This window comes from Artemia franciscana, chromosome 15 (genome assembly GCF_032884065.1).
Source record: "Artemia franciscana chromosome 15, ASM3288406v1, whole genome shotgun sequence".
Taxonomy (NCBI): Eukaryota; Metazoa; Arthropoda; class Branchiopoda; order Anostraca; family Artemiidae; genus Artemia; species Artemia franciscana.
Genome location: NC_088877.1, coordinates 38,927,221 through 39,071,399, shown reverse-complemented (window position 1 = coordinate 39,071,399; position 144,179 = coordinate 38,927,221). Strand labels below are relative to the sequence as shown.

The window sequence follows — 144,179 nt, the reverse complement described above, 5'->3', positions numbered from 1 at the left end:
TACAACATTAAACCTCTCGATTCCCCATTCAGTAGCCTACTCTTTCGAAACTTAATAATCCTTACCGGAAGCATTTACCCCCCTCTAATCCCCCGGAAGCATTTGCCCCCCCCTCTAATCCCTGAATTAATGCCTAGGCTATACACAAATATTTGCTGATTTTTTTGGTTTGAATTATTTTTGTACTTTTTCCCCTTTAACAGTTCATTTCGTAATGCCAATTATGGAATAATTAAAAAATGCTAGTATTATTAGAACACCGGGGTATAGGGTTTAATTAATCACAATGTTTGGTGTGAAAATACAATTTTTGATGTTCTATATTTTTCAACGTTCTGACTAAGGTGTTTCCATATGTATTCATAAATTTGTTTTCCATATGAAAGGAAGTAATTGGTTAATCTATCTAGGCCTAATTAACTGGACTAAAATGGGTATAATTAATAAATCTAGGCTACAATATCTTTCAAGCTTCAATGGCTCTCAGGTAGACAAAATGTGAAAATGATTTGTTTTATGAGTAGCCAACATGTATCCGAGTGATGTCTACTAAGGGGGGGGGGGGGGACTGGGCAGTTTTCTTAGTTAGAAATTGAAATGCTTTAAGAAATTGAATGCTTTAATTTCAATGCATTTGAATGCTTGAAATTAAAAGAACAAGAAATACGAATAAAAAAGTTTCAGAATCATAAGGCTGTCCCCCCTCCACTCTCCTTGTGGTTGTAATAGATATCTAGGAATATAAAGTATTTCCACTTCCATCAAAATCTTGACTAGCATCCTCCTCCCCCAGAATGGACTAGCATTCAGCCAAAACGCACCTGTTCTAATACTGATATTCTCAAGTAACAGCAGCTCGCCATAAAAGCTCGAAATCATTTTTTTGGTGTTTGAAACCATGTTCAACCGTGTAATTGTCGTAATTAAAAATTTCGTTAGTTTGCAGCGACGTTGCGGGAGGGCGGAAAACAGAAAAATGACTTTTAGGTTCTTTGACTGGTTGTAGGAAGACTGTAAATAGTCTTGTAATTCAGGGTTTGGGAGTCAACTATGTGAAGTTTGTCTGTGGGTTCTTTCTGGCCATTTACTAGTTGACTTTTTTCCACTTTGGTGGGTGGGTTTAAGGCTGGAAATCCACACCTCTAGACAATACTCAATTACAAAAATTTAAAAAACGAATATAAAATTATTTTTGATACGTTTATCAGTTATGATATGTTCTTACGATTTGGACGAAATTTCCGGGGGGGGGGGGGGGATCAAACCCTTTATCTCCTGGATACAGCATTGCCTTTATAATTGAAATTTCTTATTGAGATCCTCTAACATTTATGTCAGGCCCCTTTGCTCCGTGGAGCTGATATTTCACGATCTGAGATTACGTTATCAGTGTTCAGTCACACAGTTGCGAGGATGCTCTAGTGACATGAATTCACGGAAATATAGGAGAGGGAAACGCGTCTTAGAATCAAGGGGATGGGGGTACTTTTGTTTCATTGCTGTAATTTTTTTCAATGGAGACACAAAAAGGGTACTTATCGGTTATATAGTAGACACTATACAATTTCGATTGCGAATGATGCGAGCATGACACAAGAAACTGGTCAAGCAACTTTTGTTTACCACACAATTAGATTTGGTTTGGTTGCAAAATAAATTGTAGCTATATTTTATTTAAGTATTTAGTTTGTATTTTGGTTTGGTTTGGTTTACGCAAACAAATTTGGGGCTATATATTTTCACATTGGGGGGAGGTAAACCATAGCACATATTAAATACAGCAATGGTTAGTCTACGTATTTAATATATACCATGCTTTATCCCCATCCCCACCCCCTAATGTGCAAATATATAGCCCAAACTGTTTCTAAATTATTATATATTCATCATATTTTGTTTCATTCCATTAGCATTGATCTAACTTAACTTCCTGAGTGTCTATTATATAACCGATAAGTACCCAAAAAAGTTTTTTTTTTGGTGCTAGAGGGGGAAGGGTGCTTACTATCTACTTAATTTTGAAATTGCAGTGTTGACATATGTCTTTGAATAAAGTTGAAAAAAAACAGACAAACTTTTTGTCAAAGATTTGGGGCTTAATAACTTTTCTTTCTTTTTATTGGCTTAAAAAATTGCATACAGGAATCAGTCAGGTGTTGAAAATGAGGGGTTATTGGCTTCCCTTTCTCACACAGGCTTGAATAATGTGATTAGCTTCCAAAAATACGACAGAGGCACAAATTAGTGTAATTAATGCACAATTTTACAAAAAAAAAAAAAAAAATGAAAGAAAATTCGCTTTTTCTTTTCAATTGGGCTTACAATCCCGCCCCTTTGTAACGGATTTCTGACTAAACACATTTTAAAACCGTTACAACAGGTAAAAGAATTAAAACACTGAAAATAAATTGTTTACTTTATAACATTTAAAGTATTTAATTTTATTTTTTTCACTCATCTTTCATTTTAGTTTTTTTTTTCACGCACGGTATTTGTCGGCCATAATTTTCGATAAATATTTCAGAAAAAACTGGTTTTAATATAAGAATCAGTACCGCCAATAATTGAAATTTAAAGGACAGGGATTTATTTTGACTTTTTGAAAGGCACCAACAAGGTATTTTGAAGTATTTTTTAAAGGTGTTTTAAGGATTTCTCAAAATCAAGTGGGCAATTGCTCCACCTGCCCCCTAATTAGTGCTCTGATTGGGAAGAATATGTCTGAAGAAAAATAAACAATTTTTGCTTCCACAGAATTAGCATAATTTCAGATGATTTTTTTTTGTTCTTTAAAATCGGAAATATAAAAGAACATCACAACACAAATAGTCCCAACGCTCAGATGTATGATGCCCAATATATTAATTTAGAATTAATTTTAAACAAAAAATCATATTTGTGAGGCCAGAATAATCTTGATGGTCAAATTATGAGCTTTTTCAAACTCAAGAATATCAAGGGCTTCTGCCCCAAGTTTTAATATCTTTCTATATTAAAAACTTAGTAATTACACAAAATTCTGACAGATGATGACCGCTGTACACTCGGGTTGTCTAATGTTCAAACATGGCGGATAATTACAAGTAATTATTTTATAGAGTTTTCTCAGCCGAAAAACAAGGATCCAAAATTCATTTTAAAGGATTAAGAATAATCGTTTCTTAAATTTGCCAAAGTCTAATGATACACTCTTCTCCTGGGATAATTAGATGTGATTACGAGAGGACTTCAAATGGAATAGTTTTCAAATAACCCCAATCAAATGTGTTTTTCCCACACTCCACATGCCTTTGCGGTATGCCGTTCTTAAAGGGGTTTGTATTGTGACTGCTACTAGGTGAGAAATGGAAAAAGGACACCTGTTTAAGCCTATAATCAAAAAGTATGTAAATAATCTTGGCATTCTTCCAGGATTTGCGGGGTAAGAACAAGGATGCTTAATCAAAGAAAGAAGGATTACTTCCATGATAACAAATGTATTTTTTCTTCCATTGACTTGTTTTTGTGACGTATTCTTTGTAATCATATTGAATTATTTTGGAGAAAAAAAAATAGCCTTCATAAAACCGAGTTAACTAATGCTAACTTACAAATCTAGACTGACAAAGAAGCACGATTTCTGGAGAGACAAACAACTCCGCCCTTTTAATAACCTGATTGGCTCTTCTCTGAGAATTACGGCAACATTTTTTAGAAGCAAACTCTGTTTTTTCCGTGGCTTCATATATTCCACGGCTATTTTGTTGAGTCCTCCAAGGACAGGTTGAACAAGACGGAATATTGGTGACCGGCGTTTATCCTCCCCCCGGAAAATACCCCCGTCGTGGAAAATACCCCCGTCGTGGAAAATGCCCACCGTGGAAAACATCCCCCCGGAAAATACCTTCCTGTGGAAAATAAGGTTTTTTCAAATTGAAGAATTGTATTTGAGTTTTTTTTTTTTTTTATCTTCTGTACGGGGAAGGAATTTTGGTACTTCGCCACTCGCTCAAGTTCACGCTCCGTTAAAATCGAGAACAAACCGGTTTCTTCGTTAGTTTCTTTGTTATTTTAGAAACAAATTTGAGCTATGTATTGGAGCATTAGGGGGGGGGGGGGGGGGTAAAGTGTACTGGGTCTGCATGCAAAATATATTAGGTACAATTATTCTGCATATTATGAAGTAAGAATCGTTTTCTGACTTTAAACTGTCCAAATACTTTACCCTCCCCTGTATGTGCAAATATATAGCACAAATCATATATTTCACATCTATTTTCTTTGTCTTGTCTCACGCTAAGCTGAAAGAAATTAACAAGGAAACCGGTTTTCTCGAGTTTTACACAGCGTAGCCTAAACTTGAGTGAGTAGCGTATAAAACACAAGTACCCGAAATTCCTCCCACCCCTACGTAAAAATGAAAACAAAGGTACTTGTGTATTATTCAGAACACACTCAATAAGTGAAGTTAGGTTCTTTTGTGAAACAAGTTAGGTATTTGTTTGATGTAATGCACACCCCCCCACCCCCCCCCCCTAATGTACAAATATATAACTCAAACTTTTGATAAAGCTAATGAAATAAAACAAAATATGATGAAAACATAATACTTTATTAGGAAAATTGTTTGAATTACAACTTAGAAGTATGTACCCAGAACGTTGCGGGCAACAACCCCTTATCCTGGAAAAATATAATTGCCTCTTTTCAGTATTTGACAAATCCCAAATCTTCATTTCAAAATACATGTTCAGACACTATATTCTATGACTATACGTAGCAAACTAAATTGAGTTTTGTCTTTGTGGCTATGAAACTGGTTTTTCTCAGCAAAATTCTTGAGTGTGTTCTGAATTGAATTGAATCAATTGAATAATGAACAAGTACCAAATATTTCATTGAAATGTACCTGCATCGTAGGTTGTTTCACGAAAGAACCTAACTTCACTTATTGAGTGTGTTCTGAATATACACAAGTACCAAAGCAACTATCAAATTTGGAAAGCCACATTTTTCCGTGGGGGGATTTTCTGGGGGTAGTTTTCATGAGCGGATATTTTCTGCGGATGTTTTTTTTTTGGGGGGGGTGGGGGTGGGGTGGGTAAATGCCTAGAACTGCTGGTATTATTGTTTTAATGGTTGGTTCATTGCAGTTCAGTCCCATTAATACTTGGGATAGATAGAGAACGTATAGCCTATGTATCGGGTATCCAGATTTAAAGGTTCATGGGACTTAAAGGATTCTTGGACGAATCATGTCAGAAATTTCCACATTTTGTTCTTGAGTTTGTTTTTGGCAATTTTATGAAATGTAAGTGAACCATCTCTAGGCACGTAAACTGGAGTTTTTCCAGGGGCGGCAGCAATACAATATTTTGGGAGGGGGTAATAATAAGAAATTGATTTGTTGCTGCGAATAAGAAAGGGCCCCAAGACCCCCTACCCACGTCCCTGATGTCGTCTCACAGTTTTACCTTCAATTAGCATTCTTATTCGTATTCTTTAGTCGTCTGTTTAAGCTCGAGGGCCTAATCAAAGATTCTAATGAATCCTTAAGTTTGTGTTTGTTCATCGGCTTAATTGTTGATAAGTGAGGCTTTTTGCACCCCTCTTCCTGTCTCTTTTTCTTGTTCTCATTATCGCTGTTCTTTTTGCATTGCTGTACCGATCGATCGAGCTCCTGCCAAAATATTCAAAGTTTTTCCTAGTTTTATGAAGAAAAATATTCTTGTACTTAATGAGAGGCCAAATACTCTCCATCACCCGGTGTATGTCATAGAGTGCCACTCCTTTCTAACCCCAGAGTGCCATATCTGGTGGATTTTCCACATGCGTAGTGCCCACTTCTGTTGTATACGATTGCGCAAAACTAGGTGATTCCTTCGGTTCTCGGATGGTCTTTTTTTTTTTTTTTTTTTTACTAATTCCCACATTTAATCTTAAATTTGAAATTCAACTGATAAGTAACGAGCTATATGCGTTTCACGAAGAAAACTAAAAATAAAAGATTCTATTAAAATTCTCTACAATTTAGCGACTACCGTTCATTACATGAAGGCCATCCATATTTTAAAGTTTAAGTTTTATTTTTTGTGATTGCCCAGCAGGTCTAGTTTTCTTTTGTTTAATCTATTGCAGTAATTTGGCTTATTTGAATGTTGACACTTTCCAAATATTCATATACAAATTACAGTAGTGTGAATAAAACAGTGATGCCGTTGGGGGCGGGGTAAGGGGGTACCCGAGCTGCCCCTCAAAAAGTTTGAGAAAAAAATAATTATATAGCCCATACCCCTTGAATCTCTGGATGTGGGCTCCTCTTGCCCCCCCCCCCCCCCCCCCCCCCCCCCCCGAATAAATATGCTAGAGCCACGCCTCTGAATATAAATAACTTTTTATACCAATGCATATCATCCTTATCCTGTCTTAAAAAAAAAAACGCTTTTACTATCAAGCATCGTTTTTAAGTATTTTTTGAAGAAATCACAAGTTCGTAACCAGCTGGTCAAGTAGGCCTACGCAGGAATTTTTCTTTTTGAGGGGTCGGTAGAAAAAAAACTTGGACTTAGAATTAGAAATGACCACAGCTTCAGGAGAATGTAGGCTAAGGGGGGGGGGGGGTCCCCAAAACTCCCTCCTGATTATATTCTTTGACCAGCAGCCAAATGTAAGAAAGGTGCAGGTTGTAACATTTTTTAATGTTGAATTCTTTTTTCAGGCTACAAGATAACATCTCTCTATGGAAAAGATTATGTTTTTACTTATCTGACACTTGGTCATAGTCACATACTGAAGAAAGGACGGATTTTATTTGCCCACTTATCTGTAAAACTGCCTGGTGTTAGTTAATTGATAACAGAAGATTTTTATTCAGCGAGCTTGTCAGCCAATATGGAGCCTATTAATCTGATTTGACTTTACTTCTGCACTCTTGTCAGCCAACATGGAGCCTGTTATACTGAATGAAGGCTTCAGTAAGATCAGCGCCAACGCAAAGTAATGTGTAGCTAGTAACTTGACTTCAGTTCCCCACACATGTCAGCCAACATTGAGTCTGTTAATCTGATTTGACTTTACTTCTCCACGCTTGTCAGCCAACATGGAGCCTATTATGCTGAATGAAGACTTCAGCAAGATCAGTGCTAATGCATAGTAATGTGTAGCTAGTTGAACTTGACTTCAGTTCCCCACACATGTCAGCCAACATTGAGTCTGTTGATCTGTTTGGACTTTACTTCTCCACGCTTGTCAGCCAACATGGAGCCTATTATGCTGAATGAAGACTTCAGCAAGATCAGTGCCAACGCATAGTAATGTGTAGCTAGTTGAACTTGACTTCAGTTCCCCACACATGTCAGCCAACATTGAGTCTGTTAATCTGATTTGACTTTACTTCTCCACGCTTGTCAGCCAACATGGAGCCTATTATGCTGAATGAAGACTTCAGCAAGATCAGTGCCAACGCAGAGTAATGTGTAGCTAGTTGAACTTGACTTCAGTTCCCCACACATGTCAGCCAACATGGAGTCTGTTAATCTGAATAAAGATTTCAGGAAGATTAGTGCTAATGCAAAGACGTTGTTACTTAGCTCAATTTTACTGCATAGTATGCAATGAAATTTATATTTTTCAGGGGTTCTTTGTGGGTTTTACGGCGGACACTCAACACTCTTGAGAGTGTTTTGAGCAAAAGTAATCTTGCAGCTGAAGTTGAGCAGGCATATAGAGTGGGCCATTGTAACTGGCTTCCTTCTAACCCCAGATTTCAAAAGCATTACGACCAAACTTGTATAGTATAGGAAACTTGTAAGAGTGGAAATTGACGCTAGTGTTGCGCGAAAAATCATCAATGCCATCTACCGTTTGATAACGTTTGACTCGGAACTGGTGCTTGCTTGTCTTTTTATGGACTTCGAAATACTTGGAAGGGTAAAAAGTAGAATTTCGTTCCCATTAGACTTAAAGTCAACTAACCTTCCTAATTTTCCAGGATTTTCCCAAGCTAGCCTAGTCCTACTTTTTGTGGAGTTTCTTTTTTTCACTTTAAATAATTCTTGGGGGAAAATGCTGATTAATTTCCCACACATATTTTCAATTTCAGTCCTCTCAAGTGGATGATTAATCTTATCAAATGTCCAATTTTCTTTGAAAATTGCTACTTTTTAATAGAGTAGCCAGAGACTGCACTATAATATGTCCCATTGCTGTATCCAGGGTGAAGGGGGGGGGGGGTTACAAAGCTTGAAACTCCTCCTGAAATTATTATCTAAATTTAAAAAAAAGAAAAAACAAATACATAAAGACAAACCTTTTTTCAAATTAAAAAAATTGACGTCTAATTTGTATAATTACTGTATATTCTTACATACTTAAATAATTGTGAGTAAAAGGTTGAGTAGGTGATGTTTGAATGTATACTATTTTCTCAGAACGCGAAATTAATTATTTCAAAATCAAAATCATTCACTTTATTTTATAATATAAAAACTAATTTATCATTATCAGAAATTTTAATATCTAAATCCAAAAAGTGATCTTCTAGACCTGTACCACAGATAGATTCCAGAATCAACTAGTAAAAAAAAGAAACAAGACTGTTTTTTGCATTAAAAATACAATTAAAAATGAATCAAAATGCATATAGCAAATTTTTATGTGTTTTGCAAAGTTTTTTTTTTGTAATCCCTCCCCTAGAAAAACAACCCCTCGAACAGAAATCCCTCCCCTAAGAAAACAACCCCTCGAACAGAAATCCCTCCCCTAAAAAAACCCTCGAACAAAAATCCTTGATACGACCTTGATTGACGCTAGCAGTTTTTAATCTCTATCTTTCCATTTTAAATTGGCGAAGATCCAACTCCTACAACTTCCCTACTCTCTTTGATGTGCCTCCTTAATGTTCTGTTTTTCATGTATTTTGAATACGAAAATTGAAACCGAGATTGCCACGGATTGGAAGAAACGCAGTTAAAAATAAATTAAAATAAGAGAAATATAAAAGCATTCAAGCAATATAAAAAGCTGTTTAATTTTGAGTGGAAGAGGTTAATTGTCAGTCATGCCAGAGCTGTATCCAGGATTTTTTCAGGGGGGGGGGACAAAAGGATTTTTTTCGGGGAGGAAGCTTCATATTATATCGATTTTGTTACGCTCTTACGAGTCAGGCAAACATTTTGGGAGGGGTTCAGACCCCCTACTCCCCTGGATATGGTCTTGACTTTTACCCTTTTTTTAATTATCTCATTAGTGGATTTTCCCGAATGTTGGGCCGAACCACTCTTCTTCAGATTTTCTTAGCTTCGGTGGTGTTTATTTTCCCCAACAAAATGAAATAATTTCTGGTTTTATTTTAGTCGTGTCAGAACTGTGAAATAGACTATGGCTTTTGGATAAAATATAACGTGACTACTATTTGCAAGGAACAGAGTAGCCTAATGCCCTCTTCTTTGTGAAAAAAAAAATGCGGTAAATCATCCAACCTAAAAATATGCTGAAGTTCGTTAATGCAACAAGGGGATTGTGTCCCGTGTTTTTACACCAAATAATCAGTACAATCATTTCATTAAATTGTATATTGTAGAGTCCACATTTTTTCACAAAATGACTTTTTCAAATTTAATGAATTGATTTGAATCATGTCTCAAAGGTATATTAATTAGTCATATTTTCTTAAACAATGCATAGTAAACATTCCACATTTTTTAGCCTATCGGCAGCATCGCCCATATCATTTAAACCCGCAAAATCCAACAGACCTGTCTCGCGAAGTGCTGACTCTGGTAACCCACTACCCGAAACGATCTGGGTATCGTCTTCCAATGATAAACCATGCGAAGTGACTTTCTCAGACGAAGCTTGGTCGCGGTGTTGGGTTACCCCCTTTAGAGTTGAAATGACCTACAGCTCTGAATCTCAAGTATCATTATCAATGCTTCTCTGGTTTCTAAGTCGTAAAAAGAAACCTATAAGTTGTTTGAATTTTGTCGTCCTTTGCCAAACCCTAGTATCTGCATTTTTCTAGCATTCGAGAAAATCGCAAAATGGGGATTTGCTTCATTTTTGGAACGGAAAAGATTGGTGGGGATACAAATTGCGGCAAATAGATATAATAAGATAAGATTTGTTTCCAAAATATGACAATTACAAACCCAGATGGGCCGAATCTACATTTCAGTCAAATTTCAAAAATACAAAGTAAAAAAAAAATGATAGGATTAATAAAAAGGGATTTGTACATGAGTCAATATGTCATAAAGATTCAGTCAATAACAATAAGTGGAATTAATAAGGAAATGAAACCATCAGATAAAATACAGAGAGGGGGTAAACGAGGGAAATAGTAGCAATGGTAGCAATGATGAAGGGAACTATCGGGTTGGTTTATTATTTGCTTATTAATTTTTGGTAACGAGGGAAAAAACTCTAAAATAGTTTATAAAAAATTACACTAAACAACAAGTCGGTATTTCGAGGGGGGAATGGGGGTTTGATCCCACCCAATGTTCGTCTGACCTGTAAAAACGTAACATAAATGGAAATAAACAATTTTTATGAGATTTTGAGGGTTTTTGTGTAACCTCTAGAAAAAAAATTCCTGTTTAAAGCAACCCCCAGAGAAAAATCCTGGATACGGCACTGCTATACAAATATTATGCCCAATATTAATAAAACAAGCAGTACACAGCGAGTCGCATATAACAGGGGAAGAGAGAGAGGAGATTCACTTATTCAACATGTAAATTATGTAATAATATACGAGGTTTTGTCATTCTAGTACGTCCCTACTATGTTTCGGCTATGAAAAACCAACGAAATCGTTTTCCCTTATAAATACTAGATCATACCTCAGAAAGTGTAGGGGAAAATGGAAATCTGGTTTGATTTGTAAAAACAGAATATAGTCACTTAATAACCTAGCATTGATAATAAGTAGCATATTCAAGATTGCAAGGTAACCATACCTTGAGACTCACTAGTACGGTCGTATACAGGGGGATGTCCGTCTCATATAAAACGTAATAAAATGCATATAAACAGATTTTCTAAGCGTTTTTAAAGTTTTGCTCCCCCCCCCGCCTCAAAAAATGCCAAACTCCTCTGAACAAATATCTTGGGCACGGCCATGCTCACTAGACGCTTGTACAGACACATCAAAATGTGCCCCGGCCCGTACAATCCTTTTTGTTTGCTTAATTTTCTTTCGTTTTTCTTATCTTCAGCTTAGTATGTTCTATTATATTTGGCTTAAATATATATTCTTTTGCATAATTATGTTGGCAGTTACTATGCTAGCAAATAATAACAAATGGAAGATGTTTAGGATTAGCAAGTATAGGGGAAATTATTTTACGGGTGTTTAAAGTGAACGGCTTCTGTTTAGCTTTTTAACTTAAACATTTGACTTTAGAGTTCATTATGTCTTATGAAACCCAAGCAACAATTAGAATTAAATAGATTTCTCGGTCTTTTAACTAAAGTGTAATCTCAGCAGACATTCGAAATTAATCTGTTTATATTTGGGCACTGGAGTTTTTTTTCTTTCTTTTTTTTAGAAAGGTTATGTTAGATTTTTCCTTATGACACGTGACTTTATGTTCCTTGACCGTGCAGTTCCAATGCATTTAGTGTGGTTTGTGTTTTGTTATTCACCTCAAAACTGTGATATTTGTGTTATCACCCAAGTCAAAAGGGTGTTTAGTCCATGTTTTTCCTTTATTTTAATAAATTCCGTTGAATGTAACAGATTATGTGTTAAATTTTCCTCAAGGGATTAGCATTTACACTGTCATGGTCATTTTGTTTGAAGTTAGCCTATACAAAGCTGTCAGGATACAGGGTTACCAACTTCCACACTTTTCCTGTGAAATGCGCTCTTTCTACCTCAAAGAGGGTGCGGAAGAGTGGAAATCACTCTTTTTGGGTGTCAGTTTTCACTTGCTTTATACGTCAGTAGTTGGCAACTTTGCCAGAATTGCATTTAACCCAAGGAACAGGGTTGCCAACTTTCGCACTTTTCGAGTGAAATGCACTCTTTTTTTTCCTCAAAGAGGATGCGGGCAATTTTTTTTACTTGCGCTCTTTTTGAGCGAAAATCTCCCTTTTTTTACTTGATTTGCGCTCTAAAAAAAGAACTTTGTGTTTTGAGTTGATGGGACATACTCATTAGTAAGCTCATTACCTAACACGAGGTCACTATCATTGGCTATAACATTTGTATTTTACTCGACAGTGGGATGGATCACGCCCCATAGTAGTAAAGTAGTAGTAAGTAAGACGGCACTAGACCCTTAAGGTCCAAACCGGCGTTGCTGATCTCCGTTTCATGGCCCTTCAGCCAGGAAGTGCAATGGGGGGTTGGGAGCCAACCATTCTGTGCTTTCACACACCCTTCCTGCTTACCTTCCCCAGATTTCTCCAGGTACCCATTTAGAGCTGGGTCGACTCTGGCTGAGCTTACAGAGTCACGCCCCTGACCCCCGTCCCAAACTAAATAACTGGTCACAACTGCGATTAAACCCGTGCCCCTTGGACACAAAATTCCCAAGCCAGCGCGCCAACCACTCAGCCAGGACGGCCTTACTAAGCCAGGACGGCCTTACTAAGCAATTAAATAAAAAAAAAAAACAAGTTTTTTGAAATGAAAGTAAGGAGCGACATTAAAACTTAAAACGAACAGAAATTACTCCGTATATGAAAGGGGCTTTTCCTCCTCGACACCCGGCTCTTTACGCTAAAGTTTTTTATTGTTTTAAAAAGTAGAGCTGCGAGAAAGAATCAAACTTTAGCGCAAGGAGCGGGGTGTCGAGGAGGAAAAGCCCCTTTCATATACGGAGTAATTTCTGTTCATTTTAAGTTTTAATGTCGCTCCTTACTTTCATTTCAAAAAACTTGTTTTTTTATCTAATTTCTGAAAGTTTTTGAATTAATGTATGTGTGATTTTGACTCTCCATACATAAATTATTATATGAAATTTGCATATTAATTCTTTTTTTGGCTAAATGGCTTTCTCTTAGTTTTGATCAGACGATTTTGAGAAATAAGGGTTGGGGAAGTAGGCCTAGTTGCCCTCCAATTTTTCGGTTACTTAAAAAGGCAACTAGAACTTTTAATTTTTAACGAACGTTTTTATTAGTAAAAAATATACGTAACTTAAGAATTAACTTATGTAACAAACTTTTATATTCTTATATTTTTGATTATATATATGAGGGGGCTTGTCCCCTCGTTAATGACCCCTGAATCAGAAAGGCCGTAGAATAAATAGTTGAAATTACTAAAAACAATTTAGCATAAAGAGCGAAGTATTTATCTCCTCCTAAATACCTCGCTCTTTATGCTAAAGTATTTTTAGAACCCCTCATATGCGTAATAATCTCTGTTCGTTTTATGCTTTAATGCTTCTCCTTACTTTCAATTGAAAAAACTTTTTCATGTTTATATTTTCATTGTTTTTTTTAATAGTAATGCTAGAAAATCCTGCGCCCTTTTCATTGAATTTCTCTTCCCCCATGAAATATTCCTCCAATGAAAGATCCTCCCAAATATCCCCCTCCCCTGAACCCCACACCCAAACCAAACTAAATCCCTCTGAAAACGTCGGTACACTTCCCAATAACCATTACTGTATGTAAACATTGGTCAAAGTTTGTAACTTGCAGCCCCTCCCCCAGGGACTGTGGGGGGATAAGTCATCCCCAAAGACATAGTTATTATGGTTTTCGACTATGCGGAACAAAATGGCTATCTCAAAATTTTTATTCGTTGACTTTGGGAAAAAATGAGCGTGCGAGGGGGCCTAGGTGCCCTCCAATTTTTTGGTCACTTGAAAAGGGCACTAGAACTTTTCATTTCCGTTAGAATGAGCCATCTTGCAACACTCTAGGACCACTTGATCGATACGATGACCCCTGGGAAAAAAAAACAACAAAAAACAAACAAACAAATAAACACGCACCCGTGATTTGTCTTCTGGCAAAAAATACGAAATCCCATATTTTTGTAGATTGGACCTTGAAATTTTTCTATCGGGTTCTCTGATACGCTGAATGCGATGGTGTTATTTTCGTTAAGATCCTATGACTTTTTGGGGGTGTTTCCTCCTATTTTCCAAAATAAGGCAAATTTTCTCAGGCTCGTAACTTTTGATGACAAAGACTAAATTTGATAAAACTTATATATTTAAAATCAGCATAAAAACCGATTCTTTTGATATATCTTTTAGAATCGAAATTCCGTTTTTTAGAGTTTCGTTTACTATGAAGCCGGGTCGCTCCTTACTACAGTTCGTTACCACGAACTGTTTGATATAATAACCTACAGCTCTCAAAAATAGGTCAGATCGAAACAAGAAGTATACTATTTAACCACCTTGTCCAAAACTCTCATATAGGAGACTTACAGTCCCTTGGCTTGAACAACAAAGAAAATATGTTGGCTTGAAAAACAAGAAAAGTGGCTTGAACTAGGATATTCTGAATCGACGCCATCTTTGTTTTTCGTTTTTTTCCCCTCGGCTAGCTGGGCACTGAAAAATCATTGGGAACTATTTAATGGCTCACTTGAAAGGAAATTGCTACATCTAGTGCCTTTTGTAATAAGAATAAAATAGTTTTTAAAATAGAATCAATTTCGCAGAAAACTGCATTTTCATGTACAAGCTTGATGAATGACGTCATAATCGTGTTCGACTCATGAAAAAGTAACAAAAATGAATATAAACAAAGTTTATATGTAACACCTCTCCCAAAAAAAAATCCTGAATACGACCCTGCTTGACCTGATTCACAAAAATTGTGTACAAGAATCCGGGGTGACAACTTTTGCTCTTTACTTCCCACTTGTTACCAAGAACGCAATTTCTGAATCATTTGGTCCAGTGTTGTCATATTGGCTCATTTTACGCCAATCAGGCTTATCTTAATGGCAACTGACTTGTAGCTTAAAACGTTCTAAGTTTGTGAAAATAAGAATAGTGAACGTACTATAAGTGGGGCTAAATTTTTTGTTGTTAGAGCATTTCAAGATAGCTAAGAAATAAACATACAATTTGATACATCGTTCTATTCTCTAATAGACTATTCCATCCAACCAAACAATACATAAGGGTAATCACGTAAAGTAAAGGTTGTGTTCGATTTTGGGCTAAACATTATTTGGGTTATTTTTGGCCTGTTTTCAAAGGCCCCTGCTTATTGTTTGGTTTACAATCTGGTAACACTGATTTTGACTTAGCTTTGTGCCTGAGCCACACTATAGCCACACCTGAGCCACACCTGTTGACAAAATAGCCAAGATTAATAAATAGTACACACTTTTCATCTAATTTTTGTGCAACGCTAATACTACAGAACTGGAAAATTAAAATGACAAGATATTTGTTGGAAAGTTCTCTATCATCACTTTATTTCAATCAAATTGCTCCCAATTATTCCCTGCTAATGCAATATATTTGAACCTTTTGTTAGAATTATTTGCACAGAAAATAACTACTCGTCCAACCCTCTATTTTTTTTAAATACGCCCCATTTTTTAATCCAACAAGCAAAACAATATCCAGGGAGAAGGGGGAGGGGTTCAGGTTTGTCACAATTATGTGCACAGAAAATAACTGCTCGTCCAACCTTCTATTTTTTTAAATATGCTTCAATTTTTTTAGTTCAACAAGTAAACCATATCCGGGGGGGGGGGGTTAGAGTTTGAATTCCCAAAAATTTTGTCCGAACCGTAAACACTGAACGAAACTGCATATAAACAAAATTTTTGAAGCTTTTTAAAAATTTGTTTTTGTAACCTCCCCACCTTCAAATAAAAATGTCCCCTTCCCCAAACAAAAATCTCGGATACGCCCTTGCTAACAAGTCAATCCTAAACTTGACACTTGAAAGTAAAACATTGATTAACTCAACAATTCCTGACCGGGATTCGTAATTATAACGTACATCCTCCGTTACCTTGTTTTTTTTTTATACAAGTGTGACTATAATGTTGCATTAAAGAAACATTCTTTTCTCTTAGTATTCAATCGCCTTATCATCATTTTATCGGTGTAACGCTTCATATAGACATTTCCTGTTTCTTTTAGATGGATTACAATATGTATCATTCGTTTTATAGACAGGTGGAATGCCGTGAAAACATTTCATGGTATTTTAGTGGGCAATATGGTATAAGCTACAGAAATTAAGAACCGTATAAAGTAATCGACATTCGTAGAACCATATGTCTCCTTTGTCTAATAGTTTTTGTATAAATTGACTTCGGACTCTGCAGGGATTAAATTAAAAGAACAGGCCAATTCCAGTATAAAGTAAATAATTGATTTGATCCATAAAAGTTGCTTCGGCACTTTTGCATTATTCAGAACACACTCAATAAGTAAAATTAGGTTCATTCGTGAAACAAACTACGATGCAGGTACATTTTATGAGAAAAACCGGTTTCATAGCCACAAAGACAAAACTCAATTTAGTTTGCTATGCATAGTGATAGAAGATAGTGTCTGAACATGGATTTTGAAATGAAGGTTTGGGATTCGCCAAAGACTGAAAAAGAGGCAATTATGTTTTTTCCAGGATAAGGGGTTGTTGCCCACAACAAAACAGTGCGTCAATGGAATTGTGGAAATATGAGGGTACTTGTGTATTATTCAGAACACCCAATAAGTGAAAATAGGTTCTTTCTTGAAACAAACTACGATGCAGGTACATTTTATGAGAAAATGGGGTTTCATAGCCACAAAGAAAAAAAATACAAAGACAAAAGGTTAGGTTAGGTTAGAATTCTAAGTTGAGATTTTACAATTTCCCTAATAAAGTATTATATTTTCATCATATTTTGTTTTATTTCATTAGCTTTATCAAAACTTAGCTTTATACAAGGCTATATATTTGCATATTAGGGGGGGGGGTGCAATGCATCAAATACCTAACTTAACCTAACCACCTCTATATATAAAATATTTAAATAAAATGTACCTACATCGTAGTTTGTTTCACGAAAGAACCTAACTTAACTTGTTGAGTGTGTTTTGAATAATACACAAGTACCGTTGCTTCGATTCCAGTTTCTAGGGATATAATAAAAGGGGCATACGCAAGGGGGATCGGGCCCAATTGTTCTAAATCCTAATTTTTTTCAAATTTTCAGGTACTTTTTACTCAAATTATCAGTTAAAACCTGTTTTGCTTTTTATTTTGCACCCCCTCGCACAAATATATTACGTACTGTGTTTGTTAAGATGAATAAGGTAGATCATGTTTTACGAATGACAGATTGCCAAACATCGTACTTGCAGTACTCCATCTGGGACTACAAACGGTTTAGGGGAGGGACAGAGGGGACACTTTCCTTGGGTGCAGAAATTTGAGGGGCCTAAAATTTCAAATAAATGATCTTACGGTTATAATAATTTTCTATTTTTTTAAATTTTAATTTTATTAAAAAAAAAATTAGACGGCGCAGTCAATAAATGAAAATAATTAATAAATTACCAATTAATTAATAAAATTAAAAATAATTTAAATAATATATTAAAATAGCTAATTAAAAAATTGAAAAATTTTGTTCAAATTCGGTCTGAAAATTTTGTGAGAGGCAGGGGGGGGGGTGGTAATCAAGATTTTGCCCCGATGCGTAGCTTTGGGGGTCTCAGATTGCATGGTTCTGCAATGAGTTGTCAGTAATTTAAAGTAAAGTCACAGTAAAGTCTCTAACTTAACGTAAGAACAACATTGGTAAAGTAAAGAACAACTATAAAGCGTGATATTAATACAAGCTACCCTAAGAATTAAGACAGCTGTTACCGTCTCAGCCTTCTCCTCTTTTTGCCAAAGCTTAACTTATATCTGAATAAAAATAATGCACATTCTCTCTGTTTACTTTTTTCACGTTATTTTGAGGAATGAATAAGGTTAGAATCTGTTGTCGCACTAGCGATAAGGATGATGATGGTAATTATTTTTAAGGCAATTGTTAACTAATATTAATTTGCTTGTTCATCCATGATACCAGATGGAAGCCTTATGACACCTTATGCGCAACCAATGGCTCTGGAAGAAGTAAGGTGAGAGGCTTAAAAAAGTTCAGGTCTTAATATGGAGCTAAACATGCCTTCTGTTTCTCCAGTTAGTCTCCTCAAAAATTCTATGGTCTTTCCCTTTAATACAGGCATTTGGCCTCCCCTTTAGTGTAACAGGCCTTCCCTTTTGTGTAACAGGCCTTCCCTTTAGTGTAATAGGCCTTCCCTTTAGTGTAACAGGCCTTCCCTTTAGTGTAAGCCAATAAGCTTACTAACACAAAATTCAGAATGTATTCATAATAGCGCGTTACGACCAGATAATTGAGGTTATTTGGTTTTGAGAAGAGGGGAATGGGCTACAAATATAACAATTGGCACATTAAAGAAAAAAACCGGAAGTCATACAAAAAATCGCCAAAATATCGAATTTTCTCGGGGACACCGGCCTGAAGGTATCCTCAGTGTATCTGTGTGATTGCACTGCATAATAAGAACTACTTGGCATGGGACGTAGGCTGGGGGCTTTTGAAGAGGACCAGACTCTCTAATTAGGATGAAGAAGTCAGACATGTAAAGCTCGTGCAACAGATAATGGAAAAACGACATAAATTAGAAATACACCTGTTCCTAGGATACCCATGATAACTCACCAAGGTTCAGCTGAGGCTTTGGTAATCCCAGCTCTTCAAACTAGAAAAGTAATATCGATTGGTCTAATCTTGTTTTCTCTTTTTCGATTTTCGTAAGACATTTATATATTTATGTTTAAAAAAGTTTTCGGAATAAAGTTTTATTCCGTTTTATTTTATTCCTTAATAAAGTTTTCGGAATTGAAATGGTTTTTACCGAATCTTAGACGCATAAGGGACTATACAATTAACGACATAAATGATCTTTAGAAAAAATCTGGTTTAGAAAATGGTCTGGCAAAGAAAAAAAAAGAAGACTTAGTATTGGGTAAGACTTAGTATTGCTGATTAGCTCATGACCAAACATGTTTGGTTAAACCTGTTCTGATTTTGCAAGGCTTCAGACTTACCGTTAACTTTGGGAAACTTAAGGCTAAAAATAGCGATTACTATATCTTACTAGTCGTAATCTCAAGTATTGTTGCCAATTTCCTTCCTCTTCTTTTATTTTGGATTAATATGGAATCAGGATCGCATAGTCTCATCACCGAACTCAATTTTCGAGTCCAGCAGTGAATTCCGGGCCCCGTAGTACTAATTAGAGACCAACCCCACTGCGCCACTACAGGAGAAAATAAAATCATAAAGATGGGTACTAATCTTTACCACAAAATGGTTTTGAGCGTCTATTCTCTGTCGGTAGAGGAGAGTACTTTATTACCACTTTACTGTGGCAACTTAATTTATTACCACTTTACTGTGGCAACTTACTAGAAAATCCTATCTGTTTTAATATATATCTCGCTTAATAGCCGCGGTTTGCTCAGATAGAAGAATTTAACTGTAAAGTTTTGAAGCTAAATAAAATCATTCTGATTTATTAGTCCCGACTTGCTCAGATAAAAAAGATTTTAATTCTTAGTTAATGTGCTTATTATACTAGTACTAGTAACGACTTACTGCAGCGCCCAACTGCCTGAGACCAATCCAGATGCGCACGCTCCTTCTTCATCCTAATATATTCAAATCCCCCTCTTTATCTTCCAAGAAGTTCCAGTGTTGATCAAATCCTTCCTTGTGACCTCTTCTCACCCCTGTTTGGGACCATCCTGCTTTTCGGTTGGTCCCAGGTGGTTGACCGAAAGGGACAATCTTTGGCATGTCATCCTTCATCCGCAGAACGTGGCCTAGCCATATCAATTTTTCTCTGGCTATTGCCCTAGAAAATGGGATAGAACCATGTTTTTTGCTCACCTTAATGTTTGAAATATCATACATATACTTTATTCTTCGATCAAGTTCGCACCTAGGGGGTTTGTGGGGTTTGATTCCCAGCCCCCGAGAAAAAATTATCTAACATGTAAAAATGTAACAAAAATGCATGTAGACAAATTTTCACTGTATTTTTTGAGGTTTTATGTAACCCAAAACCCCCACCCCGAATAAAAATTCAGGACAAACTATTTGCTTCCATCTAAATCCTTCCGCTTCTGTAACTCCATTAATCGCTTTGAACTTGAAACCAGTGCGTCTCCAATAGACATGGTGTTTTTAATTTTTTTTTTCAAAAAGTGATCATTCTATTGACACATTCCGTTCTGTTATTGACTATTCCTCCTGAAATAAATTCATGCTTCCGTGTCTGTCATCAACATTAACAGATTTCTTTCTTTCTGGGTTTGAAGTAACATTGGTTGCTAAATTATTGCGAATGGACATACATTTGACAATGCGTGATTAATTACTATTAACAAAATATTAAAAATATTTAAGTGAAATATTTCTCACTGTGAAATATTACTACTTTTTGTATTTGGAATCAGCACATATTTCTTAGTCGGTAGTGAAAGAATCATTTGTATAGTAATTTGTTTGAGGTCAAACCATATTTTTACTAGACTATTTATCCAATCCTTACATATCCGTAGACTAATTCTCTTCACCGGAGATAGAAGAAACAGGCCGTTATTGTCACTAAAATTTTAAAGAAGTCTCTAGTTCTAAAGAATCCATGCATACTTTTAAGTGAAGCGAACTAAAATTAAGCTACATTGATAATATGCACGCCATATTTACATGGATTTTGCATAAATATATTTATCGAAAAATCTCGTCTAGATTAACAAGCATTGCTTAATTTATGTCATTAGAGGATGCGTGAAAGATCACATTTTCATCCTCCTGTAAAATAATGAAAATATGTTATGTACTTTCGGTTTTGACAACGACGAAAGTTTCATGTTGACTTTCTGTTATTACTTTTTACTTATCTATTATAGTTTTTCTTTAGACATATCTCTTGAGTGAGTGCTAGTATTAAATTTTTTGGATGTTCCCATAAACAGCAAAATTGGTCAGGGATATAATTTATTTTACAGGGTGATAAAAATTGATTCTATTCAATTTTATCAGGTGTTTACTCGAGAAATACCTATTTTTATGCGTGAGCACTTTAATAGGATGTACAGAACAGATATATACTTTCTTAGTAAAATGTTTTCTGAAGCTTCTGAAAATAAAATGAATCTGAAAATATCGGTCAGTGAAAATGACCGATCACCGCAGTGCCAATGCTTCATGTTGAGAACCACTGGTGTCAGAAAAACTGACGGATTGGTCTTCGCAAAAGTTACGTACTAATTTAAGGGCGTATTATGGGAATCTTTAATTAGAATTTGAGGTAGCTTCCTCGCCTCGAAATATCAACTTTTTAACGAGGCTCACTCTGTTCTTTGTATAGGCCTGTTCTCCTTATAATTTGTTCGTTGTTTGCGTATTTTTCAAGTCTCATTTTTTTTTTTTTTACCGACATGCTTAGATAATTGAATATTAGAATTTCTACTTTTTTTTATATCTCTCTTTTAATATCTCTCTTTTAATCTTCTATCGCAGTTAACCTGCTTCTATCTTCTATTTTATTAAACTGCTGTTAAATTGATTTCCCTTTGCCACAGCTTTTTTGGAACAAAAAAAAACAAAAAACAAAAAAAAAACGATTACTAACATTGAAAATGGCTGTTCATTACAATGCCGATGCCTCAAGTTGGAACCCAAAGGTCAAGTCAAGAAACTGAATAATTGAATTTTTGTCTTAATTTATGAACTTATTACGAGAACTTCATCAGGATTTTAGGTTTTAACAACGCTTTAACAAGGCTTGTTGTATTCTTCATGTAATTCGTCTGTTGAATTTTTACTGAGGAAGCCCCCCCCTCCGAGGCCGTATCCAGGGATTTAGGGGGTTTGAACCTCCGCCAAAATGTTTGTCCGACTCGTAAAACGTATCAAAATCAATATATTTTTCTTAATACATTTTCTTTGTACCCCCCTCCCACATGATAAGAAAATCCAGGATACGAACCTGCCTCCCTAAAAAAATGTCGCACACTTGCTTTGACTCGCTACAGTGTTTGCAATAAATAGATAAAGCTTCAATTTTACTTATCGGCTATTAAATTCACTTATTTCATAGTAGCTTTTGGGAAAGAACAAAAAAAATGGTATTATTTAGTCATTAATGTTAAAAATGACCTGTCCCCTACGGTGCCAAAACCTCGTGATGGGAATCACTGGTCTCAAACTGTCAGACAAACTGACGGATTGACCCTTAGACAAATTTAGCACTAATTTATGATTGTTTGATGAGAACTATCTCATCAGAATTTGAGATAGTTCCCGTCACGGCTCAACTGTAAATGCGGAAACACATTCAGTTTGGGAAATTCATTTTCGGAAGTGATCACTTTACATACCATTGCTATCCAAATGAATACACTTTGAAAATCACGAATCGGAACAAACGAATGATTTCACATGAAAAATGAACTGAAAAACATCACTATTTTTCGTGTGAAATTATACCGCCATGGGAATATTATATTCAGTTGGTATTTATAATAGTATTTTAAAGACAAATGACATATTCTTACTATAAAAGACAATATTCTTACAGTAAATAGTTATAATCATAAATATATAGTGAAGAACAGGCAAGCATGAACCTTTGATGACGGGGTCCGACATATTGAGATGGAGGAGGGAACGGTATAAAAAACGGTACCAATGATAGGCGAGTTTTATGAAAACTAAAACAAACTTGAACTTGTTGGGAGGGGCAAAGGCAGTAGCGTAATTTCGTCAAAATCCTGGGGGGGGGGGAAGTTGGAGCCAATTTTCCCAAATCAAGTGAAAATAACAGTGAAAACTGAAAAATGAGTCATATGGTAAAAAAAATAAAGATGTACTAAGGAAAACCGACTCATTTCTGTGGATTTCTTATGCAGGCTTATCTTAGTTATGATAAGATTTTTGGAGCAACTTCAGTAAGGGGTCTGGGAGGCAAACCCTGGTTTGGGAGGGGCAGTTACGCCCTGGGGTAAAGATGGAAGCTTTAAATAGATTATGACGGAGGAGGAGGGTGCGCTGCTGTGTTGTCCTCAGGCAACTTGGTGTTGGAGTGAGCTGTTAGTAGTTGTAGCAAAACAAATTATAGTTTTCGCCATTGAATACCATCTGGAAACGACTTGAGACTTTTTGGGAAGGGGAGTTACAGCCCAAAAAAAGAGGCGCAATTTCGTCAAAAGCTTGGAGATGGGTAAACAGAGTTGTGTCCATTTTCCCAAGTCAAGTGAAAATTTGCATGAGGAAAATGAGCTATATAGGACCATAAAGGCAAAGGTACACTAAAGAGAACTGACCAGTTTCTGTTGATGCTTGAATAATGTAGGCAGAATTTGCGATGAGAGGTAAATTAGGAATTTCCATAAGCAGTTTTTGGTAGAGGTGGGTACCAAATCCAAAAAAAGAAAAAAGAAATGTGAGGGGAAATTAGCATAATATAACCTGAAAATAGATGGCACCAAACACCTGAAATGCAGCTTTTCTTTGAAGGAGTGGCTGTCAGTGGAAACCAAAACATGGCTAAAATTTGAATTTCTACTAACGAAAAGCTTTGTCAAATTTAACTAATTAGTTTTACTTGCTTGTTCTAATGGTTCAATGTTTCAAGGCTGGCAAAAATGTGATACCGCCCGAAAACTTCATAATTTTCTTATAACCAAACGAAACATCTGAGAAAACTTCGGTGTTCAGGTATTGGGGAGAGGAATGGTCTCATTTTGATGTTCGTGGTGCTTTAAGGTAAAATCTTAAAACATCGAGGTTTCCAGGGCAAAAACTGTCTCTTGCTTGTTTGAGGAAAGATACAATATGCACGGCCTTATCCAGATTTTTTTTTTTTGGGGGGGGGGGCGGGGGTTGCAAAAGGAAGTTTCAAAAACACATAAAATATATGTTTATATGCATTTACTTTACGTTTTTACGAGTCGGATTTTTTCGGGGGGGGGGGAGGGCACAGTGTAAATAGGAAAAGCTTAAAACCAATTGATTCTGAATGTGAGAAAAAAATGCATAACAAACTTTGAACAAAAATAAGCTCTATGGCCTGTGAGAGTGGAAGACATAGCATAACATAACATAACAGTGGGATCGATAAAATAACATAAAATAATAGCACTAAAATCAAACAGAAGGAAAATAAAATGCCAATAAAAATAAATGAGCTGAACAAATTGAAGAGAAAGATAGAGGGGAAAAGAAGAGAGGAGAGAACTAACTGTCTAGGCATAAGAGGTGATCGGTTAACTCTTCTTTAAATTGTCCATAAGAATGACATAGCCGAATTTTAACTGGTAGGGAGTTCTTAATAGAGGCACAACATAAAACAGGATTGAAATCTTATCATATGACACTTATACTCAGTTGTGTCAATTCACAAAAGAGTTGGGGAGAGGCTTTAAATATATTTTGATATCTAGGGGTCTTTTTTTGTCGTCTAATGTTCAATTTTTCCTGGAAAGACCGAAAAAGGCTTTTTTTCAATTAAAATACCCGAAAGAAACATTTTTTGTTCTAAAAAATAGGTTGACAAAAATCTAGGTGGCAACTGCTACCTCCTCCCGATTGAAGCCAAAGCTTATAAGAATACTTATCAGATACATCTTCGTCCAAGGTACATAAAAAGCATGGGCCACAAGTATCGTTTTTCCCCCACGAATTATAGAAGCTTAGCAGCTCCACTCTAATATCTAGAATGAGCAGAACATTGAAATTTTGAGAATCGAAAAGGTTCACCTAGAGAATCTTGACCAATCCAATTTAATTTTAAATTAGACATGTCGTCAGAGATGACCTGAATCTCAGTTCCTCAACTGCTGGTAATCTAAGTTATAAAAAGGAATATTTTTTTGGAGGAAAGGGGCTTTGTCTCCCAAAAAAGAGCGTGTTCTGACGGGTTTACTTGCAGAAATCCTTTCGATAACACTTTAAGAAATTATTTCTATTCAATTCCCTTTTTGGTCCCACAATCTTTTTAGTCACTTAAAAAACACTAGACACTAGAACTTTTGATTTCCTTTTGTTGAGCCCTCTTCTGATCTTCTTAGGCCATTGGTTCAACACAATCTCCCCTAAAAGAAAAAATAATAAACACGCACCCATGATCTTTCCTCTGGCAAAGAAAACAAATTCCACATTTTTGTAGATAGGAGTTTGAAACCTCTACAGTAGGGTTCTCTGTTATGTTGAATCTGATGGTGAAATTTTCATTAATATCTTCCAACTTTTGGGGGCTATTTTCCCCTTTTTTTGAAAATCAGGAAAACCTTCTGAGGCGTGTAATTGTTGATGAATAACATTAAAGTTAATAAACTATAAATACTTGGAATCTTCTTAAAAATTCAATTCTTTAGATTGATTCTTGGAAGTATATTAAATAAGAAAAAACAAGTTTTTTCAACTGAACTTGTTTACTGTTACTTCTTTACTGTTTACTTGTTTACTTCTTTACTGTATTAAAAAGAAGAGTTGAGAGAAAGAGTCAAACTTTAGCGTAAAGAGCTAGCAGCCTCTTTCATACACGAAGCAATTTCTGTTCTTTTAAGTTTTATTGTTCCTCCTTACTTTCAGTTGAAAAAATAGTTTTTTTCATATTTAATTTCTGAACGTTTTTGAATCAATGCATGTTTTGATTTTGGCTCTCCGCAGAGGAATAATTAAAACGAAATTTGCATATTTATTTTTTTTGGCTAAAGGGCTTTCTCATAATTTTGATCGAATGATTTTGAGAAAAAGAGAGCGGGCGAGGAAGCCTAGTTGTCCTCCAATTTTTTGGTTAATTAAAAAGGCAACTAGAACTTTTAATTTTTTACGACTCTTTTTATTAGTAAAATATCTACGTAACTTATAAATTAGCTTACGTAAAGAACTTTTTACTCTCATGTTTTTATTACATATATGAGAGGGTTCGTCCCCTTGTCAGTACCTCTCTCTTTACACTAAATCTTAAATTTTGTCCCAATTCATTAAGAATGACCCCTGAATCACAAAAGCCGTAGAATAAATAGTTGACATTACTAAAAATACTTTAGCATAAAGAGCGAGGTACTAGGAGGAGGTGAGCCCCTCATATGGGTAATAATTTCTGTTCGTTTTAAGTTTTAATGCTGCTTCTTACTTCCAGCTGAAAAAAACTTGTTCATATTTTTTTTTTTTTTTTTAAATCATGCTAGTAAATCCTGCGCTCCCTTCATGGAAATTTTCTTACCCCACGACAAAATCCTCGATGGAAAGTTCCCCCAGCATATCCCCCTCTTCTCAGCCCCTCCCGCCAACCAAACAATCCTCCTAAAAACGCCTGTACACTTCCCAATAAACATTACTATATGTAAGCACTGGTCAAAGTTTGTAACTTGTAGCCCCTCCCACGGCGACTGTGGGGGAGAAAGTCGTCCCCAAAGACATAGTTGTAAGGTTTTTCGACTACGTTGAATAAAGAGAATTTTGTTCCGTTGACTTTGGGAAAATAATTAGCGTGGGAGGGGGCCTAGGTGCCCTCCAATTTTTTGGTCACTTAAAAAAGGGCACTAGAACTTTTCATTTCCGTTAGAATGAGCCCTATCGTATTATTCTAGGACAACTGGGTTGATACAATCACCCCTGAAAAAAAAACAAAAAAAAAACAAACACAAATAAACACGCATCCGTGATCTGCCTTCTGGCAAAAAATACAAAATTCCACATTTTTGTAGATAGGAGCTTGAAACTTCTACAGTAAGGTTCTCTGATACGCTGAATCTGATGGTGTAATTTAAATGGTTAAGATTCTATGACTTTTAGGGGGTGTTTCCCCCTATTTTCTAAAATAAGGCAAATTTTCTCAGGCTCGTAACTTTTGATGGGTAAGACTAAACTTGATGAAACTTACATATTTAAAATCAGCATTAAAATGCAATTCTTTCGATGTAGCTATTGGTATCAAAATTCCATTTTTTAGAGTTTTGGTTACTATTGAGCCGGGTCGCTCCTTACTACAGTTCGTTACCACGAACTGTTTGATATTCAATTCTTGTTATCGACATTTCTTGTTATCAAATCCATTGTTATCAACATTTTGTTTTTTAGAGTTATGGTTACTATTGGCTCGGTTATCCCTCCATAGAAAGATCTTCCCACGTAAACCCCTCCCCCCGACACCCCACCAGAAAAAATCCTCCTGAAAACGTCTACTTACTAATAACCAATGCTGTATGTAAACAATGGACAAAGCTCGTAAAATTTTGTCCTTCCCCCGGGGACTTTGGGGTATTCAATCATCCTCGAAGACATAGTTATCAGATTTTTCGACTATTTTGAACAAAATGGCTATCTCAACATTTTCATCGGGTGTCTCTGGGAAAAAAATAAGCAAAAAGTTTTTTAGTCACTTAAGAAGGACACTAAAACTTTTAATTTTGAAGGGCACTAGAACTTTTAGTTTCCGTTCGAATGAGCCCTCACGCAATATTCTAGGACAGCTGGGTCGATACGGTCACCCCTGGGGAAAAAATAATAACAAGAAAAACACATATAAATACGCATCCGTGATCTTTCTTCTGGCAAAAAACAAATACAAAATTCCACATTTTTGCAGATATGAGCTTAAAACCTCTCTTGTAGGTTCTCTGGTACACTGAATCTAATTATGTGGTTTTCATTAAGATTATGTGACTTTTGAGGGATGTTTCTCCCTTTTTTCAAAAATAAGGCAAATTTTTTCAGGCTCGCAACTTTTGATGGGTAAAACTAAACTTGATGAAACTTATATGTTTGAAATCAGCATAAAAATTTAATTCTTTTGACGTATCTATTGGTGTAAAAATTCAATTTTTTTGTGTTTTGGTTACTATTGAGCCGGATCGCTCCTTACAGTTCGTTACAACATGTTACAAATTATTTACATTACAATAAGTCATAATTGAAGGAAAATGTAATATAAATATTATAAATGCATTGCTTATTGCGTCCCTGAATCTGATTCGACTTACAATTTAAATACCCAACTTGTTTAATATGCACTAGCTAAGCCATTTATGATCTGACTCGAATCCATTATCACGGTATAAATATTAATATTTACGCTGTGTCCAATACAGACAGTGCTGGATATAGCAAGAGGCTCGGAAGGCTGTTGACTAGTGCTTCCACTTGTTTTCAAACTATTGGTTAAACCTTGGTGATTTTCAGCAGAAAAGGGTAGATAGCTCTCGATTCTGGAGCTATCTAACCATTTTCTAGCGGAAATATCTCGGTATCTAGGGTTGCCATACGATGGAAAAAAAAATTATTAGATATTAGTGATCTTCTGGTGCATTTAGTGATTTTCTTCAATAATCTAGTGGTACATGTGGCAATACGAAAAATCACTAGAAAAAGTAATGAATCACTAGGGGTGGTAACCCTTTCGGTATCTTGTTTTGTCGGGGTACAAACTGAGAATTCAGTAAATATCCCAAAAAATTGGCAGAAACTTCAAGCTAGCGGCTTGCAGGTGCCAATTCAGAAAAATATAGGGATAGTCTAGGATTTTTGTCGTCTATTTGTATTTTTTCTCTCTCTCTCTCTCTCTCTCTCTCTCTCTCTCTATCGCTTGTCTATTTGTTTATTAGTTTGTAAAAAAGTGCTTTTCAAAGCCTGATGTGGCGATTTTTAAAGATTTTTTTTTTTTTTTTATAAAGGTACCTAAAAACGTATTTTTCTTTAAAATCTCTGTAGGCAATTGTCCCCCTGACTGTCCACCAATGGGCACCCAGAGGCTTGAGCCCCATGCCACTAGAGTCGTTCAAAGGTAGCAATGGTAGATGGTAATAACCTTGCCTAAGCTAAGCTATGGATGTCAGGTCTTGATTTTATTTAAACGATAACTTTGACGTTGACGGGACAATTTTTTGCTAAATTTTCAAAATTCCCAGCACATATATGGATAAATTTTTATAGTGTTTTCAAATCATCTTTTGAATATGTAATCTGTAATTAAATGGCTAAATTTCTTGGCATAATTGAACAGTTTGTTGCAACGAATGGTAAATAAGGAGTGACTCGGCCTAATAGTAACTAAAACTCTAAAAAACAGAATTTTACAATGGATATATATAGAAAGAATTGTCTTCATGAAAAATCCATTAAGTTTACTGTTGCTCATCAAAAGTTACGGGCCAGAGAAAACTTGCCTGCTTTCAAAAAAAAGGGAGAAAAACCCCAAAAAACTCAAGTGATGTTGGTTAAAGTCACATCATCAGATTCAGCATATTAAAGAACACTACAGGAGAGTTTTCAAGCTCCTATATACGAAAATATGAGATTATGTATTTTTGCCAGAAGAAAGATCACGAACACGGTTTTATTTGTTTTTCTTTTTTTTCTTTTTTCAGCGGGCATTATACCTAACTAATATTTCTAGAGGATTAGGAGAGGGTTCTATTTACCGGAAATTAAATGTTCTAGGGCCCTTTTAAGTGACTTAAAAAGATTGGAGGGCAAGAGTCCCCCTCCCTCGCCTCTTTTCTCCAAGGACATCTGACAAAATTTTTAAATAGCCATTTCATTCAACATAGCTGAAAGGCAGGACCCCCCCCCCCCAATCACCCTGGGAAAAGATCTGTAAGCTAAGCAATTTGCCAGTGTTTAAATATAGCATTTGTTTTTAGGAAATCTATGGAAAATTTTCTTTTTTTTCGGGTAGGGGGGGGTCAGCAGGAGGAGGAAATTATCCATGGGGAAATTTTCCTGATTGTTATAAGTTTTGGTTGACCAAAGGAACCTTTAGTTACCCATTATTAATCAAAACACCAAAAATTTGAATTTTGATATCAATAGATATGTAACCGTGAATGTTCGAAATTAGGTTAATATCAACATTCACCGATGAATGTCCGAAATTGTTTTTTCATGCATTAAACTGAAAAAGTTGACTGGTACCGCTGACTAAATTCAAAGAGAAAAAAGGTATTTTGGACATTCGCCGGTGAAGGTCAACATTCACCAATTTTGGATATTCACGGTAACAGATACATCAAAAGAATAGGTCTCTTATGATGGTTCCAAATATATAAAATACATCAAATTCAATATTATTAATCAAAAGCTACGAGCCTGCAAAATTATGCCTGATTCTCGAAAAAGAGGGGAAAGACCACCAATAAATCAAGAGATTTTAATGAAAGCCATACCTTCAGATTCAGTACATCAATGAACCTTACTAGTAAGGTTTCAGGCTCCTATGTATAAAAACGAGGAATCTTTTAGACAGGAGAAAGATGCGAGTTTATATCTCTTTTCTCTCTCTTTTTTTCCAAGCGTGATTTTATTGCATCAATGATCCTAGAAGATCGAGAGAGGGCACACTCGAACGGGAATAAAAAAGTTCTAGTGCTCTTTTTAAGTGACCAAAAGGATTAGAGAGCAACTAATCTCCTCCTACGGCCCTTTTTTCTCCGAAGACATCCAACAAAAGTTTGGAGATAGTTATTTATTCAGCATAGTTGAAAGGTCAAATCACTATTCTTTTACAGATGATGTGACCCCCCCCCCATGGTCCCCGGAGAAAAGACTGTAGGTTACTCAATTGTTTATTGTTCCCAGAAGGTATTTGTTACTAGGACATATACGAAAAAATTCATGGTGAATTTCCAACGGGGAGAACCTTCAACGAAGAGGACGGAGTCCGAAGTAAGTTTTGCAGGGGAAAATTTGCACTGGGCAGGGAGAAGAGAAGGTGAATTATTGGAATTATTTCAACCACAGTCAGAAATAAGAAGAAAACAAGTTGTTTTCAACTTGAAGCAAGGAACAGCATGAAAACTTCAAACAGACAGAAATAACACCGTATGTGAAGGGGTCTGCCCTTTCCACGACCCTTGCACTTTACGCTAAAGTTTGAATTTTTGTATAATTCTATAAGACCGATTCCTGAAGTATAAGGATTGCATAAATTGAATGAGAACTATTGTCGAAAACTTTAGAAACGGTACTTACAACCCTTGAAACAATTAAATAAATAAGGGATATTTTCAAATGAAAGTAAGGAGCAACATTAAAACTCAAAACGAACAGAAATTATTCCGTATATTAAAGGGCTTCCCCCCTCCTCAATACCTTGCTCCTCACGCTAATGTTTTTCGGCACTTTTAAAAAAAGCTTCCTATTCTAATTAAACGGCTCTTGTGTTTCAGGAGGCGTTTTTAGAATAATGGGACAAATAGTCAAACTTTAGCGTAAAGAGTAAGGTATTGAGGAAGGGGTAATCCCTTCATACATGGAACAATTTCTGTTCGGTTTGTGTTTTAACGTTGCTCCTTCTTTTCAGTTGAAAAACTTATTTTTTTTATTTAATTTCTGACCGTTTTTCAAATAATACCAGTAAATCTGGCTCAACCTCCAAGAATAATTTCCTCCCCTCACGGAAAACTACTCCGTAGTAAGTTCTTAATAAATAAACACCCCCTGTAAAATTCCCGCCGGACAATGCCATCCTCACTAAAATTATCCCTTCCCTCCGTGTAAAATCTCTTGTGGGTAATTCTGCCTGAAATTTTCTCCTTAGCATACTTTTATTTGAAAAATATTTTAATTTCTAATCGTTTTTCTGATCAATTCGGAAATCCCCCTTCCGCGGAAATTTTTCCCAAAAATTTGAACCCGCTAAAAATTTTCCCCGTAGAACTTCCCAGGAACATCTCCATATGCAAAATGAGTTGGCAAAGAGAAATTAAACAAATAAAAGGAAATTTCTATATGAATTTCGTCAAATCCCCCTAGTGTATAATTTTTCCAAGAAATGTTCACTATCGGAAATTTCTCCACCCCACGGAAAATTATCACCATGGAACCAAACCTAAGCGCAAAATTCCCCCTCCAAAAAATGTCTGCAGACTTCCCAATAATAAATAATTCCCATTGCAAAATTCCAAAAAAAAAATCCCAATTGCAAATTTTGCAACTTACAGGCCTTTCACCAGGGGCTCTCGGGGGTCATGTTACCCCTAAAGGCTTAGTCATTGGATCTTTCAAATATGCTGAACAAAATGGCTATTTGATTTGACGACTTAGAAGAAAGAAGGGGCGTTGGAGGGGGGCAAGGTTGCCCTCCAAACTTTGTGATCACTTAAAAAGGGTCCTAGATCTTTTATTTTTTGTTCAAAGCAACCCTTTCTGATCTTCTTGGACCATTAGTTCGATACAATAGCCCCTGGGAAAAATAAATAAAAAACAGGGAGTAAATAAACACATATCCGTGATCTTTCTCTGGCAAAAAATTCAAAATTCTGTATTTTTGTATACAGGACCCTATTTCTACAGTAGGATCGTCTGATTTGCTAAATCTGATGATGTGACTTCCATTAATATTCCTTGAATTTTAGGGAGTGCTCCTCCTAATTTTCAGAAATCGGGCAAATTTTCTCAGGCTCGTAGCTTGTGATGGGTCATGGTAAACTTGATGAATCTTACATATTTGGGATCAGTATAATAAGTTAGTTCTTCTCCAAATATCATTTTTTAGAGTTTCGGCTACTATTGAGCTGAATCGCTCTTTACTTATAGTTCGTTACTACCAACTGTTGGTCAAGAACGAACAGTTCTTTTATCTCTTGTCGATTGGATGAGCTGTAAGGGGAGACAACGACGGAATGAGTGGTATGACGAAAACACTATTAAGTCGTGCAAGTAAAAAACTTCACGAAATATTATTGAATGGATCCGTATTGATTCAGATAGTTTAGTTTTATTAACTCTGATGTTGTTCTATGAAAAAATTAGCAGAGAGCTATCAAAATCTTGAAAACCACCTGCCTGAACCTGAACAAGTGTTGTAATCCTGCCAAAACCCTGGGGAGGGGGAAAATTTGGATCCAATTTCCCCAAATCAAGTGAAAATGACGGTGAAAACTGAAAAATGAGCCATACAGTACCATAAAAGACAAAATGTAATAAAAAAAACGATCCGTTTCCTCGGATGCTTGAGCTATGCAAACTCATTTTAGTTTTTTCAAGTTTTTTAGTTTTTTTTTTTCATTTTCAATTGACTTGGGAAATTGGCTCCAACTTTTCCCCCTCCCCATGATTTTGGCAAAATTGCAACACTGGTTCAGGTTCAGACAGGTGGGTTTTTAAGGTTTTGATAGCTCTCTGCTAATTTTTTCAAAGTGAAATATACTAAGTGAAATACTAAACTGAATCTATACAGCTCTATACATGTCAAGAAACTGAAAATTGAGCCACGTAGCACCATAAAGAACAATTGCACCATAAAGCACATAATTAGCACCATAAAAGACAAATTTTCAACAATTGCAAGAAATGTCCAAAATATTAGTAAGGACGCTAGCTCAATGGGTATATTTCTTCAGTTCCGTTTATTCGAGGATCAAAATTTGATACAAGATATAATAAAGAAAATTTCCTCGGATGCTTCAGCTATGCAGACTCATCTTAGTTTTTACAAGATTTTTTGAAGAAAACCGATATTCTGATGAGGAGGGGATATACTGAGGTATAGGAGGGATAGTCCTCTCCCCTGCCCCATAGGAGATTACTCTCTTGACCTGAACTTGAGTAATTGCATACTTCCCTTTTGTGACAGCAGGCCATCATTTGAACACTAATAATGATATCCTTGAATACTGGGTAATCAGGTTGTTAAATTTAAGATGCTATTATGCTCACTCAAAGAGGAAATAGACAAACTTCCATAAGCCTATAGAAGTCTTTCTAATTATCTTTCATGAAAAGAACCACCGATTCGTTAGAATGTGAAAGTTTTTCTTCCGGTCATATAACTCATGGAAGGTACTTATCAGAGTTTCATTATATTTACCTTCATTGGGATTTCTCATCAGCCTCTTCCTCTGAAAAAACAGCACCTGGAATCTAAAATTGACTCCTTTCGGGTTCTAGCAGATTCTCTTCTGATATGTCATCTGATGCTTCCACCACTAATCCAATCTTGAAGTAAACAAAAGGCTTTTTTATGCTTCCATCGCCAATACAATCTTATTGTTAGCCAAAACTCTATTTCATATATTTTCTAACATTGTGTGTATACGGTACAATAAATAATATATACATTTAACTTCGTGAAATGGGAGGAATGTCAGTACAGCTGTTTTCGTATATTCCATTTACTTGTATTTATTTACAATTTATTTATTTAGATATTTTTATTTTTATTTCGTTTTTATTTTTTTAATTTTAATTTCAATATTTTTTAATTCAAAACATTAATTGGTATTTTACCAAACAGGCCGCCTTAGGTATTTAATATAACACATTCTAGGCGGTCTGCTTTCCATAATTCTCTGTTATAGTTTCCATAGTTCTGTTGCTAAAGTATTATATTTTCATCGTATCTTAGTATTTAGTATGACTAACCTAACTTGACTTCTTGAGTGTGGTCGGGATATTTAGCAAGTGCCCATTAATTTTATTTTTCACGAGAAAAATAATTCGGTAACGACAGTGGTTACACTGGCGAGAAAAACTTTCTTGCTCCAGAATGTGTTGACCCAAGTTGAACTATAGCAGCCTCTAATTAAAAGAGCCTATAAGTTTATTCTTTATTTATAGAGACTATAGAGTTTGTTAGTCTACTCTCAAGTAAATAGAGTCCATATAGATAGTCTGGCTTTTGTTCAGCGGTAGGGTTGCCATCCCTGGTGATTTATCACTATTTCTAGTGATTTTTCATATTACCTAAATAAAAAATCACTAAAGTAGCACATAAATCACTAGATAATTGAAGAAAAAGACTAAACATCACTAAAATATAGTGTTTTTTTTTTTTCACCGGGCAGCAACCCTGTTCAGCAGTTAACAAAAAATATACGTCGTAGGTGCAGTCTCCTTTGTGGTACTATATTTTACTCAAAAAGTTTATAAATAAAACGGAGTGGTTATCACGTGACTTGTGGTTCACAAATGTGCTTTTCTTCAAAGGGCAGGAGGTTTCAAGGCGGTGTTAGGAAAAGACCTCCCCGCTAAAATTCGAAGTATTTACTCGTGTTAAAGTGGTGAGTGCTGTTGTGTTACAGGTTGTAAGGACATTGTAAGAAAATGAGAAAAATGGCCAATCATTTCACTAGTTTAATGAAAACAATATCTTTGAAGTGTCAGGTGCCATATCAAATTAAATACTATTTTAAATGCTATTTTAATACTAAATTTGTCAAATAAATAAGTACTAATTAAATAAGTAAATTTAGAGATGTTATTTTAATCCTTGTGTCCTTAAATTTCCTTTCCTTTAATATAGCAGCACCCCTAACCGGTAGGCTAGTACCTAACTCAATTTTATATATTTTGCAGCCTCCCATGGCCTGCAACATTGATAAACATAGTCGCTCCAAATCCATCTTGAGCTAAAAATCGGAACCCTCCTAAAAAGGCAACTACAGCGGGTTACTCCTCCGCTAAGGTTTCCAACGTTAAATGGCGAGCATTGGCTCTCTATTACATTTTATATCTCTACGGTTGTGCTTTAACCGTTTTTTACTTGCACGACTTTATAGTGTTTTCGTTATCCCATTTCATTCCGTCGTTATCTCACTTACAGCCCATCCGATCTATAAGAGATAAAAGATCTTTCCATTCTTGACAAACGGTTGGTAGTAACGAACTATAAGTAAAGAGCGATTCGGCTCAATAGTAACCGAAACTCTAAAAAACGATATTTGGAGAAGAACTGCCTTATTAAGAACCAAAGAACTGACTTATTATACTGATCCCAAATACATGCGATTCATAAAGTTTACCGTACCCATCAAAAGCTACGAGCCTGAGAAAATTTGCCCGATTTCTGAAAAATGGGAGGAGTACTCCCTAAAATTCAAGGAATATTAATGGAAGTCACATCATCAGATTTTGCGTATCAGACGATCCTACTGTAGAAGTAGGGTCCTGTTTACGAAAATATGGACTTTTGAATTTTTTTGCTAGAGGAAGATCACGGATGTGTGTTTATTTACCTTCTGTTTTTTGTTCATTTTTCCCATGTGTGATCGTATCGAACTGATGGTCCTAGAAGATCAGGAACGGTTGCATTTTAACAAAAGTTAAAAGATCTAGTACTCTTTTTAAGTGACCGAAAAGTTTGGAGGGCAACTTACCCCTCTCTAACACCCCTTTTTTCTTCCAAGTCTTCAAATCAAATAGCCATTTTGTTCAGCATAGTTGAAAGATCCAATGACTAAGCCTGTACGGGTAACATGACCCCTAAGAGCCCCTAGAGAAAGGTCTGTAAGATGTAAATTTGCCCATTGTTTCCATATAGTATTTGTTATTGGGAAGTCTACAGACATTTTTTAGAGGGGAATTTTGCGCTTGGGGTGGGTGTCCAAGGTGATAATTTTCCGTGGGGTGGAGAAATTTCCAAGGGTGAACTTTCCCTTGGAAAAATTACGCACTGGGGGATTTGACGAAATTCCTATACAAAATTCCTTTTATTTGTTTACTTTCTCTTATGCCAACTCATTTTGCATATGGAGATGTTCCCGGGGAGTTCTACGGGAAAAATTTGTAGTGCATTCAAATTTCGGGGAAAAATTTCTACGGAAGGGGAATTTCCGAATTGATCGGAAAAACTATTAGAAATTAAAGTCTTCTTCAAATAAAGTATACAAAGGAAGAAATTTCAGGCAGAATTGTCCAAAAGAGATTTTACAGAGAGGAGAGGGATAATTTTAGCGAGGATGGCATTGTCCGGACGGAATTTTACGGGGGATGTTTATTTAGGAGGAACTTTCTACGGAGTAGTTTTCCGTGAGGGGAGTCAATTCTTCGTGGAGGGTGAGCCAGATTTACTGGTATTATTTGAAAAACGGTCAGAAATTAAATAAAAAAACGAGTTTTTCAACTGAAAATAAGGAGCAACGTTAAAACTCAAACCGAACAGAAATTGTTCCATGTATGAAGGGATTTCCCCCTTCCTCAATACCTTGCTCTTTACGCTGAAGTTTGGCTATTTGTCCCATTATTTTAAAAAAACGACTCCTGAAACACAAGGGCTGTTTAATTAGAATAGGAAGCTTTTTAAAAGTGCTGAAAAATTTTAATGAGGAGCAAGGTATTGAGGAGGGGGGCATCCCTTTCATATATGGAATAATTTCTGTTCGTTTTGAGTTTTGATGCTGCTCCTTACTTTCATTAGAAAACAATTGTTTATTTATTTAATTGGTTCAAGGGTTGTAAGTAGAGTCTCTCACCTCAATTCCAAAATATCAGAGTAGCAGCAAAATATGGAGCAAATGATCTTCTTATAACCGTCGTTGAAGGACAAAATAAATAAAAATAAACAAATAAACAGAATAAATAACTAAAAAAATGGACAAAAGTTTGGATTATCAGAACTAGGATTTCTACGTGAATCTTTTTTAGAGTGTAACCTATTTGTTTGGGTTAGTTAAGTTTTAGTTAATCGGTGGGATGTTTTCTTTTTCTTTTTGTGTATATTGTGGTGCATTATTTTATGTCAAATTGCATGTTAGAATTTCATTGTAAAATTGGCTGGTTGCCAATAAGGACTACAAACCAGGCAAGTTTTGCGAATATAACCTGTTCTAACGCGCTAACTGTAAACGACGAGAATGAAAAATATAACATTTTTAGAAGTAAAGTAATCAGAGTTTGTAATTTCTTGTAGTTGTAGGGCAAAAACCTTGCAACTTTGATTTTCTTGGGCCTCCAAAGGCACCTAGGGACATCAACAACAAATCTTTAGTCTTCAAGGTATTCTGCTGCCACAGTCCTACTCGGATTGTACCAATCAAGAGATCGGAGCGGACCAATCAAGAGAGCGGAGATCCGACTGATATATCCGACCAATCAAGAGAGCGGAGATCCGACTGATATGTGTGGAGTAGCCCGTTCTTGGGATAACCTCTTCGGCCTTCTCCTCGATTCAGTAGGTTGTCACTGAAAAATTGTCTTGAGACTTTCAAGGATATATGGCACTAGCTTGGCCGATGATGTTTTTAGTTAAAGAGTGGATAGTCACTTTTTGGATCTCAGTATATGAGACACGATTTGTCAAGTGTATGTTCAGGATTTGACATGAGAGAATTCACACTTTCAAAGGACAGGAGACTGGACCCGAGGCCTTTTCTTTTACTTTTTAATTTTCTTAAAAAGTCTTTTGGAAAGCCTTGGAAAGAGGGATATTGTGCCATGTCAAGGGGAGTTTCATCAGTTTGTCCGGTTACAAATTCAAGATATTAACATATTTGTTTACATATGTTACAGAAAAATGCTCATAGTATCCCTGAACTCTTTTAGGAAATATCTCATGATATGACTACTGAATAATCGGACTTTGAGAATTTATCTTCAAGTCACATGGTCCAACCAAGATGCTTAATACTCTTCAATAAAATATATTTATGACGAACGAAAATACTCTTGGCATTAAGCATCTACTAGATAGTGAATCCACAGTTTATTATTTTTTTATAATTATATTGCATCTTGTTTGTTAAAGTCTTGTCATAAAATTGGGAAGAACAACTCTCATAAGTTATATCGATTTAGCCAATTCTGCCGTTCTAAGTGCAAAGTTTGAATTTCTGAAAAAAAAGTGTTTTCGGAAAACTTTTACCGTTTCATAAGGGACTTTCACCGGCAAGTATGTCTTGGGTTTGTCGTTGCGATATTTTTAGTTTCATCCTGGCGTGTTTCTGTTTCTGATTGTTTCTCATAACCAAATTAGTGAATAATTTCGATGTGAGATGTTTGATTCCAGTATCACAATTCAGACTGTGATTTTATTTATTAGGTATCATGAACAAATTGGTAGCCAATTAGGAGAAAAAATCTCTCAAGTTTTTTTTTCAATTTAGCCTTGTTGCGTTCTAAAAAGTCCTATGTTTCAATTTTTAGAAAAATTAAACAGTGTAGTGTCTTATAGTTAAAAGATAGAAAACCCCCATTATAGGAGGCTGGCACGTATGCAGGGGGGCCTTCGGAACCGCCCCCCCCCGAAATTTTATGAAATGCTTAATTTCCCCTTGTTTCTTGGGATTTCTGGCAAAAGTAGGACATTTATTAAGAATCTAGATACATGTCTGAAGCCTTTTTTGGGGGATTTTACAGCATTCAATTATCCGGTCAAGTCACTGCCCAATTATTACCATTTTCTGTTTAACTTTTTACTCTCTTTGAAGTAATAAGCAATTGTACTGTTATTTTTTTTGTAAAAAAAAGTTTGCTTTCCACAGCAAAATAGAATTATCCTCGATATTAGGGCGTTTATCCCACCTTTTTAGGATAAAGTACAGCTTTTAATGGATCAATTATAGAAACTATCATTTTTCATTAAAATCTATGTTTTTGCAATAAAAGAACTACCCCCCCCCACAGCACCCATATTGCACTGTTAACCCTAAAATTTCCCTTTCAGTGGGATATAGTAGATTCATCACTGGTTCTAAATCGCTATGAACATAACCTGAGCCTAAAACGTATTTTTAAGGCTTCAGGCTTCTTCCCCCCCCATCCGCTACAATACTACAGATTAAAGTTAATTTGTATTTTCCGATATACGTGCTTTTTGCATTTCTAAATAAAAAAAAGTGCTACTTTATATCTGCTGTTTCGAGGTTTTGGCCCCCACCCCCGAAAAAAATTCCTGCGTACGTGCCTGATAGGAGGCTCCTATAATATAGTATATATTATAGATGCATAGGAGGCTCCTATACAAGCTCCTATTAGGAGCTTGTATCCATTACCCAGATATGGCATATTGACCGGCATATTTTTGGAATACTGGAAGTAAGTATATTGGTGGATTGACTCCACGACGGGTCTGTTGCTAGAACGAGTCACCATTCTTGTCATTCCGGTGTCATAGAAGAGATTCTTGGGGTGGATTGCATGAGCGCCGGCAGAGGAGCAGGGGCAGGGTCCCCCTGGAATGTATGGACCATAAAGTAATTATAAGAAAACCAAAGGAAAGAGCAGAATAGGGGAAAACCATGGGAAAAATGTGTGTTGCCCCATTATTGGCTGCCTGCTAATGGCTTTTTACCTTTAATAAGGAAAATATAAGTTCTAATTTGTGACCGAGTGACCTCTTTTCAGTTTTCCACAAACATTTCTTCTATAAGATTTAGTTTGAGCAAAAAAAAAAAAAAAAAAAAAAAAAAAAAAAAAAAAAAAAAAAAAAAAAAAAAAAAAAAAAAAAAAAAATCTTCATAGCAATGAGTGGTAAGTAAAAACGATCCTTATCAATAATGAAAGTATAAGAGCCTAACTATTGATAACATTCAATCAAAGAATCAGTTTTTTTATGGTGATCTTAAACATGTATTTGTTTATTAGTAATTATTATAGTTAATAGTATACAAGGAACTTCATATAATTATAGAAAAGACAAGGGATACAGCTTAATAGGGGGCAATTTTGGTAAAAAAAAATATGCCATCAACTTTTGCTTGCTTTTCTGTTTCATTACCATTTTTTCCAAGAGCGATTGTATTTGTCTAGTTGTCAATTTGAAAAAAAAAATTTAATTTTCACAGTTATGAAGCATAAAGGTGTAAAATATACTGGCTTTCTGTATTCAAAATTAAGTTAAAAATATTAAAATAAAAATTTTCATTTGATTTTCTTAATCTTAGTTTTAATGTTTTACTTTGAAAAAGCTACTTTGATAATGCGCTACTTTCTATAAACACTGAGTCTAGAGGCACTAAATATTTTGTGTTTGATAACAAAGTTCATAAGTATCGATATCGTTAAAAAATATCCGTCTAAAGCTTCGGCATTACTCAACAGAACGTAATGCTGGTAGCTTATATCTTAGTTTCTGTTAGTAAGCTATTGTTTTACGTATTTTTTTGTAATTACTTACTTTTTTGTTTTTATATACTTTTACTTTAATTGACATACTTTTTCCACTGCCTTTAGAAAATTGTCTGTCTCTAAGCTTCATTAAATAAAGAAAAAAACAAGTTTTTTGAACTGAAAGTAAGGAGCAACAATAAAACTTAAAACAAACAGAAATTATTATGCAAATGAGAGAGGCTGCTTCCCTTATCAATACCTCGCTTCTCACGCTACAGAGTTTCGGCACTTTAAAAAAGAGTTACTAATTGTTCTAATTAAACGACCCTTATGTCTCAGGAGTCCTTATTGAAGAGTTGGGACAAAATATAAACTATAGCGTAAAGAGCGAGGTGTTGAGAGGAGAACAACCCTCTCATATAAGTATTAGAATCTGCTAGTTTTAAGTTTTAAAATGGCTCCTTATTTAAAGTTGAAAAAAAAATTTCTCGTGGTTTTTAAATAACGCCAGGATACTCGGCTCCACCTCCCCAGACTAAAAATGTATGCATACTTCCCAATAACAAATAAAACAATGAGTAAATTTTATAACTTAAAAACCTTTCCTCAGGGGCTGTAGGGGGTCATTTTACTTCCAAAGATATAGTTATTGGACCCTTCAACTATGCTGAACAAAAACACTATCTCAAAATTTTAATAGGATGAACTTGGTAAAAAAAGTGGCGTAGGAGGGGGACTAGTAGCCCTCAATTTTTTTTGGTCACTTAAAAAGGGCATTAGAACTTTTCTTTCCGGTAGAATGAGTCCTCTCCCGACATTTTAGGCCCACTGGGTCGATAGAATCACCCATAGGAAAAAAAAACAAATAAACATGCAAACTCCGTTATTTTTCTTCTTGCAGAAATCACGGAATTCCATATTTTTGTCGATATGAGCTTGAAACCTGTACAGTTGGATCCTTTGATACGCTGAATCTGATGGTGTGCTTTTCTTTGAAATTCTATGACTTCAAGGGGATCTTTTCCCATTTTTTTTTTGAAAATTCAACATGCTTAATTTCCCCTTGTTTCTTGGGATTTCTGGCAAAAGTAGGACATTTATTAAGAATCTAGATACATGTGTGAAGCCTTTTTTGGGGGATTTTACAGCATGCAATTATCCGGTCAAGTCACTGCCCAATTATTACCATTTTCTGTTTAACTTTTTACTCTCTTTGAAGTAATAAGCAATTGTACTGTTATTTTTTTTGTAAAGAAAGTTTGCTTTCCACAGCAAAATAGAATTATCCTCGATATTAGGGCGTTTATCCCACCTTTTTAGGATAAAGTACAGCTTTTAATGGATCAATTATAGAAACTATCATTTTTCATTAAAATCTACGTTTTTGCAATAAAAGAACTACCCCCCCCCACAGCACCCATATTGCACTGTTAACCCTAAAATTTCCCTTTCAGTGGGATATAGTAGATTCATCACTGGTTCTAAATCGCTATGAACATAACCTGAGCCTAAAACGTATTTTTAAGGCTTCAGTCTTCTTCCCCCCCATCCGCTACAATACTACAGATTAAAGTTAATTTGTATTTTCCGATATACGTGCTTTTTGCATTTCTAAATAAAAAAAGTGCTACTTTATATCTGCTGTTTCGAGGTTTTGGCCCCCACCCCCGAAAAAAATTCCTGCGTACGTGCCTTATAGGAGGCTCCTATAATATAGTATATATTATAGATGCATAGGAGGCTCCTATACAAGCTCCTATTAGGAGCTTGTATCCATTACCCAGATATGGCATATTGACCGGCATATTTTTGGAATACTGGAAGTAAGTATATTGGTGGATTGATTCCACGACGGGTCTGTTGCTAGAACGAGTCACCATTCTTGTCATTCCGGTGTCATAGAAGAGATTCTTGGGGTGGATTTCATGAGCGCCGGCAGAGGAGCAGGGGGCATGGCCCCCCTGGAATGTATGGACCATAAAATAATTATAAGAAAACCAAAGGAAAGAGCAGAATAGGGGAAAACCATGGGAAAAATGTGTGTTGCCCCATTATTGGCTGCCTACTAATGGCTTTTTACCTTTAATAAGGAAAATATAAGTTCTAATTTGTGGCCGAGTGACCTCTTTTCAGTTTTCCACAAACAGTTTTTCTATATGATTTGGTTTGAGCAAAAAAAAAAAAAAAAAAAAAAAAAAAAAAAAAAAAAAAAAAAAAAAAAAAAAAAAAAAAAAAAAAAAAAAATCTTCATAGCAATTAATGGTAAGTAAAAACGATCCTTATCAATAATCAAAGTATAAGAGCCTAACTATTGATAACATTCAATCAAAGAATCAGTTTTTTATGGTGATCTTAAACATGTATTTGTTTATTAGTAATTATTATAGTTAATAGTATACAAGGAACTTCATATAATTATAGAAAAGACAAGGGATACAGCTTAATAAGGGGCAATTTTGGTAAAAAAAAAAAAATATGCCATCTACTTTTGCTTGCTTTTCTGTTTAATTACCATTTTTTCCAAGAGCGATTGTATTTGTCTAGTTGTCAATTTGAAAAAAAAAATATTAATTTTCACAGTTATGAAGCATAAAGGTGTAAAATATACTGGCTTTCTGTATTCAAAATTAAGTTAAAAATATTAAAATAAAAATTTTCATTTGATTTTCTTAATCTTAGTTTTAATATTTTACTTTGAAAAAGCTACTTTGATAATGCGCTACTTTCTATAAACACTGAGTCTAGAGGCACTAAATATTTTGTGTTTGATAACAAAGTTCATAAGTATTGATATCGTTAAAAAATATCCGTCTGAAGCTTCGGCATTACTCAACAGAACGTAATGCTGGTAGCTTATATCGTAGTTTTTGTTAGTAAGCTATTGTTTTACGTATTTTTTTGTAATTACTTACTTTTTTGTTTTTATATACTTTTACTTCAATTGACATACTTTTTCCATTGCCTTTAGAAAATTGTCTGTCTCTAAGCTTCATTAACTAAAGAAAAAAACAAGTTTTTTGTACTGAAAGTAAGGAGCAACAATAAAACTTAAAACAAACAGAAATTATTATGCAAATGAGAGAGGCTGCTTCTCTTATCAATACCGCGCTTCTCACGCTGCAGAGTTTCGGCACTTTAAAAAAGAGTTACTAATTGTTCTAATTAAACGACCCTTATGTCTCAGGAGTCCTTTTTGAAGAGTTGGGACAAAATATAAACTATAGCGTAAAGAGCGAGGTGTTGAGAGGAGAACAACCCTCTCATATAAGTATTAGAATCTGCTAGTTTTAAGTTTTAAAATGGCTCCTTATTTAAAGTTGAAAAAAAAATTCTCGTGGTTTTTAAATAACGCCAGGATACTCGGCTCCACCTCCATGGAAAAATACCCCTCCCCACAGAATTATCCTCTGTACAATTAAATCCTGGCGAAAATTTACTTCAGACAATTACCCTTAACATCTCCAAGCGTTGAATCGGTAAAGAGAAAGCTAGACGTATAAAGATATTTCGCATAGGAATTCTGGCAAATTCACCCAGTGTAAAATTTCACCAGAAAAATTTACCCCCTGGATGCTTCCCTCTCCATGGAAAATTCTCCCAGCAGAAAATTTGTCCTCCCCTCCCCAGGCTAAAAATGTATGCATACTTCCCAATAACAAATAAAACAATGAGTAAATTTTATAACTTAAAAACCTTTCCTCAGGGGCTGTAGGGGGTCATTTTATCTCCAAAGATATATTTATTGGATCCTTCAACTATGCTGAACAAAAACACTATCTCAAAATTTTAATAGGATGAACTTAGGAAAAAAAGTGGCGTAGGAGGGGGACTAGTAGCCCTCAAATTTTTCGGTCACTTAAAAAGGGCATTAGAACTTTTCATTTCCGGTAGAATGAGTCCTCTCCCGACGTTTTGGGCCCACTGGGTCGATAGAATCACCCATAGGAAAAAAAAACAAAAACAAACAAACATGCAAACTCCGTTATTTTTCTTCTTGCAAAAATCACGGAATTCCATATTTTTGTCGATATGAGCTTAAAACCTGTACAGTTGGATCCTTTGATACGCTGAATCTGATGGTGTGCTTTTCTTTGAAATTCTATGACTTCAAGGAGATCTTTTCCCATTTTTTTTTTGGAAAATTCAACAAATTTTCTCAGGCTTGTTGCTTCTGATGGGTACAACTAAAGTTAATGAAACTTATATATTTAGAATAAGCATAATAGCCAATTTTTTTTATTTATCTATTGATATAGAAATCCGTTTTTTAGAGTTTTGGTTACTATTGAGCCGAGTTACTCCTTACTTACAGTTCGTTACCCCATCAAAATCTGAAATAAGATCATTGAAATGTTGATTTTTTTTTGTTACCAAAAGTACAGTATTCATAAAACTTAACGGTTTCATGAAACGTGATTAACAAAATAGAAAAAGTTTTCAACTAAATTAAGGAGCAAGTTTAAAACTTAAAACAAATATAGATTACTCTGTATATAAGGGGGACTACCCCCTTCTCAACACCTTGCTCATTAAAAAAGAGTTTTTTAGGGCTTTGAAAAATCTTTTTATCCAACTGCAAATTTTCCTTAAGGCCGTGATTAAGTGAACTGATGGAACTCGAAAATCCCATGTTAAAATTTAAAATTTATATTTAAAAAGTACTCAAGTATTCATTGGCGGAATATACCACTTTTAATATCAGGTCGTAGCTTCTTGAAGATGCTACAAAATGTTTGCTAGGATTTTGCTCTATTTCCTCTAATTGCTTCGAAATCTTAGAAAATGTCTAGCTCTTTTTCACAAGTGTACTCTATGAAGGATATTGCTTTTAGAACAAAATTGGTACTATCATGAGCAGAAGACAATAACCTTTAAGATGATTGCAACTATTTTTCGATGTATTTTCCTGTTTTCGAACAGTCCCATAGAATATTTTCAGCTACCTGAAATTTTTACAAGTTTTTGCCAGAAAGAATAGTTTCAGATCGCCCTAGAGACCAGATTGACAAGCTGGTATAATTAATGAAAGTTCTTAAGCCGAACTGGCCAGACATGAAAATAACCACAAAGAGAGACAAAACTCCACAAAAAAAACCTTAAACGAGTAACGAGACTGCGGCCAGTAGAGAGGAAAGACAAACGCGAATATTTCGCCTGTATCCAAACTAGGCGTCCTCAGCACAAGATAAAAAGAAAAAAAAACTAAACTAAAAACAAATAAAACCACCACCAGTAATAATAAATACAATTGTCGCTATTGATCCACGTAGGGAAAAGAAGCTATTTCCCTACTTGGATCAGTAGCGACAATTGTATTTATTATTATTGGTGGTGGTTTTATTTGTTTTTAGTTTAGTGTTTTTTTGTTTTGTTTTTTATTTTGTTCTAAGGACGTCTAGTTTGGATACAGGCGAAATATCCGCGTTATTTTAGTCTTTCCTCTCTACTGGCCGCAGTCTCGTTTGAGGTTGTTTTTTTTTTTTTTTTTTTTTTTTTTTTTTTTTTTTTTTTTTTTTTTTTTTTTTTTTTTTTTTTTTTTTTTTTTGTGGAGTTTTATCTCTCTTTGTTGTTCATTGGTATAATTAACCTGCTATTTCCGCCAATGAATAAGTGCTATTTGAAGGGTTTTTGACAATCGACGGTCTCCAGAGAATTGAGAGACAGAAGGCTACCCTAACTTCAATTTTAAATCTCGGTGTGTTCAAGTTCAATTAGTCACGGCCTTAAAAGATTGGAAAAAAGCCAAACTTCCGAGTAAAGAATAAGGAGGCAGTCCCCTTCATGCAAAGGATAATCTTTTCAAATAGTTTTCAAATTTGTTCCTTGATTTCAGTTGAAAAGCTCTTTTTTTATTTAGTTTCTAATTGTTTTCCAAATCATACCTTGGCATGGCCAATATACAATTTGAGGTACCGGCTAATTGCTTTTAAAATGTGTAAATCAATAATTGTTTATAGATTGGTACCATCCTACGTTTAAATTTGCAATTTCAATTTTGGATAAAATTTAAATATAGCTAAAAAAAATTAGCGATGAATAGTAACTTAGGTGAAAATTCCTTGTTAGTATACAACTAAAGAATTTCGGTTGGGTGAAAAGGAGTATTATTGTTTGTATGGATGGAAATCCTGTGAGACTTTTCATCTTCTATACCATTGAAACCATCACAACCCCTACGATAGGATTTTCTTATCGATAAACAAATTACATACATTTGTATGTAAATTGTACAACTAGAAAAACTTCATATTGTACAAAATTAGAATAATTTTTAAATTATTCTAATTAAATTATTTCTAAAAAATTAGAAATAATTGTACAACATATAAATACTTCATATAAAAAGAAAAAGAAAAATATTACTATTTAAAACTGCTGAAAAATAATTTCTTAGCAGGATTTGCCACCCCAAAGAAATTTCATGGCGGGGCTGATGATGCCCTACATTATATTTATTACCTGTTTACTGGTAGATATGGGAATTTAGCATTTTATCTGCATATAGAAAAGTTTTAATTAATTCCACTCCCCCTACCTTTTTTTACATTTATCTGAAGCATCATGAAGAGTAAACAGTTTGTCTATTAAAAAACTTCATTACAAAAAAAGCGAATCAACTTGTTGAATCCAGTACTGCCACCACATGGCATTACTTGTTCTAGAACTGGGAAACCTAAGCTATAGTTATTGATGCTTTTAAATCAATTAGCTTCTTGGGATTTCAAATTGATTGCAAATTCGTCCTCTTCGGGGTAAAGTCGTAGTTTGGTGCCCTAAACCGCCTAAACTGTCACCCAACAACCACTGCTATTTTGGTGTCTACCCCCCCCAGAAAATTTTTCTGCCGGTGCCCTTGGTGGATTGGCTTTCTGTTTAAAAAAAAAAACTTTCCTAGAGAGACCATCGGAGAAACCTTGGGGAAGGGTACAGAACACGCCCTGTCAAGAAGGAATTTTATCAGTATATTAAATAAGTTTTTCTTTTCTATGTGAATTTCCACTATTAAAACTCAAGATGTTAATGTGCTCATTAGGATATGAAATAGACAAGTTCTCATAGGCTTCGTGAAGTATTTCTGATTATTTCTCATGAGAAGATCAGTGAAACGTTGAATGTGAGAGTTTTTTTCTTCCAGTCTCACGATTCAATGAAGATGCTTAACAGTGCCTCATTAAATTTACCTTCGATGAAATTTCTCATCAACTTTTATTAAATCTCAATCCGGCTCTGAATTATGTAAATACTTAATTAACCTAAGTGTGCAAACAGGCGTACTGTGTCAAAGGGGAGTTTTCATCATCAAAGATGTTTGACAGGTAGATGATAATGAAACATTAAACAACTATTTTCCTTTTTAAGATTATTGAACACACAAGAAACACATTAGAAATCGTACTTAACCTAGGGCGGATCCAGGCCACTGGGGTGGACCCCCCCGTAAGATTTTTCTGGCGTCCTCATTAGTTCTTTATTTGTTCCTAATTTTTGTAATTAAATTGTCAATTTGATCGACTATTGGCAACCTTGTTACATCCTCCCCCCTAAGATGTTGCTCTAGATCTGCCTTTGACCTATCGCCTTGATAAAAATAAAAGATTGTATTACCCTTTTTCCAACAATTGTAGATCTGATTACTTTAGACCTTACTTTAAATAGACCTTAAATAAAATTTAGACCTTAGAGACACTGAATATATTCCTATAAACCCAATTTACAGTAACTTAAAATTACATAAGTTGCCCATTGTATTTCCATAAGGTTGGATTGAGAAAAGTGGGTATAATTGACCCTGATCTTCAATCGATCGATCCAATTTGATGATTCGATCAGAGGGTAAGGAGCCCCCCCCACCAACGTTCTCCCAAAAAAATCGGATCAAAAATTTGAGAAAGCCATTATGTTTAAAATAGCAGAAAGGTGAAATAATTAAGACCACGGGGTTGACCGATTTAAAATGGAAAGTCCTTGCTCTCTTTTTAAAAGTCAAGAGTTATCGGACGGCAGCCAGCCCCGCCCCAAAGACCCTTTCCCCCCAAATGCTTCTGATCAAAAGTTTGAGATAGCCATCATTTTTAAAATACTCCAAATGTCAAATAACTATGGTTCGAGGGTTGATACCCCCCAGCCTTCGTGGCAAGGGCTATAAGTTATGCAAGTTACCCATAGTTAATATATGAAGTTTGTATGGAAGAGGTGGTCGTATAAACCCTAAGAGAGGCTCATTCTATTGGAAGTCAAAATTTCTTATGCCCTTTGTGAGAGTCGAAAGTAATTGAAGGGTAACCATCCCTCCCACACTTTCTTTTCTCCCCAAATGAATCCGATCAAAACTTTGAAATCGTCATTTTGCTCATAGTCCAAAATTCTAATAAGTTTAACTTAGGGGTTGAAAAATCTCCCGTAGCCCATGGGTCAAGGGCTGTAACTTATGTAAGCTGCCCATTGTTAACATAGAATATTTCTTATGGAAGTGGTGGTCATATTATCTATGGAGGGGGCCCATTCGATTGAAAATTGAAACTACTAGTTCTATTTTAGGAGTCAAAAGTGATCAAAAGGAAGCCTGCTCTCCCCATTACCACCCCCTTATCCCCAAAGGAATCTGGTCAAAATTTTCAGAAGTTCATTTTGTTCAGAATAGTTCAAAGGTCAAATAACTACGCTTCCGGGTTTAGATCCCCCCAGACCCCAGGGCAAGGATTGTGAGCTATGCAGGCTGCTTATTCTTACTCTGGTACTTTGTTTACGGAGTAAGGGCTGTAAGTTATTCAAGTTGCTTATTCTTACTTTGATACTTTGTTTGATTTTAATACTCTTTTTACTTGATACTTTGATATTTTCTTTACTTCGATACTTTGTTACTTTGATTCTAGTTTTGATTAAATAAAAAAACAAGTTTTTTAAATGAAAGTAAGGAGCGACATTAAAACTTAAAACGAACAGAAATTACTCCGTATATGAAAGGGGCTTTTCCTTCTCAACGCCCCGCTCTTTACGCTAAAGTTTGACTCTTTCTCTTAACTGTATATTTTAAAACAGTAAGAAACTTTAGCGTAAAGAGCGGGGCGTTGAGAAGGAAAAGCCACTTTCATATACGGAGTAATTTCTGCTCGTTTTAGGTTTTAATGTCGCTCCTTACTTTCATTTAAAAAACTTGTTTTTTTTATTTAATTTCTGAACGTTTTTGAATCAATGTATGTTTTGATTTTGGCTCTCCGCAGAGGAATAATTAAAACGAAATTTGTATATATATATATATATATATTTTTTTTGGCTAAATGGCTTTCTCATAATTTTGATCGAATGGTTTTGAGAAAAAAGAGCGGAGGAGGAAGCCTAGTTGCCCTCCGATTTTCGGTTAATTAAAAAGGCAACTAGAACTTTTAATTTTTTACGAATCTTTTTATAAGTAAAAGATATACGTAACTTATAAATTAGTTTACGTAAAGAACTTTTGTATTCTTATGTTTTTATTATATATATGAGGGGGTTCGCCCCCTCGTCAGTACCTCGCTCTTTACATTAAAGCTTAAATTTTGTCCCAATTCATTAAGAATGACCCCTGAATCACAAAAGCCGCAGAATAAATAGTGGAAACTACTAAAAATACTTTGGCGTAAAGAGCGAGGTATTAGGAGGAGGTGAGCCCCTCATATGGGTAATAACCACTTTGGAGTCTTAAAAAGGAAACTAGAACCTTCAATTTCCAATCAATCGAGCCTCTCTCAAAGCTTATATGACCACCCCTTGCATAAAATCCCTATATGCCCCTGGGATATAACTTACAACACTTGCCTCCAGGCTCTAGGGCTGTCGTGACCCCGGAGTTTAGGTTATAAGATCTTTGGACAATTTTGAACAAAATGGTTATCTCAAAATTTTGATCGGATGCATTTTGGAAAAAAAAAGGTTTTCGGGGGCGGCTGGTGGCTCTCCGATCACTTTTGAGTCTTAAATAGGACACTAGAACCTCAAATTTCCAATTGAATGAGCCCCATCTAAAGTTTATGTGACCCCTTATTTCTTATGAAGTGCCTCTGGAAAAAATAATGAAACGTTGAAGCCTTTTGACCCTAACTATAAGGCAATGCGTTACCTCTTATAGTAATAAAAACAAATTTTCAAAGAACACGGTGACATTATGTCTTTCTTGTTATTATCTTAAAATTCAGTCAAAATTCCAACAAAAAAAATGTGCAATTTAGTTTTTCTTATTTTGTAGGGGAGTGGACAGAGCTGGATTAAGGCTCATGCCTCAAATGTAAAAGACAAAGGTTACGAGATAAACAGCCATGTTTGTTTAACATCTAAGGCTTCTAGCCTAAAATATGGAAAGAAAAATAACTTCGGTAACTACTTAAACATTTACTCTGATGGCTTTCCTTGTGACAAGCGGGATTGAACCAGAGTTCCTTTGATCAAAAGCCACTAAGGTCATCCACTGCACAGCCATATGGTTTTTGATTTTTCTAAAAAGTTGTTCACATACTTTTGATGTAACAAGTATAATGGCTAATACAGTAATTATATAGTATACCAATTTAGTTCTTGAATTTATTTGGTCTGAGAATAAAAGTCAGATTTGAGGATTTTCCAGAAGATAACGTAAGCACAAATAACTATAATGCAACAATAACTGGAAAAATATTAGCCAAAAAAGATATAATAGACGATTTAGAGGGGATAAGCACCTCAAGTAGATATGACATAAGTAGACTCAAGTATAAGATTTGAGAAGAAAGTTTCAATAACAGGTGAATATGAAACTGGAGGGTTTAATTTAACAATATAAATGGATGGAATGATCATAGAAAAATATTTGCGAAGAGGCAGAAGCTGTCTTAAAGAGGAACGCAACTGAGTAAATTCAGTGAAAGGAAAGGAGATCCGGCACCTAAATGAAAATTTAAACCTTTCTAATTGAAAAAGAGGAAGGTTGGAGCGAACGAGGACAAAAAAACAAAACAAAAAAACAAAAAGAACAAAAAACAAACAGGGAACCAAGCAATAGCCTTGCCATGGAAATAGTTTATTGGAGATTGAAAGTCATAACACCACAATGTTGCCTGTAATTCTTGTAGCTGTTTGATAATAGAATTTAATTCAAACACCGGTCTACTTTTTGCTTATTTCTAGTTAAGTCTTTTTGACCATCATACATAGTTTGAATATAGTCTATCCTTTCTTTAAGCATAAGCAACTGTTAAGCGTTAAATGAGTTTCAATTCAAATGTTTTGTATTTCTATTCTAAACAGTCAAATATTCTTGGATCGAGTTTTTAAATTAGCCAGGGGCGAATCTCCAGCATCTATTCTTGGGTGACAAGAGGGGCTCATATCAGGATAGTCAAGAGGCATGGGCTGTATAAAATTCTAAGGCTCTTTCAAATCAGTTATTTCTACTGACTTCCCATATTCTTTAAAATAATCTTTTTCACACATAAAAGGGCTCTCAAAGTCTTTACCCTCTGAGCTAACCTTACATTCCAACACATGAAAACCCACATCAGAAATTGAAGAATCATTAGATGCAAAGTCGCATGTTGTATGTTTCGGAAGGGGAATAAATCCTCATTTTACACAGGATTGAAAGGAAGTAATCGGATTAAGGACGACTATTGACTACTAAGGTCCCTCATTCGACCCTGGAGTACATTGCTACAGCAATATTTGATCTCTGGGTCCTGAATTATCAAGCTAAGGTCAAACCCACTCCGCCACTACAGAACTCTCAGGATTGAATATAATACATACTAAATTTTCAAACATTGCTGCCTCTGTGCAACACTTCCAGAAAACATTTAACCGCTATGGATCACTATTTTCTTGGAGTTTATGAAATAAGTCAAATCAAATATAAAACCTTGAGAAAAAATTTCCAAGAACAGGAAAAGAAACTGGAGAATTCAAGTTTTGGCAATGTAAATGGATGGAACTTTAGAAAGCAGCAGAAGCTTTCGTAAGGAGGAGTGCAATTAAAAGTTATTAGACACTCAACTAGGGACATTAATGAAAATAATTTAGGTTTGGATGTTAAGAAGAAGAATTTTTACAATAAGTTTTCAATGACATATCATGTGAGAATATGAAGAAAGTAAGGGAAGTATTAGGGATTAAAATATGAAGAAAGGAGGTTTGAATGGAGACCATGGATAAAGTTGCCATGTATCTGGAAGATGCAGCCAGACAGCTAACAATAAAGTATTCAATTGGGATGTAAAGAAATTGACAGTAAGTATGGACTTTTCTAAGTTAAAAAGAATAAGAGAACCTCATTTGGTAACAAGGGAAGGGTTATAAAAATATGGGCAAACTTTTTTTGAATGCGTTAAACCGTAATGTAGTCGTACGAAAAGATGTAGAAAAGAGTTAATTTTTATGGTAGTGAAGGAACATATTCTTGGTGAAGAGGAGTTAGATACAGAATTAAAAAGATTAAAAAATAATTGTGTGTCAGATGTTGATAGTGTAGTAAATGTTATAGTAAAACATAGTGTACTAGATTTTGAAATATGGCACTTGGGAAGTTAAGGATTACTTACTAAAGATTCTGAATATATTTTTTGAAAAATCGGAACTAGTTAATTATTTTAAAAACCTTTTAATTTAACTCCTTTACAAGAAAGAGTGAGTCTAGTACTTAAAGAAGCATTACCTTACTTTCCGTAGGGATTTACTTTGCATGAGGATGCTTATTAGTCCAAAAGATGCTGTAAATAGTTTTAAGAAAATATCAGTGGGGAAGATGTGTAGACCAAATTTTCTTCTTAGATCAATCATTGATAAGCATCTGAATCAACCAACCCCACTACCCACTACCGGGGGCAGAATTCCATCAAAATCCTGGGGGGCAAAGTTGGAGCCGGTTTTTCGAAGTCAAGTGAAAATGATTAAGTCAAAAATGAGCCATATTGTGCCATAAAGGTAAACATATATTAAAAAAATTAATCTGTTTCTGTGGATGTTTGAATTATGTAGGTCTATCATAGTTTAGACGATATTTTCGAAGACGCTAAAGTTCAGCCGGGGTGGGAGTGGGATGACTGGTACCTGGGGGAGGGAGGGCAGATGTCCCCTTCCCCAAAGAAAATTACACCCCCACCATCTACTCCCCAGTTTTATATATTATAAACAGGAATTTGATACAGCCAATATAAGATTTTTAGCGAAGATTCTATCCTTGTATGGTAAACGAGATAAGTAAATTAAACTGATTTTTTACTATGTACGAGCACAGTATTGTTGCGGTTAAGGTGGAGAAAGGAGATTAGTAGCTGATTTGATGAGTGTTGAATCAAACAGTTGATACATTCGTGGTAACGAACTGTAGTAAGGAGCGACCCGCCTCAATAGTAACCGAAACTCTAAAAAACGGAATTTTGATACCAATAGTTACATAAAAAAGAATCGCATTGTATTGCTGATTTTAAATATATAAGTTTCATCAAGTATAGTCTTACCCATCAAAAGTTACGAGCCTGAGAAAATTCGCCTTATTTTAGAAAATAGGAGGAAACATACCCTAAAAGTAATAAAATCTTAACGAAAATGATACCATCAGATTCAACGTATCAAAGAACCCTGAAGTAAAAGTTTCAAGCTCCTATCTACAAAAATGTGGAATTTCGCATTTTTTTGCCAGAAGACAGATCACGGATGCGTGTTTATTTGTTTTATTATTGTTGTTTTTTTTGTTTTTTTTCTCAGGGGTGGTCGTATCGATTCAGTGGTCCTAGAATGTCGTGAGAAGGCTCACTCTAACGGAATTTGAAAGTTGTAGTGCCCTTTTTAAGTGACCAAAAAACTGGAGGGCACCTAGGCCCCCTCCCACGCTCATTTTTTCCAAAAGTCACCAGATTGAAAGTTCTAGTGCCCTTTTTAAGTGACCAAAAAACTTGAAGGCACCTAGGCCCCCTCCCACGCTCATTTTTCCCCAAAGTCACCAGATAAAAATTCTGAAATAGCCGTTTTATTCACCATAGTCGAAAAACCTAATAACTATGTCTTTTGGGACGGCTCACTCCCTCACAGTCCCCGGGGGAGGGACTGCAAGTTACAAACTTTGACCAGTGTTTACATATAGTAATGGTAATAGGGAAGCATACAGACGTTTTTAGGGGGATTTCTTTCTGGGTTCGGGAGGGGGCTGAGGGGAGAGGATTACGTGGGAGGATCTTTCCATGGAGGAATTTGTCATGGGAGAAGAGAATTTTGATGAAGGGGGCGCAGGATTTTCTAGCTTTATTTAAAACAAAAAGCAATGAAAAAATAAATATGAATAAGTTTTTTCAACTGAAAGTAAGGAGCAGCATCAAAATTTAAAACGATTAGAAATTATTACGCATATAATGGGGTTCATCTCCTCCTATATACCTGCTCTTTACGATAAAGTATTTTAGCAATTTCAACTATTTATTGTACGGCCCTTGTGATTCAGGGGTCATTCTTAAAGAACTGGGACAAAATTTAAGCTTTAGTGTGAAGAGCAAGGTATTAACGAGGGGGCAAACCCCCTTATGTACGTAATAAAAATATACGAATATAGAAGTTCGTTACGTAAGTTGAAAATAATAATATAAGCTGAAAATAATCCTCGTTTGATTTTGTATTTTTCCTAATTGTTTCTCTTGTATTAGAGAAACAATTGTATTTTTCCTAATTGTTATTTCTATCGTATTAGAAATAAAAATCTATAATAATTCAAACTCAAAACGACCAAAACTACAGTTAAAGAATAAATGAAACCCAAAATGAACAGATATTAAACAAACGATCATAGCAAACAAACATACAGCAGGCACTAATATAAGTAAAAAATAAATCTTACAACGACTAGAGTTAAATTGAATACGCACAAAATCAAAACGAAACCGAACTTTTAGAGTTGACGAAATTTTTACATTTAAAGCGAACCATATCACTCCAAACAAGAGTTTGGCTACTGTCTCCTTCCCTAACTGTAAAAGTCTAAAATCTACTGCGGCAATGGCGCTTTACTGAAAACGAATTATATTAGAAATAGTTTATATTACCGATTTTGGGTTTCCGTTTATTCTTTAATTGTAATTTCTGGACGTTTTGAGTTTAAATTATTACAAGTTTTTTAATGCTAATCTTAAGTTTAATATGACCTTACTTTTCTCTGAAAAAATTCTATTTCGGAAAGTTTTTTTTTAATTAATCTTTTGAAATATCTTTTCTCTCTTTCAATTCGATAGTGTACAGAAATTCTAATATTTAAAATTAGCGTCAAGCACAATGGGAAACGAAAACTTTTTTTCAACTTTTACGTTCTCAGAGAAACATCAAAACCCGGCCAAAAGGAAATGATATTTCTCACACTTGCGATCACACAAGAATTTTTGGGTCTATCTTCGCATAGATGGGAAAGAATTCCCACAGAGAGTGTAACCCCAAATCGACCCCTTGGTCTTTCTTGCAAAGAATACGCATTAAAGAAGTATTAACCTTAGTACCCGTCAACCAAAGGCCCCCTTTTCAGCCCAGTAAGGGCAAGGTCGTCGTTTCTAACGGAAACTTAAGTAGTTGTGTAACGGGAGTTAAGTTTTTAGAAATTTGCTTCCACTTTTATCCTGTTTTGTAATTAATTAAACCAAAACTCGGTTAAGAGAGCCATTTTGAGAGAAAAAAAAAAGAAAGAGAGAGAGAGAGAGAGAGAGAGAGAGAGAGAGAGAGAGAGAGAGAGAGAGAGAGAGAAAGATGGGCTTATTGATATAAATAAACAAAACAAAACTAGCAAAAGGCCCGAAGTAAAGCTTGTTTGGGCTTACAACCCCAAAACACATACAAATAAAAACAATACAAAAAAGGAGAGGAAAATTAAAAAAGAAAAGAAAAGGAAAAGGAAAAAGCAAAAGCAAAAGAAAAAAACATTCAATTACCCTGCATTTCGATCGATACGGGATTACACTTCAAAAGATACAAAAAAGACAAAACAAAAAGAAACTAAAACCAATTGACCAGTATCGCCTAACACAAAACCAACATCTTGGCTCCACTTGAGGTTCGCGCAACTATCAAAACCATAATATTAAGGCAAAGTAGCTTTAATTCCCGCCAAAATTTTCGAAAATTATCCATGGTTCTTAAAGTCATAGATAGTAGGGTTAAATAACGAAAGAAATCCTATTTGCCAGTCTATTATTGATGATTTTTATTTTTCATTTATATTTTTAACAGCTTTTGTTTCATTTAGTCATATTTATATTGCAAGTAAGAACAATAATAATATTAATAAAAGCTATTAACAGTGGATATTATCATTATATTATTAAAATTAGAGTGATTCGGTTCGGCTTCATAATTTATATTAGAGAAAATATTGTAGTCAACTCATGCGAGTCTTAGATATTTCTTTCTGTTTTTGAAGGGGTTTCTTGGAGGATGGACGCTTTTTTTAACATGTTTATAACTGGGTTTTGCGCCTGGTCTGCAGAATAGAATATTTTTTTTCTCTTTTTTCGTTTTTTTTTCAAACATTTTTTTTTTGTTTCTTAGTTATGTCAGGTAAGTGTTTCCAACCACGTTAAACTCTGCTTCTTGGATGGAATATTCATTTATTGTGACAGATACTGTGATAGATTTAGGTAAGTATAGGGTAATCTACTGATTTCGCTCAAACAGAAATATTAACTTTTAATATTAGTTAATATTGTTCAGTAATTACTGTCATTCAGTTCGACAGATGAAAAGTATGTTTACCTGACAGAACAGTCAACAAACTAGATTGGTCAAAAGAAAACAAACCTAATTTTTATTGAATGAGTTCCGGATAAGAATAAGAACAAATAAGAAAATTGAGTTTTCAATTTCAAAAGTTTGACTTTTTCTCTTAACTCTACATTTTAAAACAGTAAAAAACTTTTAGCGTAAAGAGCGGGGCGTTGAGAAGGAATAGCCCCTTTCATATACGGAGTAATTTCTGTTCGTTTTAAGTTTTAATGTCGCTCCTTACTTTCATTTAAAAAACTTGTTTTTTTTATTTAATTTCTGAACGTTTTTGAATCAATGCATGTTTTGATTTTGGCTCTCCGCAGAGGAATAATTAAAACGAAATTTGTATATTTATTTTTTTTTGGCTAGATGGCTTTCTCATAATTTTGATCGAATGATTTTGAGAAAAAAAGAGCGGGAGAGGAAGTCTAGTTGCCCTCCGATTTTCGGTTAATTAAAAAGGCAACTAGAACTTTTATTTTTTTACGAATCTTTTTATAAGTAAAAGATATACGTAACTTATAAATTAGCTTACGTAAAGAACTTTTGTATTCTCATGTTTTTATTAAATATATGAGGGGGTTCGCCCCCTCGTCAGTACCTCGCTCTTTACACTAAAGCTTAAATTTTGTCCCAATTCATTAAGAATGATCCCTGAATCACAAAAGCCGCAGAATAAATAGTTGAAATTACTAAAAATACTTTAGCGTAAAGAGCGAGGTATTAGAAGGAGGTGAGCCCCTCATATGGGTAATAATTTCTGTTCGTTTTAAGTTTTAATGCTGCTGCTTACTTCCAGCGGAAAAAAAACTTTTTCATATTTATTTTTTCATTGTTTTTTTTAAGTAATGCTAGTAAATCCTGCGCTCCCTTCATGGAAATTTTCTTCCCCCATGGCAAATTCCTCGATGGAAAGTTCCCCCAGCATATCACCCTCTTCTCAACCCTTGCCTCCAACCAAAAAATCCTCCTGAAAACGCCTGTACACTTCCCAATAACCATTACTAAATGTAAGCACTGGTCGAAGTTTTGAACTTGTAACCCCTCCCACGGGGACTTTGGGGGAGTAAGTCGTCCCCAAAGACATAGTTATAAGTTTTCCGACTACGCTGAATAAAATGGCTATCTCAGAATTTTGATCCGTTGACTTTGGTAAAATAATTAGCGTGGGAGGGGGCCTAGGTGCCCTCCAATTTTTTTGGTCACTTAAAAAGGGCACTAGAACTTTTTATTTCCGTTAAAATGAGCCCTCTCGCAACATCCTAGGACAACTGGGTCGATACGATCACCCCTGGGGAAAAAAAAAACAAAAAAAAACAAACAAACTAACAAATAAGCACGCATCCGTGATCTGCCTTATGGCAAAAAATATAAAATTCCACATTTTTGTAGATAGGAGCTTGAAACTTCTACAGTAGGGTTCTCTGATACGCTGAATCTGATGGTGCGATTTTCGTTAAGGTTCTATGACTTTTAGGGGGTGTTTCCCCTATTTTCTAAAATAACGCAAATATTCTCGTAACTTTTGATGGGTAAGACTAAACTTGATGAAATCTATATATTTAAAATCAGCATTAAAATGCGATTCTTTTGATGTAGCTATTGGTACCAAAATTCCATTTTTTAGAGTTTTGGTTACTATTGGGCCGGGTCGCTCCTTACTACAGTTCGTTACCACGAACTGTTTGACAAAGGGGATCAGGTTAAAAAAAAAAAAACTTCCGGTTTTGTAAAATCTGGTAAAAACGAATCAGGTAACAACCCTCCCCCCTCCTGGATACAACCTTGATTACCATTTCATAAAATGGATAGATCTTTAAAAGGATACTAATGGTAGGATATTAAGTAATGGTGTTAAACGAATAATAGCTGTGAATAAAGCACGTATAAGTAGTACCACTGAATGTGAAGTATCATTATTTTCATGGCTAATTTAGTTCCTATGAAAAATAAATGAAGTTTAAAAATAAAGATTGAATTAAAGCGTTCCAAGCTGATCTAGATCTGTGATTCTGAGAAGGAGACCTTTATATCAAGAGTAGCCTAAATGTTTTTGACTTAAGATTTTCTCAGCGTAGTTCCAATCAATCAATCAGTCAATCAATTTATTAAATCAATAAATTCACAACAAAATACTTCAACATAGACTCCCCCGTAAGACTCTATGAGCAGGGAAAAACAGGAGAGAAATGAAAATGAAACAAATATATTAAATTTTTTTCAATGAAATACGTTTAAACCTCTCATTTACAATTTCGTTTACATTACTTTATATTTACACCTTTCGTTTTCATTTTCACATCATATTTACAACTCATCACAAAAGAAAAAAAGAAAAAAAATACAATATTTAAGAGACTGAAACTTTAAGAGATTAAAAAGAATACAAGAAAAAAAGAAGAAAAAACACCCGCTAAACAAACCCCCCCCCCCAAATAAAAACAGAGGACTTTTCAATGAATTAAAGATATTTCAAATTACATATTTGACCCCAAACCATGAGGAATGCTGAGCACAGCTTGAACACCCCTCAAAACAAAAATTTCTAACCCAGGTAAGTCACCTATCCACAAAAAAAGGAAAGAAAAAAATATTAATAACCATAAGTCATCAAGAGATTAAAAAATTACTTAAAATTCTTTTGAAAGTACCAAACAAGTGACATTCTTCTGTGTCAGAGAACTCTGTTTCTCTGTGGTTGTGGTCTATAAGCATGTGCGATACGAGATTTTAGGTAATTTTCGTAACCCAACCATCTCAAGTACGTTCCAAAAGCAGGGAATATCATTAAGAGGTTTTATAATAAATAATAATTGTAATAATGATAATAATAACCATACTAATAATAACAATAAATCATGGTTACGGATATCGTAAAAAGCAGTTTTCAATGTACCCATTTTATTACTTAGTTCGCATATTACATATATTTTTGCTAATTTTTTTTACCCATTTTCGGTATTGTCTAATTCCACAAAAAGCGACAAAACCTATGCCCAAATATACATTTTGTTCCGTAGGTAGTAATGTACGTGGGGGGGGGAGGAGGGTTGACATGTGGTCTAAGCCAGGTGTTTTACTTTTTATACGGCCAAAACGAAGCAAAAAGTGTGTTATTTATTAAAACGTTTGGAATAATAAGACGTTTTTTTTGGCGAAAAGGCTTCTTCTAGCGTTTGCTCCTCCTTGAAACGTTTGAGTGTAATTTCTTCTGGATCAAGTGTTTTTGCCAGCACCATGATTAGTGGTAATTTTCTTCTTTTTTACTTCATTTTGCTCGCTTGTGCTTTTTGATAAAACTAATGATTCCAGAAACTGTGTGCCAAGGCACAGGAGAGCTAGTCACACAAAGGTATTCCATTAGATTTCTAAATAATGGGGCTACGACACTTAATCACTGCTTTAATTGAATGAAGCTTAGTTCGTTGAACGATAAAGAAAGTTCAAAGATTTCCGGAACCGTTATTTCTATATTGAATTCATCCCTGCTTTCGAATAATTATCACAGCACATGCGCAATAGAATAACAATGGGGCACCCGCGACCGTTGTCAGCGTCTTGGGCGTCTCCGAATTCCTTAACCATTGTCGGCGCAGATGTTCGCTGTATCTTAAGATTCGGTGTGAGACGTTATTCTTTAAAGAATTCCCATTTGAAAAAAAAACCCCCTCTACAAATAATAGTCCTATTGTCAGTTTGTGTTTGAAAACTCCAAGACGGAATTCATAATCACTGTGAAATTGATTATGGATGTCTTAGATATTTTTTTCTTAAGCAGCTGAGATCTTGAAAGCGATGGGAAAAGTTTATATGTACATTAAACGCTTTCATTCATTCTCGTCAAAATTATTTCGCTATCACCTGCAGATAATAAAAGATTAGCAAAAAAATTATGGTGGTTTGAAGGAAATTCACTCTTTATATTCACACAATGTTGAATCAAAGAACAAAATTCTACTGTTGAATTTTGTGTTGTTGTTATCTTTTAATTTTTCCTTAAAGAAAAATGGGCTATTTAGATAATTACTCGATCCTAGGTTCCTAGAGCAAATCACGGCAATCGCCCTGGTTAACGTGGCTTGAGTGGCACCGTGGCTGGAGAATTGTCCACTTCGAATCAATTTTTCACTTCGATTCTTTTTTTTACATTTTTAGTTGGTAGAGGGTGTTTTTCCTTAAAGAAAATGGGCTATTTAGATAATTATTCGATCTTAGGTTCCTAGAGCAAATCGGGGCAATCGCCCTGGTTAACGTGGCTTGAGTGGCACCGTGGCTGGAGAATTGTCCACTTCAATTCAATTTTTCACTTCGATTCTTTTTTTTTACATTTTTAGTTGGTAGAGGGTGTTTTTCCTTAAAGAAAATGGGCTATTTAGATAATTATTCGATCCTAGGTTTGTATCTTGGTCAGAGCTGCTCCTAGAGCAAATTGGGGCAATCGCCCTGGTTAACATTGGCACCGTGGCTTTGGAATTTTCCACTTCGATACAATTTTTCACTTCGATTCTTTTTTTTACATTTTTAGTTGGTAGAGGGTGTTTTTCCTTAAAGAAAATGGGCTATTTAGATAATTATTCGATCCTAGGTTTGTGTCTTGGTCAGAGCTGCTCCTAGAGCAAATCGGGGCAATCGCCCTGGTTAACGTGGCTTGAGTGGCACCGGGGCTTTGGAATTGTCCACTTCGATGCAATTTTTCACTTCAATTCTTTTTTTTTACATTTTTACTTGGTAGAGGGTGTTTTTCCTTAAAGAAAAATGGGCTATTTAGATAATTATTCGATCCTAAGTTTGTATCTTGGTCAGAGCCGTTCCTAGAGCAAATCGGGGCAATCGCCCTGGTTAACGTGGCTTGAGTGACACCGTGGCTGGAGAATTGTCCACTTCGATTGAATTTTTCACTTTGATTCGTTTTTTTCTTATATTTTAGTTGGTAGGGGTTACTGTAATTAATTATTCGATCCTAGGTTTATATCTTGGTCAGAGCCGTTCCTAGAGCAAATCGGGACAATCGCCCTGGTTAACGTGGCTTGAGTGGCACCGTGGCTTGGGAATTTTCCACTTCGATTCTTTTTTTTACATTTTTAGTTGGTAGAGGGTGTTTTTCCTTAAAGAAATATGGGCTATTTAGATAATTATTCGATCCTAGGTTTATATCTTTGTCAGAGCCGTTCCTAGAGCAAATCGGGGCAATCGCCCTGGTTGACGTGGCACCGTGGCTTGGGAATTTTCCACTTGGATTCTTTTTTTTACATTTTTAGTTGGTAGAGGGTGTTTTTCCTTAAAGAAAAATGGGCTATTTAGATAATTATTCAATCCTAGGTTTGTATCTTGGTCAGGGCCGTTCCTAGAGCAAATCGGGGCAATCACCCTGGTTAACGTGGCTTGAGTGACACTGTGGCTGGATAATTGTCCACTTCGATTCAATTTTTCATTTTGATTCGTTTTTTTCTTATATTTTAGTTGGTGGGGGTTGCTGTAATTAATTATTCGATCCTAGGTTTATATCTTGGTCAGAGCCGTTCCTAAAGGGGGCCAACCGGGGCAATTGCCCTGGTTAACGTGCCATGAGTGACACCGTGGCTGGAGAATTGTCCACTTCGATTCAATTTTTCACTTTGATTCGTTTTTTTTCTTATATTTTAGTTGGTAGGGGTTGCTGTAATTAATTATTGGATCCTAGGTTTATATCTTGGTCAGAGCCGTTCCTAGAGCAAATCGGGGCAATCGCCCTGGTTAACGTGGCTTGAGTGGCACCGTGGCTTGGGAATTGTCCACTTCGATACAATTTCTCACTGCGATTCTTTTTTTTACATTTTTAGTTGGTAGAGGGTGTTTTTCCTTAAAGAAAAATGGGCTATTGTAGATAATTATTCGATCCTAGGTTTGTATCTTGGTCAGAGCCGTTCCTAGAGCAAATCGGGGCAATCGCCCTGGTTAACGTGGCTTGAGTGGCACCGTGGCTTGGGAATTGTCCACTTCGGTACAATTTTTCACTGCGATTCTTTTTTTTACATTTTTAGTTGGTAGAGGGTGTTTTTCCTTAAAGAAAAATGGGCTATTTAGATAATTATTCGATCCTAGGTTTGTATCTTGGTCAGAGCCGTTCCTAGAGCAAATCGGGGCAATCGCCCTGGTTAACGTGGCTTGAGTGGCACCGTGGAGAGTTGTCCACTTCGATTCAATTTTTCATTTTGATTCGTTTTTTTCTTATATTTTAGTTGGAGGGGGTTGCTGTAGTTAATTATTCGATCCTAGGTTTATATCTTGGTCAGAGTCGTTCCTAAATGGGGGCAACCTGGGCAATCGCCCTGGTTAACATGGCTTGAGTGGCACCGTGGCTTGGGATTGTCCACTTCGATACAATTTTTCACTTTGATTCGTTTTCTTTTCTTAAATTTTTAGTCGGTAGGGGGTGCTGTAATTAATTTTCCCCTGGCACCGCTAACCTTAGGAACGGCTCTAATCTTGGTAACTGTTTCAATGGTTCCTTATTCATTTAATTGGACTGCGTCAATAAATTTAAGGTTATTTTCTTTTTTGAATGCAATCTTGCCTCTGGAAAATCGACCCTCTTCTTACTAGCACAATTTAATTCTCGAATTTCTTCTACAGTCTTGTAATTAATTTGATGCTTTTCTGATGAAATTTTGATCAGAATATCAGTATTATATTGTATTTTACAGACCTTTCACCTTAAAAGATATAGGAGTTGTATCCACAAAACACAAAATCACCTGCAGATGATAAGAAATTAGAAAAAAAATATTATAGGGGTTAAGATAGTTTCTTAAACTAAATAGTTTCTATATATTATAAAGAAATTACCTTTTAGAAAAGATATAGGAATTGTATCCGCAAAATACAAAATCACCTGCAGATGATAAGATATTAGAAAAAAAATATTATAGGGGTTAAGATAGTTTCTTAAACTAAATAGTTTCTATATATTATAAAGAAATTACCTTTTAGAAAAGATATAGGAATTGTATCCACAAAACACAAAATCACCTGCAGATGATAAGAAATTAGAAAAAAATATTATAGGGGTTAAGATAATTTCTTAAACTAAATAGTTTCTATATATTATAAAGAAATTACCTTTTAGAAAAGATATAGGAATTGTATCCATAAAACACAAAATCACCTGCAGATGATAAGAAATTAGAAAAAAAATATTATAGGGGTTAAGATAGTTTCTTAAACTAAATAGCTTCTATATATTATAAAGAAATTACCTTTTAGAAAAGATATAGGAATTGTATCCACAAAACACAAAATCACCTGCAGATGATAAGAAATTAGAAAAAAATATTATAGGGCTTAAAATAATTTCTTAAACTAAATAGTTTCTATATATTATAAAGAAATTACCTTTTAGAAAAGATATAGGAATTGTATCCACAAAACACAAAATCACCTGCAGGTGATAAGAAATCAGAAAAAAATATTATAGGGGTTAAAATAATTTAAGAATAGAATAGAATAGAATATGATTTATTGGCTAAAATAGCACACAAGCTAGCATAAGCACGTCAGAACAATTATAATTACATGATAAAATAAATGTTAAGGGATAAACATAGTTACAAAGTTAAATCAATTATTAAAATGCGAAACAAAATAGGGAACGAAATAGTTTTTGTACCTCATTGTCAACATTTGGGGACACAAGTCAAGTTGAGTATTTGGAGCTCTACGAGCATTAAGTCTTGTATTGGGAAGGATTGGGGGGTTTTCTTTGAAGGGTGGAAGAAGACGTCGATGATAGTCAGAACTAAGGCACTTGTGCCCGAAGTTCATGGTAAGGAAGTGACGTCGTGATTCCAATGTAGTGAGTTCAAGTCTAGCCAAACCTTCATCATAAGTAGTATAGGACGTCCCCAGTATAATTTTTATAGCTCTTTTTTGAATGCTTTCAATTTTAGAACATTGGGATTTGGTCAGTCCAGGGTGCCAGACAGGGCAAGCATATTCAAGACAAGGTCTTATATAAGAACAATAAATTATTTTAAGGTTCTGGATTGATATGGAGAACCGTTTAAGAAGGGAAAGATCTAAGGAGAAAACCACCTGTTTTAAATAAGTGAAAAGAGTGAGATTTCCATTTAAGGTCATTGTCCAAGTGCACACCAAGTAGCTTAACCATGTTTAAGTTTGGGATGCAAAGGTAATTATTGACTGGGGGTATATTTTTAAAAAGGAGAATAGCATTAAACTGCTTTTCGGTATGCTCAGATTGAGTTTAACATTGGCAAGATCATTCTTTAAGTTGTTAATGAGTGAGTCAAGTTTAACGCCCAAAGTGTTTGAGGTTTGACAAAGGTTAAGTAATGTCAAATCATCCGCAAATTTAAAAGTGTTGTCAAAGTTTGGTAAAACATTGTTAAAAACAATTAAGAATGCTAAAGGACCCAATTTAGTCCCTTGGGGTGCTCCACAGGAAATTGAGGTAAAACCAGATGAATCTCCGTTAGGGAGGACTACACATTGCTCACGACCAAATAAAAAACTAGCTACTATACGTAAAACAAAATCTCTGACACCTAAAGCCCTTGCATTATCAATAACTGTCTGATGATCCAAGTTGTCAAAGGCTTTACTAATATCAGCAAAAACAGCCTCAACGTAGGAACTACTTAACTCAAGATGTTTGAAACCAGTGTCAAGTATATAACATAAACAATGGGTGGTGCTATGATTCGGCCTAAAGCCAAACTGATTTGGGTTAATTTTATCTTGAATATCATCAAAGAGGAAATTGTAAATAAAACTTTCAAAAATTTTAGAGAAAATAGAGGTTTTTGATATTGGTCTTAAGTCAGAGGGGACTTTTGGGGTCTTGTTTTTTGGTATAGGTGATATAATAGCTCGTTTAAAACACACTGGAAAAATACCATCTACAAGACATTGGTTAAAAATTGCAGTTAGAGGTACACTTAAATAATGGGCACATTTCACAATCAATTTGGTAGGGATATCACCTGGGTAAACTGACTTATTTGTATCAAGATTTTCGAGTTTAAGCTGGGTCTGATGTATTCTAATCACAGGAATGTCACTCACTGCACTGTTGGCCGGCATATTTTGGAGTGGCGGGTGAGTTTTACAAGTTGAAGTAAAATAATCGTTTATGATGTCTGCACTCACTGGGTTGCCATTACTATCCAGTAAGAGAAACTTAGAAGAGACCTTTCCCATGAGATCTTGGATACATTTGTGGAAATTCTTAGGGTTCGAATATTATAGTGGTTAAGATAGTTTCTTAAACTAAATAGTTTCTATATATTATAAAGAAATTACCCTTCAGAAAAGATATAGGAATTATATCGATAAAACACAAAATCACCTGCAGGTGATAAGAAATTAGAAAAAATATTATAGTGGTTAATATATTATTATTAAATTCTTAAACCAAAATAATTAATTAATTAATTTCTTAAACCAAATAATTTCTTACATTATATTGGTTTGTAGGGAAGTTACTCATCAACCTATCAAGAACGGTAATTAACCCTGAAGTATATGTTTCAGCTGTGATTTTTTTTTTTTTACTAAAAGAAAATGGATTATCTTCTAAAGTCGGGAAAGCAGCTTGCTAATTACGATCCCATTAACGTTTGAATGTATCTTAAATCTGAGTTGCCGTATGCTCATTTTTGTCCTCAAGGTATATGTTTTCGCTAAAACAAGCGATTTTACAACAATCCTACTCCTATACCATAGCATAAGTATTTATATGAACAGTAGCGAAAAGTCCTATACTCTCCATTAAACGTTTTTGAAACACATCAATCTAGACGTCTCTTCATGACTCTGCCTCTTCGCGCACAAGCAACGACAAATTTTTTGCGCAATATAACGGGTTTATGGGAAAGCTATTGCTGTGACGCGGAGAGGAAATCTGTATCCTTTTTGAAAAAAAACTTTTCGCTGCTGTTCGTCTTCGTATGTGTACTTAAGCAGTGATCTGTAGCTTGCACAGATAGATGGACTGTTTACATCGCTGGATTCAATTAGTCTCAGGTATACCGATTCATCGATCCAGAATTATAATAGTACTTGAACTTAATATTGGGGAAGATAAGAAACTTGCTTTAAAAATAGGAAATTGTCCTTTTTTGAACGATTTTTAACGAAATTTCAAATTACTTTAAATCTAAGATACAATGTACGTCTGATTTCAAAATGTAATTTGACGATTGAATAGAGTTGAGTATGAGCTATGGAATAGTACCATGGTAGTCTTTTTGTGTTGCGAGAGCAAAACTTTGGTTTTGTCCCGTTTTTTTTTCCTATGCCGCCGATCTCAGCTTATTCCTGGAAACTGGTAAGGGTCTAACCAAGCGGTTTTTACGGAAAGTGTGGACCTCATGCCGGACTGATGAATATGACATTACATTTTGGAAAGCTCCGCAGAACTCTTGCCTGGGGCCAAAAAGGATGGTTTTTGCTTGTTCACGAGCCAGAGCCTATTGTGTGCGAAGTGAAGTGGAGTTACACAGCCTATGTCAGATAGGAGTATCTAAAGTTGTGTCGCCAAGCTTTCGTTTCATCAAACCATGTTTCTGCTTTCGAGTGGAAAGCTCCGTTCTAGCAGGCAAGCAGGCAGGCATTAATTTCAAATTGAAGATGGACTAAAATCTATAAGTGTTAGATATATGAGGCAGTTACCCGGCCCCACAGCCAATATATCTTCTTTGAGTGATAAACAGAAAAATCTACGCAAGCAAAATGTGGCATTTTCCCACGGGTCTGAAAGTGCTGCCATCTATTATTTCTACCCATTTCTGTTCGTGATTTCAGTTGAGTTTATCATTCGGTTTTCGGACTTGGGATTGCAGTAGAGAAATGGTATCAGATATGCCTAATAAACTTTAAAAGTTCACTCATTGCTAAAGAAATTGGAGCTCATCCTTTGCTCCTTTCTAAGTGGTGACGTTAGAAAGTTGGCCTACTGCAAAATAAAATCAACTTTTGAACTAAGACAGATAGAATTTTTTTCGACGGCAATCAATCGATAAAGTAGATCGGCAATCGATCTACTTTAGCCCCAACCTTCCTAATATGGAAATCTATAGCTGAAATTACATATTTTCTATTGATTCTGCCAATCTATCCCTCAACCCTAGTACCTGTTACTTGAAGCAACTGTGGCAAAACAAGAATTGGAAAAACAAGTAAAAGGTGGCAGAATACATTGGAAATATATAATTTGGGCTATATATTTGCAAATTAGGCATGTTAGGGGTAAATTTTTTTTATTCATATTTTGACTTACAAATTAAGTCAATATACCACTTGATGCCTTTTTGTATGTTCTTTACAAATATAATAATTGCTTATATTGCTAATTCAAATTTAAGCACTTTTTGACCTTACCTAACCTAACAAATTTTGGCAGTGAAAAACATACATTATTTTGTCAAAAATGACCAAAAACACATACTTTAATTGAAATTTGGCATCAAAGAAGAAGAAAACAGCATAATATTGTAAAATTTATTAATCCAACTTAATTGTGGAGAATCAGTGCTCATAGATTATATAACATTTAAAAAATGGATTAATAATGATACAGTAAGTTTGAGACCAATGTTTTAAGCTTTTTTTTTATACCTAAAAACTATTTGGGTATATTTTGGTCATTTTCAACAGCTCAAAAAGTGCTTAAATTTGAACTTGCAATTGAAGCACTTATTATGTTTGTAAAGAACATAAAAAAAGGCATCAAGGGGTCAAAATATGAGCAACAAAAATTTACCAGCTATTAGTATAGCTGCATGATTTTCCCCTGGGTATGTAGGCTAAGTGGAAGGCCACTTATACCTGATCCTGTCCCTACTGTTTTTACTTGGCTGAGAAAAATCCAAAGAAAGTTCCCATTGAAAAGAAAAGAGCCCAAAAGTGAGATTGAATTTGTCATAGCTTGGAGGTTTGCCCCTTCAGTCTGTTTAAAGAAAACAGATTCATAATTGAAGCTTTGTTCATTTCAATCTTAGGGGTTATCTACATTTGTGACACTTCATTAAATGGTTGTAAAGGGATACTTATATTTATTTGTCTTGTTTGTTATCTACACGATTTTTTTTAATCTTTAAATTGATATACATTTCTTACAAATTAATTAGTCATACCACAGTTCCATTTGCAAGTTTTGACCTACTTTGTAACCCTGGTCTCAAAATTGCATAAAAATTTATTGAAGCTAGGAAACATAGAACTTCTGTCTGTTTAAAAGAAAATGGATGGACATAAGTAGGTTTTAATACACTAAAGTCCTAGGGCCATGGCAATTAAAACAAAACAATGAAGATTAACTTTAAAATGCTTGACATTACATAAATATAACAGTCACAAAGAAAAACCATTCACAAAATTTTACTTTTGTGCTCAGTTGCCAACCTGAGCAATTGCCCTAAATTTTTAAACCTTGTAAAACATTCACCAGCCATCACTTATGACCTACACTGTTGTCTATACATCAACAATTCATTGAAAAGGAAGGACCACCTTACTGACATTTCTTCCTTTGTACTTACATTTAATGGGTTTAAAAGAAAGCTTCTATGAAGCCCAGTAACGGACTAGGTGGTGCTTTAGCCAGTAAGTGCAATAGGAAGCTAGGGGCCAGTCATCCTATGCTATTGCATGCCCTTCCTGACCCCAGATTTCTCTAGGTAACCTTTTAAGGTTGGGCCAATTCTGGCTAAGCTCACAGATTCACATCACTGACCCCTGTTCCAAACCAAATAAACTGGTAATGTCAGGAATTAAACCTTTGCCCTTTGGACAAGGGATTCTCAACTTAGAGTGCAAGCCACTTAGGAAGAAACACAAATGTGACCAGAGAAGAACAATTATTAGAAAAAAGAAAATATTAAAAAAAAACTCAAATAATGGTTGCTGCTATTTTCACTACTGTCCCATAAACAAAATGCATTTTATTTAGACAAATTAATTTTAAGACAGGTATCAACAAAACTTCATCAGAGATTATATTTACTTAAGATACAATCAGCAATACAAATGCTTAGTTTTGTGATATTCTAGTCCTGAAACACTAAAAAAAAAGAAAAATTATATGTTCTATTTGTTTTCTGCCAGCTCATTTGAGCAAAATCATTTGTGACTGCAGTATGCCCATGGTTGGCTTAGAATATCTCTAACATGCTTTAAACAGAAGGAATTTTAAAAACAATTATACTGATCAGCAAGAAGAATATTAACATAAGTCTCTAAACTTGGTACTTTTTTAGCAAAGCAAATGAAAAACTTTAATGGTGTCCTATGTCATCTCTAAAAAAAAACATTAAAATATATCAGATGTATTTTGATATAAGATGCCTCAAAGACATTTAGTAAAATCTATGAAACAAAGGGCCAGACATTCCTTTACAATTTATACAACATGTAAAAAGAAAAACAGTTCAAATTTTTTTCACAAATGAAGAAGCTTGATGTAAAAAAAAAATAAATGTATTTTTAACAGAAAGCAAGTGACATCAATGAAATCAAATAAAACAAAAATTCATGGAGAATAAATAATATCAGCCATATATTTGACCTATAATGAGGTGGCATAAAAGATTATTTCTAAAATTAGAGAAAACCCAGTGTTATGGCTTAAAGTTCTGCTCAATCAATAGGAATTGTCTTTTCAGAACTAAGAACAGAGAAAAAGAAACTGATAACCAAAAATTAAGGCACCCAAATTTCAGGACCCTCTAGAGGGAAAAGAAGTGGAGGTAGGTACTTCAAAATACCTTTCTGGGACACACTTTAGCCTGTACACATCCATGAAAGTTTCATTTTCCTAACCTAACCTCTTTCAAAGTTAGCAAAAAGTAGCTAAAGTGTAGCTAAAGTGTAGCTAAAGTAAAATGTTACCCCTACTTTACCTTAAAAATCCAGTTTAAACAGCAATTTCAACAATATAGACTATATAATAGGCTTTAGGTATTGGCCTAATCATTCTAAAAAAAATTTCAACTAAAAACTATAGGATGGTTTAGAAACTAGGCCTGTTTGATATGGTAATATTTGACTAACTCACCAATTTGATAGCTGCCTTCCTAAGAACCAACCTTTTTAATAACCAAAAAACTTTTCTTCTGACTCCTTATTAAGCTTAGCCTATGCAAGACGGGCCTTGAACACCAAAAACCCTTTGGATCCTAAGGAATATGCATAAGATTACTTACAGGTCACTGAAAAGCTTAACTGATCTGAGAGATTTGAGTCTCCTCTTGACAGCAATGCCAGTTGAGACTTCTTTCAATATGACTAATTTCCTTTCTTTTTGGCACTTCACCATTAGCTACAGCTACTTTCAATACAGCAATTATTATTTCATCTCAGCTTCAAACTAAAAAGAACAAATAATCTTCCTTTATAGCAGTTTTTTTTTTTTTATAAATCACTCATCAAGTGCCTAGATCAGTATTAAAACACTCAGTCAAATAGAGTCCACATACAAATCAATCCCTATTACATCACTGTCAATATAGCATTTACAATATTATCAAAATCAGATAAAATCTTTTTCTCTACCACTTTCACAAATAAACTTAATAAACAAGTCTATCATCCTATACTTCAAAGATTCATCATCAATCAAAATTCCTAATGCAAGCCCCACTGAAAGCTCTCCTAGATTTTCCTCTTTACACAACATTCTCATTTCTTTTCTTAAATTTTCATATTCTTTACAATCAACAACATAATGGAAAATACTCTCTATCTCACTACAATTATCACACTGAGGACTATTGGCTTTGCCTATGATAAACAGCCTATGCTTAATGCCTACATGGGTTGACTGAAAACGGAACATAAAGCAACCATATTTTCTTTTCAATCTACTGTAATTTTCCATATCAAAACCAGGTTTCTTTTTCTGGGTAAGAGCTATAAAAACTACTATCATCCCTCATTTCCTCAAAATGTTTTTGGTAAATACTTTTAACCATCTCTCTAACCTGTTTATATGGTTCTGTAGGAGGTGTATGAAGCAACTTTTGTGCTGCCTTTTTGGCATATTTACCTGCTCTTTCATTACCCACCACCCCCACATGGGCTGGACACCACAAAAATTGTATTGTTACTCCTTTCTCACAAATCTTCAGAATAGAGCTATAACACTAATGGACCTCATCCTTTGGTTTATTTGGAAAATTCTTAAGGGACTGGAGGGCTGATTTCGAGTTGCTGCATATGAGGAACTTATTTTGGTTTTGATCACTTTCACTAATTTTTTCAATTACCCATTCTAGTGCACTTTCAATTGCTTTTATTTCTGCCTCAAAAACAGTTGATTCTTTGCTAAGTGGCTTTGTTATCTCTGTATTGAATTCGGGAACCACTGCTGAGCAGCCCACTCCTAAGCCATTTGTTTTTGAACCATCTGTATATATTTTCACATATTCTTCATACCTGCTATTCAATACTGAGAGGAATTTTTGTTTCATTAACAGGGGGTTGTTTCCTGATTTTTCTATGTAATCAATCTCAACCCAATCCCAAGGGTGAATTTTTGGTGTTTTTTCATAACGTAGCATTTGGATAATAGGTACTTCTATACCTTCCTGAGTAAGTAGTTCTTCGAATTTTTCAAAAGGATTCAGACGCTTCCTTTTCCTAAGGTGATTTCTACTGTGGGTCAGTCCAGGTTTAATTATCAGTTTCTTAACTGGGTGATTGAGATCTGTTTTCCATAGATGGTTCATGTACATTATAAGCATTTTTTTTCCCTTCTTGTGTTGAGTTTCTCCATACCAGACTCACTCAGGAGAAAAGGAATCGGGGTACTCTGGTGAGCTCCAAATGCTAATCTTAGAGCAGTATTCTGTATTGAATCAAGTTTTCTGAGAGTGGATTCTGGGGCAATGCTGTATATCAAACTCCCATAGTCAATTTTAGGTCTAATGTATGTGATATAGAATTGTCTTGCTGTAACAATGTTGACACCATGCTTCCCACACGAAAGCATCTTCATCAAGTTCAGTCGCTTTGCACAGGATTCTTTTAGATATTTGATATGTTGGCTGAATTGAAGTTTATCATCAATGTATATTCCAAGGACTTTATGACAATTGGTTACTAGCAGTTCCTCTCCAAATAGAGTAAGTTGGGGAGGTCTAATATTCCTCTTGGATGTGAACAACATAACTTTAGCTTTGGATGGTTCAAAATCAAGATCTATTCCTAGGGACCATAACTCTATTTGAGCCAATGTTTCTTGGACTGCTTATTCTGCTTCTTCTACTGTGTTTTGGACTGTCCAAATATTATTACCATCTGCAAAGATTCCTCCTTTGCAGTTATTGTCTTCTAGGGGGATATCAAATTCTCCAACATTATAATAGTCTAGCCCAAGAACACTACCTTGTGGAACACCTCTTTCCACCCCTATTTCTTCTGATCTTTCTTGTCCTACGGTCACAACAATTTTCCTATCTGACAGGTAACTCAGTGTAAATTTCATCAGATTTCCATTAATTTTTGCTTTAGACAGACCTTCTAGTATTTGTCTGTGAACCAGATTATCAAAAGCTCCTTTAACATCCAAGAATACTGCAATCATCACTTTACCATTATCGAGTGCATGAATGATGTCTCTCTGCATTCTGATCAGGTTATCCACTGTATTTCTCTCCCTGCGAAAACCTGTCTGTATATCCTGCAGCAGGTTAGCTTCCTCTGTGGCAAATCTCAGCCTTTCCTTTACTAGTCTTTCATATATCTTACCTCCAACTGGAAGGAGAGTTATAAAACGATGGTTTTCTACTTTGTTTGGTTTATTTGGTTTTGGGATCATGATAGCTGTGCCATTCTTCCAAATTGTAGGGAAATTGCCCTCCTGCCACAACTTGTTGATAAGTTGTAGTAAAATAACCTTCTATTTATCAGTCAACCTTTTAAAGAAAACTGGGTGTATGTTGTCACAGCCAGGTGAAGTTTCTGGTAGTTTCTTTAGGACAAATTCAAATTCTGCTTTTGAGAAGGGTTTATTGTAATTTGATTTTGATTGTTCTATCGAAAGTTTTCTTGCTTTAATGAAAGTTGTTGAGGATAGACTGGTTCCTTCAAATGGATCTTTCTTACCTATTGTCTGGTGGAGATGACTTGCTCCTGCTTCAGCTTTTGCTTTGCTATCAGCAATCACTTGTCCTTGGAAGGTTGTTGGCCCCTGTGGATGATGGTAAAATTCTCTCCTCTTCATCTTTCTAATAAATACAAGCCATCAAGGCTTGTATTCATTGATACAAGCCATCAAGGTCATTTATATCATAACCCCAAACCCAGAATTTACAATTTGTACCTTCAGTGAGTGTCCATAATAGATTTTCAGGGTTATCAGTTGATTATCCTCCCCTCCCCCAAGAAGAAGAGGAGGACATCACAAATGTCGTAAATCCCATGGAGGCTGAAGGGATTAGTGAAGTACTAAAAAGAAATGGTAAGAGAAGTGGCTCACCTCTTGAGCAAGAAACCTCTAAAACTGTTAAACCTCCTATAGTGGAAAGATTTTTACAGAAATCCAATACAAGGAATAATAGAATAGAGTCAACTACTGATTTTGTAAGCAGTGAATCAGTGGCTAATCTAACGGTGGTTTTCACCTCACAGGTAAAACTTCCATCAGACAGAGCAATCACTCTAGAGCTAAAGAAAATTCTTCAAACAGAAAAGTTTGACTTTTACTCAAACTATGATAGGAACAGGCTAAATGTATATGTCCAATCACAAACTGCATTGGATACTTTAATGAAAATAAAGAAGTTTGACAATGTTGAAGTAGCACCTGAAGAGAAAAGACAGGTCAGCTATGGTGTAATCAAGCAAATAACACTAGATTACACAAAGGAAGAACTGATAACAGACCTCAGGGCAGAAACTAATATTGAGATTAAGGAACTAAAGAGGTTGAAAAGATACAATCAAGAGACCAAAAAATTAGAGGATAGCCTGAGTATTTGTGTTGCATTTGAAAGCAACTCTCTACCTCAGAGCATTTGGCTTTATGGAAGAAGAGGGAATATTGAGCAGTACAACTGACCAATAATACAGTGCTTTAAGTGTCAAAAGTATGGCCATACTCAAGAAAAATGTAGGTCACCACATGCGGTATGCTTGAGATGTGCTAACAAACATGCTTCTAAAGAATGTCCCTTAAAATTAGAAACAAAAGAGTCTGGAAAATACAAAAAGTATGTCTGTGCTATCTGTGGGAAAAACCATTCAACAACATCTGGTAGCTGCCCAGCCCGCCAACAAAACTGTGAAATCATAAAAATTTCAGTTGCCCAAAATTTACCAATGAACAGAGCAGCCAAGGCATACCAAGTTATGCAGATGCACTGAAAAAAGAGATTAAAGACAAAGAGCCTTTTATAATTAGTGGTGACTTTAATGCCCATTCAGATGCCTGGTGTTTCTGTGGATCTCATAATCGTAGTGGTATAGGTATCCTAAATGCTCTAGATAAAAATGATGATATTGGCCTAGTGACCCCACTTGGACTCCAAACAAGAAGAAATCCAATTACAGGAGTATACTCTACCATCAATCTGGCATTCTCAGCAGTAGCAATAACCAATCAACTAAATATTAGCTTAACTTCTGAACCAACTCTAACCAGTGATCATGAGCCAGTGATAATTGAATATAAAGAATCTGTACCTAGAAAATCAAACCCCACCAACACACCCTACCTTTAAATTGAAGAAAGTTAACTGGAATTACTTCCAGGAAGAACAAGCAAATATAAGTCTTGAAGAAGAACTGGCAGCAGTAACAACTACAGAAAAGAAAATTGAGAGATTACAGGATCTACTGCTGGAAGTGGCTAAGAAGACTATCCCTTTCAAAACACTGGGCAACAAGACTAGAAATGAACCAGTATGGTGGAATGAAGTGTGCAGCCCAAGTAAAAAGAAACTCAACCAAGCTTCTAACAAATACAACAAGATTCTGACAATCGAAAATTATAGAAATAAAATATCAGCCCAGACAGAATTTAGAAAAACAATAAAAGAAGCTAAAGAAGAATCTTGGAAGCAATTTGTTGAGAATCTCAGCTTCAGAGATGCATTTGGAAAAGTGTACAGCTTCATTAGAAAAGCTTAACGATTCCACATGTTTAACCATTTTAAAAATTGTGTAACATTGACGTCACTTATCCTCAGTAATCTTTTTTATTGGGGGTTAGCAAGTGTAAGCCCACGGACAAGTAATCTTAAGCGTTCGAGGGGGTAATCCGAATAATCTCTGACATCATGTGCATCTCATAAAACGCTTGGATTAGTCGGATAAGTAATCGGACAAGTAAAAGAACACGGGACGGGGTTGAAGTGACGTTAAATATGTCATATGTATGGCAACTGTAAATATAAATGAAGTACACGGAATTGCTTTGCCGTGAGATTTTAAGGTAGCCTAATGGGAAACATACTAAATTAGCAAAGTTTTGTTTACAGCCTGGGACAACAGAATCAATGCCTAGCACAACAATGTTAAGGCGTTTTTTCGCGTCAACCAAAGAGACTGTTTGAGCTCAACCACTCGGTGTGGTTGAGCTCAACCGCTGTTTTTGCGTGAAACAGTGACAAACCAGGTTGTCATGAAAAGTGATTTTGCGTGAAACAATTGACTGGTTGAACTCTAATTTAACCAGAACTGTCATTGTTTTTAACCGTAGGGTTCTACCATTCATAATTGTTGGTTGACCTTTTCAGGCGTAGATTTCGAAAAGAAGAATTCGTTGGCGTATATAAAATAAGAATTATAAGCTGACAAATAGAATTCTAGCCACGCAAAAGTAAGGTTTAATTTTGTTTTTTTCGTATTAAGGCTATTTAGATAAATGTTGGGTTATATCCTGCAATTTGATTCACATAGGCCTTAAGACAGGAAGTCAAGAGTTTGAATATGCTTTTGAAAACTTATGTAGATACTTGGAAATCTTTGTTTCATCCTTTTGATACCCTAGGCTTGACCTTAGCTTGGTAATTTGGCTTCAGAGATAAAACCTTGATGAAGCAAGACCCTAGTGGTTATAAAGCATTGTTAATTCAATTACTATTCTTACTAGATGCTTCAAGATGTGTTGCATCTTTGTCAGAACTCTTTACATTTCAGCCTTACCCTATAGGGCTATGGATAAATTTTCAGGTCAAACTCTAGTTTGGCTACTGTTTGCTATCTTAGAAATGGGTTAAGTCAGGAAAATAGAACTTCCAGTAATGAATCCAAAACAAAAAATATGTAAAATTCTAGTTTAGCTAATTTTCACTATCTTGGAAAGGGAATAGGTTACAAGAATGAAACTCAGTAATTAATCCAGGGTCAAAAACACTGGGAAGGTACTGCCAGGCTTTCATGTCAACCCTTTTCTGATTTCTAAGTCTTAGATAGCCTAATTGCTTACTCAAAAGGTCTATACCTATACTATTGAAATTTTGACAAAACAAGATTTACCTTAATTTTTAATTATCAGTTTCTTTTACTCTGGCTTTAGCTCTTAAAATGCAATTCCTTTTATTTGAGTAGCATTTTAAGCCATATCAATTTTTTTTTTTCAAAATTTAGGAAATGTCTGCATATCTTTAAAACCTTATAAAGTGGATTGAGGAAAGCTGTGAAACAGTTTCTTTGTACTCCATGTAAGCAGACCTTCTCAGAACATACTTTAGCCCCATCCCTGAAAGTTTTTTTTTAATCTCACCCCCTGGTGCTCTTTTACACATTGTATAAATTGTGAAGAAATGCCTGCCCCCTTGCTAAAAGTCTTAGAAGTATCTTATATCAAAATACACCTGATACAGTTTAATTTTTTAGAGATGACACAGAATAGCATTAAAGCTGAGTATTTCCTTTGCAAGAAATGTGTCCCTTCTGTTGTAAAGCATTTTGGATAGACACTAATCTAACCATGGGCGTATTGCTGTTGCAAATGGTTGTGCTTAAAATGGTTTGGAAAACAAATAGTAAATGTAAATTTGCTTTTTTATCATTATTTAAGACTAGAATATCACAAAGCTATGCAATCACATTGCTTGTTGTATCTTAAGTAAATACAATCCCTGATGGAGTTTTGTTGATACCTGTCTTAAAATTAATTTGTCTAAATAAAATATATTGTTTATGGGACAGTAGAGAAAATGGCAACAACCATGAATTGAGTTTTTTTCAATATTTCTTTTTTCAAATAATAGTTCTCTGGTCACATTTGTGTTCCTTGCTAAGTTGTTGGCACTCTGTTTTGGGAATCTTTTGTCCAAGGGGTACAGGTTTAATTCCTGACATTGCTAGTGTATTTAGTTTTTACCAGCTAAGTATTCACCATGCTAGTTTGCATCTTAAGTAAAGCAATCCCTGCTGGAGCTTTGTTGACACCTGCCTTACAGTAACTTGTCTAAGTAAAATACAATGTGTATTGAAGATTAGTGAAAATGGCTGTAAATCCATCTTGGTTTTTTTTTTAATAGTTGTTTTACTCTGGTCTTAATAATGTTCTTGGCTAAGTGGAAAGCACTCTTAGTAAGAAATCCTTTGTCCATGGGGTACAGGTTTGATTCCTAGTATTGCCTGTTTATTTGTTTTAAATGGGGGTCAGTGATGTTAGACAGATCTAAACCAGCTCTAAATAGGCAAATGGAGAAATATGCAAAAGGTAAGCAGGGAGGGTGTACAAAAGCACAGGATTTCTGGCCCCCAGCCCTTAATTGCAATTCTTGGCCAAAGGGTCACAAAGTGGAAATTAGCACTGCCAGTTTAGACCTTGATGTGTCAGTGCTGCCATACTTACTTACTTGCATATTGGTGTTGAGTTTGCCCACATTTTATCTTCATTACTATCTAAAATCATTTAGACACTCAGCAAACTGTCTCAAAGCACAATTAGTATTGAATAGTTTTTGGGCCTTACTGACTTTCCCTTTATAGCAAAGGTTTATTGTTGTGTATAATGTAGATATTTTAAAGTAATCAATCATTAAGAAGTCCTTTTTAGTTTTATCAAGTTTTTGAGTAATAACCCTTTTTAATTACCTTAAAATATTTATTCAGGTCCTTTACTATTGGCTGCCCTTTATATTACACTAATGATTGAAATATATTGTGGTAACTAAAAATTTGGATAATCCAACCTATTTTACCATCTTAAGGTTGTTTACAAAGGTGTATGAAATATTTAAGTACTGACTTAGCTACAGAAAACTTCTAGATATAATAAAATGTAAGCAAGATGGTTCTTACTTTGACCATATCTATGGAAGCACTAATGAGAGAGTGGGTCATTTGATGCATTTGTAGGATTGAGTGAGATGAGAAATGAAGTGTAGGTTTGATGAGAGATGGCTGGTGAATGTGATGAGGGATGAATGTTTTGCAAGATTTTAAAATTTTGGACAATTTCTCATGTTGACAGTAGAGTGCAGAAGTAAAATTTTGTAATTTTTTTTCTTTGTTTCTGTTATGTTAGACAATGTTGAATATTCTAAAGTGAAGTTTCTTTTTTGTTTGGAATTGTCATGGCCCTAGGGCTTTAGTGCAATACAAATTACTAATGTTTATTCACTTTCTTTAAACAAACACAAGGTCTATGTCTCCTAGCTTTAACAAAGTCAAATGTAATTTTAAGACCAGGGATTTCAAAGTAGGTCAAATGAACTTCTGGTAAAAATGAGCAATTTATGAAACATCTAGATTAAAAAAAGTCTTTTAGACAACAAAGAAGACAATTGAATAAAGAAAAGTACCTTATATCATAATTGTTGTGCACCCTTAAGATAGAAATGAACAAAGCTTCAATTAAGATTCTGTTTTGTTTAAACAGACAGAAGGGACAAACCTCCAAGCTTTGACAAATACAATCTCACTTTGTGGCTCCGATCTTTTCAAAAGGGCTTTCTTTGGAATTTTTCTATCCAACTAAAACTGAAAAGGACAGCATGATATACAAGTGACCTTCCAATTACCCTACATAGCAAGAGAAAATCATTAAGTTAGGCTATGCTTTATATCAATCCCCCTCCCAATGTGCAGAAATATGGCTCAAATTTCATATTTTCAATGCATTTAACCTCCTGTCACCTGTTTTTCTAGTTATTGTTTGTCACATTTGTTTAATTTACAGCTACATGGGATGAAGTTAGAGAGACAGATTGACAAAACAAATGGAAAATAGGAAATTTCAGCAATAGATTTTTATATTGGGAGGATTGAGGGGTAAAGTAGAGCAAAGTTGTATATAAAATGTGTTACCAGCTATTATTCTAAAAATTATGAAGCATGATTTTTTTTTTATTATGTTTCTTTCTCTTCAGGTCCTTCTCTAGGGCTTTACCAAATCAAACATTCTATGCCCAGAAAAATTAGCAACAAGGTATAGTCTATATACAAAGGCTTATGTTATTTAACTATGAATATGGAATTTATATGGCAATCAGGAACTGGATACAGGCTAAAGCAAGTAAAAAAGAAAGAAAAAACTTCCCTAGTTAGCTCAGGAGACTTTTAATAGATTACTCTTCAGATAATTGCCTATGATACATAATTTAAATATTTACCCCTGTACAGTAGGGCGTTAAAACAATCTATCACAATGTAAGATACAGTATATTTAGATATGATGCTGATTTACAAATTCCAGAATTCTTTGTTGTAGTTTTCATAATTTTGTTGATAAAGTTTTATATATTCATCATATTTTATTTTATGTCATTAACATTAGCCAAACTTAACTTCTCAATAGAACTTGAATGTGGTGGCTATAATGCACAAGTACTGCAAAAATCTTACAACACATTATGTGTTATGGTAACTGTTCAGTGAGAAAAAAACTATTTTCCTAGTTCAGCTTAATTTGTTATATTTTTGTGCTTATCAGAAATATTTTGTTAATTTTAGGCAGCTGTCCCCCCTCAAAAAATTCTTAAACATTTGCTGGTTTATACTTAACTAGTATTCTACTGAAAACAAAAATTAATATATATTCTGTATTGAAGAAACATCAAGCCCTTTGGATTTTTTTTTATTAAGATTAAGCAGTTTGCTATTTTCTTTTGATTATAGAACTGCACTTAATTTTTTATGATTTCATTAAATTTGAGTTAAATCTAACAAATAGCTGTGCTTTAGGTTATAAAAGAGCTATTAGATTGTTATATTACAGACATGTTGGTTATGCAGTGTTAGGACCAGAGAATGATATTATAACTTGACTTCAAAACAACTTCTCTGTTTTTAAGCTATATAAAATTCTAGATAACTATTGCTCTCTGAATTCAGGGCTCCTCTGTTTTGAGTAAGATATTGATAATCAAATGGAATTTTTGGTCTTTATATAGCTAAGATTTTGCTTTCAAATCAGTTAGGTAGGCCTACTGTTCTTTTGTTAGGCTAAGCCTGTAATAGTGCTTTATTGTGAAGAGTCAAAATTTGTAGGGATTGCAAAGGCTAGCCTGAACAATATGTTATTACAAATTATTAGGTTAAACTTCTGTTTGGTAAAATTCTAGTTTAGATAAATTTGTATTATCTTGAAAAAGGTTTAGGTTAGGAAAATGAAACTTTTAGGGATGGGTCTAGAGACTAAACTATATCACGGGAAAGTATTTTGGAGCATCTAACTCTACTCTTTCTCTCTCTTAAAAATGTTTGCCTTAAATTACCTTAAATCACATTGTCTAATGCAATAAGGATTAAATCCTGTAGAATTGCTGGTTAGTGATGATGACAGTTGGAAATCTCAATATTTGGTCCACACCCTTAAAAATGCTTGTGTTATAAAATTTATGAAGTTTCCAAGATTTGGAAACTTTCAGGAAATACATTTCCCTATATTTAAATATGAAACACTGATATGGCTTAAAATTCTACTCAAATAACAAGAATTGCATTTTCAGAGCTAAAACCAGAGAAACAGAAACTGCTTGCTGAAAATTAAGGTAAGATGTTGTTTTACCAAAATTTTAATAGTTACAGACCAGTCCAGTAAGCAAAATTCCCAGACTTAAAAACAGAAGAGGGTTATCACATAAGCTCAGCAATAGCTTCTCAGAGTATGTTTTTAGCTATGGATTAATCACTGAAAGTTTCATTCTCCTAACATAACCCCATTCAAAGATAGCAAAAAGTAGCTAAACTGGAATTTGACTGGAAATTTAATCTATAGCCTGGTAGGCTAGTAGAATTCCAAATCAAAACAAAAAGAAGTCAAACTAGAATTTTATCCTCTGTTTAGGGTAGCTCAACAAAGCTAAAGTCTTATCATTTAGGACTTTTTATAGGTGATTTTACTTTTACAGTATGAATACAACATTTTCCAATACATTACCTGAACAATTTAACCAAAGATTCCACTAATTCAGACCCTTCCTATCTCTTCAAATATACCAGAGAGTATGCTAGATCATTTTTCAATTCTCTCTGACCTACAATTAATGTGAAATATGTCAAATCCGGAGGAAATTAAGCCAGTGCTAAATCATTTAATTATAATAGAATGACACTCTTAACACTTTACGGATGTTTTATGTTTGAAATTCTTTGCCCAATCCGACAAGTAAAAAGAGTGTTAAGAAGTAAAAACAAGTAAAAAGAGTGTAAAAAGGGTTGATTGACTTCTTGCTATCTCGGAAAGGGTTTAGGTTAGGAAAATGAAACTTCCAGGGGTGGGTCTACAGGCTAAAGTATATCCCGGGAAGGTATTTTGAAGTACCCACCTCAACTCCTTCTCCCTCTAGAGGGCCCTGAAATTTGCCTACATGACTACATATTTGTCAAAATTAAAATCTTGACAAAACAACATTTTTTTTGACAAAAAAACAATTTCTAATTGGTTGTGTTTGGGAAAATGTGGGCGTGGGAGGGGGGTTTGTTGCCTTCCAATCACTTTTGACTATTGAAAATGACACTGGCTCTTTCAATTTCCAATTAGATATGCTGTTTTTGAAGCTTCATTGACAACAAATAGCCATCTCAAAATTTCTATAAGATGCACTTGGGAAAATACGAGGTGTGTGTGTGTGGGGGGGGGGGGTTCTACCCTCTGGTCACTTTGAATCTTAAAAAGAACACTAAAACTTTTGATAAGTAATCCAATTTGCCCCCTCCAAAGGTCACACGATCAACTTTTCTACATATACCTTGTGTGTCCCCAAGGCATGGCTTACAACCCTTGCCCTGAGGGCTGTGGGGGGTTGTCATCCTCAAAGACATAACTTCCAGATCTTTCAATTACGTAGAACACATGGCTATCTAAAAAAATTTATTGGATGTGTTTGGGGAAATGGTTAGCGTGGGAGGTGGTTAGCTGCCCTGCAATCACTTTAGTTTAGACTATTAAAAAGAGCACTGGCTTTTTCAATTTCTAATCAAATAAGCTGTTTTACAAGCTTGTTCAACAACAAAAAGCCATCTCAAAATTTCTATCAGATGTATTTCGGGAAAATACGAGGTGTTTTGGGGGGTATCCATCCTCTGATCACTTTATATCTTAAAAAGGGCACTAGAACTTTTTACTACCAATCAATTGAGCCCCCTCCGAAGCCTATGCGATCGCCCTTTCTATGTATACCTTATTTCCCCCAGGGCATAACTTACAAACCTTACCCTGAGGGCTCTGGAGGGTTGTCATCCTCAAAGATATAATTTAGGACCTTTCAATTACGTTCAACGAAATGGCTATTGAAAATTTGGATTGGATGTGTTTGGGGAAAGGTAGAAGTGGGAGGGGGTTAGTTACCCTCCAATCAGTTTTGACTATTAAAAGGGCACTAGCCCTTTCAATTTCCAATCAAATGAGCTCTTTTCGAAGTTTTTAAGACAACATACAGCCATCACAAAATTTCTATCAGAGACATTTGGGGAAAATATGAGGTGTGGGGGGGGGGCGTACCCACCTTCCAATCAATCTGAATCTTAAAAAGTGCACTAGAACTTTTGATTTCCAATCCAATGATCCCCCTCGAAGTTTATACGATCACCCTTTCTATATATACCTTATATTCCCCCAGGGCATAACTTACAACCCTTGCTATGAGGGTTCTAGGGAGGTTGTCATCCTCAAACACATAATTTCTGGACTTTTCAACTACATTAAACAAAATAGTTATTTCAAATTTTGATTGTATGTGTTTGAGGAAATGATTGGCGTGGGAGGGGGTCATTTGTCCTCCAATCACTATTGACTATTAAAAAAGCACTAGCCCTTTCAATTTCCAATCGAATGAGCTCTTTTTGAAGTTTCTACGACAACTTCGAGGTGTGGGTGGGGGGGGTATCCACCATTTGATCACTCATAATCTAAAACAGGGCACAATAACATCTGATTTCCAATCAAATGAGCCCATTCCAGAATTTTAAGATCATCTTTTCTGTATATACCTTATATACCCCATCCCTTGCCCTGAGGGCGTTTGGGGGGAGGTTTCATCCTCAAAGACATAATTTCTGGACCTTTTAATTACGCTGAACAAAATTACTAAATCAAAATTTTGACTGGTTTTATTTGGGGAAACGGTTGGCGTGGAAGGGGGGCTAGTTGCACTCCAATCACTTTTGACTATTAAAAAGGGCACTAGCCCTTCCAGTTTAAAATCGAATGAGCTCTTGAATGAAGTTTCTGCGACAACAAATGGCCATCTCAAAATTTATATCAGATGCATTTCGGGAAAATACGAGGTGTGCTGGGGAGGGGGGGTATACACCCTCCAATCGCTCTGAATCTCAAAAAGGACACTAAAAATTCTCATTAGCAGTCCAATGAGCGCCTTCCGAAGTTCATACGATCACCTTTTCTATAGTAAAAAAAGAAATTACCAGTGCAACAGCACAAACACGGAAACAAACGCAAACGATAAAACAAAACATAAAAAAATATAAACGAAAATAACAATAATAATAATATCAATAATAATAAAAACATTAACCTTATAAAAAAAGACAGACAGAAGGAGAAAGGAAGACTGTTTTCCTACTTTAGTAACTAATATAGATCAGTACTTGAACGAGGCCTTAACCCTAATCATCCATCCAATTAAATAGGTCAAACAGCATAGCCATACACACCCTCCGGGGGGGAGCCACCCTCTTTTCACTCTGAATCTCAAAAAGGGCACTAAAAATTCTCATTAGCAGTCCAATGAGCGCCCTCCGAAGTTCATACGATCACAATTTCTATAGTGAAAAAAGAAATCACCAGTGCAATGGCACAAGAACAAACGCAAACTATAAAACCAAAAAAAAAATATAAACTATAAAAAATAATTATAAATAATAATATAAAAAAAATTGACCATACAAACAAAAAAGACAGACAGAAGGAGAAAGAAAGACTGTTTTCCTTCTTTAATAATTAATATAGATCAGTACTTGAACGAGGCCTTAACCCTACTCATCCATCCATTACACAGGTCAAACAGCATAGCCATACACAATCAACCGCAAAGAATAATCCATGGAGAGGCAGTCGTGTCGTAAGTAAGTATAAGTCGTCATATACCGAATATTAAAAACAATAAATAAGACAAATAATCCAATGGCGACCACCCAACACAAAAGCTCATCAAGAGAATACACACTTGCCTATAGAGTTTCGGCACAACCTTAAATGCCCCCAGGGCATAACTTTTAACCCTTGCCCTGAGGGCTGTGGATTGGGGGTTTATCCTCAAAGACATAATGTCCGAATCTTTCAACTATGTTGAACAAAATTGCTATCTACTTTTAACCATTGCCCTGAGGGCTGTGGGTGGGGGATTTATCTTCAGACATAAGGTCCAGATCTTTCAACTTTGTTGAACAAAATAACTATCTCATAATTTTGATTTAATGTGTCTGGGGAAATGATGGGGATGTGAGGGTGGTTAGCTGCCCTCCAATTACTTTCGACTACTAAAACGGGGCGCTAGCCCTTTCAACTTCCAATTGATTGGATCCTTTTCGAAGTTTCTACAACAACTCCTTACGATACGAAGGGCCCTGGTCTAAACAAAAAAAAATACATTGTGCCCACGTCACTCTTTACTTAGGTGGCGCTGTTGCGCTGCCTATGAAAACAAATAGTTCAATGAATAAAAATATATTTGACTCACTGCGCAAAATAAATTCTGAATCTATTCGAGTCTAGTGTTTTCATTAAAAGTTAAACTCTACGATAAAAACTTCTGTTAGACAGTTCAGACAAAATCTCATTTTCTGTTTATTTCAAAATCATAATAAATCATCTTGAAATCAGAAAATATTAAACGAATTTAATTCTTGATTTATATTGAAATATGAACAATATAGTTTTAAGTTCTATTCACTAGATTTTAGAAAAACGATTTTCCCCTAACTTTTTTCAAGTGGCGATTTAAAAACGTTCCTAACGTTTCTGTCAAGACGGAAAGACAAAACTAGCATTTATAAACAGCGGAATGAGATAAGAGAAAAGTTTCATCTAAGATTAATCTAAAGTCTTAGTATTTATTCTCTTTGTCCTAGTTTTTTGGCCAATAAACTATTACACAATATATTTGATATGTCAAAAAAAAAGAAATAAAAAGGTTGAGATATATCTTGATTGTCAAAAGATGTAGAGTCCAATTCCTGAGTATCATGGTCCAGCTTACATAGTCCTGAAAAGCTAGAAAAATTACCCAGAGAAAAACCTTCATATTTTTGAGGCAAAATAGGGTTTGGACTGTCACAGAGCCTCTTACTGTAGCTTGGTAAACATCTTCAACTTCTGAAACAAAATAAAAATAGAAGAACTTACAGTATATGTAGCAGTAAAGCATATTGATCGAGTAGTCTTCAGGTTAACACCATCCAACCCAGCACTGTTGGATCCAATCGAGCTGATGATCTTTGTTAATTCAGCTGAATCACTGGGACGAAATTCCATTTCCATTTCCATTCCCACGCCCCTCTCATCAGAAACGACTTTTCGTTCACAAAAGCTTGATAATCTCTAATCCGAGTGTATCTTCCAATTCTCCGATCTTCCGATCTTCCAAATCTTCCGATCGTTCCAATTCTAGTGAAGTAATCACCAATCTTGTCACACGACTCTTGTCTATTCTCTAGAGCTACTGCTTCGATTTCAATTTGAGGATCTTGAGTTCTCCAAGGCCCACTAACCAGTTCATTGATAACTTTGCAAGTTCTTTTCAGATCTGCTTTATTTCCCTCAAAAAGTGCCGAGTAACACTGTTTCTTGTTCTTCCTTTTCAGTGAGTTTGCCATATTCTGAATCTGTTTAAAATGAGCATTATCTTCCTCCTTTGAAGATCTCAGGTAATTTTGAAACGCATTGTCCTGCTGTACAAATAAGTTAACTAGATCTTCATCAATCCATGGTTTCTTGGCATATTTGGTCTCTGTCTGAGTATCTTCAGCGGACGAATTTTGTCATCTGCAGTAGTTATGATGCTACTAAATAGCGCAAAGGCTTCGAACGGGTATTTCTGGTTTGTTCCCCTTCCTTCTTCTTTAAACAACCGAACGTTTTCCGGCTCAATCTCTGAAACAATTTTATTTTGCTTTTTCTGGCGTGACACTTGTAGATCTAATTTAAATACTATTGGAAATGATCAGATGCCAAATTCACTACAGTATTAGAAAACACCTTTCAGATATACTTTGAAGAGAAAAATACATTGTCAATCAGGGTAGTAGAGTGATCTGTGAGCCTAGTAGGTATTGTTACTGCGGGAAAAAGATCATTAGAAACCATAAAATTTAAAAAATCTAAGTTGAAAGCACCTGTAGATTAAAGATCAAAATTAAAATCACCCAAGCTTAAAAACTTTTGCTATGACCTCTGAACCATCATTATAAGACTTTAAAAACCTTCTGTGAAATCCTCATACGAAGCACTTGGAAGTTAACAAACTATTGATAGGATAATTTTCCTTGCGCCAAGCCTCATACCAATCTCAATTTCAACAAAAAATGTTTCTATTTTACCTTCTCTACACACATAAGATCCTCCCTTGGCTATTATTTAAGTGAATGACTTACTGTCAAACCGACTCATGGTTCTTTGAAGCTCTACTCCTCACGGTAAGCTGATAGACTGGAAAACTAAAAGACGAGAGAGGACTATCCTGACTCAAAATTTTGACAAAGGGCCGTATGGAGATTCCGACAATTCGGAAGAAAATCAAATGTCTCATCATACGATGAAGTAAAGTGGCAGTTACACAAACACGCATTGAAACCAACATTTTATGAAATTCCAAGATAAGAAGAATCAAAATATTTATGAAACTGCAAAGGTCTATAACTCACCGTAGACTCTTTATTCGCCAAATCCGAAAGGAAATAACTTTCAATATCAAACGAGCAACTTTCCAACCGGCTCAACCTTGTTGTGCCGGTTGGCACAAACATCACACATATTTATAAACGATATACCAAAACAACAAATTAAGCACAAGCAACTAAAAACAAGCAACAACACCAGTGACCGAATCCTACAAGCAATCCTACAAGCAATGGTGTCTGTTGGGAGTTTTGAGAGAATTAGCTCACGATCAGACAAGACATTTCACACTCCAAAACTATCTTTTGCCGTATTCCGAATGTCACGACAGCTTTTTGTTTGGGCCTCAGACACGAAAATGCCTAACTTAGCAAGTTTGGTTTTGCTCTTAAAAACCTTCTTGTCATTTCGCTGTTTCTCAATTTTACAATCAGCGGTGTAATATCTCTTTGGCCTTGTGTAGTAGAATTATTTAAACGATAGCAGTAAATGCTCTGAATGTCATTTTGCGAAGAACCAGTAACTCCCATTTTCTGTGTTATGATATTCCTTGTTGTTGCTTTTAAATCTTCACCTGGTAACTGCCTGAACCATTGAAAACTAGGCTATCTAGGATCTTTTCTTGTTCAAAATCGTCTATTCTACTTTCCATCTGTGCCATGCAATTTTCCAATCCTTGAATTTCTGCTCTCAATCTTTTGAATGTCTGTAATATGCTCAGAAACTTTGGCGTAAACTCAAGAGACACTGATGCATAAATTTCAATAATTATGGTCTCGCATGATTGCTTCAAAGAATTCCCACTTTTCTGTTGTTTATCCCCACACTTTCTTTTCTTTCTTTGGGTCTGTTTGAATACAATAGGAACAAAGTCCTTTTGACTAGTTATATGATGTCTGAAAAAAAAAATCTTTCGAAATTTGGAAATGTTTGTTTCTTTTTATTCCAAATAGTGTAAAACATTAATAATATAAGGTTTGAGGCATAGATTTCACTAATTATCCTCTCGTAAGGTTGTTTTAAAGAATCCCCACTTTTCTAAAGCTATTCTCAGTAATTTTTCCAACATTGATTTTTGCGTTCTTGTAATCTCATCCTCAAAAGCAACAATTCTTTCCGACAACTGAGCTGAGAGCTCGCTGGCTCACTGATTTTGAGCACAGCGTACGATTTGTTTTATAGATTTCGGGAGAATATTTACCTTATTCACATGCAAACTTTACTCCTTTTTCTATTTTTTTACGACGCTTTCTTTATTTTAACTTTTTATGATATCAAACTTTTTTCAGTGAGTCTTATGTTCTTATGATCTCCGTAGCAGAAAACAATGAAGTTTTATCGGTCTTTGCTATCTTTAACGACCTGCAGGACTCTGACTGGCTATAACAAGAATCCTTGGAAATAAGCTAAGGCTAAATCAAACTGTTTAAAGGGTAAACGAGGAAAATTTAAAAAATCCCTTATCTTGTAGTGAGCAGGCCTACGGATGGCATTGGCAATCACCTTCATGGTGCGTGACCCGATGGACCGTGGAGACCTGCAAACGTTTATTCCATCGTACTTTGGCATCCACAGCAATTTAATATTATCCAATTATCCAAAGTAAATTGTTCATAACGCTATACAGCATTGTATACAATTTCAATAGTTGCTCAACGAAATAAATATCCAAACAATAATGCTCCGTGAAAACTCGCCAAACAATATAAACTGGTTTTGATCTGAATTGGTCAAAGACTGACAAAAGACAATGAAAAGATCCTTGACTGAACTTTTTCGTGAACCTGACTATCTTTGCACCATTGCTGACATTTGGGGCACAAATCAAAAAAGCTACGTAAGCGTTAAGGCCCATTGGCTTAACTTTACGTATGTAAGGAAATCGGCTGCAATTCCATGGAGATATTTTATTGGAACCCATGATTTTTCTGCTTGTGCTTCCCATTTAAACTCAATCAATGAAGACTATCTTACGCCAAACAAAATAGTCAAAACTATTTTTGTTTACATGCTGTAGTAAAGCGTGTTGTAGACATATTTTGATGCGGAAAAATTATCCAGTGCCTGTGATGAACTGAAACTTTCAAAGTTGAAGCCGGTGGAGAGGGATCTGCTTAAGGAGTATGTGCTTATTGCAGATCTATTGTGCCAAGCCTTAGATTTTTTGCAAAGCAAAAAAATTGCTATCTTGATGCTGGTTTATCAGTACTTTATGTTTGGAGACTAAACTAAAAAGACTTCAGAATATCCGTATTCTCAAGCATGATTTGCCATTAGTAGAGGCCATTTTAGGTGGTTAGGAATTAACGCTTCTCGCATGTCTTCTCGATGGAATTAGAAGAGAAACCCTTCGATGAACTAGTCGTAGCTATTTGCTCTCATCCGAGTTTCAAATTACGATGGTTGACTCCAGTCTTGCAAGGGCAAAAAAAACGAATAATAGACATAGTGAACTTCAAAATGAAAAAAAGTATTCATGCTTGTATCTAGTATTGAGCTGGCTGACGGTGCTCAGAAGTCTAAGTTAAATGAGACTAATGATTTATTTTCGTTTATGGAAGATGATGATGCTGTCAGTGATCAAAAAGTTAACATAAGCACTAGTCTCAAAGCTGAATTCTTCAAACTTCTTCAAGACACTAGGAGGAGCATGGATTTTCTAAAAACTATCCGAAGTTGGAAAACTGTTTTAAAAATCAATACCCCTCTCCCATCATCTGCACTTGTTGAACACCTATGTTCCGCTGCAGGATATGTATCGACTGCAAAAAGAAACCGCTTAGAAGATGCTAAGTTTGAGAAGCTTTTGCTACTAAAAGTAAACAAAGATGTCATGACTCCTCATTAAAATAAAAATTTTTTTTCAGACATCTATTACTGAAGTAGTGGGATCTTAAACTGTGCTGTAGATGATAGTGCTATGGCAGCTGTTTAGACAAAGTTTTCACGGTTTAAGTTCAGTCTTCATAGACAGGTTCTGGTGCAAGATCCGGAATCCGGACCGATAAAGACCAGCATCTGTTGATGGATCTGTCAATCTTTCAAAAAATGATCGGTCGTCATTGGTCCAGATTCCAGAATCTGGTGCCAGAATCTGTCAATGAAGACTGAACTTCAGTTTTTAAAGTAAATGTAATGCATTGTTCACATTGGTATAATAAGCAAAGTTACCTTACTAAATCCGAATATAATAAAACAGCCACGTAAAGCTAATATTTTGTTCATTCTGGCTTCCATATTTTTCTTGACGTGTTGATCCCATCAATTAAGCATTCTGATTGGTGACCCATACGAGAACATATAACCGAGCTCCATTTTCCTTATTCCTCTTAACACATCAATGTGAACAAAGTTTAATGCGGCGTTCAGACGGGCGACAGAAGAAAAAAATCTGAAAAAGATAAAAAAGCGTATTTGACACAATGGTTGGATATACCATGTTTGTTACGTCACCTGTCATTTTCCCCCAATGAAGCCGCTTAGAAAGTCTATGCTAGCATAATTTTTAGACAGTTTATACTATAATAATGAATGAGAAACCAGCTTTTTGTGTTTTGTTTACTATAAAAGTTCTAATATGGTTAAAGCTGAGCTGTTGTGGGTGGCTCGGGGCTATATCCAGCATTTTCGTTTGAGAGGGGTTTTACCGGGAAAAATTTCCCGTGGGGGATATAAAAATACCCTCCCTTGAACTTTTTCTAACAGTAAGATTAAGGCATCATCTACACGAATTTGCAAGTTGGAGAAGCATTGCAGGAGGGGGGTTCAAGCTTTGTACCCCCCTGGATACGGCCCTGGTGGAGCTTGAGTGGGATTCCATTTTACTTCTCCAATGGATATAATGTAACAACTTATGTCAGTTTCTCTCCTGACAGCCTAACCATATTCTTTGCAATGCAAAAAGCCTTCAAGCCACGCACTTCTGTCCTTAAATACGTACTTAAGTAGTAAGGACTTTAGTACAATTTACTTTGAGTACTTAGTACTGATACTTAATTACAGTTTTGGTTGAGCACTTGGTACTTCTACTTAAATAATTTTTTGGAGTACCTGACCCAACATTGGATAGGCCACAGCAAGAATAACTGATAATTCAGTTCGAGAAATGGAAACATAAGTTGATTTATTACCTCTTTGTCAATTGTCATTTAAGCAAAGCTGTTCAAGTGCATCTTTTGCATATTTGTAAAATCCTGATCTCCCTCACTATGTGGAACATGTGGAACATGTGCGTCACTGAAAAATACTCGGGCCCGAAATGAAGCTTTTGAGTCTTTTCTAAAAAGAATGAGAGACTCCCACAAACAGAGTTTTTGGTAAAAATTCATTTTATTTTAATCAAATCACTTTCGACTCTTGAAAAGAAAATATAATATTTTTTTAATATGTGCAGGGAAAAATAGCTTGAAAAATTTTGATGGCTTCAATAACTAGTTTGATATTTCTTAATCCCATTGGAGGATCATAGCTTTGAGTGGCTAGTTAAGCATCTTATTATAATTCTTTGTTTGCTTCTTTCGTGTGTTGCAATTTAGTGACAAACCATTGTAACATAGTAAGAATTTTTAAATTTAGCGTGAAATGTATTTTTTCTAATAAGATCCCTGGTATTTAAGAGAAAGAAGCAAAGTGGTGCATCTTACGCCAGCCAGTCAAACCCAAAAATCGGGAAAAATGTTGAGGCTGCCTACAGAATGCAGAATTATAACTACAAAATGTTGACACTGCCTAGTGTGTCCTTGAAATGGGCCAAACTTTGGCAAATAAAAGTCGCCACTTTTAATTCTTGCCTGTGGTTCATTTTCACATTGCGGAAATCCCTTGCTGGGGCTCTCATGGTGCCAATAAAGTTAATAATGTTTTTCACAAAGTGCCAACAAAGTTAGTAAAGTTTTTCACAAAGTGCAAACCATAAAGTTTGTCCTAATCACACAAAGATTTCACCTTCTTGACTTTACAGCAATTTTTCTTAGATAGAAAATGAAAAAGTCAGACAAAAAGCTTTGAAAACCATCTATTTAAAAAAAAATTCCTTTTAATAATAAATACAAATATTTTGTGAGTTTTGCGACAGTGACCAATCCAAATAAGTAACCTTACCGGGCTACGAGCCTGCTCACGGTTAAACTAGGCTCTCCTGTTCCAAAAAACGGCTCTTGATTTAACTTGAATAGAAAAATGTGTCTGAGCTTAACTTCTGATAACACTTTTGAGTTGACATTGACTAGAAAAACTTGGCAAGTACCTTGGCAGGAAGGATAAAGGCAAGTTATATATTATTTTTTTTGGTAAAATTCTAGTTAATTGACTTCTTGCTATCTCAGAAAGGGTTTAGGTTACAAAAATGAAACTTTCAGGGATGGGTCTACAGGCTATAGTATGTCCTGGGAAGGTATTTTAAAGTACCCACCTCCACTCCTTCTCCCTCTAGAGGGCCCTGAAATTTGCCTACATGACAGGTCTATACCTATTGAAATTTTGACAAAACAACATTTTACCTGAATTTTTAGTTACTAGTTGCTTTTTTTCTGCCTTTAGTTCTGAAAATGCAATTCCTGTTATTTCAGTAGAATTTTGAGCCATATCAATGTTTTTTTTTCAAAATTTAGGAAATGTATTTGTATATCATTAAAACCTTATAACCTAAATGGAATTGAGCAAAGGTATGAAGCTGAAAACAACTTTGTTGTTCTTCAATTAAGCAGAAGATCTATTTTGAAATGTTCCACTTTTATAAGACACATATTTTTAAAGGTCATCAAAGGTCAGGGCCCTCTAGAGGGAGAAGGAGTACAGGTAGTTGCCTCAAAATACCTTCCCAGGTCAAAATTCAGTCTGTAGATTCATCCCTGAAAGTTTCAATTTCCTAACATAAACCATTTCCGAGATAGCAAGAAGTCAATTAACTAGAATTTTACCTTTTTTTTAATCACCAGTTTGCTTCAGATACAACAGGTTTTTATTGTTTAGTGTAGAAATATGTGCTAAGGTTAGGTAGGCCTACACCAACTCTGCATGATTATTGCTCAATCTTGCTGGGAATCGTGACTTATGGTAATACCCTCAGTAGGCTACCTGGACAGTGTCTAATACCAGTGACACTGATTGGCCTTTTGATGTCCTGGGCAGAATTTCAATTTTTGTCCCTCTTTTGAATGTTTTTTGGTAAAGCTTTAGTCTCATCACAAGCTGTCTAAAGTGGAAACTATGCTGCAAAGCAGTATCGTTTCCATACTATAGCACTTAGAAATGCTAATTCTTGAAGCACATTCTACTCTTGATTAACCCTCCTCCTCAACAGGGCAAACTAAAAATGTGTAAAATGGACAGGGTTTGGAAGCTGAGGGAAAAGTTGGGTTATACAATATGACAAATTATGGTAAATGTTTAATTTTGTCACAAGATGTCTAAACTGAAAACTAAGCTGCAAAGCAACATAGTTTCCAGTTTAGAGCACTTAGAAATGCTAATTCTAAAAGCACATCCATTTCTGGTTGACCCTCCTCCTCCATAGGGCAAACTAAAAATGCATAAAGTGGGCAGGGTTTTGAAGCTGAGGGAAATGTTGAGGTTATACAATATGAATGAAATTATATTTTTGATAGCTTACTATTTCCAATCATCAGTGGTATTTTCTATATAGGCTTAATAGGAAGTTGAAAGATAATTAAAAAACTTACACATCCATTAATGCTAATATCTACTTTTGCTTTTGAGTTGAAACTAGCCAGTGAACTGGTGAATCAGAGTGATTAGTTAAATATTATGTTTATGCTCTGTTGATTTGAAGAAATGCCTTCTGACACATTGGAGATTATAAATGTTTTCAGTTCAAGAAAAAATTTGTTTTAAAAGATTCTTTGGCTAGAGGAAGGCACTGGTGAAATGAATTTGGTTGAATAGTGATTCTTGTGAACAAATATTACCTACAGAGCAAAGTGAATTAGTCCATGAGCCCTATGGGCAGCAGGGCAAGGTCTGTATTCTGATTGGTTGAATTGTTAGTTTATATTTATAACCTGCTTTTTGTTTGCTCTTTCAGGCTTCAGGCTGAATAATTACTCAATAAATATAGAGTTCAGATCTTGCCCTGCTGCCTGCAGGGCTCATGGACTAGTTTGCTTTGACCTATAGGTAATGTTACCTATGAGCAAAATTGGACATTGCACTTTCTAAATAAGCTAGCTATTTCTAGATTTAAGACTATCATCTATTCTCCATTATGAGTCTTTCTTTGCCACTGGTAAGAAATCACAAAATGATGCAACTATGTTACAAAAAAAGTTTCACATATTTTCATCATCAACAACTACAGCAAATGCATCATTAACCAAATGACTGTTGGAACTGAAGGAGCAAAGTGGAATAAAGTGAAAAATGAATGAAGAGAGAATCACTATTCAACCAAATTTGTTTCACCAAGGCCTTCCCATAGCCAAAGAATCTTTCCAAACAAATTTAATCTTGAACTGAAAAACTGTATAATTTCCATTCTGTCTGAAGGAATTTCTTCAAATCAACAGAAAATAAATTTAATATTTAACTAATTGCTCTGATTCACCAGTTCACTTGCTAGTTTAAACTCAAAAGTGAGAGTGGATATTAGCATTAATGGGTGTGTAAGTTTTTTTTTAACTATCTTTCAACTTACTATTATGCAGAAATTATCAGTGATGACTGGAAATAGTATTTAAAACACAATTTCATTCATATTGTGCAACCCCAACATTTCCCTTGGCTTCAAAACCTTGCCCACTTTATGCATTTTTAGTTTGTTGAAGGGGGATTTTAGAAAGCTAAAAAGTGGATACACCTCTAGAATTAGCATTTTCTAACCTACTTTTTGTTTGCTCTTTCAGGCTTCAGGCCAAATAATTATTCCATAAATATAGAATACAGACCTCACCCTGCTGCCTGCAGGGCTCATGGACTAATTTGCTTTGCTCTATAGGTAGTGATATCTATAAGCAAAATTAGACATTGCACTGTCTACCTTTTTAAATAAACTAGCTATTTTGAGACTTAAGACTATCATCTACTCTCCATTTTCAGGCTTTTTTTGCCACTGGTAAGAAATTGTGAAACAAAGCAACCATGTTGCAAAAAAAAAGTTTCACATATTTTTATCTTCAACAACTAAAGCAAATGCATTCTTAACCAAACAACTGTTAGAACTGAAGGAACAAAGTGGAATAAAATGAAAAATGAATGAAGAGATAATCTATATTCAACCAAATTTGTTTCACCAAGGCCTTCCCATAGCCAAAGGATCTTTGGCAAACAAATTTAATCTTGAAATGAAAAACTGTATAATTTCCATTCTGTCTGAAGGCGTTTCTTCAAATCAACAGGACATAACATTATATTTAACTAATTGCTCTGATTTACTGGTTCACTGGCTAGTTTAAACTCAAAAGTTAAAGTTGATATTAGTATTACTGGATGTGTAAGTTTTTTAATTACGTTTTGACTTACTACTATACAGAAATTACCAGTGATGACTGGAAATAGTATTTAAAATATAACTTCATTCATATTATACAACCCCAACATTTCCCTTGGCTTTAAAATCCTGCCCACTTTATGCATTTTAGTTTGTTGAAGGGGGATTTTAGAAAGCTAAAAAATGGATGTGCTAGTTTCCACTTTCGACAGCTTGTGACAAAACTAAAGCTTTACCTATTTTTTTCCTAATTATCATACATGCATTTAACAAAACTCATTTGAAGTGTTTATATTATGGAAACAAAGAAGTGAGTAGGAAAACAAATTCTGTACCATATTTCAAAGAATTTCTGTATAAACATTTTGTAAAATTCTAGACAAGCTACTTTTTGCCATCTTGGAAAGGCACAGGGCCAGATTTGAACCTTTAACGTTTCTAGGCCCAGGTGTTTTTGCTGCTCCATTTTTTTGATAATTTTGCGGAAATCCCCAAAGATTTGAGGATAGTAGAATCACTGAATGGAAAGCAACTGATGAGCCAAAAGTAATGAAAGAGAGTGATGATACCTTACTCTCAGCTGTCATTGTTGGGAGATATCTTACTGTCAATAAGTAGCCATGGGATTCTTTTGTTGTTTTACCTTAAATAACCTTGAATTATGGCTTGAAGCAATCTAAGGATTTCTACTTGTAGAGCTGCAGGTTTGATGATTTGAGTTGCATTCAGAATTCCTGTGTGACAAGGCACACTGTGCAGATCCATAGCTTCCCAGTTGAGTTTACACTCTCTAGAGGACCATTCAGCACCCAGTCTTTGTTTGAAGATGTCTACAGATTCAGCAGTAACAGTTTTTTCAGAGAGTCTATTCCAGGTGTTTATGGTTTTTGAGGAAAAGAATTGAGTGCAGACTCAGGATAGAGTAGACTGCTTAACAAGTTTCAAGTGATGACCTCTAGTTCTTGAGTTAGGACCAACAGTGGGAAATAATGCTGGAAGTGGATTAGCCCTCATTAACTTATAGGCTAAAATGGCATGACCTCTATTTCTCCTTTATACAAGAGTTTGTAGTTTCAGCTTTGCTAGTCTTTTAGGGTAGGAAAGCTCCTGCATGCCAGATACTGTTTTGGTGGCATGTCTCTACATATCTTCCAACACTTTTATGTCTTTTTTAAAACAAGAGGGGCTAGAAACATCCCAACTTCCAGCTTAGGATGCATAAGCATATATACAGATATACAGCAGACTGATGACTTGAATGAAATGAGTAGAAAGAGTATGCTGGATCAGACTCATGGTTGAACTAGCACCAGCAGCAGCCTTCTGAGCATGAGTCCTGAATTTTAATTCATTATCAGTAGTAATTACAAGATCTTCTTTTAAAGTCACTTTTCTGTGAAAAGGCAGTGCAGTAGCAGAGTACATCTGGCACTGTGATGATAAATCACATCAGGGTATAATTCTAGTTTAGCTACTTTTTGCTATCTTGGAAAGGGGTAAGGTTAGGAAAATGAAACTTTCAGGGATGGGCCTACAGATTTAAGTATGTCCTGGTAAGATATTTTGAAGCACTTATCAACTCTCCCTCTAAAGGGCAGTGACCTTTGATGACCTTTTAAAATCTTTGTATTATAAAAGTGAAACCTTGCAAAATAGATCTTCTAGTTAAATAAAGTACAACAAAATTGTATTCAGCTTCACAACTTTGCTCAATCCCAATGTATGAGGTGAGATTTCAAAGTTCTGCAAATACATTTCCTAAATTTAGAAAAAAAACATTGATATGGCTGAAAATTTTATTCAAGCAGCAGGAAACTCTTGTTTTGTCAAACAACAAGTATAGGTTTTGACCTGTCAAGTAGGCAAATTTCTAAAACTTAGAAATTAGAAGAGTATTATTACAGAAGTTTGGCAATACCTTCCCAGAGTATATTTTTGGCCCTGGATTCATTACTGAAAGTTTCATTCTCCTAACATAACCCCTTTCCAAGATAGCAAAAAAAATTAGCTAAACTAGATTTCTACCCTTCATTTAAGCAAAAGATTGATTTTGCTAGGTTTCAATTTTAGTTACTTATGTATTATATTGACCACACTGTTGGTCTTCATCTATTGTATAACTAGTTTCTCTGTGTGCACTTGGAGATAATTAGCTTCACCCAAGTGAGAGAAAATACTATGCATGGATATTTTAATTAACTTTTAAGAGAGTTGGTTATGTTATGTTGTTATTTAATATAATGTGTTCTTGGAAGCCTGCTTTCCATAATTCTCTGTTTTAGTTTCCATAATTATGTTTCTGAATTATTATATTTTGGTATATTTCATTATGATTAACCTAGCTTCACTTATCAAGTGTTGTTGCTATAGTATGTAAGCAATTTTACAGCATACTGATTTTTAAAGGTGACCAAAGGTCATTGCCCTCTAGAGGGAGGAGAGAAGGTACATACTTCAAAATACTATCCTGGTACACAGGGTTGTTACTAGCCAAAATAATCAGGGGGAGAGATTTTACCGACTAGCTGGTCATTTTTGCCAACTGTTTTTGTCCAGATTAATATAAAGTTTGTTTTTGGATACAATAAAATTTGTAAAACCACTGTACAAGTTGGTAAAACTACTGCATTTACCAACTGATATACATATTTCAGCACATATCATTTTTTATTTATTTATTAATACCAAAATGCAGTGAGCTCTATAAAGCTTATTGCATTAAATATAAAATAAAATTTATGACATGGTTTGATAAACCAGTTGGACCATAAAATCTTGATCATCAAATTCTTGTGTAAAATCTGGAAAAATAAATTGAGCATGTTTTTCTGTCCATGTTTGTGTGAAAACTGAATCAAATACCTTATTGAAAAGTTGTGATTTTACCATAAGTATCATCTACGTGTGAAAGAGTTTCAGGATCTATGAAGTAAGTGGATGATGGGGATTGTGGAACTTGATTCCTTCTTACATACTTCCAAAATCTTTGGAATAACATGGAATAACATTCGACTCAATGTCTTTACGATTTAGACAAAGGAACTTAGTTGCTCTATTTCTAGCTCTTTTATATTTGACCATGAATCAGAGGCTTAAATTTTTATGCTCAAACCACCTATCACCTAATCTTTTACCATTTGTAGAATATACTGAGGAAGGATGTGTCTATTTTTGGAAAACTGTCTGATAGTAAATATTGGTACATATCAATCCTTACTTTCTTTGAGAGACTGCTTAATAAATTTGAAGGACACATCAGCAGTAGCGTTACATTGCTTTAACTCCTCTTGGATAGAAAGAGATAATATATAACTAGAAAATACACTTTAATTCACTCTGCCATAATCATATTTGGGAGAACTATTTAGAACATCAGCAAAACCCAAAAAAACAATTTAGTAATATCACCAACACCAAGAGATTGCTATTTCCTAGTGGTGGTAAAAACTCAACTTTAGCAATCTCAGCAGGAGTTGGTAAAAGTGCTGCATTTACTGACCAAGTTCGAAATTTCTGTAGATGACATGTCATTTTTTTTGTGGTCTTTAGTGAACTGAACAAAGAATTTTAGCGGCATTGAAAAATCGTGGCAAGAAGTGCCATGGTTTTACCGACTTCTTTTTTACTGAGTGTCCAAAAATGTTGGGAGGCATCCCCCCATACTTGATGGCCCTGGTGTTACATACTTTAGTCTGTAGATCCATCCCAGACAGTTCCATTTTCTAACTTAACCCATTTGCAAGATAGCAAAAAGCAGCTTGTCTAGAATTTCAATCACCATTATAATATTAATGTTAATTTATAACTGATTATAATAACATGTACTGTTTTTTTTAAACATCTTTTTTTACTTAGAATGTCTATCTTGTAACTTTTTTTTTCTGCCAACTGAGAAATAGCCTTATCAAGCTCTTTGGCTATACTCATCTCAATAGGTAAAATAACGAAGCTAGAGAGTCAAGGTTGGTCTAAGGAAACTTTGTGAAGCTTGATTTTAGAAAACACTTGATTTTGCACTGTAACATTAATCTTTTTTGTTCATTTTCTAATGCTAGTGGGTTGTCTGCAGCATCTCTCTGGATATCAAAATCTTTCTCTTGATATTTTTTTCTTGGCTTCAGGAATGTCCATATAATGACAATTATCTTTTGCAAATTTCATTGCCTTTTCTACAAGATCATTTGAATTATCAAGCAAAAATGCCGTTTTTGTTTTGATCCAATGCCATTTTTGATTGGTTTTAGGCTTTTTCTAAATTATTGTAAATTTGTTTTCAATATAACATTTTACTACTAAGACAAATCAAAATAATAGTTACTTTTCCTGGGTCAGAACAAATGACAAATGTCCCTCACAATTATGGTGTTTTAAAATGCATTTTTGAACTTTTAGTTACCATGGGCTGTGATTTTTTTTTTACTTGGTTACAGCTTTTGCTGTAGCCATGATCCTTAAAAGTTTTGAGTCAATTTCATGCCCAATGTTAAACAAGGCCCTCTTTTCAACTATAAAACATGTGTTTAGGTCATTGCCAATTTGTATTATTTACAGAATTTCCTACAGGACCTATGTGGTTAATATTGTCTCCAGAGGAATACTTATTTGACTATTTTGAACAAAATGGCTATCTCAAAATTTTGATTGTAGCCTATGTCTTTAAAGTTGGTAGGAGGGGTGGGTAGAAAAAAGAGCTAGAGAGGAGGCTGGTTGCCTTTCAATCACTTTTTTTTATAATGGGTTCACTTTGATTCACTAGTTTCAATTTTTAACCAAATTACTACTACTAATAACTCACTGCAGCACCAAGCCGCCTGAGGCCAACACAGCTACGCACGCTCCTCCTCCAACCTAATCTATTTAAAGCCTCCCTCTTTACACCCAGGAAGTTCCCATTTCCTTTAAATCCTTATTTATGACATCCTCCCAACCCAGACAAGGACGACCTGCTTTCCGTGTAGCCCCAGACGGTTGGTCAAAAAGGACAATCTTCGGTAATCTGTCATCCTTCATCCGTAGAACGTGGCCTAGCCATCTCAACCTTTCTTTCATTATAGCCCCAGAAAGCGGGATTGAACCACACTTTTCGTACAACCTACTGTTTGAAATACGGTCAGTCAGCTGGGTACCCAGAACAATCCGTAGGCATTTTCTCTGGAAAACATCTAGTAAATTTTCATCTGCTTTTCGGAGTGTCCATGCTTCAGAGCCATATTTGACCACTGTCATCACTGTAGCTTCCAATATTCTAATCTTGGTTTGTAGGCTTATCTTTCTATTCTTCCAAACTTTTTTTAACTGTGAAAAAACACCCTGAGCTTTAGCTATTCTACTTTTAACATCTTTACTAATAATACTACCAAGGTAACTGAAGCTCCCAACCTGATCAATCTTTTCGTTACCTAATGTCACCTGTTCATCTCCACTTATTCCTAGCCTTAGTGACTTAGTCTTCTTAACATTAATTTTCAAGCCTATTTTAGCACCCTGAACTCGCAAAACCTCTAAAAATTCATTCATTTTGCACTTTCATCTAATATGCTTAAATCATCAGCATAATCTAAGTCCAGGAGCGTTCTTCCTCCCCATTTGATTCCATGGTCTCCAATTGCCTTTCCTGTGCTCCTTAAGACGAAGTCCATCAAAATGATCCATATAAAGGGGGATAGAACACAACCCTGCTTAACTCCTGATTTAATACAAAACCAGTTGCTAACCTCATTTCCTACCTTAACCGCAGCAGTATTATTCTCGTACATAGCGCAAATCACTTTAATGTATTTTTCTGGTATACCATATAACGATAAGACCTTTGTTAACGCTGTTCTATCAACATAATCGAAAGCTTTGCTCATAATCGATAAAACTAAGGACCAAAGGTGTTTGACAACGAAGGGACTTCTCAATTATTAACCTAAGAGTGAAAACATGGTCGACACCATGACTCTAACCAAATTGGCTCTTTCCAAAGTTTTTACAACCACTTTGTCTCTTCGCACATGAATAATTAAAACGAAATTTGCATATTAATGTTTTGTTAATACCTCACTCTTTACACTAAAGCTTAAATTTTGTCCCAATTCTTTAAGAATGACAACAGAATCACAAAGGCCAAAGAATAAATAGTTAAAATTACTAAAAGTACTTTAGCGTAAAGAGCGAGGTATTTAAGAGGAGATGAACCCGTCATATGCGTAATAATTTCTGTTCGTTTTAAGTTTTAATGTTGCTCTTTGCTTTTAGTTGAAAAAAACTTTTTCATATTTATTTTTTCATTGTTTTTTTTAATAGTACTAGAAAATCCTGCGCTCCCTTCATGGAATTTTTCTTCCCCCATGAAAAATTCTTTCAAGGAAAGATCCCTCCACGTAGCTCCCTCCCCCCCCCCTAACAAAAAAATCTCCCTGAAAACGTTTATACACTTCCCAATAACCATTACTGTATGTAAACACTGGTCAAAGTTTGTAACTTGCAGCCCTCTCCCGGGGTCTTTAGGGGAGTAAGTTGTCCCAAAGACATAGTCATTAAGTTTTTCGACTACGCTGAAAAAATGGCTATCTCAAAATTTTTATCTGTTGATTTTTAGAAAAAAATTAGCGTGGGAGTGGACCTAGGTGCCCTCCAATTTTTTTGGTCACCTAAAAAGGGCACTAGAACTTTAAATTTTCGTTAGAATGAGCCCTCTCGCGACATTCTAGGACCACTGGGTCATTACAATCACCACTGGAAAAAAAAACACGCACCCATGATTAGTCTTCTTACAAAAAGTACAAAGTTCCACATTTTTGTGGATAAGAGCTTGAAACTTCTACAGTGGGGATCTCTGATTTGCTGAATGCGATGGCGCGCTTTTAGTTAAGATTCTATGTCTTTTAGGGGGTCCTCCCTATTTTCCAAAATGAGGCAAATTTTCTCAAGCTCGTATCTTTTGATGGATAGAACTAAACTTGATGAAACTTATATATTTGAAATCAGCATAAAAATCTGATTCTTCTGATGTATCTATTAGTGTCAAAATTCTATTTTTTAGACTTTTGTTTAATATTGAGCCGGGTCGCTCCTTACTACTGTTCATTACCACGAACTTTTTGATCGTAAAAAATAATAAAAAACAAACAACATCAGAAAACTTTTGTATTCCAAATTAGGGGGGAGGGGTGGACTGGGATACAATTGCAACAATAGCAATTATTAAATTTCGAGAGGGAATTAAGTATGGAATCAAAGTTTTTTTTTTGCTGTCTGTTGTAGTTTAGAGGTTTTGCGTTTTTGGGAATCCTAAGAAGGATTTCATTTTCAAAATGTCATATTTCTAAATCTTTACAAAATGATAGAAAATTCCTTTTTGAAGACCCTAATGTTATTTGTTTAAATTTTGTTCTTTAAAGTTTTTCTAATTTTAGGTATCTAAACAGTATTGATCATTAAGAAGGACATGGAAGGCCTAGTAATGAAAACCTGTGAAGGTCCAGTAAATATTGCTGTGATAAAATATTGTAAGTTTTATTTCCATTCTTTTTTTCTACCAGTCAGATAACCTTGGATCACCACATCTGAAAGTTTATTTTGTAAATGTTATAGCTTTTTTTGCATTGATCAATAAGCTCCTGATTGAAAAGAAAGATGATAAATAGCTATTGTTGTACCACTGTAGCAGCACTATATGATTCATTTTCAAATTTAGATATTCATGTGACGACATGCAGACAAAAGAGTATGTAAATCTCTATAAATCACTATGGAAAGTTAAGATACTGTTTAAACTATATTCTATTGACTGAATCAAATTATACAAAGTAAGCTTTTACTGGTCCTTGCATACCATAGCAGCTACAGCCAAACCGAAAAATATGATTTGAATACCAAAACAAGGGAAAAATGGGAAAAATACTACCCAAAGTGAAGCATAATCTTCCTGATCTTTAATTTCATGGCCTTTTTTTGAGACATTGAGCTTCTGAAATAGCTCTTATGGCTTCAGAATTATCAGGCCTCAGCAATAGTATTTTACAGATGGTTTCAATGTTTTGTACTAAATGAGAATTACCATTGGTTAATTTCTTGTTGTTCAAGGTCATCAGGTCAGTTCATATTAGTCATATTTGACAGAAAAGGAATGCTGACTGATAGAGGAGTGTTTAGCCATCTGTACGAAAAAAAAAAAAAAAAAAAAAAAAAAAAAAAAAAAAAAAAAAAAAAAAAAAAAAAAAAACAGCGAGTACAATCTTGAGATCTTCAATTCCATACTTATGTCCATAAAAGCAGTGATGAAGTAATTACGGAATCTTCGAAATCAATGTAGGATATTGTATGGAGATTGGAATATTTTTAACTACACATAAATTTTGAAATCCTTGGGTAGTTTGTAGTGCACGTATATCTCTAAAAAGACACCCAGAAACAATCTAGAGTAGGGCAAAGGTACCGATATTTTGACAGTTTAAAAAAAGCTTTTTTTTTACTCCAGAAGGCTTAATTTATGACTTTTGGTTTGAAAAGGGTTTCAGTATTTAGAAAAAATATTTATGAATCTAACTGTTTGATTAGAAGTTTGAATTTTTGTCAGAAAAGAGTACAAAAGTCCGATTTTCTTAAATCAGCGTTTTCACCTGCAAATTCAACAGAACTAAAAAGTTACCTGGTTTCGACGTAAGTCGGAACCCAATTCTACACGAGTTGAAATACTTGGGGAATACTTGTGGGCGGATCCTGGTGCATTCGACATACCTATTCTTTTTACTTTATTTCTTCGTTTCTCTTCAACTTTTTTTGAATGTGTAAGTGTATAAAACACTGTTCACAGAGGGGAAGCAAAAAACTGAAAAAATGCCTCAAGTATAGGGACGAAATTCGATAATCATATGGAGTGTAATCATGTAAAACTCTCTATAAACTGGAATGGCCCCCTTCCTGTCAGCTTTAATGGTCCAGCAAAGATTTCTTTGTTGTTCACAGTTAAAGTATTGTCAACCTTTGATTATTTCAAAGTTAATCTACAATTTTAATACACTTAAAAATTTTTTTTGTTTACCCTATCCTTTGTCTGCATGGTCAGGAATCCTTGAAATATGCGTGTACTACTTCAGATTGAATAAAGAAAACAAGTTCTTTCAACTGAAAGAAGGCGCAACATTAAAACTTAAAACGAACAGAAATTATTACATATATGAGGGGTTCGCCCTCTAATCACGCTCTTTACGCTAAAGTTCGAATTTTGTTCCAATTCTTTAAGAAAGACCCCTGAATTACAAAGGCCGTTTAATTAGAATTGATAGTTCTTTTGAAAGTACTAAAAAAACTTTAGCATAAAGAGCGAGGCATTGACTAGGGGGCAAACAACTTGTATACGGAATAATTTCTGTTCGTTTCAATGTTGCTCCTTACTTTCAGTTGAAAAAACTTGTTTTTTTATATTTAATTTCTGATCGTTTTTTTAAATAATGCTAGGAAACGCGGCGCTCCTTCATAGAAATGTTCCTTCCGCCATGAAAACATCCTCCGTGGAAAGATCTTCCCAAGTAATCCTCTCTCCCCCCCCCTCCCAACAGAAACAATCCCTCCTGAAAACCTTTGTATGCTTCCCAATAACCAATACTGTATGTATGTATGTATTTATTTATAACCCATCATACAAAATAATGACGTGATGGAGTAAATTGAAAAAAAAAGGAAAAAAAGAAGAAAGAAACAACATATCGTAATTACATTCTAAAATACAAACAAAAATAATTCCACGTCAAAAAACAACATTTTGCCATTCATGGCCGGTTTGCTTCTTGCACATGTGTACATTCAGCTCAGCTAACTTAGCGCACGGGTCAGACAAGCTATATTTTTTTATCAAATAGGAGTTGCGGGTCCACGGAGGAACTCGCAACAGAAACTTAGCAAATTTGAAGAAAACGCGTTTCATCCTAAGATGGTCAGATTCACTAAATATAGGGTAAACCGGGACTAAATACAGAATATGTGGTAGGACGACATTATTGTAAATTCTCGCAAGATGGGCTCTATTCAAATGAAACTGAGAACTAACAATTGTACCATATACACGACGGATTTTCCTTTCCATACTTTCTAGCATCAATAGCTTAGTTTTCTTCAGATTTTTTCCAATAGGAAGGCCAAGATATTTCAACTTAACACAAGGCTTTACTTCTGTACCATTCAGATCTATAGATATATTATCTGGTCTAGTCGTATCTATTTCATTAAAAATCAAAACATCACATTTTTCAGCATTTAGGGGAAGTCAAATATCACTGTAGCTTTTACATATCTCCAAAAAACATTTTTCTAGCCCACTGATAGTCCTACTAATATTAAAAACGCCGTCTGCATAACATAATATCAAAAAATCAGTACCTTTATCTATATACAGCACAAGGAAAGTTGGCACTGAGCTGGAAGCGTTGCATTACTATAAACCGTGGGAGAAGTAACGGCACCCTGCTTAACCCCGATATGAATTGATATATACCCATCAGTCAGCAAATTGCTTCCAGGTATACGTATTTTTGCTTTCATATGGCGGTACATGTACAAAAGAGGTCTAACTAAGTCTAGCGACACACACCGGTTCAAAAGCTCATTCATTGCTTGGGGATGCAACAACGAATCAAATGCTTTACTAACATCGTATGTCCCAAGCGCTAGAGTACCACCGGCTTTATCTGCATCGATCAACAAATTGCACAGACATTTTAGAGCATGGAAGCAACCAAGCTTAGGCTGGAAGCCAAACTGGTGAGGAAATTCAAACACCTTCGCAAAAACGCTTGAAACAGTTATAGGTCGATACGATGAGCATTCAGACGGTTCCTTCCCTTTTTTTTAGAATCGGTGAAATAAGACCAATACAAAAAGAATCTGGAACTATACCGCAGCAAAAAATCATTTGGTACAACAAAGTAAGATGACACATAAGCTTATCAGACCCATTTTGTAAATGAAGGGTGCATTTGCCATCATAACCCATGGACTGTCTTTTGTTAAGCTTTCGTATAACATCACGTAATTCACTAGAATTTACTTCAAAGGTACCCGGTCCAGGAGTACGTAAGCGATTATTTAAATCCGTTTCAAATTTTTAACGTCAGGTTCGGTGAACTGACTTTTGAAATATGAATGTCACCGGTACTAACTAATTGTAATTTGCTTTCCCGAGTTTTATTATTTGCCAAACGAGTTTTCCATAACTTGTTAGGGTCATTCGCGATCGATTCCGCAATTGCAACACTTTGGCCAACCCGGTGAGCTTTGAGCTCCTTCTGAAAGTGGCGCTTAGTAATTAACCGTAAAGTATTTACAACTCCGTTTCTAGGTTTATCACAACCATTCCACAGACGTAGCCAAAATTTAGAGGACTGACAAGCGGATTTGAGGCTCTCGTTACTGGACCATCCAAATTTTTCGGTTCCAGATCTACACGTTCTCACTGGGACAGCGAATTTTTTCGGCATTTTTTAGAGCGTGGGTAATCTGCGCACAATAAAAATTCAGTTCAATACGAATGTCAGGCTTGTCCATCCCAGGTTGTCGCTGGAGCAGTTGAAACGGAACTCGGATTTTATCTAGCATGAAGTCACACTCCCCTTGGAAGATAGCTTTATCAATCTTGTCCCAAGATTTAACAAGTAAAAATTTAGATTTCCTTTTGACAAATTCAGAAGAGGGAGTATCTCGGACGGGGATTGACAGAACAAAAGGATATGGTCACTATATTCACCTTCCAAACCGACTTTCACAATTAGATCTGGATTGGGAGGATGAAAAAAGACTACAGGTTCAAGGTTAGAAGTGTTTCCAGAAGTTGAAATAAACGAATAATTTCGGTCTTTCGGTACAATCGAGTAACCGGTTGGTAGAATAGATAGAAACGTGTCAGCTCTAGCACTTGAATTCTCAAGTAGATCACAGTTAAAGTCTCCAATAAGTATACACTTTCTGTTCATCTTCTCGATCTTTTTTAACAGTTTGGCCACCTTTCTGCAAGCAATAGCAAATTTTCTTTCAGAAGCTTCGTCCCTGTAATTGGTTGGAAGATAAAGATTGACTATTTTCAAGTTGTCAACCGTGCAGGGGAGAGGTGTACTGTTACATTAGAGGAAGGTCATAAAAGCTGAGAATTCAAATCCGTCAAAAAGTGTTCCTGAATACAGATGACACTAAAGGATTCGCATAACTTTTCCAGGACTGGTAGTTTATCAAGAATGCCACCGTTAATATTCCATGACATAACAGAAAGAAAACCATCAGTATTCATTGAAAGCTGTCAGATTTGTACTGTTCAGCAGTCACTTTCCGATTTTTGGGGCAGGACACTGAATAAAGAATTTGCAAAGTCCATAAATTACAGCCCTTCCCCTGGAACTGTGGGGGATTAAGTCATCCTCAAAGACATAGCTATTAGATTTTCGACTATGCTGAACAAAATGGCTATCTCAACATTTTGTTCGGGTGACTGAAAAAATGAGCGTGGGAGGAGTCCAATGACCAATTTTTTGGTCACTTAAAAAGGGCACTAGAACTCTTAATTTCGTTCGAATGAGCCCTCTCGTGACATTCTAGGATCACTGGACCGATACAACCACACCTGGAAAAAACAAAAAACAAAGAAACATGCATTGGTGATCTTTCTTTTGGCAAAAAAAACAACAAAAACAAAATTCCACATTTTTGAAGATAAGAACTTGAAACCTCTACACTAGGATTTTCTGATACACTGAATCTGATGGTGTGATTTTTGTTAAGATTCTATCACTTTTAGGGGGTGTTTCCCCCTTTCTCGAAAACAAGGCACGTTTTTTTAGGCTCGTAACTTTTTATGGGCAACACTAAATTCAATGAAACGTATATATTTGAAATCAGCATAAAAATCCGATTCTTTTGATGTATCTATTGGTAAAGAAAACTTCGTTTTTTAGAGTTTTGGTTACTATTGAGCCGGGTTGCTCCTTACTTACAGTTCGTTTCCACGAACAGTTTGATTATTAGATGTTTGTGACACCGAAAAGTTTAATATATTTTGTTAGCATTTTAGGTGGGATAGGGTTTAAGAAAATGGGATTGGATTTGAAGAATTTTAAGAAGTCTATAGTCATTATATTTGACTTAGTGGAATTTACTTTCATATGTAAATTCTTAGCTTTATCCAAAACATGGGTAGGATTTTGATGAGGGTCATTTTTGATAGTTCTATGACATACTTCAAGCAACAGCAGGTCATCTACATATTAATACTACATATAATAGTGGTCCTAATAAGGTTCCTTGTGGAATTCCATGCTAATTAGGGAGGGGTTCAGAAAGAACAGTTTGTATTTTAAAGCCTGGGATCAATTTGAAAGAAAACATTTATAGAATTTAGTAAGAGAGGTTCTACTTCAAAATTAATCAGTGATAAATGAATTAGGGTGTTGCGATCAACTAAGTCAATATGAGGCCAAGCGGCAGTTCCTCAGATGATGGAAAAGTCTATCACCAAATCAGGAAAACTACGGTAAAAAAACTGTTTAAATTTTTTTTTCATGTGAAATATTATTACAAATAACAATAATCAAAATCTCTCGTTGTTGAGAAAGCACCTGTAAATTCGACACCAAGGTTTTCGTCAGAGGATCCTTTAATTTCGACACCAATTGTTTCTCATCTGTTTTACATGTTCAGTGAAGTTTCGACAGAGTAACTTATATTTTCCCAGGGCCTGCTGCTGTCTGTCGAAAATTTCGACGAGGTTACAACATGATATTTTCAAAAGAAATGAATCTCATAAGAGAAGCCAATATCTACATTTGAATTCGGCTGAAGGAACATTTTTAGCGGTTCTGGTATTCCACTTCATCAGACAAGAATTTTTGACACTTGGAACATAGTTTTGTCAATACAATATTAGCTGCCATTTTAGATTAATTTTATCAAGAAAAAGCCAATGTGGCTACATTTTAGAGAAGATCACATGCATCTTGATACATTGGTGCTGATTCCAACCTTTTTTTTTTGCAAAAAATAAAGATAACCAAGAAATGACAGTTTGAACATTACATAGCTAAAATTTGTCTGGAGCTCATTTTGTGTCGAAAACAGGAAATTGATTGAATTAAATGTTTTTTCTTATATTGGTGTATTGGATATATTGTCCACGTTTTGCATTTTCAAATTGTAATGAAAGCTTTCAGAGATGATATTACAAGTCACGACTTAGTAGAGCTATCCTGTTTTGAAGGAAAATTTTGACAGTGGTTCCGAAATTGCACTGTTGAATCATCGGTGCCTCTACCCTAGCTCTGATACAACCAGGAAACATGGGGTATTTGAAATCACTGTTTTAACTCACGGAGGCACATTTTGCTCATCAAGATATGTTCTGTTATCATTGTATGGTTTGTAATAGATATATAGTTGCAAGAAGGTAGCTAAGAAGTTGTGTAGAGAAGTTCTTATAATCTTTGCCTAGCTTGAGCTGTCTGAGGTGAGGTAATTTTTCCTTTTATGGTTTTTAGTTGGTTGATATATCTTTGGTGACGTTTTTCATTTGACTAGTTGGTGTTTTTGGTTTGAGTTACCCTCTGTCGGTATTGCTAGCAGCATTACTTCTCATTAGTATCTAAAAAAAAATAAGTCATAAGGAAGATTATATTCATATTAGGTGATTTAAGAGTTGGGAGAGGGCTCTGGTTTGGTATGTGTTGGATCTTTAGAGGCCAATGTATCATTTATTTAAAATAGACGTGACAATAGGAAAAGAAAAATAAACATTATAAAATTGAAAAGAAAAACAAACATTATAGAAGTTGATTGGAGAGCTGGCACAGGAGCCTGCATATCTGTATTGGACTTCTTGGTAGAATGGAGTATTATTAATATCTAAAAAATAAATTAGACAAAATAAAATCTAGAATTTATGTTAGTCTGTAGACAGTCAGGATGGAGTAGGCTATCCATTGCTGTGTTAAAGCCCTTGGGAGGATGATGCATCACTAGTATTTGAAACTAGAGTTAAAAAAAGAATCATAGGAAATTATTAAAAGGGTAAAATGAACTATGCATAGATGTACCAGGGGTTTTGGGAGGAATAGGTATTATTAGTATTTAATATTAAAGTATAAAATATGAATGTCATAGGAGGTGAGTGAATTGTGGAGCCAGAGAATGAAAAGACGTATTATTGCTGTTGCGGGGAATAGCTCTCGTTACAGTTTAAAAGGTTAAACTAGATTCAAAATATAATATAAAAATCAACTGGAGTGTTTAAAGGGTGACGATAGAGTTTGCAAATCTGTGTTAGGGTGCTATGCATGGATGAGATATTATTTATATTTAAAATTAAAAACGAAAAATTATATTTACAAGAGGTAGTTAAAGAAAACAAGGAATATTTATTGGGAGGATGAGGTATTATTTGTGGTTAAAATAGATTTGAACAGAAAAAGAAAACCACGAGAGAGAGCTCAGAGTTGGGGAAGGAACGTGCATATCTGTGTTAGGGCTAATGGTCGGATGAGATATTATTGGTATTTAAAATAAACTTGAAAGAAAAATAAAAAGAATTGGAGGCAGAACTCGAAAGAAAATAAGAAAAATTATAGGTGGTGATTAAAAACTGGGGAATAAAGGAGCGTAGATCTATTGTGCCTTTTGATGGCAATAGCTCTCATTACTGTATATTTTGTTAACTCAAGGAAATGTAAGTTTAATTGTAGTGATTCAGAACATGTGAAATTGTGAGTCAGTAAATTTCAAATATATATTTGAAATAGGGGTGATACCTGACATGGGGATACCATGGGTATTCTGTGGTAGGCACAACACTTGACTGGGTAGAGAATTTAAAGTGCCGAAACCCTATAGGCAAGTGTATTCTCCTGATGAGCCCTTGTGTTGGGTTGTTGCCTCTGAATTCTTTGTCTTTACTGTTTGGTAAATGACGACCTATACTTATTGACGACATGACTGCTTGTCCATGGCTTATTCTTTATGGTTGATTGTGTATGGCTATGCTGTTTGACCTATGTGATTGTATGGATGAGTAGAGTTAAGGCCTCATTCAAGTGCTGATCTATATTAATCACTAATTTAGGAAAACAGTCTTCCTTTTCTCCTTCTGTCTCTTTTTTTTTTTCTTTTTTTTAATGTGTTTGTGCTGTTGCATTGGTGATTTCTCTTTTCGTAATACAATATCATGCTGGGCTAATAAAGTAGGAAAGTGGTCAATAGCCTATTAGGCTACAGAATAAGACTAAGTGTTACATAATGGAAATAAGTTTTTGACAGAAGCGGTGAAAATCTATTTATATAATGGAGTAGATATTTAAAGCGAAAAAAGGGGACATCGTCCTGTTAAAGAAAGAGAATTGTCAAAGATAAGAAAATTTGATCATAATCTGAAGTACCTTCACTACTGCTAAGGGCTTTAAGCCTGAAGACTAGGCCTCCCAGAATACAATTTTTTGACATTAGGTCAGATCGGCTTTTGAAAGACTCAGATTTTGTAGGCCACTGACGAAAGGTTGAACAGAAACCACTTTCGAAACATTATCTTAAAGTTGACAGTTTTGACTTGTTTCTTTAGCAGTAATCCACTTCAAAAATGCTTAGAATAATATTATATTATTCGCTTCCCCTATTCTCTCCCCTTAGTTTTCATTGTTTGAATTTCTACAACTCTTCGTTAACAGGTGTTCTACTCATAACCCAGTCTATAGGATTACGTCATTGTGAAATAATGAGGATAGTTTGACAAATATATTGTTCAAAAATGAGTTAAAACCTTGGCAAAAATTGATGGCAACGCGAAATTTGACTAATAGAAGCTTTTTGCATGTTATATTGTAAGAATTGCTCGAAGTGAACAATGTCATGTCGTACAATTGCACATAGTCTAGGACTGTAACTGGCCCCCCATAAGTGAGGGCGCATGTTGAGGGCAAATACCTTTTATGCAACAGTGAAGTGTCATCATGTTTGAGCTTGTGTGCAGAATTCAAAGTCAATGATTAACATAGAAGTGGGTGAAAATCTGTTGTAATAATTCCTAAGAAAGAAACAGAGAAATCAAGTCTGATGAAACTGGCTGTTCAAGACATTAATTTAAGATAGTCGCTGAATTCAAGACATGAAGTATTAGAATATTATTGAACCTAAATCCTCTTCATCATTCTTGGTAAAAAAAAAGAAGGTCTCAATATTAATAATCTTGTTGAAAAAGCAAAAGTATTTTAGTATTTTCTGTTGCCTTTTTCTTGCCTTGGCTTGCCCATAGTCATATCTTCACACAAAGATTAAAACCCCAATGGATGATCAATCTGTTCTCCCTCCCCTCGTAAGTGTCAGACGTGTGTCATTGATCTTATTTTATGTGTCCTTTTTGTCTGAAAAAATGGTTTTTCTAGGGGGAAAGAGGAACGACGAACTGATTCTACCCATGAATGATTCACTGTCAGTGACTCTGCACGTCGACCACGTAAGTGAATTTGCTTCTCTAAAGCCCTCTCTTCATTGTAAGTTTTCAGGCGGTGACGGCCGTGGGGAAACTGCTTTTCGGTCACCGGATTGCCCCCTCCTAAACCACTCGTTCTGTACGTTAAATTTTGATTTTGTTTTATAATTTTTATGAATAGCTTCTCAAGCACAAGATTCGTTGAATGAGCGGGGAGCTGAGGAGGCGTCAGTACCCCTCTTATACGACATAATTTCAGTTTTTTCTTAAGTTTTAATGTCACTCTTCTCTTTTGTTTGATAATACTTTTTTTGTATTTAATTACACTTCGTTTTTCATAATATATCCAAGGTTACCCTAAATTATTTATCTCTAAACCTTGCTCTTTAAATCAAACTTTAACTTTGGCACAGGAATGGTTCGAGAAATGGAGCTCATTTAGTGTATTTGTTATTCGAATCAAAGTATAGTCTAATTATCCAAATTAAACTATCTTCCCCTAAATAATTAGAGAACTTTTCCCTCCTGAAGGGTCATACCATCCATCCTATATATACATGTATATATATATTTATATATATATATATATATATATATACATATTTGTTTGCTCCGTCAACAAAGTCACTACAACTAGCAACAGCACTTCTTTCAGCTTTTGATCTTTTTTTTTTTTTTTTTTTTTTTTTTTTTTTTTTTTTTTTTTTTTTTTTTTTTTTTTTTTTAGCGCTGGGCAAATTGCGTCACTGGCTTAACGAAACCATAGGAACGTAAACCTTTCTTTTGAACTTCTTTTGGACAGATTCGGATAGAGCGTCTTTCTTCTAACTGTTTTGCATGGTACTTTGCTGCATGAGTGCTACGGTAGTCGTCATCAAATTCGTAAACAGTGACGGGCTCTGTAGCTTTTTTTCTGTCTTCACACTTTTTCGCTTCTCTGTGTTCTTTTTCTCTCGTCTGCTTTGTCAGCCCAGAAAGCTATTTTTTTCAATAGACAACACTCACACGAATAGGACACAATCAGAACTGATCAAAGTAATCTTAATTGGTCGCTTGTATTCAGTTAAAGTGGGATATGGACACTGACATATAAACAAAACTGACCCAATTTATCTGTGCATCTAACATGGAAGAGCCTAAAGATTTTCACCAAAATTTATGTTACTTTCACAACTGGTGTCAAGTGATCTATTTATGTCAACTGGTATCAAATGATTAATTTATCCTTGCATGCACAGTTCTTGATACGTGATTAATTCCACCCGACAAGACCTTTCAAATAAGTTGGGAACCGTACCGCATTAATTCGGTATGTGTGAAATTGAATAGATTGATTTGAAGAAAAAATCTGATTGGGAACACTGAAAGTCACTGAGGCCTATATTAAAATTAGAGGTTGGTGACAGGAAGCTGACATGTCGTCCGCTTCGTATCGACGAGACGTCGGCGTTGACTGCCGACACCTTGGACTTTTGCACCCACAAGTAGGGACATCCAGGGTAAAGGTGTTGACATTGCACGCCGATGCCTTGGTACTTGGGGGAAACTTCGAGAAATGTGTATTTTATGAGCCATGTGATTTATTCAATGGGTCATTGGGTTTATTCGACCCAAGGCGGGGTACATCAGGGTAAAAATGTTGACATTGCACGCCGATGCCTTGGTACTTGGGGGGAACTTGGAGAGATGTATATTTTATGAGCCATGTGATTTATTCAATGGGTCATTGGGTTTATTCGACATTATGTAGAATCTAGACATTCATTATACCTAATATAGGTCATTATGAATAATACCAGTTTGATGTCCTATATAGCGATCTGCTATGCTGTCTATGACATGAGTGTGTTTCATATTGCCAGGTATATTCTATGTACAATCTGTGTCCTTTTTTTTCAGTTGAGGAGTAGAACTACCATAGCATGCAGCCCAGTATTTAAAGAGGACGAATTTTGGCTAAATGGAAAGTAGGTTCTTTTTCTGTTTATTTCCTTGTTTCGGTCCAAATAATTGCTATTTAACGGCGCTAAATATTTTACAGCACTACTGTAAAAAGTAGGCTCCGTTAATTCCATTGTTCATTTCTTCTTCATCCAAGTCCCTTCCAGAAATTCCATTTTCTTTTTTTCATCTAAAAAGTAACTTAGTTCTTGATCTCATATTTAAGAGCGCTACTAATGAAAAGTAGGATTCAATCACAATCTTCTTTTCATCTGAATCGTAAATCCGTATTTAGGCTGCTATTAACAAAATTAGGCTCCATTCCTGCTCATGTTTTTCTTTTCATCAACAACCGAGTACTTAAGCTCCTCTGAAACAGCAGTTTTAATAAAAGTATGTTTTGATTTTATTCATTTTCTCGTTTCCATCTGAATAGTAAATAAGGATTTAAATTACTATAAATAGTAGGTTTGGCTTTTGTTCTTGTTCCTTACCTGAGTTTCATCCAAACAGGGTAAATTACTAGGCTACTTTGGCTACTAGTGGCCTCTATTCCATTTTATTTAGTTCACTTCCTCCTAGTCATAGATTTCGACTCAGTATTTAGGTTACTGTTAAACGGTGCCACGTTGTTAAGATCAGAAATGGTAAATTTTTTGTAAATTCCTCTTGTTTAGACAAAAGCCCTCTTATGAACAACGAAGGAAAATGCATATTTCCATCACAACTTAAGCGAGATTTTTCAGCTCACACGCCCATCTTCATCTCTCAGTCTTCGAAGAAAATATCAAACAGTTCGTGGTAACGAACTGTAGTAAGGAGCGACCCGGCTCAATAGTAACCAAAACTCAAAAAAATGGAATTTTGATACCAATAGCTACATCAAAAAATCGCATTTTAATGCTGATTTCAAATATATAACTTTGATCGAGATTAGTCTAACCTATCAAAAGTTACGAGCCTGAGAAAATTTGCCTTAGGGGGAAACACCCCCTAAAAGTCATACAATCTTAACGAAAATCACACCATCAGATTCAGCGTATCAGAGAACCTTATTGTAGAAGTTTCAAGCTCCTATCTACAAAAATGTGAAATTTCGCATTTTTTGCCAAAAGACAAATCACGGATGCGTGTTTATTTGTTTTTTTGTTTTTTTTTCCCAGGGGGGATCGTATCGACCCAGTCGTCCTAGAATGTCGCGGGAGGCTCATTCTAACGGAAATTAAAAGTTCTAGTGCCCTTTTTAAATGACCAAAAAAATTGGAGGGCACCTAGGCCCCCTCCCACGCTCATTTTTCCCCAAAAGTCACTGGATCAAAATTCTGAGATAGCCATTTTATTCACCATAGTCAAAAAACCTAATAACTCTGTCTTTGGGGACGACTTACTACCCCGCAGTCTCCCTGAGAGGGATTGTAAGTTACAAACTTTGACCTGTGTTTACATATAGTAATGGTTACTGGGAAATGTACGGACGTTTTCAGGTTTTTTTTTTTGGTTTGGGAGGGAGAGTTGATGTGGGGGAGGGGGGGTTACGCGGGAGGATCTTTCCATGGAAAAACTTCTCATGGGGGAAGAGACTTTCAATGAAGGGGGCGCAGGATTTTTTTGCATTATTTAAAAAAAACAAGGAAAAAATAAAATAAAAAATAAAATATGAGAAGTTTTTTCTACTGAAAGTGAGGAGCAGCATTAAAACTTAAAACGAGGAGAAATTATTGCGCATATGAGGGGTTTACCTCCTCGTAATACCTCGTTCTTTACGCGAAATTATTTTTAGTAATTTCAGCTATTTATTCTACGGCCTTTGTGATTCAAGGGTCATTCCTAAGGAATTGGGGCAGAATTTAAGCTTTAGTGTAAAGAGCGAGGTATCGACGAGGGGTGAACTCCCTCAAATACGCAATAAAAATATACGAACATAGAAGTTCGTTACGTAAGTTAATTCGTAAATTACGAATTTTTTTACTAAGGAAAATGTTCGTAAAACAATTAAAAGTTCTAGTTGCCTTTTTAAGTAATCGAAAAATTAGAGGGCAGCTAGGCTTCCTCCCTCTCTCCTTTTTTCTCAAAATCTTCCGATTAAAATTATGAGAAAGCCATTTAGCCAAAAACATAATTAATATGAAAGTTTCGTTTTAATTATTTATGTGCGGAGAGCCAAGATCAAAACATGCATGAATTAAAAAACGTCCAGAAATTAAATAAAAAAAACTAGTTTTTTTAAATGAAAGTAAGGAGCGACATTAAAACTTAAAACGAACAGAAATTACTCCGTATATGAAAGGGGCTTTTCTTCCTCAACGCCCCGCTCTTTACGCTAAACTTTTTTCCTTTTTAAAAAAGTAGAGCTAAGAGAAAGAGTCAAACTTTAGCGTACAGAGGGAGGCATTGAGGAAGAAAAGCCTCTTTCATATACGGAGTAATTTCTGTTCGTTTTAAGTTTTAATGTCGCTCCTTACTTTCATTTAAAAAAAACTTGTTTTTTTATTTAATATTGAATAAGCACGACCAGAAAAGAAATTAAATCATCCGATCAGGATGAATCGGGGAAGAAATTTAGATTATTCTTCTGGTCTGGTCTTAGCCCCTCCCTCTTCAAACAAAAAAATTGTCTTCTCTGAATCCGTGTTCAACCATGCTATTCTGGTGCGTTACAGTTTTGAGAAACCAGTGTCCAACACGCTTGGAACCTGTAAGATGAAAACGCTTTATAGTTTTGCTGGGTTGAACACGATGACTGTGAAAACGATTTTTGTCGATCCCAATCAAAACACGCTTCAAACACGGTGCCTGAAAACACAACGTTTAAGGTGTAACTTCAGGTCCTTCAATCACACATACTGAAAATCCTTGTATGCCTGTGATCTCAATATGACTCTGAGCAGCAAGCCAGCCATACCTGGGGTATCAGCATCTTCCATATCATTATCAATATCGCTATTAATGTCTTCGGCATCACCATTAATTAACATCACAGTATCGCTTCAGCATCGGAATAACGAACTTCGCTATGGACTCTTCAACCAGACACATTGAAAATCCCTTTATGACTACAGTTTCATAAAGTTTAATATGTCCACCTTTGTTTTGATGGGAACTCTTGGGGACTCGTTGAAAACTCAAAAATCTAGCTTCAAAACGATTCTGAGTAACGAGCCTGCGATAAAACAAGTCCCATCATCTTTTGCGTCATTCTCTACATCACTCTATTAATGTCTTCAGTGTCGCTATTTATTGTTATGGCGTCACTTCACATCAGAATACTATGCTTTACTCTGCCTTTCGATCAGACGCATAAAAAACATTTATTTGACTCTGATTTCAACAAGGCATAACAGGTCAACCTTTTTTTAATGGGGATAGGGGGATGTATTCCGATTTCTGTGTATCGCGATTAATTTATATAATTTTTATCATTTTTAGTATCGCTTTTCATATCAGAAATATAAAACAACCCAAATTTTACTAAGCTTGAAATTACCGTTATCTTGATTGTGGTATTGTCATTGAAAACTTGGGAAAACAACAAATTTAGACCCTCCACCCCAGATCTTCAAAAATAAGTTTTAACCCCTCCCCCAAAAATTTTTATGAATTGCATATTCAACTTTAAGAATCCCTTGCTATGCTTCCCTTCCATGCTGAGAAAATGATATTGCTTACGTTTTGGAGTAGGTCGAGCAGTCCGGTGTCCTCCTTCCCCAGAGACCACATGTGTTTTTTCTCGTAGTCTTACTTAGAATTTGGCTCTTAAGGGTTCCATTGATATAACACTTTGCTTAATGTAGAACGCATATCGTAATTAGACAAAAGCCCCGTTCCCACGTGTGCTTAACTATACATTAACGTGTAGCCATCTTCACTTTTGACCTATTAGGCTACCCATGAGGAGAGGGAGAATATCAAAAGAGGGAGAATACCAGCTTTCTGACTAAAAGTGTACCGCAAGAGATTAATTTGTACCGTCTGAGCAACGGGTTAAAACTTTTCGTAATAAGAAGAAAATCTGCATAAACTAAAGCTTGAACAGATATCAGAATCTTCTTCTTCTTCTTATGTTTATGAGGTCTGTGGATCAGTATGATGTCCATTCACCTCTTAGACTTTACAGGAAAAACTCCACTGATTATTGAAAGCTTCTGGCAATATTCCTAGAAAAAAAATCTACCGTTTGACAACAAGCAACGTGCTGCTAGTAATAATGGCGTCTTTTCAGGATTGATATCATCAACCTATAAATAATAGCTTCTAATTCATGTGATAGGGAGCAATTGATGAGAGCATCAACAGTTATGGGGATCTTTAATTGATGGCAGTAATTCCTCAGTCTCCTGGAATCATTATCTCCTGGGTTGCAATCAGATAGAATATGTTGAGCGTTTGACAACGTCTGACAGCAATTTCTACATAGTGGGGTGTGGTGGATTCCCCATTTAAAAAGATCAGCGTTAAGTAAAATCGTTCCAGTTTTTAACTTATAGTAGATCATATTAAAATCCTTAGACTTGAAAGGAGGGTACAAAAATCGCTGGTAAGTAATATTTGTTCTAGCTCTAACAACATCTCTGTAATTCTATGTTCTCAAATTTCTTGCCGGAGGGATCTCAGCAGCCTTATTTGCCAAATTATCTGCCATTTCATTATATTTGATTTCTTTATGACTAGGAATGTGAAGGAATGAAATACCACATCCCATCGAGAACAGATATCCAATCGTTTGGCGTATATTTTCCAGGTCATAATCATCAGCTTGATAATTTATCTTGTTGAGAAAATGAATTGATGAAAGGGAATCTGACAGGAACAAGACATTTCTTGAAGAGGTCCCAATCTCACTTAAAGCATCTAATGCAAGTCGAACTGCAAATAATTCAGCCGAAAGTACTGATGAATTAATTGGAAGGGGGGCAAAAATATTCAGGTTTAGATCAGGGATACAGGCAGCTGCCCCAGCTTTAGAATCTTTAACAGAACCATCAGTGTAAACATGCATATAATTGGAAAAATGTGTATTCACATAATTTTTAAAAATTATCTCGACTTCCTTGGCTGAATAGCAGGATTTATTCTTTTTTAGCATACTCATGTGACACTCAATATGGACCATATCCCATGGTGGGGAATCCACAAAGGGAAAAGTATCCATCCACTGAGAAGACCACTCTGGAAACTCCTTTACAGAAAGATTCCAGGAAGATGATACCGAAATCATAGAGGGTGTCTTATGAAAGATTTTCTGGTATACATAATGTTGATTACCATATGCTTGTATTCTGGTGAAATATCTTCTGCTCTGAAGCAAAGCTCTTTCTTCCAAAGAGGTGATCCCCGACAGGTTTCTCATTTTAATTATTGGAGTATGCTTATAAACACCCATAGCAATACGGATTGCAGAATTTTGCAATGACTCCAACATGTTAAAAATCTGTGGTGAGCTATTGCAAAAAATTGAATACCATATTCCATTTTTGCCCTGATATAAACTTTATAAAAATCAATAATTGTTTTAGGTGATGAACCCCATTTCGAATTAGCGAGTCGTTTCAGTAGGGTCAGTTTCTGAATTATATTCTTCTTGAGTGATTCGATGTGATCATGCCATCTTAGTTTGGAATAAAAAACAATTCCCAATAACTTCAGTGAAGATTCATAGTTTATAGTAGAGTTATTCACAACTATATTTGGTATGGTTGAATGTCTCTGTCTGGTAAATAGGATAGCTTTGGTTTTGGAAGTGGAGATAGACAAACCTAATGCTTCTGAGAAGCAAGAGATTATGTGGATATCTTGTTGAAGATCTTTGACTAAATCAGTGACGTTTCTGCCTGATTTTCAGATTACTAGGTCATCTGCATAGAGCCCAAATGATGCATGTTTTAATTGAAACTCAGATATATATAGATTAAACAGTAGAGGACTAAGGATGGCTCCCTGGGGTAAGCCTTCTTTAATAGGGTGATTGTGGCTCCTACAATTACCAATTTGGACAACAAATGTTTTATTATTTAGAAAATCATAAATCAGGTTAACAATGCCAATAGGAAAGTCAAGATTCATTAATACCTCCAGCAATTTTTGGTGAATGACATTACCATAGGCATCAGCCCAATCAAAAAGTATGGCGATGGTTGAATGCCTTTGGTTAAATGAGTTGGATACATCATTTTCAAGGCAAGCAACATTGTCCAGTGAGCAGTGCCCTTTTCTGAATCCTGTTTGTTCAGGGGGGTAGAGGTTATTAACTCCTACAAACCATTCAACCCTATTTAAAATCAGTCGTTCCAGGATTTTTCCTAGTGTTGTTAACATTGAAATTGGCCTGGGCGTTTTTGTAATCCAATTTATATGGATATCATCGTGTCCAGGAGTTGATTTTGGATTGCTAAGGCTGATGGCTTGCTTCATCTCTTGAAACAGGAAGGGTTTTTCAAGAGAAAGCTTATGTGAGCAGGATTTTGGCAGAACACAAAAGGGAGGTCGTCTTAGGGACTGTCTTACGATGTCTTTTTTATAATGCTCTGCAAACAGTTCAGTTTTCTCTTTGTCACTAAGAATATATCTGTTATTAACACATATATCATATTTCCTATCATCAATAGGTTTATTATAACCATTCAGTTGGCTGATATAATTGTGGACTTTTGTTAAGGCTTTTTGGGAGTCAATCTGGGAGCAAAACCTATCCCATGCTATCTTTTTGGACTTTCCGCATATTCTTTTGAGCTTTGCTATTGCATGTTTATACTCAAGATGTGTGGTAGGTGAGGGATGTTTCTGGAAATGCTTTCTGGCTTTTTTTCTAGTTTGTTTTGCTAATTCACAGTCATCATCCCACCATGTCTTAGGCAGCCTCTTAAGATTTAGCTTTTTCTTATTACAATATTTTGGAATGGCAGCATCAGCAGCAGCAACTAACCATGATGATAATTTCTCAACTTTTTTATCTTATCTAGGAGGTTATATACCTCTGAGTAATCAAAAGATACAAGTATATCTTGGGAAAGTGGCCAGTTTGCTTTTTTGGTATTATACGTTGGCTTGGGATTTGTGGACATAACTTGTGTGTTGCTTAATGAAGTAAGAATGGCTATATGATCTGTTTGCAGTTCAGAGACCTTTGTAATATTAATCATTGCATAAAGATATGTGGGACCAATCTGGAGATCAATTGTGGAAATCTGGTCTGGAAGTTATAAGGAGTAAACAAAGACAGATTAGTATCATTTATCAGAAGTTGTTCTATGCTTTTCCAGCCTTATTTTCATAGGTAGTTACTTCCCATTATGGACTGTGGGCATTAAAATCACCAAGAATAAGAGTTTTTCCTCCAACTGTTTCTTTCTCAAGAATATCTGTTTCACCTCGTGGGTTATAAAAGGATTTGATTTTTATATATTTACCTTCATTTAAGTTGACAGATACTCCAATCACATCTATTTCAAAATCGTAGCAAACTGTAGGCAAAGGGAAATGGATAATATTACTATCTATAAAAATTGCTACACCACCGCCTTTCCTATTTGTACCCCTGTCTTTACGATAGCACTTATAACCAGGCAGGGTAATCTTTTTTAGTCTATGTAGATTAGTTTCTTGAAGACACACAATATTAACATTAATCTGTGTTATGTAATCAGATAAGTCCACTAGTTTCATTGTATTAATTGATGCACAATTCCTCTTGAGTATCTTTAAAGGGACAGAAATATTATTAGTCATGTATTTCTGTGAGATAATGGAGAGCCTGATATTGGTTGAGGATACTAATAACCTCACTATCTGTTTCTTCAACAACAGATTTACAAAAATAGTGTACAGCTATTTCTCTCAGAATGGTGGCCTTCAGATGTTTTGGTATATCTATTTGGGAAATCAAGGTGACTGAGATCAGGTACTGTATCAGCTTGGATAGTGCAATATGATCCTGGCAGATATTGCAGAATTGGGCAGCACACTAGGCATGGGGGCAGTGCTACTTTTTTGAGGCTTGGAGTCATTATTTTTAGATTTGTTAATCTTCCTGAAGGGGTGAAATTTAAATCAACCAGAAGAGATTTAAGGCTAGTCAATGGAGATGCAATACTACTTGTTGAGGATCTTTGCTGTGGTGTACTAATTATACTAGGGGCCCACTTCTATGGAAGAATCTTAGTACTTTCCTTTAAAGTAGGAATGTTTTCCTTGAGAATACTGCAGTATGATTTTGCAACTATTCCCACTGGTAGGTTTTCCTTCCTGGCAATTTTCAAAACTTGATGCCTTTCCAAATATTTGGGGCATGCTGTTTTGTCAAATGAGTTGTGATCTCCTTTACAATTGGCACACTTAGGCTTAGAACTGCAGGATTGGTGTGAGTGCTCTTCAAGACAAATATTACATTGGGTCTTGGTGGACTTGCAGTTTTTAGAGACATGACCTAACTTCATGCATTTGGTGCACTGTATAGGCTTTTCTTGGTATAATCTAAATGTCTTTGGCTGTCCAAAGAGGAAAATTTTTTCTACCATTGTTGAGAGAGGTAAAATAAACAAGACACTTTTGCTCAGTACAAGTCCAGCTTCATTTGGCCTACCCAGTCGGAAGGCCTCTAGCACTGGTATTCCTTCACCTTTGGAGTTCATTAGCCCTTCTTTAAGATCTGCTAGTGGGATTTCAGGGGGGACATTGTAAATCACAATTTTTTGTTGTTGTCCTGTTTGTAATGTTGATTTTAAACTAGCTGTGACATATATGTTATTGATGCAGCTAATTTCTAGGGCTTTTTTGGTGTCTTTACCATCCATTAACAAAACATCTAGGACTCCATCTCTTGTAATATTTGCAATAAAGTTGCATTTCAATATTTGTAACGGTGCATCCTGATCTTTAAGATTTCTTTAGTTGTGAACATCTCTGATTTGTTAGTTGGGGTGAAATCCACAAGAGGTTTGGGTAGAGGGGATCTTGTAGCTTGTTTCTGGTTGATTCTCAGTCCTTCTGGCTTAGGGGTAATTTCAGGAGGGGTATTGGAGAATTTCTTTCTCTTTCTGCTTTCAACTAGCTGAAAATCATCATTGGAGTCTGATTGACTACTTGTACAAGGTGAAACATCTTCAATAGCTAATATCGTGGCTGTACTATCATCATGACTGGTTTCATCATCATCAGAGGGATGTACATCCCCCAGGGCTGACCCCCTCCCAGAAGGGGGCCAGGCACATCTAGTTTTGACATTCAGTCAAGGAAGGCAAAAGGAGAGTAAACTATGTACAAGGCACTATAACTTATATATATAGAGCTAGAAAATACTCGACCAAAAAGGATATTTAGTCAGCTTATTCCTGTACTACAAGATTTATAAAATTTCTCTAGTACAATGATTGGAAGCACGTGTTGAAGGTTTGAATCAAAGGCCATGAATGAAATATAATGAATAAAGGCCAGAATAAAAATGTAGCCATTATACTTGAAACGATAAAACCCGATAATGGTTGCCCTTAGACATTGAAGCATAGCTAAGCGGGGATATGAATAGGATTTAACTCTATCTATTGAAGCTACATGTTCCGTCTCATTGTGACAAGTCTAGTTTTGTTAGTAATTTTAAATAATTTTGAATCGTATGGCTTTTATCCGAATACAATTTTTGTAACTTTTCGAGTGTTCTCCCATGCCGAAAATTTACTCTTTAAGAAACTGTTGCTTCTTGTACTGAGTATTTAAGTGAAAGTAAGGGTGTTCGTTGGGGTCACTGACCATCTATGGGTCTTCGTTTGATGAACAAAATTAAGAAACCCAGAAGCAATGGTGATTTTCAGCCAGTTGAACAAAAGCGAAATTGAAATGACAAATCAAATATTTTAGCTAGATCATAGATATTCCTTCTCATTTTAAACCTAGTTCAATTGACCTTGCTAACAAACCTTAATAATTGCTAGAAAAAGAATTCTTACCCAATCTAATTTTGAATAGTTTTTTTTTTACTTTTTCTGGCTCAGCGTTGCCAACGCGGAACAATTGTACCATTTAGGTACAATTTAGAATTCCTCGTACAAAGCGGTACAATTAGAAATAAATTGGTACAATATAAATTTTCTTGTAAGTTTTGGGTTTATTGACTACATTTTTATTCTGATATCTGTTCAAGCTTTAGTTTATGCAAATTTTCTTCTTATTACGAAAAGTTTTAACCCGCTGCTCAGACGGTACAAATTAATCTCTCGCGGTACAATTTTAGTCGGAATGCTGGTACTTCATTTCAAATTCCAGTTTCAGATTTTATTTTATGACTTGTTTCAGCGTTTTCCTGCCTTACTCTAGATCATTTCGAAAATGCAGTGTTTTTTTCCTGTGTTGAGCTATGAGGACGCTTTGCCGGAGGTCTTGGCCGAAATATCTGCTCTGTGTTTTTGTTTTTTTTTACCTGGCTGAAAACCACCCTCATTCCTTTTTTAGCGTCTTGTATATCCAGTGTGGTTTTCGAACGTATTAAATCTGGTTCTCTAGCCATACATATTACAATCCTTAAGTGAAATGACTTAAACATGATGAAACATGCCTGATTTCTACAACAGGATTGGTTGTGGAAAAGATGGGGGTGGGGTGTTGTTGTTCAGTAGCAGGAGTCAACTGGAAAAAATTCAGCTTCAAAAATAAGGAATTACAAGCTAATTGTGTTAGGAATACATAAATTTAACAGTGAATGATGTATGCTGTACTTGAATTTGTTTTTTGAACTCTATATTAGGGCCTTTTTTTCTTAATCAAAATATAATATAAAAAGGTTTCTGTTTTTCATTTATATTATTCCAAGCTTTTACCTTATCCCCATGCTCAGTCTTTTGGCACTTATGACACGAGAGTGCTTTTTATGTCACAATTATAATTAATATCAATGATTTTTGTATATGTGTGTCTGTGTGTGAAGTGAATTTTTTATGAATCTTCTCATGCACCTTTTAAAAATTTCTTACAATTCGCCCATTTTTGGATTTGGGTGAACTCCCTCCCTTCCTTCCGCCAAAATAAATTCCTGCTTGGTTGCTGAGGCTGTAGATGCAAAATATTTACCTGAAATGAAAAAACTTGTAACAGAACTACTTTATTTTGTGCAAGGCATACCAGAATACGGAATCGCTGTCTCTTTCTTACTTTGCAAGAATAAGAAGTTATCTAAAGATTGTGGCGTGTATTATGCACGGGAAGGGGGATCCATGCTGCGCATCTTCTTCTCTGAAACCAAGATTTCTAAAATTTTCACTCGCTTTGTCTTAAAATTTCATATAATTTAGGTGTTATAGTGAATTTTTTCACCCATTTCTTCCACCAAAATGAATTCATGTGTGCGTACCGGTACTGTGGACATGGAACCTCTACCAGCATTAATAAAGCTTGTGACAGAACTGTTTGGTTTAATAAGTGGTTTATAAGATTACTTATGGTTCGCTCGTATCGACTTGTAGTACTGTTTCTCACTTACTCCCAATATTCAAGGTATATGTTAAGTATCTGAATTTTGAAACTGCGATTAGTGAAGTTGTGTTTCTGTTGCGCATCATGCAAAATATATCACTGGAGTTTGGAGCAACGCTTTACTATTAAATTTTTGGTTAAGATTGGAGAATCGGTAAGTTTAGCGTTAAATAGTTAAGACATGCCTATGGGGAGCATCCTTTATCCCAAGCTCAAGTTTTTCACTGGTACAAAGTACTTTTGGAGGGCAAAGAAAATGTTGAAGATAAACAACATTCAGGGATGGCTTCAACTTCAATAACCGACAAAAACAACGAACATGGGAAAACTCTTGTGAGATCAGTCATTTAACATTACAAATGTTGAGTGAGCGTTTAAATTCGAACAGACTTGCTATTTATTTTTATAAAACCATCATTGAAAAGCTCAGAAAAGGGGTCATTCGCGTGAGCACAGTCATTACAAAGAAATGGTCCATCATGACAACGGCCCATGTCACACTGATATTTCTTTAAAAGAATTTTTACCTCAAAAGACATTACTATACTTCTCTATCCCCATTATCCCCCTGACTTCAGTCCCTTCTTCTTTTTTCTTAAACTGAAAAATATCATCAAAATCGTCATTTCGGGTTTCTAAAATCAGCCAAAAGATAGCAAGGACATGCTGAACACAATAATGGTTGAAGACTTTCACCGCTCTACGAACAGTGAGAATAACGTCTACATCAGTGTACAACTGCCCAAGGGAACTACTTTGAAGGGTATAACATCGATGTTTGAAAGAAAGGAAAACTTTGTTGAATAAAAAATCATTCTCATTACTTTTTTTCCCACACCCCGTACATGTTACTGCTGTAGTATTTTGTCATGGGGTACGTTCATCATGGGTACGTTCGGACTTTGGACTCTAGATGACCGTATTTGAACTACAGTCAAATTAAAACGGTTGAGCCCCCTCCCCCGTAGTCACAGCCACTCTGTTCGTCTTACATTCGTAATATAGTTGACTTTTCACGACTCTTATCGCTGAGTAGGGTCAGAACATTAGCTGCTTATATATTTTGAAACAATCGACAAAGGTGGTCTTTAACAAGGTGGACAAAGGGTATTTAAAAACGATTCGATTTAGGCTCCTCTAAATATATTGCCTGAGAATCTGACTATGACCTTGGTGAGAAAATTTTTAAGGGAGCAAACTTATTTACAGAAAAGGTAGCATATCCTTGGCAACTCATTTTGAATTTCTGAGCTTGGAATTCGGTGAAGATACATTTTGCTTGGCTAAGCCATCAAGTAGCATTTTGAGTTAGCTAGTAAGTTGTTATTATGACAGCGTTCCAAATTATTAAAAAAATCCCTCAAACTTAATGGTCTCCCTAGTAAACGTTCAAAATGAGTGTTAATCCAGAAATAAATCCTAGTTCGAAAGCTAGTATAAAATACATTCGTTTATTGCTTGAAAAAAGGCTAGATCTATCCAACACGAAAACAAATAGAAATTATTCCGTATATGAGGGGGTGGGGTGCCCCTTCCTCACCCCTCGTTCTTTCTGCCAAAGTCTCAAAGTTCTTTGAAAATACTTCTCATTTAAATTCAACACTCATTCAAAAGTCAAACTTTAGCGCAAAGAATGAGAGTCTCAAACACAGAATCATTTCTGTTCACTGTAAGTTTTAATGTTGCTCCTTATTTTCAGTTGAAAAAAACTCTTTTTTTTAAAATTAATTTCTGACTGTTTTTCAAATTATACCAGGATATTCCCTCGTCCTGTAAAATTTTGTTTGGAAACTTTCTTCCCCACGGAAAATTCTCCCCATGGAAAATGCCCTGCAGAAAATCCTCCACCCCCCCCTCAAGAAAAAAATCCATACATGTCCCCATAACAAATATTGTACGTGAACAACGGGCAAATTGTGTAACATACATCCCTTTCCCTACGAACTATGAGGGTCACGTCATCCTTAAAGTCATATTTATTGAATCTTTCAATTATGCTGAATCAAATGGTTATCTCAAAATTTCGATCAGATGTCTTTGGGGGGAAAGGGTCGTGTGAAGGGGCTAGTTGTTTTCCAATCTATTTGGTCAGTTAAAAAGGACACTAGAACTTCTTGTTTCCGTTCGATTGAGCCTTCTTCTTTTCTTCTAGGAGCATTGGTTCGGTACGATCACCCGTGAAAAAAAAACGCATCTGTGATCTTTCTGCTCTCTCTCTCTTAAAAAAAAAAAAAAAAAAAAAAAAAAAAAAAAAAAAAAAAAAAAAAAAAAAAAAAAACGAAAGTTCCATGTTTTTATTTATAGGAACTTAAAATTTCTACAGTAGGGTTCTCTGATATGTTGAATCAATGGTATGATTTTCATTCAGATCGCTTGAATTTTTATGGGGGTTTTCATCCTTTTTCGAAAATCATGCACAACTTCTCAGGCTTGTAGCTTTTGATGGGCAATATTAAGCTTAATAAATTTTATTTATTAAAAATCGCCATAAAATAACAATTCTGATGTATCTATTGTTGTCTAAATTTCGCTTTCCAGGGTATCGCTTGCTATTGGGCCGCGTCGCTCTTTACTTACAGTTCGCTACCACGAATCATTTGACTACCGTGTTCCAACATCCAAACGCAATCTTTGTTGTTGATAACTATGCTAAATAGATTCTCAGTGGCATAAAATAGTTAAGGACAGAGTAATCAAAATCAACATAACTAGACAAGTAAATATCTAAAATAATTAAACATACCTACTTAAACAAATAAATATCTAAAATAAGATTTATTAATAGAATAACGACTAAGACAGGAGATGAAGCATCGATTGCTTGCCAGTTTTCTCTAAGCTAAAGACGTCTTCCTGGAAAGTTGATCTAGGTCTATTCCAAATGTTGGAAGTCCTAGAGTTTTATTTGCCTCAATATAAAAATATAGATTTATATTTTAATTTTCATTTATAGGCCTTTTCCAATTAATGAAAGGATGAGAACCTGTATAGAAGAAGGTATGTCTTTTTTTCGAGTTTACAAATAGTAGCAATAGTAACACAAAAAAAGTATTCAGTTATATTGTATTCTAAAAACTATAAAAACAACATAATATAATGGTAAGAAGAACAAATTACAGTAACCAATGAAAACTAATAATATCGTATTGTTCACAGTAGTGACCGACTGGCAAAGAGCAATTTATCGTCCTACTATAGATCAAATTTGTAAATTGAGAATTAGAGGGAGGAGGGGTATATAGCCCAAAGCTTTGCCTTTTACAAGCAATTTCAAAACATATTTTTATTTTATTTTTTTCCCACTAAGGATGTGGTTTTTCATGAAAAGGTAATTTACACAAAAATGTTACGAATTCCATAGTCGACGTCATAGATACCAAAAAACTTCTTTCCCAGCTTTCCCCCAGTTGTTATATTTTTGCTTTAATTGCGCTGTTATATAATACAATAACAACCAAGAATGTTCCAATGCCTATGCTCTCTGAAATATCTGAATTGCGCATTGCCATAATCATCGTTTTATTCTTTAATTTCAAGTCATAAGGTGGCAAATCAGCAAAACACCGATAGATACTTACTGTTATTTATGGAGTTATTCATGAAAAGCTAATTAACACAAAAACAAAATGTTATTCTATAAGTACTTTTAAAGTTATTTAAACGGCATGGTAAATAATAATTATAAAACTAATCATCTTATTTATTGTATGAACTTCTTGTTAGGAACTATTTATCGTCCTATTGTAGATCAAATTTATACATTTATTTACGATTTGATGTGATTATCCCTGTCGGTTTCTTCTAACCGCAGATTCCGAAGATCCATTATTTTTATTTTGGATTCGTTGTGACGCTTGTTGGTGCATGTTTTCTAGTTTGTGCTTTTGTGACTCATTTGTGACTCATTTGTCACAAATGAGGTCTCATTTGTGCTTCATTTTTGTGCATCATTACCTCGGACTTTTTTTCCATGTCTTTTGCTTTGGCTGCTCGGATTCATTTAAATTCATGTTTAATTACGCATGACGTCGTAGATGCCAAAAAACTTCTTTTCCAGCTTTTCCCCAGTCGTTATATTTTTGCTTTAATATTTAACTAATATTGCTTTAATTTTGGAACATTCCAATGCCTGTCTCCTGAAATATCTAAATTACGCATTGGCATAATCTTCGTTTTATTCTAAAGTTTTAGGTCATATGTCGGCAAATCAGCAAAACACCGGTAGATACTTGCCAATCTCCTTACTAGCAGTGAATTGCGTGAAATTAACCTCCCCCGTCTTTCTTGCTGAATAAATACATAGTTCACTCTAAATGCTCAAACTAGGTCTTTCAATTGCGCAACTCTTTTTTTTCTTTGTTATTTTATAGCGAATGCTAGTCAATAAGGAGGAAGAAAAGAGTCAGGCTTTTATATAAAATTTATGAGCATTTTTAGCGGGCTCTCACAGGGGGGGGGGATTAAGTGAAGCAATACGTTCTATTATGAGATTTGTAAGTGTTTTTTTTAAAGTAGTTTTCAGAATGCTAGATAGCAATTTTCAACTGGAGTAAGGAAAACAAGGTGCCACTTTAAGGATCCCTTTTAAGGGATCAAAATGAAATTCAGGAAGAAAGCGATTAGTATATTTCGAAAGAGCATAAAAAGACACACCGATTGACGTCTTCGTATTCTATCTAGCTCAGTAATGGGGCAATTTCAAAATTTACCACATGCTGTAGTAGACTTTTGCATCAAGGAAAAGTTTGAAAAGTGGATGAAAATAAAGGAGTGGTAATTGAGTATTCATTCGATTGTTGCAAGATCAGGGCAAAGGCCAAACTTCACAATAATAAATTTCATTTATCCTTGTTAAGAGTCAAATATAAATCAAAATTGTGTTGTATACTTGCTTATGCACCTGACCTGTAGGTATTAAAGGAGTTTAAATGTGTATTAAGATTAAAATAAATTTATAGATCTAAAAAATTTATTGCTAAACCCTACTACCTTTCTCATGGGTAATACTAATTCAACTGTATTGTATTCAACTTCTGTATCGATATCAATTCCTGCTTATTCAGGAAAGACAAATTTCAAGGACATGGTCTGACCTACACCTATACATGCCAGATGTGAAAACCTGGAATTTAAAATAGAGAAAATAATTATAGCGATTATAAGAGGCAAAAAAAAAAAACAATAGAGGGAATCCCGCTAATCGATAGACTGGTTAGAAAAACCTAAAATAGTCTTTGCTGCACACTGACTCCCTCATATGATGTTAAGAACGTCTGGTTCCTCCTCGAAGACTTATGGAGGAGTCCCTTAATGTCTTCTATTGAATAACTACTTGAATGTGGCTATTTCTCCATGTTTTGTAAACTTTAGTATGGCTATTTTGTCAAAAGGTAGAAATATCTTAAGTGAACTTCACTTTACGTACAAAGTTTTCTGTTCTAATTGGATAAGTTACGCTACATTAAGTTTAAATTTTGACACTTAAACAAATCCTTTCAAAAAAGGTTAACGTAAAAGTCCATAAAACTGTCAAAACCATAGTCAAAAATCGTCACAATTACATGTAAACTATTCAAAATTAGAACGTGAAATGGATTTGATAATTCAAGCTCTGATGAAGCTTAGAAGGCTTTGTAGTAAAAGTTTAGTAGTTTATTTACATAATCTATTAACTGCTTATTCAGAAATCCTATTTTGATACTACTATGTTGACTTTTCATAACCTAACGTGAAATTTTTTTTGAGCTGAAGTCTACTAGGCACAGCCTACGTTACGGACAAAATTTCTGCGTAAGATTATATAACGTAACAAGTGTTACGTTATGCTAGTGTGAAACGTTTACGGTGTTGTGTGAAAGCACCATTAGTCGGAAATGAATCCTTACACTCTAACTAGTTTTGATCCAATCAACTTTGAATCAAGTTTGTTTACTTCTTAATTTAAAGTTTACTTATTATTTGGCCTGTTCATCTTTTTTCATCTTTGATTCTTTATAATGTTCATAGTGAAAATTGATCAAAATCTTTAATCAATTTTTTCTCACATTTAGTTTTTAGCGCAATTTCACTCTTAGGTAATGATGTCTTAACGTTGGTTTAAAATATGGCATTTAGTCTTTCAGAGTCTAAGGATTTAAAACTTATCATTTAAATTGACTGGATTTGTATATTAATGTTGCTTTTCAAAAATGACAAAACTTTATTTTAGAAAGGTCTTTCCTAAATCTATACTAGTTGTATAAGGAACATTTAGACAAACACAATTCGGAAAATTGCTTGATCTAAGCTTTAGGGTAATTGTACCTTATCACTGTTTACCTAGAAAACCTCAAATTTTTAGTTGCTTTGTTTGGACAGGATTGTAATTATGTTTATTGCTCGATTCTTTTTATAATTTCTACAAGTTATGCAAATGATTGAACAAATTATCTACTGGTTTTAAATCCAAAGCGACCTACATAGAAAAATGTCTGGAAAAGTTTTTCAAAGTCACTGGCATGGTTCGTAAATAGTTTTTGTAACACATATATAGAAATTCCGAGGGGATGGAAACTTTAAAAAAATCGCGTCGTGCAAAGTGCACTTATGCCTGGGATGAAGCGTGTCACGTGAACAATTGACATTTCGGGATGTACATCAAGTGGCGAAGAGTGGGCAACCCCTTGAGAAATTGATTGTGTTTTCTATGAAAGCTGGTGATCAAGTGGAAGTTCAATAGATTGATGCTCGGCTTCGTAACCAGGAATTGGCTCCGCCTCTCGCAGGGTTGGGCCGCGGTCTTATTACCTGTCTCTGTAAAAAAGACCTAGCAACTGAGATTTTGATTTGACACCCTATGGATGCACCACCAATGGCTCAGCAGGATCTTTAGCCTTATGGAATATGGTGCTTAAATGCGTAGATGATAGGATCTGTTTATTTTTGAATTCAAATAGAATAGTTGCGGGCATCAAGTCATGGCTAATAATAGAAAAAGCCAAGACAGATAGTCCAATTGAGTGAGAAGCTAACCTGGCTTTAATTCCCCCCTTATTAGGATTGTATAAAAAGGAGCTTAGTTCATTTGTTAATAGATATGTCTATCTGTTATCCGTCTATAATCAGTCCGAATGATGTACTGATTAGGACTGATGCAATATTAAAGCCGGTCTCAATTTCTATTTTTGTTTTATTTTATTATAGAAATTTGCTGATAAATTTTCAAACGAAATCGATTCCTTAAATTGATTCCATATAAATATCTTCTAAATAAAGGCTTGAAGGCCCTGGTAAACACATTTGCAAGCTTTAAAATAATATCTGCTATCCATTTTTTTTTCTTTGACAAAAATAAGCCACTTCCACTTATGCGGAGGTTATTAAAAGAGTTTATTTTTCCGAACTTATCACAAAAATCATGAGGAAACTGCTCTGAAAATTAAAACAGAACAAAGATTTCTCAGCAAACTCTCGCACAAACTACAGCTGAACATTTTTAGCTTAGAACTAAACGGTTCTGCTATAGGCAAGAACACCAGCAGAAATTTGGATGAGCCTAACAAAACTGACGAACGGGCTAAAATTTAAGGCTATTTAGTCAGAAAATCTCCATATTTTTTTGTGAATACCAAATAATTTATCACTTCTAATCCCTTTGTAGTCTTTAAGGGGTGGGAGTGTAACCCTGTAGGCCTTTTTCGTGTCTTGTCTTCGATTATTAATAGTGGGAACAGCGTGCTCTTTTCATTTTTAAATTACTTTCCTTTCCCAAATCGATTGGTTTTGCAGTTTCTTAGCATGGACTCCAATTCATAAAAAAGGTGAAATTGGGTGGGCACGGATTGGCTTTTTATTTAAAATGAACATACAAAGAAAGATGTATGCAAATTTTGAGGGGGAGAGGCATTTTTTTCTTTTCAATGAGAATACCAAAGAAAGGTATTGTTCTAAATATAGGAGTGGGAGTGGTATAAAATCTTGGGAGTAATTGCCTACCCTCAGCCCCAATTGGCACTCCTTGTCTCTGAGAAGTACTCTGATGTCTTTTGACTGATAAACTTTCGGCTGCCCTGTTTTTACATGGTGGTCAATAACTTCCCATCTTATTCTATAATGAGAGATAACTGTCAGGAATAGCAACGTATCTTCATATGGTTTCGTGGGGCATCTGTACATATCAATCACGTCTTTTTGCGCTACATACGACTTTATATATTGCCTTGTGATCGAATATCTCACGCTCTTTTATTTTTTTAGAATGTTTATAAAATCTAACGTTATCGTTAAATATGCTATATTTATATTTATATCGTTAGATAGTTATATAAATAATGTTATCGTTTAATTCTATAATAAGAGATAACTGTTAGGAATAACAACGTATCGTCATGTGGTTGCGTGGGGCATCTGTACATATTCAATCACGTCTTTTTGCGCTACATACGACTTTATATATTGCCTTGTGATCGAATATCTCACGCTCTTTTATTTTTTTAGAATGTTTATAAAATCTAATGTTATCGTTAAAATTCTGTTGAATTATCATTTGTCTTTTACAACAAACAATTAGTCATATTAGATACACTCCCTGGTTTTATTATTTCAAATTCATTAAAACAGCAAAAGGTGATTCTACAAAAATTTTCTGTTTCCTGAATCCCTTCTGTAAACTAATCTTCACTCCAACACTACTGCCATACCAGAGATGTATAGCTTCATGGGAGATCTTTGAAACGCGCCCTTTTCCAATGACTGTAGATGGTGTGACAATAGCCAAGTAAGGACTTGAAAATCAAGGAGCAAACACAGTGGGTCTGCATGCCTAATATGTTAGCTACAACTATTCTGATATTATGAAGTAACAATTGTTTTCTAACTTCCTACTATCCCAATACTTTACCACCACCCCTACCCCTATAATGCACAAACATATAGCCCAAATTATGTATTTTTTTCATTAAAACAGCAGAAACTTTTAGGAAATTACAAGAAGACGTGGAAAAACTGCTAAGAGTTGAGGTGAGATGAATTGGCCTCCTTGGTGTTTGCCTGACTCATCCATTTACTTTCATTTATTGGGCTTCTTTCATTTTTTAGCTAAAAAGCATATCTCAGAGGAGAAGAAAGAGTTATCAAAATATAAACTGCGGATCTGCTCTGAAAACAATTTTGCTACAGCTGCAGGACTTGCTTCAAGCGCTGCAGGCTTTGCCTGTTTAGGTAAGGCTCTATGTTTTTACGCATAGTTTTTCTTATTCGTCTTTTTTGTGTTTTAGATTCTCTCTAAAGCTATGTTCGGTAGTCAGTTGCCGGATTCGGTTTTTTGGACCGGAATTGGTGCTTTGGTAGCCGGATCTACCATCGTCCCTTGAAGAAAGTCTTTCAGTGGAGGAATATTTGGTTCGTTTTTCTTTAAATCAGAGCTGAGATATTTATTTTTCCAATTATTAATTTTTTTTTAAATGAATAAAAGCTTTCCTTGTATATACTGGTAAAACGTTATTTTTGGTATACTTTGTTCTTTGTTTCTGAAGGATTACAGAATGAACTTTCGAGCGTTTGCTTGACAATGGCTACATACATTGCTGAGAAGGGCGCTTGGCAAGGAACATCCCTTGAGAAAATTAGGGCCTAGCAAGCAACACAGAATTGCAATGGATATTGACTAAAAGATGGAGGACGTGTGTACAGATGGGATGACCCCAGGTGTCTTGTTATTGTAATGAGTTATTATTAATACTTGTAGACTGGGAAAAAAGTTTGCTTAGTCACAATCTATTTTCGACAAAACGCAAACCAGGATATCCTCGAATTAGATGGGAGGAGGTTACAAGAAGAGATTTATAAGGAAGAGGGAACTTCATGAGAAGCAATATAGAATGATGCTTTGAACGAGGCTTGGTGCTGTGATAAGTGTTTATTAGTAATAGTAATAGTGGTATAATTAAAAGCCATAAGTTATGATAGAAATAAATTTGTGACCCTGTGATAAACGGGCAATTGGGCAAAATTGTGGATTGAGTTTAATACTTTTTGGTGACTGAACTACCATGAAGTCAATTTGTGAAGTACATTTATGTAAATTTCATCAGTTAAGTGTAAAATTCTCTTAGGTAATTATTCTAATAATATCTGGAATCAATCCAATAATATTCACATTAAACCATAGCTTAGATTTATGGCAGTATCTATCTTTTGTTAGTGTAATCAGGAAGGTTAGGGGTTCTAGAACTCCAATGATATATTTTTTTCCCTCATTTGCTGTTGGTTGTTCAACATGTTCGTCATTTTCAAACTTGGCACCTGCTAAGGGTTAAACTACATAACTGCATATGGAGACCTGCTTCATTAAAAATTGAGTTCTTAGCTTTTCTGGATTTTTAAAGCCGTATATGGTTGTGTAAGTTTCCACTAAACCAATAAAAACCAGATTTCATTATAATGTCCTTGGTACTTTAAGGTAGATTTTTAAAATTTTTGACCTTTTTATTACATAATAAACAAAAATATAAACTATTACAAATATAAATCATGAGGCTAGGGAAAAATTTAAATTTTGCTAACACATAGTGATTAACTACATAAACATTCCTGGAGACATCCTAAATTAAAAAAAAAAAATGATTAAAAAACCTACATAAATATTTCTAGAAACATCCTACACTATTAAAATAATAATGAAAGGAAAAAAGAAAAAAACAATCACCTTCTTTCAAACACCCCCAGGGTAACAACCCTCATCCAAATACGAGGTTTAGCTAAACGAAAGCTAAACCTTCTTAAGCTATTTTGTATCATATGTTTTTAGCTTATTTTGTTGATTTTTGGCCCAAATTCCTTTTTTTTTAATTTGGCCCGTGCTACTACTAAAAACTGCCTAATTTCATATGAAGGTCTTTTTTATCAAAAACTGGATTCCTGATTTATATTATTTATTAAAATATACTTGTAAGATAAATTGTTTATTAAGATATACAATGCATATATATATACATATATATATGTTTTGATTTTCCGGGACGTTTCTTGTGGTTGTTTGAAGTTATGAAATTTTTAGAGGAGTATGACATTTTGGTCAGTGTTACCACCTTTAGGCAAAACTAATTAATTATAATTTTTCGTCGGTAAAATTAAAACATCAACAGTCTGGTGGTTTCGAGAGACAACAATACTTACATAGGAAAGCTACACCTTTCTTAAATTGTTTCAGGCCTTCGATTTTCAGCTTATTTTTCGCTGATTTTTTTTTGCTATCAAAACTGCATAACTGCATTTGGAGGTCTTTTTCATCAGAAATCAAATTGCCGATTTATCCCGGTTTATAAACCCGGTTTATAATTAAATAAAAAAAACAAGTTTTTTAACTAAAAGTAAGGAGCGACATTAAAACTTAAAACGAACAGAAATTACTTCGTATATGAAAGAGGCTGCTTCCTCATCAACGCCCCGCTCTTTACGCTAAAGTTTGACTCTTTCTCTCAATTTTCTTTTTAAAACAGTAAAAAACTTTAGCGTAAAGAGCGGGGCGTTGATGAGGAAGCAGCCCCTTTCATATACGAAGTAATTTCTGTTCGTTTTAAGTTTTAATGTCGCTCCTTACTTTCAGTTAAAAAAACTTTTTTTTTATTTAATTTCTGAACGTTTTTGAACCAATGCATGTTTTGATTTTGGCTCTCCACAGAAGAATAATTAAAACGAAATTTGCATATTTTTTTTGGGCTAAATGGCTTTCTCATAATTTTGATCGAATGATTTTGAGAAAAAAAGAGCAGGGGAGGAAGCCTAGTTGCCCTCCTATTTTTTGGTTAATTAAAAAGGCAACTAGAACTTTTAATTTTTTACGAATCTTTTTATTAGTAAAAGATTTACGTAACTTATAAATTAGCTTACGTAAAGAACTTTTGTATTCTCATGTTTTTATTACATATATGAGGGGGTTCGCCCCCTCGTTAGTACCTCGCTCTTTACACTAAAGCTTAAATTTTGTCCCAATTCATTAAGAATGACCCCTGAATCATAAAATCCATAGAATAAGTAGTTGAAATTACTAAAAATACTTTAGCGTAAAGAGCGAGGTATTAGGAGGAGATGAGCCCCTCATATGCGTAATAATTTTTGTTCGTTTTAAGTTTTAATGCTGCTCCTTACTTCCAGTTGGAAAAAACTTTTCGTATTTATTTTTTCATTGTTTTTTTTTTAAATAATGCTAGAAAATCCTGCGCTCCCTTCATGGAAATTTTCTTCCCCCATGACAAATTCCTCGATGGAATTTGCGTTTGACAAATTTCCCCCAACATATCCCCCTCTTGTCAACCCCTCCCCCCAACCAAAAAATCCCCCTGAAAACCTCTGTACACTTCCCAATAAGCATTACTATATGTAAGCACTGGTCAAAGTTTTTTAACTTGTAGCCCCTCCCACGGGGACTGTAGGGGTGTAAGCCGTCCCCAAAGACATAGTTATAAGGTTTTTCGACTACGCTGAATAAAATGGCCATCTCTGAATTTTGATTCGTTGACTTTGGGAACATAATTAGCCTGGGAGGGGGCCTAGGTGCCCTCCAATTATTTTGGTCACTTAAAAAGGGCACTAGAACTTTTCATTTCCGTTAGAATGAGCCCTCTCTCAACATTCTAGGACAACTGGTTCGATACGATCACCCCTGGAAAAAAAACAAACAAACAAATAAACACGCATCCGTGATCTGCCTTCTGGCAAAATATACAAAATTCCACATTCTTGTAGATAGGAGCTTGAAACTTCTACAGTAGGGTTCGCTGATACGCTGAATCTGATGGTGTGATTTATATGACTTTTAGGGGGTGTTTCCCCCTGTTTTCTAAAAAAAACGCAAATTTTCTCAGGCTCGTAACTTTTGATGGGTAAGACTAAACTTGATGAAACTTATATATTTAAAATCAGCATTAAAATTCGATTCTGTTGATATATCTTTTAGGATCAAAATTCCGTTTTTTAGAGTTTTGGTTACTATTGAGCCGGGTCGCTCCTTACTACAGTTCGTTACCACGAACTGTTTGAAACATCTTATAAGTAAGATGTAGGCTATTTACGGTTGTTTAGGTTTCCACTTACCTGTTATAACAATCAGGTATAATTTTTAATGTCCTTGGTACTTTAAACTTATTTTCCGCAAGGTGTCACATTTCATCTCCTAAATACTAAACTTATTAAAGAAGAGCAGTGAGTGCTCATCTAAAACCTTTCAACTTGTTCTGACCATGAAGAACAAAATTGATTACTGATGTGAGTGATATATTTCCCATTTAAGTTAGTGACATACATCCCTTACTCTTTTTCTCTTATCAACTCTCACAATAGATGTTGTAATTTTGTGTTACGATTCGTCATAGCCCCCCTCCTCCTACGCTAATAGCCCCCTCCATAACAATGTTTTGTTATTCATATATAATGATGCTTTCATAGAGAGAACAATCTTTCTTTAGATGTGTGCACTTCAACGGTTTAATTTTTTTTTCATCCAATTCGTCTTTCGTTTTCTTTCCTATCTCTCGATTGCACAGAAAAACATGTCGATACAACTTCCATGTTTGAATTACGACAATACATTATGCTTCATAGCAAAAGATGTAATATTTTTTTGTTTTTAGTGCTTCTTGAACAATAAAAATTTGTGTGAGGTGTGAGGCATATAGCTGTGACAAGTCTTTATGTTTGACAATATATACATTTTTAAATATTTGAAAATATTCAGAGTTATATTCGAAAATAGTAAGCAATAGCAAATACTACTATTCAACATTCTTAATTTTTAAACAAATATTTCACTAGTTTCTGACAAACATTGTTTAATGTTTTCCTGCTGAAAGATTTGTAAGTTACAGTATAAAATATTATGCACATGTTTACTTTTGGCGCACTTATGCTAGTTTTATAGCATTTCACCGAATAAATTTTTGGCCCCATAAATTTTACCAAATAATTTTAAAATTAACTCAAATAGATCACTCAATTTGCATCGTTGTTGCATACAATTTTTGCAGTTTTATTTTCTTATACTTTATATAAAAAGTTTGCTTTTTTTCTAATGTTTACTTTATTGTATTATATATTTTAGTCTATTGTCTGGCCCAGGTTTATGGAATTGATGAAAAAGTTGTTGATTTAACAATTTTGGCAAGAAGAGGATCAGGATCTGCATGTCGTTCCATCTATGGTGGATTTGTTTGGTGGCAAAAAGGGACTTCGGATGATGGTCATGACTCAAAAGCTGTTCAAGTAGCATCAGAAGCTAGGTGGCCGGAGTTAAGAGCTGTGATATTAGTTGTAAGGTTTTATGTTTATTCTTATTAAGTATAATATGAAAAAAACTTCGTTTTCTTAAAGAGTTAAAGAGGCTGCGTCCCAAAGTCGAACCTTAAAACGTACAGGAATTAGGAGAGGCAGTTGGGGGGCTGCCGCCCCCCAAACCCCCGCTTTTAAAGACTCTTTTGTACAGGTTTTTTGTTGTGGGGGGCTTCCGCCCCCCTAACCCCCCGCTCTTGGCTTCGGAAAGGCCCTTTTTTAATTAACAAAAAATTGAAATGAATGAATAATGGAATAACTTCGAAAAATGTTAAACACAAGAGGACAGGAGAACCATTGCGCCGAAACTAGTAATTAGTAACAATGAAGTCCCCCCACAACAAAAAACCTGTACAAAAGAGTCTTTAGAAGCGGGGGGTTTGGGGGGTGGCAGCCCCCCAACTGCCTCTCCTAATTCCTGTACGTTTTAAGGTTCGACATTGGGACGCAGTCTCTTTAACTCTTTAAGAAAACGAAGTTTTTTTCATATTATTTCTGTACGTTTTTCTACAATCCATGGTGGATGTAATTTAATAATAATTTTCCATGTTTATTTTCTCGCTTTCTGTATCAATAAATTCAAACTGACAAAATTATCTAATTTTGATAATTTTAATAGTTTAGCAGCTTAATTAAAAATTTAGCAGCTAGTGATTTTTACCCACCCGCCTCGGGTTTATGGGCCCAGCGGGCTTCCGCTGCGCCAAGCTGCTGTTATGCTTGTTATCAAACAAGTTATTACAATAGAAAATTTCACCAACGGCTTCAATTAGGAAATCAATTTAAATGGTTCTTTTAAATTGCTTCCACTCAAGCCTTACCCCCGCTTCAGTATAAATTCTTGTGAACATTCCAGTATGTAATTCTGATCACATGTTTCCATGTTTATTTTCTCCCTTTCTGTATCAATAAATTCAAACTGACAAAATTACCTAATTTTACAAATTTTAAAAAGTTATCAGCTAGCGGTTTCGATCCACCGACCTCTGGCTTATGGGCCCAGCACGCTTCCGCTGCGCCAAGCTGCTGTTAGTGTAAGAATTTTTCAAACAAGTGATGTTATTACAAGAGAAAATTTTACCTTCAATGGGGAAATGGGTTTTTCTAAGCTAGAAAATCGGGGGGTTAAGATTTTCCGACGAAACTTTCCAGGTAAATTACTCGGAGAATTCCGCGTCGAATGAGTCTTCGTACACTCAGATCCGATGTCGGCTGTGACCTGTAGGCGTGGCAGAAAAAAAGGGTTTCTGTCATTTTTCTCAAATAAAAATTTTACGGATTAAGACAGAATTTTTTGAAGCTTTCAGTCAGTCTCACCATGTCGAGATGATCATTTTGATGTACTTGATGTTGAAATTCGTAACTTTTAACAACAAAAAACTTAACATGGGCTCTTATAGGGAAATGGGGTTTTTCTAAGCTAGAAAATCGGGGGGTTAAGATTTTCCGACGAAACTTTCAAGCAAAATTACTCGGAGAATTCCGCGTCGAATGAGTCTTCGTACACCCAGATCCGATGTCGGCTGTGACCTGTAGGCGTGGCGAAAAAGAAACAAAAGGAGAACATGAACATTAAGTGGCAATGCGTGGTTTCTGGAAAACAGGGAAGGAGTTATCGGATCGAGCTGAAATTTCGCGGATAAGCTCCTGGGCCCTAGGGGACTTTAACTTGTGAATTTCAGCCCGATCGGACAACGTTAAAGGGGGGCTGGGGTTGGGGGGGTCGAAACTTTCGGCCAGATTTTCCCCATGAAGGCAAAGTCGGAGGGGGATGAAATTTGGCAGGTTTCTTAGTTGGAGCTCGGGCTACGAAATGCATCCCTCCCCATCCCTCTGCGACCACTGGAAC

General features: G+C 35.2%; 1 protein-coding gene and 2 long non-coding RNA genes across 4 annotated transcripts in view; 2 read left to right on the top strand and 1 right to left on the bottom strand.

The window, feature by feature from the left end:
- The window catches only part of LOC136036452 (uncharacterized), a 13,817-nt gene extending 2,098 nt beyond the window's left edge, over window positions 1-11,719 (top strand). Inside the window, exon 2 of the long non-coding RNA XR_010619731.1 lies at window positions 6,698-11,719. This is a non-coding gene — a long non-coding RNA (uncharacterized LOC136036452). The remainder of the gene's footprint in view (window positions 1-6,697) is intronic.
- A 12,405-nt stretch (window positions 11,720-24,124) lies between these two features.
- On the bottom strand, window positions 24,125-75,180 carry LOC136036451 (uncharacterized). Of its 2 annotated transcripts, XR_010619730.1 has the most exons (4): window positions 74,606-75,180; window positions 71,704-71,867; window positions 33,813-33,940; window positions 24,125-25,092 (listed from the first exon to the last, which is right to left on the bottom strand). It is a non-coding gene; the product is annotated as an uncharacterized LOC136036451 (long non-coding RNA). The 2 variants fall into 2 exon arrangements; XR_010619729.1 differs by lacking the exon at window positions 74,606-75,180 and having other exon boundaries at window positions 71,704-72,972.
- Window positions 75,181-93,930: 18,750 nt separating this feature from the next.
- On the top strand, window positions 93,931-142,362 carry LOC136036450 (diphosphomevalonate decarboxylase-like). The gene is made up of 7 exons (XM_065718690.1): window positions 93,931-94,021; window positions 104,601-104,693; window positions 114,588-114,658; window positions 116,534-116,601; window positions 130,983-131,026; window positions 137,105-137,227; window positions 142,104-142,362. Exons 2-7 carry the CDS (start codon window positions 104,633-104,635, stop codon window positions 142,337-142,339), a joined length of 603 nt encoding a protein of 200 aa, XP_065574762.1. The 5' UTR covers window positions 93,931-94,021; window positions 104,601-104,632; the 3' UTR covers window positions 142,340-142,362.
- Window positions 142,363-144,179: the final 1,817 nt, after the last annotated feature.

Excerpts from the sequence above, each read along its gene's own strand:
- LOC136036450 (XM_065718690.1), top strand. The coding sequence starts at position 104,633 with ATGGAAGGCCTAGTAATGAAAACCTGTGAAGGTCCAGTAAATATTGCT. Across the intron at positions 114,659-116,533 it reads TGACTCTGCACGTCGACCAC|TTGAGGAGTAGAACTACCAT; the intron begins GTAAGTGAATTT and ends CTTTTTTTTCAG. Across the intron at positions 137,228-142,103 it reads TGCAGGCTTTGCCTGTTTAG|TCTATTGTCTGGCCCAGGTT; the intron begins GTAAGGCTCTAT and ends TATATATTTTAG.